Here is a 118,132-nt window from a genome sequence, read left to right as displayed (position 1 = left end):
TTATAATTCTGTTCTTTGTAGATCCATTAATGGCTTTTAACTTCTACATTGAAACATACACTCCCTACTTAGTCGAGTTTATTATCCAATCAAACAGACAAATATGACAAGTAGGGGGTTAGGGAGTTTCTCAGGCATAGGTGCTTTACAAACGAGTGGAAGTTGAGAGTAGAGAATGACAAGATGACAAAATTCATCACCGTCCCCGCGGATAACTGCGGGAAATAATCCCATGTCATTTTCTAGTGTCTATTTCAACCTCAGGCCTTCTACACCAGCATTCTTCAAAGCAAAGCTTGCGGGTCAGTGGTTGTGGCCATTCATACTCTGATTCTTATGGGAGCCAAGGATAATGCAGCCATTGTGACATCACTGATGTGATTGGCTCTTAGGCACAGGTGGAATGAGGCATTATGACATCACAATATCTGCTCTGGCTACCAGAGACTGTCATTCTGTAGTGTCTGTTTCAGCCTCAGTCCTTCTACACCAACATTCTTCAAAGCAAAGCTTGTGGGTCAGTGGTTGTGCCCAATTATACTCTGATTCTTCCCTCTCTCCTTAAAGAATGACATGAAAATGGTTTCCCGCAGGGGCGGGAACGGTGATGAATTTTGTCACCGTGTCATTCTCTAGTTGAGAGTTAAAAGCAATCTCGAAAGGGAGGGGGAGGGGTTAGCCTGGATTTGAATACTGCTAGGGGCTTGACTCAGTCTATTCCAGGTGTATGGTACAGCAAGACTAGAGAGAAACTACAGTATTCTGGCAGTAGAAAATTAGTCTGTCTCCCTTTATCAAGGTGCTGACATGTTAGAGTCATTTTTCTTTCCCTGTTTAAAAGCATTCTGGAAGTCTGTCAGCGTAGATTTTTAAATAATAGAACGGAAAAGGTAGGATTGTCTCACCTTTTATATTGCTCCATTCATGGCTCTCTCATTCGAGGACTGTTAAGATGCACTTTTAAAAGGGGCAAGTGGTCTTATGACATCCAGTGTTAAAATGTTTTGTGTTCTTGAGATTTCCAGCTATGAAAATCAACAATTTTCAGTCAGATATTTGCTAGGATACATTAAGACTGGAATCATTTGCCAGTAGCTAGGGCCAAATGGCATTCTTTCTATCCTGCTACTGTACTAATAAAGACTAAACAAAAAGTATTTCTGTCCTAATGGATGTTGAAAATAAATTCTATTTAAAGATTAAAGAATGTTTATTTATCTTTGTATGTGGGGGGGGGGGGGGTACAAATAATGTCCCCCAAATTCAAAGGATGTAATGGATCAAATTTGGCATGGGGTAAAACCAAAAAAAATACACATTCAGGGTCATTCTGTAAAAGGGAGTGGTTATAGATAAAGGTACATGTGCTTGGTCCCTGGTGGTCCCCTTGAACAGACCCAACTGTGACATTATCTGAGGACTATGGTAGCGCCAGAAAATGTCCTGCTCCTGCACCCCCCACCCCAAACCTGCTGCAGTTTCTTTTACTGAGACCCTCAGATGATAATAGTGATGGCACAAGCAAATTGCTGATTTGTAGAGTAATATGTCTGACACTTTATCCTTTGGCTGCAGCCAGCTGTACCTAATGTGGCACTCCCCTGTACCCTGTGCCAAGCTGTCTTTCTCCAATTGCTTTTTTTTAGGAATCAAGTTCCTTTTGCAGCCTTGTATTCTATGGACCAAATTCTATAAATGATACAAAAAAATAGTGTTTAGTGCTATTCTATAAATAGCACTCAAAGTTAGGTGCCATTTATAAAATACTGTTTCGTGCTGAAATCCGCAACTACCTTTAAGCATGAGCATTTACACAAACTGAGCCCTGGTGTAAATCCTTGCATATAAATTAAAGGAATGCCCTTAATCCACCCATGATTGTGCCCCTTTTTTGGAGAAATGTAAAAATTACCCATAAATCTGGATATAAGTCAAATGATTATAAAAACATTGTGCTGAACAGTTTGAGATAATATGGTTTTTAATGAACTGGACTGATTGTGGTTGTGTTAATTGATACTTTTTTTTTTCTCCACACTGACTAAACAGGGTTGGGTTTTTTCCCAGAGTTGCTTCCATATATTTAGTTGTCAGTGCACCCAAAAATTAGATTAATGTATTTCAAGATAAGACTTCTACACCAAACTGTTCTATTTTAGCCATTATCCACCAGCGTCTATATATGGCATCCAGAATTGTGCACGCCCAAGATCCACATGCAAATTAATTGAGAGAATTACCAATAATTGGGTGCTAACAACTAATTACTGATAATTACATTTATTTAAATTTGTACAAGCATTTGGCTGCACACTATTCTATAAGGCTTGGTACCTAACTCTGCTAGCATGTAATCAAAAGGGAGTGTAGCCACTGTTGTATCAGGGGCATTCTGAAAGGTTGTACATGGAATTATAGAATATGGCCTCAGTGTGCTTAACTTGGGCACCAGCATTTAGATCAGGTTTCAACAACTGTAATTCTGGTCCTACTACCATTTATCATTTCTATAGTGCTGCAAGGTGTCCTGAAATTAGGTACTGTGCATGCTTCTATAAAGGGTGTGTGTCCTTTATAAAATCATGCTTAGCACTGATTTTTTTGGGGGTGATGAATTATGCGCAACATTTACTGAATCCAACCTGTATATAATATGTAAACCGTTTTGATTGTAATCACAGAAAGGGGGTGCATTAAACATAGTAAATGAAATCAGATAAAGGACCTGAATGGTCCATCCAGTCTGCCCTGTAATCACATGCATTACAATTTCATGATTACCATATTTCCCCATGTATAGGCTGTGTCCTATACATGGGTTTTACAATTCACTGCAGTGGGTGCGGCTTCCTTAATGGGGTGGCCTATCTAAAGACATCATAGATAAGCTGCCCCATTGGAAGATCAACTGCATAGTCTCCCGTACCTGCAACTCCCTCCTGGACAGCTACTGGATGCCTCCTGCCTTGTCGAAGCCAGCGGTGCAGGGCAGGAGTGATCTTTTCAGCATCCAGCTAGCCCCATACTGCTTCCTCAATGCCTGCACCAGTTCTTGCGGGACTTGCAAATCTCACAAGAACTGACGCAGGCATTGAGGAAGCAGCACGGTGCCGGCTAGATGCTGAAAAGAATACTCCTGCCCTGCACTGCTAGCTGTGACGAGGCAGCTGGTGAAGGTATTTACCAGGTTGGGGGGGGGGCAGAGAGGGAAGGGATGTATAGGCTGCCCCATTGTATAGACCGTTTTAGGTTTTTAAAACACTTAGATAAGCCGCAGCTAGTAACATGGAGTGGCTTATCTAAGTGTTTTAAAACCTAGCGGCATTTCCTGCAACCTCTACATAGGGAAATATGGTAAATTAAAATGTCTTTTTTTTTTTCATTGTTATTTCTGGGCCATAGACCTTAGAAGTCTACCTAGTACTGTCCTTAGATTCCAACTACTGGAGTTGCTGTTGAAGCTCAGTCCAGCCTATCCAAACCATCTCCTTTGCTGCATTCAGACTGTGAAAGTTTGATCATTTGTATTCTAATTAGCGATCCTCTGTGTTCATCCCACACCTTTTTTTTTTTTATTCCATTGCCATTTTCCCTTTCCCTATGTGTCCTTCTCCAGTCATTCTGTCTATTACCATTTTTATGTGGATGTCATTATGCTGTCTGCACCTTTTTCACCCCAGCATGGTATTGAGTCATCTGTGGTAACAGACTCTTATGGGTGTATCTACCTGGTGAGAAAGCATAGCACTGCTGTTAATTATACTAAACCTGAGCTTATCTTTGCTATTTTTCTTACATAGTGCCCATCCTCTCCCCATTGCTGAAAGTAGGGGTGGTATGGCATATTAGTGTATTTAATTCCCAGGCTGTAGGAAATACCTTCACATAGAGATTAGAGCTCTGGGAAGCAAAGAAAAGCCAAGAAAGTAGGTGGGTGGGAATAACTTGTGGGTCAGCTGTAAAAGGAGCTTGAACAAAGGAGCATTTGTTGGCTCTACCTCCTGAATGACCCAAATATTGTCTTTAGAGCTGTTCTAAATATTTTTGTACCTTTCTATCTTCTGACTAGTCCTTGTTTAATTCATGTAAAAACCTGAGGCGATTGTCTTCCTAGAACTCCAAACAGAGGTAAATTGAGCCCTTTTTGAATTAGACCCTAAAATAAGGGAGTTGTTTCTTTCATACTATATATAAATTCATTTCTTCATGCACCTCACAGAAAAGACGTTGAATAAAAGGGAAAAAAAAGTAGTGAAGAACTCCTATTCATTCAGTGCTAATTTGCCTTCTTATTCCTGACCTCTTATGCAAATCAGCAGATGGTACTAACCAAAATAGACTGCTGTGCCTAAAATACATTTTCACAAAAAAAAAAAAAAAAGCTAAGAAAAAAAGAACCATACTGGAGTGGTGAAAATATGCAAGAATGAAAAAAGAAAAAAACCCACAGAGCAGGCTGTCTAAAGAAGCTTTGTGCCTCATTGCTTGAGGAGAAGAATTGCTTGCTGAGTATTCATTCTATTGTATTAAATTTTTGTATTTGGTAAACTCCAAGAACAGTTTTACAAGTCCTACATTACAGTACTGCATATTCATAATTATCTCACTTTCCAAGTAGTAATTCAATTCAAGTTACATTTAGATACAGTAGCCATTTCTCTGTTCTTAGAAGTCTTATACACTTCTCCCTCCATATTCAAGGTTTCAGCAATCGCTGTTTTTAGCTTGCTGGTCCTCCCCCCAAATTACATCAGCTTGCATAGAGAAATCACTGATTCCCAGCACTTTCTTCACCGTGTTTTGCCTCTCCTTCAGGAAAAGGCCAGGTTTCCCACCATATTCACGATGGTTTTTAATATAAAACAGCGAATAACATGATAAAGTTATTCGCGGTTTTTCTGTATTCGCGGGTCTATTAATCCCCTATCACAGCAAATACGGAGGGAGATGTGTAATCTAATTTTGTCCCTGAGGGTACGGAGGGTAAGGTGACTTGCCCAAAATCATAAGGAGTGTCAGTGGGATTTGAAACCTATCTTCTCAGCCTACTGCTCTAAATACTAGTCTTTTTACTAAATACTAGTCATTAAGGGGACAATTTACATAGCAGGAACATAGAATTTTTTTTTTTTTTGAATGGGGGGCTAGGGATGGACAAGGGAACCAAGTATTCTCTTTTGGTTCTCCTACCCCTGATCCCTAAATTATTCCTTTGCAGGATGAGATGCTCAAGCCATCCAATAGGATGAATTCTAAATCAGCAAGGCATGGTTAACTATCTCCTCTTCCTTCCCCCTGCAATGATATCCTCCCAGCCTAGAATCCTCTTCCTCCTGATTGCCATCTCCTCACCCCACCCAAAGACCTCTTTAAATTAAAGACCCCCCTCAATTACATCTCCTGCTCTTGAAGATCCTCCCGAGTATGCCTGCAGCACCCCTCAACCCCCTTAGTCCCCACCCCCTGGGACTTCTTAATCCCTTTTGTCTAATGGGTTTGGAGGTCACACTGGCTTATCCCATGTCTCATAGAGGTAGTTGTGGGGCACTAGTTTTGAGGATGGGTCCAAGTTGTGGGGTGGTTGGCAATTGCAGGTCAGGTAGTTTGGTAAGTAGGGTAGTTTTGGGATGGGGCAGTTGCATGGAGGTAGTTTTTGGAAGTGGGTGCAGTTTGCTGGTTATGTGGCAGTTACAGTGGATATTTTTAAGGTTTGAGGGCTGTATGGCAGTTGAAATAGTAGCTTTTGTGTATGGAGCAGTTGTAGGGGATAGTTTGGGAGGATGAGGTAGTTTGTGGGGTGACAGTTGTGTGGGGTTAGTTATTGGGATGGGACAGCTTTCAGGATGTGGAGAAGTTGTGGGGAGTAGATTTTGTAGATGGAACTGTTGTCAGATACCTATACCCACTGTATCATTTCTTCTACCATAATCTCCCCAACCCTGAAATGTCCTGTCTAAATTAGATTGTAAGCTCTTCTAAGCAGGGGCTATCTATTATTGTATGTTAAAATGTACAGGGCTGCGTACACTTTTCAGCGCTATAGAAATGATAAATAGTAGTAGTACTTGTGAGGTGGTGGGGAACAATATTTAGGCTGAGAAGGTAGTTTAAGGGGTGGGGAAGTTGCATGGAGGTAGTTTTCAGAGGGTAGGTACAGTTTGAGGGTTTGGAAGAATTGCAAATTCTACCTTTTAAACTACCTTCCCTTGTTCTAACTACTGTATTTCATTTCACTCTAAGTTTCTATGCTACAGAACATGGGACTTTACCCATAGATTTGCAATTGGGACTTTTTTTTGAGGGGGGTTACTTTCTCTGGAACTCCTTGTCCAATTTGCTCTTTTTTTTTTTTTTTCCAACTCAATATGTCTTTTGGCTGTTTTGTTTTTTTACCTCACTCCAAGTTTCATCCCATTCCATTAAACTTTTGTAGAGTTATTTTTCCCCATCAGGCAGACAAACAAATAGCTTCAACCTCTTTTGTATAATTCTTTTTAACTTCTGTTGGGTTGGAAAGAATAAAATAGAAGGTAAAAACATAAGACTTCTGCAATAGTGTCAGAACAACATTGCAAGAGATCAAAACAACATTGCAAGAGATCAATGTATAAACAAGCATCAAGAAAGAGATAAGAAAGAAATAACCAAGTGACACACAAGACAAAATGGGTTTTACAGGATATAATTTGTCAAATAATGAAACATCAATGCATGAAAGAATTATGAGAATTGAGAAAAAAAGACTGAAAATATCAAGAAACAAACCTCTTTCATTAAAAAAATATATATATATTCCTGTGTTTGTTGTCAAGGCTAAAGATGACATGAATGTGTCGGAGGAGCAGGGTCGAGAGGAGGGTGAAGGGTGATTGAATTATTTAATTAGGTACCATCCAGCCAATGACATGGCCTTTACTCTGTACACAATAAAAATCCCAGAGTTCAGGACCCCATCTGGTGGCTCAGTAACATCCAGCATTAACAAAACCAAACCAGATGATCAAGGTTTGAATGGTTTTCCATTTCTTGGGTCATCTGGAGATGCTTTTTAGGGTGGCATTCACAGCCACTGCAGTAAGGGATAGAGTTCAGCCAGTGGATGGGGGCGACATCTATTTGGCAGCTTTAGAGTGCATGCACACTACAGATTATAGCTCAGTATGTGTTTGTTCCTTGTCTAAGTACCCTTACTTCAGTAATTGGTCTTGGAAGGAATTGGGGGATTATTAAAAAAAAAAAAAGAACACCCTTGATAGCTACAAATGGAAGTTCATGACGCCATAGGTCAATACTGGCCAGTTCTGAACAAACTGGAAATTCAAAGAAAAAGGAGAAAACTGCTGAGTCAAAAATGTTTATTTTTATTTATTTGATATTTTAGCCTGGGTGCTCAAAAGGTGCTCAGAATGGGTTACAAATTAGGCAATCAAGCATTTTCCCTATCTGTCCTGGCAGGCACACAGTCTATCTAATGTACCTGAGGCAGTGAAGGATTAAGGCCCTCTTTTTACTGAGGCCCTGAATACTGAATGCTCCAATGCTCTTAGGAATTATTTGAGCATTGGAGAATTTGGTGCTCTTAGCCACGGCAGAAACCTCTACCGAGGCTTAGTAAAAGGGGAGGGGTAAATGACTTACCAGTTGTGAGTTAAATGATGTAAAAGCAGGTATAAGTGCCCAAAAGGTATCCAAAAATGACCAGATAACCACTGCAGGGACAAAGTAAAGACCCCCACACACTCCCCCTGTGTTCACTGACACCCCTCCCCCACAAAGTTCAGAAAAAAATGTACATACCTGTCTCTGGAACATCAGCACCTAGCATAGGAAAGCCTAGTAGAACTACACAGAGGTGCCTTAAGTAGTCTGGGGGGAAAGCTAGTGAACCATAGAGAGGAGGACCCAGACCCATAAGCCACTATAACCACTATATTCATGGTGGAAAATGTGAGCCCCCCCCCCAAACCTTACTGTACTGCCATATAGGTGGCACCAGTAGCCATAAGGGCTATTGGGGTTGTAAGATGGGTATAGTGGGTTTTGGGAGGCTCACCATAACCTATATGGGAGTTCTGGTGAGATGTTTAAGTGATATCCTTTTTGTGACGTTCACAGCTGTGCCCTGTAAGTTGCCCCACTGTTCTGTTGGCATGTCTGGCCCCTCCCACATCCAAAAGGTCTGGTTTTGGGCATTTGGGACTTGGACAAATTTTTGATCGGGAATGTGGTGGACTGCTGGGCAGGATAGACCACTGGTATGACCCAGCAGCGGCAATTCTTATATTCTTAGATGTTGTGGCGGTCTGGACAATCAAATGTCTGGATGTACAGACAAAACGATTTTCAGAAAAAAAATATTTTGGGCGTACTTTTCAAGAAATGACATTTTGCCGCTGCTGGCTTTGGGCGATTAGCACCCTACGTCCAAATCAGACTTAGATGTATCTTTTGATTATGCCCCTCCACATGTAAGTTTAATAACCATTACAAATGCACTATATTTGTTACGTGATTTGTCCAAGATCACAAGGAGATTTGCGCCCCAATTTCCTTGGATCTTCTCTCGCTGTCCTAACCATTAAACTACTCCTCCATATTATGCATGATTGGTGCAGGAATATTAGATGCCCTAGTTGAGAACCTTCATCTTTGTATTTCTATAAATTAATTTTCAGGCCTTTAGGGCCCCCTGCTTTTACATTTTTTGATAAAAAAAAATCATAGTTAACTCAATACCGCCCTCCCCATAAGGATCATCTGAAAATGCATAATTAAACATCATACTTTTAAATACTAAACTGCATGAGTACAGTTTTGGGCTAGTTGGAAACCGTCTGTGCTCCCTGCAGCCCCTTTGAGTTTGCATGGTCACTGTTTTGCTTTGACTACTGCTATTTGGTGCTCCTCAGAAGCTACAGCTGTAGGCGAGTGCTTACTTTGCCTAATGGATTAGCTGGTTATGTTATTATGTATCAAACAGCACATACGGTACTTTTTGGGTTGTGTAGAAACTGTTTATATCCAAAACAGTCTATAAAATTACCACATGATTTTAGAAAAGGATGCCTAAGTGAGAAGTCCAATAAGCCACGTTTTATTAAAGGCAACATAGCCGACTATGCACTTTTATAAAATAAGGGGGCTCATTAAACATGTCTAAAAACATGTCCAAGTCAGCACATAGAAGACCTAAAAGACAGGTTGTCTAAATGCTGATAATCAAACTGACTTTCTGGACATGTTAAGGGACTTTTTATGCCACTGTGCGCCCAGAGCACTCTGGAAGAGTGGTTAGTGTGATGTGGGCCAGCCTAGACTTAATCGTCCTGCAGGGATAATCAAATGTTTTACTAGACATCCTGGCCAAAACTTAAAGATTGTGATTTAGATGATGTAAAAACAGATATAAGTGCCAAAAAAGGTATCCAAAGTGACCAGATAACCACTGCAGAGACAGAGTAAAGACCCACACACACTCTTCCAGTGTTCACTGAACCCCTCACATCACCACAAAGATCAGAATAAAAAAGTACATACCTGTCTCCAGAACATCAGCACCTGGTATAAGAAAGCCTAATAGAGCTGTACACAGGTGCCTTAAATAGCCTGGGGGGTGGCTAGTGAACCATAGAGAGGAGAACTCAGGCCCATAAGCCACTTTAACCACTATATTCATTATGGAAAATGTGAGCCCCCCTCAACCCCTACTGATGGGTATAGTGGGTTTTGGGGGGCCAACCATAACCTATAAAAGAGTACTGGTGAGATGTTTATCTGGCACCCTTTTTGTGAAGTTTATAGCAGTGCCCTGTAAGGTGCCCAACTGTTCTGTTACCATGTTTGGGTGGCCAGTCCATTACAAGATTGGCCCCTCCCATGTCTTGTTCTGGGCATTTGGGACTTGGATTAAATTTTGGTTGAAAATGTGGTATAAAGATAGACATCCTGGCAATCTGGACATCCAGATAGCTGATTAAAAAAAAGAATTCTAGATGTATTTTTTGAAAATGAGCATTTTTCCACTGCCGACTTTGGGCATCTAGCACCATCTGCCCAAAACAGACTTAGACGTATGTTTTGATTATGCCCCTCCACACACCTACAAGCAACCAAACTAGTGAGCAAATGCAGATACACACGCTTGTTTGTACCTACTCCAAAGCTATTGTAAAGGTGTGAATCTACATTACATTGATTTCATAAAATTAAAATACGAGTATATATGTGCATTGCAATTCCACCCCTACTCTGCTCAGATTACACCCTTGAGAACATTTATGTGTTTAGTGTACATCTAGTAGCGCTCTAGAATTGATAAGTAGAAGTAGTAACATAGGAGCTAACTTTTCAAAATGAGTGAGGGTGCTAAACCCAAAGGAAATTAATTACCCCTTCTTTGACACAGTCAATGAGTTTGCTCAAATACTGGAGGTGCTCAAGCACCCACAGAGATGGCTCCTATGAATAGCAGTAAAGTTATCCTCTTAATTGTATGCTCTTTAGGAAGGGATTTATTGTGTCTGGGTTCTAACAGAACTGTAAGCTGCTGCTAGACTTGGTGAACAAGTTAATGGAGTTTGCTAGGACTGGTGTTAAGACATACGGATGCTCACTTACTGCTAGGTGCCATTAAGCTATCTTTTAATGCCATTACTCATCTTCTCCTAAGAGGTCCCGAAGTAATTAACTTGTCGCCTCTGTGCTCCCCCCCCCTCATCCTTCCAAACACCCAATTCTGTCACCATTGCATGACAGCAGGTTTCCTTATGTGTCTCGATTGTCTTTTGCGGTATTGACTAGATCAGGGGTGTCAAAGCCCCTCCTCGAGGGCCGCAATCCAGTCGGATTTTCAGGATTTCCCCAATGAATATGCATGAGATCTATTAGCATACAATGAAAGCAGTGCATGCAAATAGATCTCATGCATATTCATTGAGGAAATCCTGAAAACCCGAGTGGATTGCAGCCCTCAAGGAGAGACTTTGACACCCCTGGACTAGATCTATCTCAAATGTCCCACAGCATCGCATATATACATCAGTAAGAACACTGCTTAGATTATATAGAGAGAGAGTCATTCTCAAGTACCTTCATCGAGTCAACCATTTGGAAAACTCTTAGAACCTAGGGCAGCCACGCGCCAACCGCTGCCCTAACCAAAACCAGCGCGCGCGACCTTAGAGCAGGGTCCAGAGGAAAGGACCAAAAACCCCCCAAAACCACAAAGCCCGTGAGCCTCCGCGTCACGGACCGGAAGTGCCGCCGCGTCCTCCCAGAAACCCGAGGGGGGTCTATCCGGGGCCTTGGCGCTTCTCTTCCTTTCGCGCCGGTTGCTGTGGAGCGGCGGGTCCATGTGCGCAGCGAGCAGCGCTTCTCTCTAGCGGCGCACACTGTCCGAGCGGCCCCGGGAGCCCACGCCCGACATGGACCCGAACACCATCATCGAGGCCCTGCGGGGCACCATGGACCCGGCCCTGCGCGAGGCCGCCGAGCGGCAGCTGAACGAGGTAAAGGCCTGGGCGGGAGGCAGCGTGGAAGGATGCCGCTGGGCGGAAACGGGCCGCACCGCGCGGCCGGCCGTTCAGTTGGCTTTCTTCAGCCGAGGACTCGGCGCCGTCGTAGGCCGCTGCCGGATTGCCCCGGGGGAGGGGGAGGTGGTCCCCGGCCTGCGAGACCCTCTGTCGTCACCGCCGAGGCTTCCCCTTCCCCCTGGTGCACTGTCCGGAAGGTGCCGCTGAAGTGATCTCTTATAGTCTTGTCCAGCTGGAGCCTCCCGATGGGTATCGGGTTGTCATTTCCGCGCCTCTAATTGAGACTGGCAAAGTTTTTTTTTTTAGCTAGAAAAGAACTACTTATGTGTTCAGGACAAAAAGTAATTGAAAAAGATCAAGAAAAGGGAGAGAGGATTAGACTTATAGATGTTACAGGGACCAGTGCAATGATTGAGAATTGAGCTTATCAGTAGTGGGCTAAACATTTTTTGCTTACCCAGCGGTCTCATAAGCTAAAAACGGTTCTCTGAGCACTGAGAAGTGTTAGAATCACCTGTGTGCACATTAGTTCATATCTGTTTGCAGTTTAGTGCACTTGGGGCAATTAATTATTCCTGAATATATATTTGGGTAAACTTAGGATAAGACATGGCATGGATCGTACCTTTACGGAGTCGTAAAATATTACCGATTTCTAGTCCTGATTTTACTTAGTATTTTTGCCCTAGATGTAAAAGTGAGCGAACACTTGTACACCAGCTTCTGTTGCCCATTTTACTTGAACTCTTGACCTTTTCTCGCTTTAAACAAGTTTGTCTTTTGTTTAGAAAAGATGACTAAGAATTGTTTGACTTATTATACCTTGTTTAAATCATCTGAACTTTTTATAGGATTCATCCTTGCATCTTATCTTTTGCAAAACTGTCATTTGAGATGACATTGAAGACAATAGTCTATGAAACATTGGGATTAAAATATATTGGAAGTTAATTGTTTTGCTATATATATGTTCTGTTTATATGGGATATCGGCTTAATTATGTTTAGCTTGTTGTTTAGCTGTTGATTGACAAGTTATAAATGTACAGAATAAACTTTATTTCCAGGTTCAGCTCTGCACAGTACTCAAGTACAGCAGTATTGTAAAAATAATAAAACACTATTGCTTAGTTAAGATGGAATAGGACAGAGATTTTAATTGTCCATTTTCTGCTTTGCATGTCTTGATTGTCTAATGTTGTGTTATCCAGTTAGAAATATGTGATGGGTGGGCTTTAGATGTATACATCTGGTTTTATTTTCTTTGGTATTACCGTTTTCTGAACTATCCGCTGGATTCTATGTAGATTACCCAAAGATGGGTGCTGGAATTTGATTGTGGATCCAAGATCTGTATGCAACTTAATTATTGGATGATAACAAACACGATAGTGTTAGACACTTAATTGGTAATAACAAGTAACCGGAGTTGTGTTCTATTCTATAACACAGCGCTTGACTTTTCCCATACACAACCCAAGAGGGACATAACCATGGGAAGAGCATGGGTAACTCGTGGGCATACCCAAAAGCTAGACGCTATGTTATAGATTAATGCCTATCTACACTTGACTTTGGCCACTGGGCTTACACCTGATAGAACCAGATGTAAGTTTGGTGCCCAAAGATAGGCATGGCCTGCTGTGTTTAGTACTCTATAAAGATCAGATGGCCTTTATAGAATACATAACAAATATCCACAGCATGCTATTATTACTTTTAAACATTTAAGCCTTTGTTTTCAGATATTCAGAAGTGCTCTTCATGGATTCTGTAAGTCTTATTGCACTGACTTCTTCATACGAGGTTAAGGCTTTTCTCTTCACTGCTATGACTATAATAAGGCTCGTATACTTTTGTAAAAAAAATCAATGCAAGAAACTGCAAAAAAACCCAACAACTTTCGACTCGGCGTTGGGCGGTGACCAGTGCTTCCAATATGTTTCGCCTCTTGGCTTTTTCACGGAAGTCATCCCCCTCTCGTTTACATGTTTGAAGCACCAGACACCACACAACGCTGAGTCAAAAGTTAATTTTTTTGCATAAAGTTTCTTACATTGATTATTATTATTTTTTTTTTTTAACAAAAGTATGTGAGTCATATTATAGAGTAACAGTCATAGCAGAAAAGAAAAAAAAAAGCCTTAAGATTGCATGATGAAGTTACTGCAATAAGACTTATGGAATGAAATTGAGCACTTCTGAAGATCTGAAAACAAAGGCTTAAATGTTTTGAAAGTAATAGTAGTGTGCATATTTGTTATGCATTGACAACAGTACCTTTTGAAGTTTTGCTTGCTTATAATAGCTTTATAGAATACAGATGTTGCATGGATCTTCTGGTGCCTAACTCAGAGAGAGAGAGATATTGCAGAATGATTTTGTTTCACATCATGCTGTTCTGTGAGGGTTACATTATACACTAGTAAGTTTGCCTAAGACACAATAGGGGTGTCTCAATCTAGTCGCAAGATCATTATGTCATTTGGTAGCAAAAATAAATGTGCTGAGGGACAGATATCTGGCAAGTTTATGAATAAGAAAAGCTGGTTCCTTTTAACTACTGCACTTTTAAACTCTCATAACAAAAAACATATTTAGTAAACATCGTTGTGTAAAAAAAACCCCAAACCCTTCATTCTGTTTCTAAAGCTGTTCATATCTATATGTGTGCATATTTAGTTGGATTACATTAACTTTTTACAAATACTAGTAACTTTATAGTCCTTAGGTATTTAATGTTTGGTTTTAGTCTGCACAGACTTTTGCTTTTACTGTCATGTGCCCCTTTGCCAATGTATATAAGCATTTCTGGTTTAATGATCTATTCTTAAGATGAAATGCCGTGTTTATGTCTACCATTGATATTCTAGGTTCAGCATTATTTTCTGAAGCATTTGTCACTGTCCAGCTCAATCATTTCTACAGTAGAAGTCTAAAAATCCGGATGCCAGAAATTTGGACCGCTTAAGAATTCAGACCTTCAAAATTACAGCATCTGGACTGCCTGAATACATGTTCTGCACAATTTCACCCTCCCGTCCTCCCCTCCCTGCACAATACAGCTTATCTTCCTCCATTCCCAGCCTTGCCCATGCCATGCTGTAACCCCCCTGGTGTACAGTAAGAAAGTCTTCTGTGGTGCTGTGGTAGCCTTATTCACAGGCTGCTTCTGGTCTTCATTGCACTGTGCCCTCTGACCGGCTCATCCTTCCAAAAACAAGAAGTTGCACTAGAAGGGGCAAGCCAGAGGCAGCTTTGAGTAAGGCTGCCGCTGGCTCAGCACCATGTGAGCACTTATTGTACTTCAGAAAAAATACTGTACACTAGGGGAGTGAGAGAGCAGGGTTGGGAGTGGAGGAAGAGATAACAGACTGGGGGGGAGGGATGGCTGGTGTAACCATGTGGGGTGGGGGGGACAAGGGAACCTGGGCATCTTCCTTTGGGATTAGACCTTTGGGCCTCATCCTTTGGGCTTTGGCATTTATAGTACATTACACCTGTAGACACAGAGAGATGCTGGATGAGGAAGAGAGACAAAGAATATAGAAACATAGAAATATGATGGCAGATAAAGGCCAAATTGCCCATCTAGTCTGCCCATCCGCAGCAACCATCATCTCTTTCTCTCTCTGAGAGACCCCACGTGCAGATCCCAGGCCTTTTTGAATTCAGACACAGTCTCTGTCTCTATCACCTCTTCTGGGAGACTGTTCCATGCATCTACTACCCTTTCTGTAAAAAGGTATTTCCTTAGATTACTCCGGAGCCTATCACCTCTTAACTTCATCCTATGCCCTCTCATTGCAGAGTTTCCTTTCAAATTAAAGAGACTCGACTCAAGCGCATTTACATCACGTAGGTATTTAAACATCTCTATCATATCTCCCCTCTCCTGACTTTCCTCCAAAGTATGCATATTGATATCTTTAAATCTGTCCCAGATGAAGACCACATACCATTTTAGTAGCCTTCCTCTGGACCGAGTCCATCCTTTTTATATCTTTTCAAAGGTGTGGCCTCCAGAATTGTACACCTCTCCCTTTGCAACCTAACATCCTTCTAGCTTTCGCCGTTATCTTTTCAACCAGTTTGGCCACCTTAAGATCATCACATACAATCACACCCAAGTCCCACTCTTCTGTCATGCACATAAGCTCTTCATTCCCTAATCTGTACCGTTCCCTCGGGATTTTGCAGCCCAAATGCATAACCTTTCATTTCTTAGCATTAAATTTTAGCTGCCAAATTTCAGACCATTCTTCAAGCTTCGCCAGGACTTTCTTCATGTTAGTCACACTATTCGGCGTGTGTACTCTATTGCAGATTTTGGTATCATCTGCAAAGAGGCAGTTCTTACCTGACAACCCTTCAGCAATATCGTTTATAAAAATGTTAAAAAGAACAGGCCCAAGAACAGAACCTTGAGGCACACCACTGGTAACATCCCTTTCCTCAGAGCAATCTCCATTGATCACTACCCTCTTGTCGCCTTCCACTTAACTAGTTCTTGACCCAGCCCATCACTTTGGGACCCATCCCAAGGGCACTCAGTTTATTTATTAGACATCTGTGTGTAACACTGTCAAAGGAAATGCTAAAATCTAAATACACCACATCTAGCGCACATCCTCCATCCAATTCTCTGGTCACCAAGTCAAAAAAATTGATCAGATTTGTCTGACAAGACCTACCTTTAGTGAATCCATGTTGCCTCCAGTCCTGTAATCCACAGGATTCCAGAAACGTCACCATTCTCTGTTTTAAAAGTGTTTCCATTAATTTGCTTACCACAGAAGTCAGACTTACCGGCCTGTAATTCCCTACTTCTTCCTTACTTCCACTTTTATGGAGAGGGACCACATCTGCCCTTCGCCAGTCCTCCGGTACCACTTCTTACTCTAGAGACTTGTTGAAAAGGTCAGTCAGCGGAGCTACAAGAACTTCCCTAAGTTCCTTCAGCACCCTCGGTTGTACACCATCTGGCCCCATTGCTTTGTCTACTTTTATTTTAGCTAGCTCCTCAAGAACACAACCCTCTGAAAATCGATCAGGGTCTATTACTCCTCCATCCCTATTCAAATTTGTCTTCTGCGGTCCCGCTCACAGCGCTTCAGCCGTGAACACAGAACAGAAATATCTGTTAAGCAATTTGGCCTTTTCTTTATCAGCTTCTACATATTCCTCCCCTTCTCCTTTGAGTCTCACAATGCCACTTTTGCACTTCTTCCTATCACTAATATATCTAAAAAATGTCTTGTCTGCATGTCAGCTATTTTTTCTTTCATTTACATCTTTGCTTTCCTGACTACAAGACTAGCCTCTCTTAACTTTTCCAGATATTTTTGTCTGTCTTCCTCTTTCTGCGATCTTTTGTAGTTTATGAAAGCTAACCTCTTATTCTTTACCTTCTCAGCTACTACTTTTGAGATCCAAAACAGCCTTCTTTTCCTCTTACTTTTACGTACTTGCCACACAAAAAGGTTTGTCGCCCTTACAATTGCTCCTTTCAGTTTTGCCCACCGCATTTTCACTCCTTGCAGACGTTCCTATCCAGACAGTAATTCCTTGACGTAAACCTCTATCTGAACAAAGTTAGTTTTTAAAAAAATCTAGAACTTTTACTTTTGAATGAGCCCTCTCTATACCCATCTTAATATTAAACCGTACCATGCAGTGATCACTGGATGCCAGATGATCACCCACTGTAACATCAGAAACACTTTCCCCGTTTGTAAACACTAAGTCCAGTATGACCCCATCCCGTGTGGGTTCCATTACCAACTGCTGGAACAGTAGAGAATCCAGAATCTTCCTACTTCTAGAAGACCCTGCAATAGGGATACTCCAATCAACATCCGGCATGTTAAAATCACATTACATTACATTAGGGATTTCTATTCCGCCATTACCTTGCGGTTCAAGGCGGCTTACAAAAGATTTATAAACAGGGTTACAATGGGATAACAATAGAATTGCTAGAGTGGTAGAGAGTAGATCTTTTGACATTTCTTTGGTAGTTAAGAACAGGGAGGCTTAACAGAAGATTTATAAACTACAATTGTCCTTGCTATGATAGTAAAGGGTAGATCCTTTGTCTATTATTAGTGTTGTTGAGAGAGCGTGAGGTTAGGGCTGTTTCAGGAATTTCTTGAAAAGTATGGTTTTTAGTTCTTTTCTGAATGTCCTGTAGTCTGGGGTGGACACCAGAAGGTTGGAGATCTGGCCGTCCATCACATCACCTATTAGCAAGACTTCCCCTTTTTTAGATACATTCTGAATGTCTACTATTAAATTTCTTATCTACTTCTTCCATCTGTGAAGGAAGCCTGTATATCACACCAATGTAAATATATTCACTATTCCCTCTTTCCAAATTGATACACAGTGAGAGAGATAGAGAGGCAGAATTTGAATTTTGGAAAATACTGCCTGAAAATCCAAAAATCTGGACTGGCCTTTTCCCTGAGCAGGCCAGATTTTTGGACTTGTGCTGGACTATGATATCTTGTTACTTAACCACATGTCTGTACTTTACTTGAAATAAAATTGTTAAAACACCATTAACCAGAAGTGTTTTAAATAACTTATTCAAATGGCTGAATAACTTTTTAAGGTTTTTCCTAGTGATTACTAATTATCACAATTAGGATAGTGTCTGCCTTCAGAATGTGTCATTTTTTTGAAAATGCAGGGGTATGAAAAAGTCTGAAATAAGCAGCTCTTTAATGCTATGTTGAAGCCTCAGTATGCAGTGTTTCATATACTTAAATATAAACTACAATTTTTGGGCCAGGAAAGGCCCAAAAATGGAGGGTTGGTTTTATATTCAAGTTTGTCCTCCTTTCTACCTGGGCCTACTTTAAGCCCTGATGGTCCGGTGGTGAGCTGAGACAGGAGCGATCTTTCCCTCCTCTGAGGTGAGGTATTGGGTCCTGTCCTGGCTAGCTCTGCACCCACCACACTCCCCTCCTGCACCCAGTGCTGACCTTTCCTCAGGCCCACTTTAAGCTCTCATGGTCAGGTGGTGAACCAGGACAGGAGCAATCCCTCCCCCAAGGTGAGGCATTGAGTCCTGTCCAGACCAGTTATGCAACCATTTGTGCTCCAGGCTCCCTTCCCCCCTCCAGAACCAGTGGAGGCCTCCCTTCTGGCTTAGCTTAAAGTCAGGGGGGGGGGGAGTCGGGGCAGGAACAATCCTCCTACACTCCTTTTGCATTTTTTTTGGTTAAAAATGGTTGCCATGAGACGCAAGCAGTCTCGTGGGAACTCATGGTAGACATTTTTTAGGATTAGGCATTTGTTATTGGACAGTTAATGGAAATGCTTTTAAAATAGAGAATAGTGAAGTTTCTGGAATCCAGTGGATTACAGGACCTGAGGCAACATGGATTCACTAGAGGCAGGTCTTGTTAGACAAATCTGATCAATTTCTTTGACTGTGTGATCATAGACTTAGATAGAGAAGAGAGTGCTAGATGTACATTTAGATTTTAATAAAGTCTTTGACAATGTCCCACACAGGCATCTAATAAATAAACTGAGTGCTCTCGGTAAGGGCCCCAAAGTGACAGACTGGGTCAGGAACTGGTTGAGTGGAAGTTGACAAGAGGTAGTGGGCATTAGTGATTGTTCTGAGGAAAGGGATTTTACCAGTGGTATACCTCAAGGTAGAGAATGACATGGGAACAAATTTGTCCCCGTCCCCACAGGAACTCAATTTCCCCGTCCCGTCCCTGTGAGTTATGTCATCATCCCTCTCTCTGCCCCATTCCTGTAAGCTTTGCCTTTACCATAGAAGCCTCGAACACTTATGATTTTAAAGTGTTTGAGGCTTCTGCAGATGAGGACAGAGCTTGCAGGAATGGGGCAGGGACAGGAAAATAACTCACCGGGATGGGAAAATGAGTTCCTGCGGGGACAGGGAAAACTTTGTCCCTTTGTCAATCTCTGCCTCAAAATTCCGTTTTTGGGCCTGTTCTTTTTAACATCTTTGTAAGTGATATTGCAGAAGGGCTGTCAGTTAAGATTTGACTCTTTGTAGATATCAAAATCTGCAATAAAGAAGACACCGCTGATGGTGTGGATAACATGAAAAAGGACCTAGTGAAACTTGAGGAATGGTCTGAAATTTGGCAGCCAAGATTTAATGCTAAGAAATGCAAGGTCATGCATTTGGGCTGCAAAAACCTGAGGGAACAGTACAGTTTATGGCAGGGGTAGGGAACTCCGGTCCTCGAGAGCCGTATTCCAGTTGAGTTTTCAGGATTTCCCCAATGAGTATGCATTGAAAGCAGTGCATGCAAATAGATCTCATGCATATTCATTGGGGAAATCCTGAAAACCCGACTGGAATACGGCTCTTGAGGACCGGAGTTCCCTACTTCTGGTTTAGGGAGTGAAGAACATTGAAACTTGTGCATAAAAGAGGAGCGGGACTTGGGTGTGATAGTATGTGTTGATCTTAAGGTGGTTAAACAAATTGAAAAGGGAACGGCGAAAGCTAGAAGGATGTATGAATGCATAGGGAAAGGAATGGCCAGTAGGAAAAGGAGGTGTTGATGCCCCTGTAGAAGACTAGTGAGATTAATTTAGAATATTGTGTACAATTCTGTAGACCACACCTTCAGAAAGATATAAACAGAATGGAGTTGGTCCAGAAGAAGGCTACTAAAGTGGTCAGTGGTCTACTCTGCATCATATGGTGTATGGAGACAGACTCAAAGATCTCAATATGTATACTTTGGAGGAAAGGCAGTAGAGAGGAGATGTGATAGAGACGTTTAAATGCCTATGTGACATAAATCCGCATGAGGCAAGTTTATTTCAATTGAAAGGAAACTCCAGAATGAGAGGTCATAGGATGAAGTTAAGAGGTGATAGGCTAAGGAGTAATCTAAGGAAATTGGTATATGCATGGAATAGTCTCCTGGTAAAGGTAGTTGAGACAAAGACTGAATTCAAGAAAGCATGGGACAGGCATGTGGGATCTCTTAGGGAGAGGAGGATATAGTGGATTCTGCAGATGGCATAGGCACCAGCTCTGTGGGTACTAGACCACCTCCAATATTCTTTCCAGCACTGCTCAGACATTAGAGCTGAAATCTTCCCAATACAGAGGTACAGGAGAAAGCGGGAAGAAAGTGAGTGTCTTTGTAGCCACTGCTCCTGCCTCCCTCTGCAGCCTATTGGTCAGACATTCCTTAGCTAGCCAATAAGCTGCAAAATAAGCAGGACTACTAACTTAGGAGACACCATTGAGCTGACATTTTTTAGCCAGCCAATAAGCTGCAGGGGAAAGCAGGACTGAAGGTGATGTCTTCTAAGCTATTGGCCCTGCCTCTTCTGCAGTTTATTGGTTGGCTAAGAAATGTTTCAGCAATGGGCTAATAGTAGAGAACACAGAAGAGCTGCAGTGTAAGTAAGAGAGGCTTCCTGCCTTTGGTGTACCATACAGAGAGTGTAAAAGTTCTGAGGGAAGATCTGGGAAAGGAATGAGGATGCAAAGAGTAGTACAGGCACTGAGAGCTGGAAGACATGGGTTGTGAGGGAAGAAGAGGCGGAGGGTAAAGATATGGAATGTAAAAGGGAAAACAGCTGAAGTGAATGTAAGCTGGGTGGGGGGGGAGCAAGGGCTGTGATAAGTGGTGAGAGATAGGCTGAAAAAAGAAACAGATGAGGACAGGGAGAGGAACTGCATGGGATTCACAAGCAGGGGGCTGATAGGATAAATAGGCTGAGAAAAGGGTTCTGAGAAGAGAGGATCAGTCGGGTTGGAGGGAAGAAGCACTAGGTGGCAGGTGGGGAGAGAATAAGAAGAAAAATAAAGAACAAACAAGATAATTTTCAGATCTAGGGGGCATGGTTTGAATCTATCAACTGCTACCCGCAACTGAGTGAGTCCAAGAATCACTGGGTAGGAATGTATTATATTACTATTTAAGCTGGGCCAGTTTTGGGTATCACAGAGTTTAATAAGGTATTTCATTAGAAGGGTGGGCAAAGGTAATGAGGTTGTGGAAGCATGAATTCCATGAACTGGAAATCTCCCTTTTGAAACTTTCTTTCTCTTGGTACCTCTGGTATTGAGAGGGGTTGTGGTCAGATTGAACTGAGGGTGAATGGAGAGTAGCACTATTCCATTTCCTCACATATATTAAAAATATTATTCCCCAGGAGGTAGAAATAGGCACTGGGCTATGTGAGCCTAAAAAGGTAGCACCGCAGCAGCAAGAAGAGGTGACAAAGTTGGAGGGAGGTGGGGAGAAGGGACTTATTGTTGCACAAACTCTGTGTTTTTCTTGGTTTGGCTTCCTGGCGTTCCTCATGTTTAATTGCTAAATAACATAACATTGTACTTCTTGACCGCGTAACCATAAGTTCTACACGATTTCCAAAAGATTATAAACTAAAGACAATTTGAGAATGACAAAAAAATTATTTGACCAATTCTGAAATGTTTGTAAGAACAGGCTCCAAGCAATGACAATCAAAATTCTCTATCATGGGAAGCCGCTTGGAATACTAAAGTATGGTCAAGAAATTTCTTGCTTTTACAACCCTATACTGACGGAAAAAGAAAAAGGGCATGGGATCTTCTACTATATTTGTACGATGCTAAAGAAAATCTACTAACCATGTAAAATGGAGCGGTACCATACATAACCTTATAGCAAAAGCAGCCCGGTTTAATCAAAACACGAGCATCCATTGGAAGCCAGTGCAACTCACAATAAAATGGAGTTACAGGGCCGTACTTTTTAAGATCCCACCAACAACTTCTATCGTATCAAGCAGCCTTATGGGGCAAAGACTTAGAAAAACTAATTACTCACACAAATGACTATGGAGAATTTAGAAAACACCTAAAAACGTACCTGTTCTCGAAACACCTAGGTAACGAACCAGGACAATAGCCCCCTTCGCAATATCATTCCCAAAACTGAATTTGTAAACTGTTAACCCCCAAACACAAACTATGAATACCCCATTCAATTTATGGAATTTTTCCAATTCTTTGTAAGCCGCATGGCACATCAAGGCCCTGCAGCATACGAACTGTTGTTATTATCATTAATGTTCCCATTATCAGAAGTACACTGCTATTCTCTGTAATTCGCTGTATGTACAGTTTCTCTTTATTGTAAACCGCCTAGAAGTCGCAAGATTGTTGGCGGTATATAAGAATAAAGTTATTATTATTATTATTATTCTAACCGCTGTATTCTGAATCAGTAACATAACATAACATTGTGCTTATTAACCGCGTAACCAGAAGTTCAACGCGGTTTACAAAAAGTTATAAAAGTAAACATGTTACATAGAATAAGATAATTAATTAAGCAGTCAAATATTTAGAAAAAAGATGGGTCTTCAATTGTTTTCTGAAGTGTCCATAAGAATGGGTAGTAAGCAACAATATTCGGAATTCATTGTCATGAAGAGCTGCAAGATATGCCAAAGTATGATTGAGAAATTTCTTACACCTACAGCCCTGGACAGATGGAAAATTAAACAAAGGATGAGTTCTTCTACTGTGTCTGTATGATGCTAAAGTGAATCTATTGACTAAGTAAGAAGGGGCTGTACCATAAACAGCCTTATAACAGAAACAGCCCAATTTAAACAACATTCGGGCTTCCATTGGCAGCCAATGCAATTCACAGTAAAAGGGTGTTGTAACATGATCAAATTTCTTCAGGCCATAAATCATTCTGACCGCTGTATTCTGTATTATTGTAAGTCTTGCTAGTTCTTTCTTGGTGACTGTCAAGTAGATAATATTACAGTAATCGAGAAGATTCAATAGTAACGATTGAACCAATAATCTAAAGGCAGTAAATTCAAAATAAGATCTAATTGTTCGTAATTTCCATAGCGTGAAGTGGCATTTACGTACTACAGCATCTATCTGAGCGAGCATTGTAAGATGCTGGTCTAAAATAACTCCCAAGATTTTAATCGTTGGATGAGTTATATACTGAGTTGACCATTTCTTTCTTGGGAATTGTTAAGTATACAATATTGCAATAAGCCAAAAGACTCAGTAACAAAGATTGTACTAGAAGTTTAAAAGCAGAAAACTCAAAAAGGGTCTAATGGTACGCAATTTCCGTAACGTGTAATAACCCTTATGTACCACGGCATCTATCTGTTTTTTCAAGGTCAGATGTTGATCCATAACAACTCCCAATATTTTAATTGTTGGTTGAATTCTACATAATATAGAATTTATATTAATCGATGGCTCATGAATGATCTTATGTGGCAACACAAAAAACTTCGTCTTATCAGGGTTACGCTTGAGTTTGAAATCCTGCATCCAAGAGTTCATCAATTTCAACACAGACTCAATTTTATGAGAAATATGGGATAGAACTATACCGCAAGGTATAACAAATGTAATATTGTCAGCATAGCTGGCAGTTCTATACCTAGATTACTCAAGCTGTAACCCAAGGAGGAGAGATAAACATTAAATAATGTGGGGAACCCTGAGGTACACTAATCGGGTGTTTCCAGTTAAAGGAAAACTGATTATTAAACTTAACCTGATAATGTCTGGATTCCAAGAACCCTTTAAACCACAGGAGAACATTGCCATGTAGACCGAAAGCGTCCAAACAGGCTAATAATTTGGTATGATCTACCAAATTGAAGGCACTGCTTAAGTCAAACTGAAGCACAAATGCACTGTTACCCTATTTAGATGGCCTAATAATGTGGCCATCACTGTCTCAGTGCTAGGTAAGAGTCTGTAGCCATCTCCCAGATCTCAACTCAGCTCCCTGAACTGGAATTTGCCCAGCCTTTGTTGCATTGGTTTGTTGACTGCATGTCGACTGGACAAAGTACTCGAGTTTCAGACAATAATTCAATGCTTCCTGGATATTCAAGCTATAGAGCCGGTGCCGCCTGACTTCTTGGGCTCAAGCAGATACTGTACATACTTTATCGTGCCAAAGAAAGGCTCTGAAGATTGGAGGCCTAGTCTGGATCTTCAGCATGTGAATGCATCTCTCAAGGTCCCATGCTTTCTCATGGAGACAGTGCAATTGGTCATTGCAGTGGTGGCCCCAGGAGAGTTCCTCTCCTCTCTGGATCTCACGGAAGCTTAATTGCACATTCCAATATTTCTGGTCCACCACAAATACTTGCAGTGTCATGTGTTGGAAGATCATTACCAGTCATGAATGCTCTGCCAGGTATCCTGTGATTTTGTACTGCCAGATTGGGTTTTAAGAAAATGTTGACACAATTGTTTGTAGGTGCCTTTTTGAACTGAGAACTTATGTAAGTACCTGCTAATGTATTACCTGATTAATGATCAAATTTTATGCTATAGGTTTTGTAACTATGTAAAATGTTTGTCTAACATTTATGATTGTGAATATGTAAACTGTATAGATAATATACGGTATATAATTTTTAAAAATAAATTACCAGTTCTCAGCTCTGCCCTTTGGACTTTCATCGGTTCCCTGTACCTTCACCAAGGTGATGGTGGTCATGGCAGCTTACTTACGGAAAATGGGTCTGCAAGTACCCTTACTTGGATGACTGGCTGATCAGGGCTCCTTTGTTGGCCAAGGGTCGGCACACGGTGGATCAAGTGATCCCAGGTGCTAGAGGACCTGGACTGGATTATGAACTACAGAAAGTGCAATCTTGACGCCCATGCAGTCGTTGACATATCTGGGAGTTCTCTTTGACACAGCTGCAGGCCGCATCTATTTTCCAGAGGCACGCAGACAGAAAAGGGACTATCTTCAGGTCTTGGAGTTCATGGCTGCCACATTGGATGTGGCTTCTTGGATGAGGGTGCATATGCGTCCTCTCCAGCATGCATTACTCCCTCGCTGGGCACTGCACAGAGATGCTCTACAGACTTGTCTTCCCTGGACTCTGGAGGCTCGGGCCAGCATGGATTGGTGGCTCCTTCTGCAGTCGCTCTGCAAGGATGTTCCACTGTAGATTGCCTCCTAGATTGTGTTGATGATAGATACCAGCCTTCGGGGCTGGGGAGCCCACTGCAATCATTGTCCCATCCAGGGGTGTTGGACACCCTTTCAGAGGAAATGGTCAATCAACCAGCTGGCTGTGATATGATTGCAAAGACTCGGGAGGGCTTTACTAATCTTGGCACTTAAAGCTGTAATTAAAGTTATTTAATGAGACGGAGTCAGCATGGGTGCAGCTAAACTAAACTAAACCTTAAGTTTATATACCGCATCCTCTACATCAGGGGTGCCCACACTTTTTGGGCTTGCGAGCTACTTTTAAAATGATCAAGTCAAAATGATCTACCAACAATAAAAATGCTAAACATATATATATTTATTTATATATATATATATATATATATATATATATATATATATATATATATATATATATATATATACACACCGAGTGTACTTTGTATTTATGTTCAAATATTTTTTTATTATACAGCCCCCCTCCCTCGAAGGCCTGACCCCCCCCCCTGAGGGTCTGCACATTCCCCCTCAAAGGTTGACTCCCCCCCTGAAGGCCTGCACTACCCCTTGAAGGACTGCACCCCCCCCCCGAAGGCCTACCCTCCCCACATCCATTTACCTAATTCCAGCAGGGAGCAGTCTGCAGAGAGGATCGCTGGTACTTTAGCGATCCTTGCAGGTTGCCATAGGCCTCAGGAGCTGTCTTCCCTCTGCCCCAAGCCTGTCTCTGACTTAGAGGAGGGGCAGGACCACGGCAGAGGGAAGACAGCTCCTCAGGCCTATGGCAACCTGTAAGAATTGCTAAAGTACCACCTGCCACCGGCCGTCTCCCATTCGTCCCCTTTGGAGATCCCCACAGGAATAAGGAAGTTAAATTAATAGAATACTTAGGAACAGAAAAACAAAGAAATACTTCCAAGAACTGCCCCATAAGAACTGCCTGTCACAATGCTCATTAGTGGAACTGAATAAAAGACAAGTACAATGGATTTAGAAGGGGTCCGATCCGCCCGGGTGCACGGCTTGGAGGGGTGCACAACCGGCCAGGTCCGGGTCATCCTGCCTTTCTTTTCCCCCGGTCCGCGCTCGGGGCTTGCGCCTGCCTGGTCCCGCGCCGACGCTTGAATGGTGCCGTCAACTCCCGCGAGTCTCGCGATAACCAACAGCACCATTTGGGCGGTGGGTGCGAGCCCCGTGCGCAGACCGGTGGAAAGGAAGGGCAGGAGAACCCGGACGGCTGTGCATCCCTCCAAGCCGTGCACCCGGGGCGGGGGTGGACCGCCCCACCTCGGTACGCCACTGATTGGGAGGCCGATTTTGGGGTTTTTAAAATTGTATATCGGGCAGCATTAGGCCTCGCTCTTACCTCAATCATTACAGGCGCTTCTATTTCTTGTGATGCGCTGAGCTCCGTCCCCCACCGACCTTCACCCCGCCCTTCCAGCACTCTGATTGGCCAGCGTTCTTTAAGAGGCGGGCCAGTCAGGAGGGGAAAAAAAGAGAAGGGAAGAAGGGAACCTGCTGTGCGATCGACTGGGGTCGCCTGAGCGAACGACCTGTCGATCGTGATCGACGCTTTGGGCACCCCTGCTCTACATGAATATAGAGCTCGGCATGGTTTACAAAAGTTTAATAAAGGAAGAGAATAGCACAGTAAGTTTGGTGGATTGAGAATAGGGGGGGAGGAGAGCGTTACGTTTTTGTGAAAAGACTGGTTTTCAGATGCTTACGGAATAGTTGGAAGGAGACCTGAGTCCGCAGTGGGGTAGTAAGGTTATTCCAAAGCCCTGTAATTTTGAAAAAGAGAAATTTTCCCGCATAGAGGATACCTTTTAGTGAGGGGAAGGAAAGTTTAAGTTTTTGGGTGGGCCTGGTATTGTCGGGACTCGGGGAGTTCCAAGATAGAGGGATTAGAGGAGGAAGGATGCCGTGTAGGATTTTAAAAGCTAGGCAAGAGCATTTAAAATGAACCCTGGCGATTATCAGCTGAGGGAGATCTTGCCTCACAAATTTGCTTGACTTCTTTGAAGGTGTGAATAAACATGTGGATAAAGGTGAGCCGGTTGATATAATATGCCTAGATTTTCAGAAAGCATTTAATAAAAGTTTCTCACAAGAGGCTCCTGAGAAAATTAAAGTGTCATGGGATAGGTGGCAAAGTTCAGTTGTGGATTAGGAATTAGTTATCGGATAGTAAACAGAGGGTAGGGTTAAATGGTCATTTTTCTCAATGGAGGAGAGTAAACAGTGGAGTGCCACAGGTGTCTGTACTGGGACCGGTGCTATTTAACTTATATATAAATGATCTGGAAATTGGAACGACGAGTGAGGTGATTAAATTTGCAGGTGACACTAAACTGTTCAAAGTTGTTAAAAAGCATGCAGATTGTGAAAAATTGCAGGCGGAATTATTTAAAAAAGGGATGGTTAACAAGACTAAGAATGTTATAATGCCCCTGTATCGCTCCATCGTGCAACCTCCTCTGGATTATTGTGTTCAGTTTTAGTATCCTTTTCTCAAGAAAGAAATAGTGATGCTAGAAAAGGTTCAAAGAAGAGCAACCAAGATGATAAAGGGGATGGAACGCCTCTCGTATGAGGAAAGACTAAAACGGTTAGGGCTCTTCAACTTGGAAAAGAGACAGCTGAGGGGAGATATGATTGAAGTCTACAAAATCCTGAGTGGAGTAGAACGGGTACAAGTGGATCGATTTTCACTCCGTCAAAAATTACAAAAACTAGGGGACACTCGATGAAACTGCAGGGAAATATTTTTAAAACCAATAGGAGGAAATATTTTTTCGCTCAGAAAATAGTTAAGCTCTGGAACACGTTGCCAGAGGTTGTGGTAAAAGTGGATAGCGAAGCTGGTTTTAAGAAAGGTTTGGACAAGTTCCTGGAGGAAAAGTTCATAGTTATTAAGACATGGGGGAAGCCTCTGCTTGCCCTGGATCGTAAGCATGGAATGTTGCTACTCTTTGGATTTTGGCCAGGTACTAGTGACCTGGATTGACCACCGTGAGAACGGGCTACTGTACAGATCCATGGTGAGACCTCATCTCGAGTATTGTGTTCAATTCTGGAGACCACACTACCGAAAAGATGTGTTGAGAATTGAGTCGGTTCAGCGAATGGCTACCAGGATGGTTTTGGGGCTCAGGGATCTCACGTATGAAGAAAGGTTAAAAAAACTGCGGATGTACTCATTGGAGGAGCGAAGACAGAGAGGAGACATGATTGAAACCTTTAAGTATATTACTGGGCGTATAGTGGTGAAAGATGATATCTTCAGTCTTATGGGGTCCTCGGTAACCAGAGGACACTCGCTGAAAATCAGGGGAGGGAAATTTCAGGGTGATGCTAGGAAGTACTTCTTCACCGAAAGGGTGGTCGATCATTGGAACGAGCTGCCTCAGCGGGTGATTGAGGCCAGCAGCGTGTTAGATTTCAAGAGGAAATGGGATATTCATGTGGGATCTCTAGGAGAGTAAGAATCAGGGAGTGGGTCATTGGTATGGGCAGACTCGATGGGCTATAGCCCTTTTCTGCCGTCAATTTCTATGTTTCTATGTTTCTATGGGCTCGATGGACCATTGGTCTGACCCAGTAAGGCTATTCTTATGTTCTACTTGTGTGTGTGTGTGTGTAAAATCTTCAGGAGCTAAATACCTAAAGTCAATATGATTTGTGCTGGAATGTTAATTGATCTTTTATAGAGGGTCTGAGCCTCATCCATGAGATAGCAAGGAGAAGATTTGATCGTTGATCAAAGGCATTCATCTGTTCTGTTTACTTCTTTTCTTTCAAGTTATCAGAAGAAACCTCCCCTCATTTTACAGTGGAAAGATAATCTGCACTATTTTTGAACGGCCGTACAGTTGATATAGAGCCCTGGATGGTGTTGGTAGTTTGGGTGTGTCTATGTATGTATAATGAGAGAATTTAAGAAAGTGAGGGCCCTTGTGTACACATTTTGTGGCTATTCAGAGCCTGATTGATGTAGAGGGGTGGAATGCTGGCGGTGTGATAAAACACATTCCATAGTGTGAAGGTCAGCAGAACAAAACTTTGCTCTTGGGTAAAGACCCAAGAGTCCTTGGCTGGAAGACAAAGAGACGTGTCACAGCAGTGACACAGCACAACGAGCCACGTGGCTGCTTCTCAGATAGATGCAAATGGCCACATGTGATGCTTAAAAAGCAGTCTCGTTTTCCACCAAGATTTTGTTTTGTACATAACACAGCTGTTTTTACAGTTCAGATACTAATTTAGAGCATTCACTGTTTTACTTTTAAGTCTAACAGCTTTCTAAAGCAGAGCAGGATGAGTGGTGTCGGCCTTTGTAGTAAAATGAAAATAGCCGAAGAAACATATTCAGGATCTTTCAACTGTTAAAATATTACCATGTGAACATGTCTGTAAGCTTTTTACATTTATAACACTGATTCTTTGTGCATTTTTGCATATTAATATAATAACAATGTAATTTTCTGGAATTTATTTGCACAGATTGGCCTTTCTTTTTTGTTTTTTAAGAGGAAAAGGATATTGGTGATTTGGTATGGGGAGAGGGAATAAGGGAAAGGATTTTTGAGCTTGGGGGATATATTGGTGGAAAGGAATGGAGAAGAAATCTTGGAAAATATGAACAGAGAGGGATAAATGAACGTGTAAGAGGAGGAGAAGAAATGCTGGGATCCTGGAGTGGAGAAAAATGATAACCCAGTGGACCTGTGATCCCACACATTCCACAATACCATCTGCATTTTTCACCCCTCATTGTGGATTCAGTCACGTTTTCTGCCTGACCCCCCCTCTTTCCAGGCACTTGACTCCCACCCTGTAATCACTTCACTCACTCTCTACCATGTTTCCCAAGTCACTTCCTTTCTTCACCCATCCCTCACTGCTGTTGCTTCTACCTTACTGATTCCATCACTGCTCCCCCATCCCCCCATGATTTGGAGGAGGATTGTGGCAGTGCAGCACATCAATCTACATCAGTGGTCTCAAACTCTGGCCCAGGGGCCACATGCGACCCGCCAGATACTATTTTGAGGCCCTCGGTATGTTTATCATAATCACAATCACAAAAGTAAAATAAAACAGTTTCTTGATCATACGTCTTTTTAGCTATAAATTACATTATTATTATCTAAAAGGAAAGATTTATAAACTATGAAGAGTTTTACCTCATGCAAAATTGTCATTTCTTTAATAAGACATTGACTATTTTTTTTCAGGCCCTCCAAGTACCTACAAATCCAAAATGTGGCCCTGCAAAGAGTTTGAGACCATTGGGGTACATCCTCTTTTTACCCAGAGGGGACACTTATGTGACATGAGCTTCTAGAATGGGTGTCAAGTCCCTCCTAGAGGGCTACAATCCAGTCGGGTTTTCAGGATTTCCCCAATGAATATGCATGAGATCTATTTGCATGCACTGCTTTCATTGTATGTTAATAGATCTCATGCATATTCATTGGGGAAATCCTGAAAACCCGACTGGATTGCAGCCCTCGAGGAGGGACTTTGACACCTCTGATCTAGAAGAACATGGCCCAGTGCATTGTAATTCTGCTGGTTAAGCCTCTTAAAGGGCTGGGAACAGAAGAGTCGCCTTTACTATTGCCGTCTGCCCCCAGCACCACCACTACAGCTTCAGCCTGGTTCCTGGTCTGCCTTGGCATTTTACACAGAGCCTGCCAATTTTGCAGCAAGAACAAAAATATGCTGTCTTTATTTTATTTTAGTCATTTATATACTGCCTATCAAGGTTATCTAAGCGATTTATAATCAGGTACTCAAGCTATAGAGAATCATGGAAGACCAGGAGTCATGCTTTTATTTATAAGACTGATGTACTGCTTCATACCATCATAATTATTGATAATATAATGTACAGTTATATTATTATGGCGTAATTTTCTCTTTCTAATCCAGTGATGATCTTTTTCCATTTAAAAATAGGTTGAGCATGTTTGACTGCTAAGATTACTAATGCAGAAAAATATACAGCAATAACAGCATTCTGAACTGCTTGGTGCACTCGGAAGGCTAAACATGGAAATGAAAAATATACAAATAAAGGTTAATAAATAAAAACAATAAAAGAATGCTTCCTTGCATTGGACTAACAGTGTCTTGAGAGCTAAAATACACTTTTGTTTGTTTCTGTATATTCAAGTGATGTGAAATGCACCAAGGTTTTGTAAATAATGAATGTATTTACGATATAACTGCTACTACATTCTTCTGGCCTTTGTCTCGTACTGTGTTGCTTGCCCTTTAGAGCTTGAATGATCCAACTCAGCAAAGCTGTTAGCAGTTCAGGCAGAACCTGTTTGGGGTAGTCAAGTATGAATTTCCTGGGTGGTTCTGCTCTCTGTGCTTCAGAGCAGGATGTGCTGCTGCCCTTGAGAACCAGGAACAGGCAGATTGACCGAAAGCATTTTCAATAGCATTCTCAATTTGTTGGCTTGTAAAGCAAGACTTTTGTAGAGGGCTCAACCCAATCATAGTAACATAGTAAATGATGGCAGATAAAGACCTGAATGATCCATCCAGTCTGCCCATAAGTTATACCCGTTTAAAAAATAACATAATTAGATTAACTTGTCTCTTCTTTGATATTTCTGGGCCGTAGTCTGTAAAGTCTGGTATTGGCCTAGGTTCCAAATGCTGAAGTTGCCATCCAAGCTCACTCCAGCCTATCCAACCATCCCGTTGTTTGCAGGATATCTACTGTAAAGTCTGGCCAGTAACATCCACTTGTTCTAGATAGTGGAGTTCACATTGATGCCCATCCCAGCCCATCCTACACCAAATCACCATATTGGAGAGTTTCCATTTGGCTATTGGATTATGTGGAACAACCAAATTGTTTTTTCAGGTGGTGGTGTTTGTTTTAGACCTACAGTATGTATTGTGGCCTCTCTCTTTGACCTGGCAGCTTCTTCTTCTCTTTGGACTTCCTGCTCAGAATAAGGATGGGAATCTGGCATCATGAACCTTCATTTACTCTCTCCCCCTTTTGATATTGTCACCCAGTTTATTTAGCCCAGGCGTTGGAACAACAGTTCTTGTTTGGAGGACATGCACCAGGGCACTTTCTAGAAACATACATTCGCAAACCCTGTGTCTGACCACTGGGATTCTCCATACTATCTATCACCGATATGCCAGTCTCTCTGTCAAATTTTAGTGTAATTAGGCAATTTGATCCACATAAGATGCAGCTGGTTATGATCACAATTCCACTGCTCCAGCATTTCTGATCACAATGCTACGAGCTAAGAGCAGAAAAATTCTACTGAAAGAGCAAGAACTAAGCATTCAAGGGAATGAAGGGATATAACTAATAGGCTACAGAGCCAGGCCAGTTCTCATTTCATGTGGAGAGACCCAAGTTTGATTCCTAGCTCATAGGGTAAGAAGCTGAGGCAATACTATAATTCTTGCTTCACATCCTGTCCAACTGGCAAAACCAGTATCATTCGACTTGTTCAGTGTTCAGCGTAAATAAAAGCTTAGAGAGAGATGGTTAGCTTATTAACACATTGTACAAGCAGCAGTCCTTCAGTAGAGCATATGATTGGTTAAGAGGAAATTAATTTTTAAATACACTATACTGTATAATTCTAGTTACTGATCCCTTTTTGCTATCCAGAAAACCAGACTTGTGTTATGTTTGACAGAATCCTAATGTGTTTTCTTTCCTGCAAGGCCCTTACTTTTTTCAACACAGATTTTATTTTTGCTGGGGTTTTCTCTTTTTAAAAAAAAAAATCAGCAACAACAATAAAAGACTAGGACCCCAATGCACAAAAGTTTGCCATGCCAGTAAGACTTGTTAAAGTAGTCTTAACTGGCACGAAAAACCCTCCTGCTGATGCTCATAGCAGCCACTGAGAACCCTATGCAAATGCATTACAAGGAGCTCATTACTATTTAAATGAGCTCTCCTTGTGATGCACAAATGGGAACACCCCCCTAGCACTGAATAATTAGTGCCAAAATTTTCCAGCAGCTCTGGAGCTGCCAGTAGCTCACACAACATATGCACAATAGCTGAGCCTATTAAAATAAAAAGTAGCAGGGAATGATCCCTCCTCCAGTTGAGCCCTCCCCCCCTTCCCCCGAGAGCCCCATACCTTTTCTTCAGAGATTGGCAGGAGGGATGCCCATTCCCTCCTGCCTCAAGGCCCGCCTGTTCAAAATGATGGCTTTGCCGCTGCAGGAGTCCCATGCTGGTGAGGGGGTTCATGGGGGTGAGGTGTCGTGGGTCTCATCCCGGTGGTGGGGGGAGGGAATTACTCCCTGCTGGTTCAGCTAATGGTGGCAGTGGAAACCCCGATCAGCTGAGCTGGCAGGACTCCCCCAAAGCTCCCTTAGGCGCCTGAGCCAATCGGGGCCTTAGGCCCCTCCTCGTGCATCAGATGATGCACCGGGGAGGGGCCTAAGGCCCGCATTGCGCAAACAGCAGCCGGAGGAGCAGGAGGGTGTGACTGAGCACCCCTCCTGCTCCCGACTTAAAGATACTGGGGAGGCCACAGCAGAGGGGGCCCGACAGCAGTAGGGAGTGGGCATCCCTCCTGCCATATCTAAGTCTGGTGCAGGGGGAGAGATGATGGCAGAAGGGAGTGGGCTTTCCTCCTGCCATATTTAAAAGATTGGCACGGGGTGGGGGGCATCCCTCCTGCCATTTGTGGGTTGCCACATGTCAGGGGGAGGTGCATTTATTGGGGGTCGTTGGGAGAGGGCTGCCGGTGGGGGATACATATAATTTTTTTTTAATGGGACAGTTATTTTGCATGTGTAATACATGCAAAATATCTGTGAAATGAAAAAAACCAACCCAGCAAAAGCCCTGGCAGTAGTAACAGGAGGTTGCTTCCCCTGTCACTACTGTTAGGGCTCTATGCATGTCTCAATTGTTCACTGAGCAATTGAGTCTGTGGGTTTGCATGCAAATCATTTGCACCTCCGTGCAAATCATTTGCATGCAAATTTAATAGGGAATCAATTGCTGCTGGAAAATCACATATTTTGTTAATTTTTGAAATGCAACAACACAGTTTGCAAGGTGAGGCACACCGGTGTCAAGGTCAAAAGCGCGCCGGGACAAAGGCGTGTGCAGACAATTGAGCGCAGCGTGGAGGCGCACGCCGAAGAAAATTACTGTTTTTAGGGGCTCCGACGGGGGTGTGTGGGGGGGACCCCCCCCCCCACTTTACTTAATACAGATTGCACCGCGTTTTGGGGGGTTGTAACCCCCCACATTTTACTGAAAACTTCACTTTTTCCCTGTTATTAGGGAAAAAGTTAAGTTTCCAGTAAAATGTTGGGGGTTATAACCCCCAAACCCCCCACAACGCCGCCGCGATCTGTATTAAGTAAAGTGGGGGGCTCCCCAACAAAACCCCCCGTCGGAGCCCCTAAAAACAGTAATTTTCTTCGGCGCGCGCCTCCGTCTTGCGCTCAGTTGTCAGCGTGCGCCTTTGTCTTCCGCGATTATGTCTATGAACCAGGCACACCATTGAGTGATAGAGGAATTATAACCTTTTTTTTCTTAATCTTAGTTTCTATTCCTTTCCTGATGATCACTAACATTCTGTTTTACTTCCCCCCCTCCACTGCCACATATGAAACAAAAAATGTCAACGTATTATTGATACAACAAAACAATACAAATTTCAAATGGTGCTGTATTGACAAAATATACAAAAATTAAGAACCACTTGCAAAAAATCAAAAATAGACACTGATTTTAGATTCCCTATGAAAATCTCAACTTTTCATTGAATAAATTGATTAAACTATGTCCTATGTCTGAGGCTTGTCCCCATTAGTTTAAGTTGATTATAGTTTAATCAATTTACTTAATGAAAAGTTGAGATTTTCATAGGGAACCTAAAATCAGTGTCTATTTTTGATCTTTTGCGAGTGGTTCTTAATTTTTGTATATAACGTATTATTGATGCCACCTAGAACAGTTTCTAACACAATTATTTGATGATAAGATTTGGTAAATAGGGTCCTAAACGTGACACTGTTATTTTTAAGGTATTTCATGTTATGAAATAGTCATTTCAGAAAGCAAGTGTCAAATCTGTAAACCAGTAGAATTTTGTGATTGGTAGCTTTTTTGTAGAAGGTTCTGAAGCATTGTTCATTTTGAGATTAGAAGACCATTATTTGCTTCCTTCCTTAGAAGCTTAGTTACGCATTTATTGGTCTTTAATTTGTGCTGACCAGCTGTTTACTATAACCACTTACATAGCAACCTCTTCTGGAGTAGAGAAAGAATGGTTAGGTAAAGGGGTTCATTGAGTGTGTAGGATTTTTGAGAATTTTGGGGTTTATATATTTGCAGCACCCAAGAGAGCTCATATATACTTTTCAGGGAAAGTTATTCTGAATGCTGCTTTTTTGCCATTTTGATTTTTAAATTTTTATTCTTTTGCAGGCTCATAAGTCTGTGAACTTTGTGTCGACTCTTCTTCAAATCACTATGTCGGAGCAGCTGGATTTACCAGTGAGACAGGCAGGCAAGTGTGCTTAGAATTTGTTTTTTGGGAGGGATGGGGTACAGTGCAAAGCTACTTCAATTTGGTTTTGAAATGTTTAGTGAGCCTCCTGTCATTTGGGGAGTGGAGGAGAGAGGTCTCTGCATGAGTAGTTTAACAAACTCCATTATTCTGTTGTGATTCCCTTTCTTTTAGTGCCCAGTTGCACTTTGCTTTCTCTGTGGGTACCAACAAGGCTATGACAGTGGCATGACCTCCACTGATGCTGAATTGTGTGGCATTCTGGTTGCCGCAAAGTTGACTGTACTACTGTACCTACCGGGGTGGGGAGAGCAGGGTAAGAGTGCTTGTCTATGTTAATGTTTCAATGGGAAACCGAAGAAGAACGTGAAAAACAAACCCTGGACTCGCTGCCTCAGGTAAAGAGGAGTCCTATAGACCAGTGGAATTCCCTAATTTTTAAGTGGGAGCCAAATATTTTCCCATGTGAAGCCTTAACATTGCTGATCAGTGTGTGTCAATGACATCCACCCCACTAACGTGCCTTCAAACTTTTCATTGAGTGTATCCTAAAGGAGAGAGGCATTTCCAAATATATTATTTGTCTATTCAGAAATGCCTTGTCCTTCAAGCATGTGGCTTTTTGCCCTATCCACGTCCCTTTCTGCAGTGAGCTTGGGTAGAGAGGCATAGCATAGCAGAAAAATAGACAGAATGATGAGGGCTGCCACTGACCTCTGGGTCTTAACATTGAAGAACCTACTATTTCTGATCATTTTTTGGGATTAGTATGATAGCAACTAGACAGTTTCTGAGTGGTCTGATGAGCCTATTAGTGCAGGTGCCTTAAAGTGTAAACCAAGGAAAGCTGGCTCCAAGAGGAGAGAGAATCTCATCAACTTTGGGAATTGATTTAAAGTATTGGCCTTTTAAAAGCTGTGACTGTAGTTCTGGGAAACTGATCTGTTAGCTGTTTCTCTTGGGGGAGAGGTAGTATATAAACCTCTTTGGCACAGATTCTGCCATAGAAGCATGGTGATCTCCAAGTGGGTCAACTTTCCTGGAGGGAGTGGAATCTGTGAGAAGCTTTTGTCTATGCCAGGGGTTGGTGATCTAGGATCTATGGAAGTTAAGATGCACCACTAAGTAGAAAATCTGTTTTTCAATCTTAGACATTTTGGAATTCAAAAGACCTAAATGCATTAAAAAGCTTTTGCAGAGAGAAGGACTGTCTTCAACTTTGAAGCTTGCCAACTGGAAAAAGTGTGATACTTAAAACATATTTCAGTTTTTAATGTCTGAATGTTAGCTGTAAAAATGAAATAAGTTAAAATAGAGGTTTTGAAAGATAAATATAGTGATAAACATTTTTTCACATTCCCATGTTTGTACACATACATAAAACTTTGCATAATAAGCAAGATACAAATACAGTTCAAATAAACCATACTTTTGAATACCTTATAGGGGTACTTGGTGATTTGCTGCTTTTTATCATTCAGGTGTTATTTACTTGAAGAATATGGTAACCCAGTATTGGCCAGATCGGGACACATCTGGTGAGATCCCATCGTATACAATCCCTGAAGAGGATCGTCACTGTATCCGAGAAAACATTGTGGAAGCTATTATTCAGTCTCCCGATCTAATCAGGTATATATTTTAAGAGGAGTCTACAGATCTTTTTAAAGACTATTTCAGGAGTGCAGTAAGCATGCCAGCATATTATCATACCTATACAAAGCATCCATGTTTAAAAATTACATTACATTAGTGATTTCTATTCCGCCAATACCTTGCGGTTCAAGGCGGATTACATAAGATTTATCAGGAGTTACAAGAATTGTAACTTTACGTATGAATTGTCATAGGAATTACATAGGAGTTATATAAGAATTGTCGGAAACTTGAGGCGGATACATGTTGGTTAAATTAGAAACATTTTTGATTTGAAAGGGGTAGTGGGTGTGGTAGGTAGAGATTGGGAAGGAACTGGTTGTGTTAAATAGGTTTTATGTATTTTTTGAAGAGTAGGGTTTTAGTTTCTTTTTTGAAGGTTTTGTAGTCTGGTCGAGGACAGCAGATTGGTGATTTGTCTGTCTAGTTTTGCTGTTTTGGAGGCCATTAGATTGTCATATAGTTTTCTTTGTTTGACATTTTTGGTTGGTGGGTGTGTGAATAGTGAGTGGGTTTTCCTGTGTCTAGTTGAGGTGGATTGAGTTAGTCGGTTGTTCCAGAAGGATGGGCTTTCTCCATTAATAGCTTTGAAAAGTAGGCAGTAGAATTTGAAGTGTATTCTTGCTTGTTTTGGGAGCCAGTGTGAGTCGTGGTATGCTTCTGTGATGTGGTCATATTTTTTCAATGAGTAGATGAGTCTTAAGGCTGTATTTTGTATTGTTTGTAATTGCTTTATCATGAGGATGGCAAAGCTGGGTCATTCGGGCATGGGCTTTTTGTTTTAGCTTTATTTCTCTGAGGACGTCATTGGATGGATCCTGGTATGGACACTATCAAATGTAGTATCACTTTAAATCATAGTCAGTGGAGCACCTGGAGCATGCCTTCCTAATGGATTGGTTACTCAAGATGGCTTTGTGAGAATGTTTGCTTTGTGAGAATGGTCTAGGACAGGGATCTCAAAGTCCCTCCTTGAGGGCTGCAATCCAGTCGGATTTTCAGGATTTCCCCAATGAATATGCATTGAAAGCAGTGCATGCACCTAGATCTCATGCATATTCATTGGGGAAATCCTGAAAACCCGACTGGATTGCGGCCCTCAAGGAGGGACTTTGAGACCCCTGGTCTAGGACTTTAGGCCCTCTCTTGAAGAGACCCACATTTCTTCTCTGCGTATGATGTTTCCATATGGACATTTCCATCCTTTAAGTTTCAAGTTTAATTAATTTTAATATACCGACCATCAATGTGCACCTGGCCAGTTTACAATGCTAAAAAATGAAAGTTTAAATTAATTTTTGTAGGGGGGAGAAATTTGAACATTAAATAGACAAATTACAAATACAAACATGAGCTTGAGGGGAAAGGGGGAGGGGAAAGTACATCATTTAAAACAAATTAATTAAAGGGAAGAGAGAGGGGGTTAAAACACCAGGAATGGGGATCGCTTCTTAAAAGCGGTTCGTGTTTATATTGCTAGCTGTTGTAAAGGAAATATTTAGACGCTATGGTATGCATCTTGGAATAAGAACGTTTTTAGTTTAGTCTTGAATTTGTCGAGTGAATTTTCGAGGCAGAGTTGAAGTGGCATGGCATTCCATAAAGTTGGAGCTACAACGGAAAATTAGTTTTTCTAGTGTAGTAAGATTCTTTGATGGAAGGAATGTATGGTCAGTAAATTCTGATCAGCCGATCTAAGGGTCCAGGAAGAGCAAAAGGGGATAATGAGTTTATCAAGAAAAGATGGGAGATGCAAAAGTTTGATTTTAAAGACCAGCATTAAAGTTTTAGAGGTGATGCGGTGGGTGATTCTTCGATCATTCTTCGATGTCCAGCTCCTTGAAAAGGGCAGCCATACCTCTTTAGAATTCATGTTAGCGTCAGTCAACGTTGAACTTCATCCCTACCCATTAGGTATCCTGCTACTTTACCGCCCACCAACCCCCTGGAACAAATCCTCTGAACTCGTTCTCGAAACCATAACAAGGGCCTTCCTAAAATTCCAGAGACTACTGATCATTGGAGAGATTAATCTCCACCTAGACGATAACACCAGCAAGGATGCAACCGAATTCAAAGACTTCCTCACCTCCCTAGGCTTCACCGCTCCTTTGCCCACCCCTACCCATGATAAGGGGCATACACTAGACATCATCAGCTTCCTTGACCTGACCGAGCACAAAACTTCTGCCAAAGAGGCCCGTTGGGAACATGTCCCCTGGTCTGATCACCTTCTGGGCTCTTTCTGCCTTCCCATTTTCATGTCTCATCTTGGCACTCCACCCCGACCCACAAACTCTATCACCTACTGCAAAAAAAATCACGAGTGAACTGTTCTGGACCCAATTTCTCAACCAACTCCCCCCTTTTCCTAAACATGCCGACCCAGATTCCAACTGGCATAATTGGGTAACCCTTTCTGGGACTACCTACCGTGCTCTTGCCCCTTTGTCTACTAAACCTATCTCCCACTCCCGCAAGGCTCCCTGGCATTGTGCAAGACTTGCTTGACCCCCATTTGATCGTGATTGGCGTGTGTTTGTTATCTTTTATGCAGTTTGCTTTATACCTTAACCACCATGGACCCCTGAGGAAGGCGTGTTATCCGAAACACGGACCATGTCGGGTCCCTTGGTTTTATATGTTACTGCATTTATTAATAAACAACGCCTGCATCTTGTACATTATCTGCAGTCTGTTCGTTGTTTTCTCCACAGAAATGGGACACATTGCCTTGTCCCCTCTTCTGAAAAAAACGATCTCGACCCTTTCTTACCATCTAACTACTGCCCCATAGCAAATATCCCTCTCCTAACTAAACTGCTAGAGGCCATAGTCGCCACCCAGCTCTCTTCTTACCTAGAGAGATTCTCCATCCTCCATCCCTACCAATATGGCTTCAGACCCAGCTTCAGCACCGAATCCCTCCTAGTTTCTTTAATTTCTAAGGTGCAACAACTACATTCTCGTAACAAATTCGCTGTCCTATGATAATTCAATTTCTCTGCAGCTTTCGATGTTGTCCACCACGACATACTACTTTATCAACTTTCCGAGATAGGAATTGACTCTACCGTCCTAAAGTGGTTCTCAAATTTCCTACACTCTTGCTCCTACACTGTCAACACAAATGGCACCATGTCTGTTCCTTGGACACCATCTTGCGGTGTCCCTCAGGGATCACCCCTATCCCCTATTCTCTTTAACATCTATGTGTCCTCCCTGAAACTCCTCCAATAATCCCCCCTTGAAATAATCTACACATACGCTGATGACATCCTTGTCCTCCTTGAGACAGACCAGAACCTCACCAACCTCCACGAGAATATTACAGCTTGCATAATGAGACTCCATTCCCGGTCCTTCTCGGTACAGATGAAATTGAATGAATCAAAAACAAAATTACTCTGGCTCGGCCCAAAACTAGAATACCTGCCCACCCTCTTCGTACTACCCTCAGGCGCTGCACTGCAACTTGAATTCTCAAGCAAGGTCCTTGGCATCATTATTGATTCTTCTCTCTCCCTCAATGACCACCTCAACACCTTGGCTAAATCATGTTTTTTCAGCCTCCACATGCTGAGGAAAGTAAGATCCTATTTTTGCCAACAACATTTTGCCGTCCTTGTCCAATCCATCATCCTCTCCAAACTAGACTACTGCAATGCCATCTACTTAAGCCTATCAAAAAAAAGTCTTCAAAGACTCCAGCTAATCCAGAATACTGCAGCCAAGTTGATCTTTGCAAAACGCAAGTCTGACCGTTTTTCCCTCTCCTAGCCAAACTTCACTGGCTCCCAGTGATTTCCAGAATCCATTTCAAATGCTCCTGCCTGGCTTTTAAGATCATTCACAGCATCCTTCGTCCCTTAATCCCACTATCTTATAACTCCTCGAGTCCTGACTCTACCAGACCCGCCCTAAGGTATAAACTATCCTTCCCCTCTCTACACGGTATTCGCTGTGCAGGCAAACTGGGAAAATCCCTTCTCTTCAGAATCACAGGTCTTTGGAACGACCTTACTACCCCGCTGCGGAACCTGGGCTCCCTCCAATTATTCTGCAAGCAACTGAAAACCTTGCTTTTCACTAAAATGTAATTCTATCCCCCCTTACTCTTCTCTTCTATATATAAGTTCATGTAAACCTTTCTTTTCCTTCTCTTCCTATATTTTAAGTTCTTGTAAACCATGCCGAGCTCCACATCCATGGAGATGATGCGGTATATAAACTTAAGGTTTAGTTTAGTTTATATACCGCCAATGAGCTTCTCACAGAAGAGGAGTGACATGATCATATTTCCCAACCTTATAGATAAGTTTTAATGCCATATTTTGAATGAGCTGCAGACGATGTAATTCTGTTTGAGTAATTCCATTATATAGTTGCAGTAATCTAAATGAGAAATGACCAGTGAGTGAATGAGGGTTGTAATAGCATCAGTTTCAAGAATTGAGGTTAAAAGAACGAATGAGCCGAAGTTTGTGGAAACAGCTTTTTACGACAGAGCTTATCTGATCATGGAAGGTTAAATCTTTGTCTAGAATAACACCGAGCAATTTTATTTTTGATTCCATTTTTACCGGGCAAGATTTAATAGAGATTTGTCCATTTATCATTTCATTGTTCCTGATCGGGAAGAGTATACCGTTGGTCTCTTCCTTTTCATTTCAATCAGGTGATTGTTCTCCCAGCCTTTAAGGATGACAGGGACTTGGAGATTTCTAGGAGGATTCACACAGTGGATGTTAGGAGAATTCTGCTACGGTACTTGGGCAGAAAGTCCTTGCAAGTTGGAAAGATTGTTTGTCCTATTTCAAGGATCACGCAAGGGAGAAGTGGCTTCTAGTCCCTCATTATATAAAGGATTAAGTCAGCCTTAGAGACTGATTGTAGTCTCAGTAGCAACATGGTCCCCAAGGGTCTATGGGCACATTCCTTGTGTGCTGGTGATTTCTGGGTGTGGGTCTGGGCAGTTTTACTGATTATGCTGCACTCAGTTGTTAAGCAATACAGACTGATGTCTTGTAAGGACAATGCAGCATTTGTCAAGGGTGTTATTCAGGGAATCTCGTCTTCCCCTGCTTTGTAAAGAATTGCTGGTCCATCTATCTGGTTTGTCTAGACAAGAGAGCTGCGCGGGGACAGAAATACCACCCGTCCCCACCAAAGTCTCACCCGTCCCTGTGAGGAATCCCACCTGTCCCCGTGAGGAATCCCTCCGTCCCCGCGAGGAATCCCCGCCCGTCCCTATAAACTTCAGAAATAGTTATTTCATTTAATTATGCTACTGAATTAAAGGCTCTGGTAGAAACCCATTTACAAATAAGCAAAAATACTTTATTAATTTGGAAATATTACGGTAATTGGGAAGAATACATACTTTGTAAACGGGTTTCTACCAGAGCCTCTTTTGTTTATAAATTTTTATCAACACAACTAATATACTACTTTATCCTGAAGCAAAAAAAAAAAAGAAATATAATCCTTTTCCTACCTTTGTTGCCTGGTTTCTGCTTTCCTCATGTTCTCATTCAGTTCCTTCCATCCACTGTCTCTCTTCCTTCTGCGTCTTCCATTTGCTCTGTTACTGTGCCTCTCCCTTTCTCCCCCCTTCCAAATTGATCTGGCACCCATCTTCTTCCCTTCGCTCCCCCCATAGTCTGTCATCTCTATCTTCTTCCCTGCCAGCGTCTTCTCCCCACTCTCTCTTCCCCATTTCCTTTCAGCGTCCTTCTCCCCCCATCTTCCCCATGTCCTGTCAGCGTCTTTCTCCCCCCTCTGTCTTCCCCATGGCCTTTCAGCGTCCTTCTCCACCCACCCAGCCCCGTCTTCCCCATGGCCTTTCAGCGTCCTTCTCCACCCACCCAGCCCCGTCTTCCCCATGGCCTTTCAGCGTCCTTCTCCACCCACCCACCCCCGTCTTCCCCATGGCCTTTCAGCGTCCTTCTCCACCCCTTTGTCTTCCCCATGTGCTTTCAGCGTCCTTCTCCCCCCCCCGTCTTCCCCATGTCCTGTCAGCGTCCTTCTCCCCCTTCTGTCTTCCACAAATGCTTTCAGTGTCCTTCCCCCCCATCCCCCCGTCTTCCCCATGGCCTTTCAGCATCCTTCTCCACCCCTTTGTCTTCCCCAGTGCTTTCAGCATCCTTCTCCCCCCTCCTTCTCTCCCGCCCCAGGTGCAGCACAGCCGACCAGGTCCCCTTACTTTTGTGCCGACAACAGCCCCGGTCTGACAAACCTCCCTGCCCTTAACCGCGAATCTAAATTTCCTTCTTACAGCTGCTGTAAGAAGGTAATTTAGATTCGCGGTTAAGGGCAGGGAGGTTTGTCGGACCAGGGCTGTTGTCGGTCGGTCGTTCGGGAAAGCGCCACAAAAGTAAGGGGACCTGGCCGGCTGTGCTGCACCCGGGGTGGGGCGGACCGCCCCCCTCCCTTGGTAGCCACTCGAGCCGCGAGGCTACTCCTCCTTACCTACCCTGCTTGCAGCACAGAGCCGAATGGAAGTCTTCCCGACGTCAGCGCTGACGTCGAGAAGACTTCCGTTCGGCTCTGTGCTGCAAGCAGAGCAGGTAGGGAGAAAAGCCGCGTGACTTAGTACATCCAGTCCCGCAGGAACCCTGCGACCCTCGGAGGCGTCCCCCATGGGATCCCCGCGACCCTAGGGGGCGTCCCCATGGGATTCCCGTGACCCTAGGTGGCGTCCCCGTTCCCGTGCAGCTCTCTAGTCTAGACTGGTGTGGTGGAATGATAAGTAAGGTGAAATTTTACTCATATCGATTCGGAAAATGCCCTGTAAAACTATAGTTTGAGGACCCCTGAGATATTGTTCTTGGGTTCTCCTTAGGCTTCAAATGGGGTGTTCTGTAGTGTCTTTCCCACTATTCAAGACCAGTGGGATAGTTATGCTATCAACCAGCAGGTGGAGATAGAAACACAACGAAGAGCTGTCCCCACAGCTCCTCGGTATTTTCTATCTCTAAGTTGGTGGATGATCATAGCTATCAGCTCTGGATAGGCTGCTCCTTATCTGGTTGGTGAACTGGCTCCCAGATGAGCTTTGTGACATTGACCTTGAGGGGTGTAAACTTGGTGGTGCCAGCCTCTGCCACCTGCCCATTTTCCTTTCCTCCCTTTGGGGTAAGCACAGGACTCATCAGCCACAAAAAAAAAAAACCAAGGAAAGAGTTAATTTAGCTTTTATATTGATCTAAATTTGGGGGGCAGTTGTATTTGAGTGCTGTCTCTTAAAAAAAAAAAAAATTATAAGAAAAGTGTTCTGTTTCTTTAAGGTAGAAGCAAAAGACGGACCCTGAGCTCCTGGCTCTGCTTTTTGCTGTGCTGAGTCAACCTGGAGAATCCCTGGGCTGGTGAGAGGGTTTCCACAGTCAGCTGGGGAGTGCCGGCGGGCAGCTTTGGGGAGGGCTTCGCAGTTCCTCAATATCTGTGCTGGCAGAGACACGCAAGAGGTGCTCACCCTACGGTGTGTCGGGAGACCTCGGGGAAGTGCCCATGTAAGTTGGAGAAGGGACGTCCAACTGCCAAGGGGCCTGGGGATGTCATGGTTCTAGATATCAGGCAGCAACATGATTCTCAACTCTCCGGTTTGGGTGAACTGGCAGCTGAGGTTCCTGCACAGCACAATGTGGGAACATGACCATTTTGGTGCCCCCCTCAGATCTCCTAGGTCCTTCTTCCTCAGGCTCCCTGGGCATGGCTCAGCTCTGGGGGTCCCTGTTTTCCCCTGAGTTTGTCCTCATTTTCCATCAGGCCTTTCTCATGAAGCAGGCACAGGCAGGGTCTTTGGATTCTTCTCACTCTTGTCCTCCTATGATGCAAGTACTGTCTCCGGCCCTGGCTGCTTCTGACCCTTCTGTGTCCCGGGGGTATCCCCGGCCCCTAAGTGTCATTGGGTGAGCCTTCAGAGGAATGGCGGCAGGGATGCATCACCTCTGTCTGTTCAGAGCAGGTCTTGCTTTGGGAGTCCTTGAAGGATTGGGAGCTTACCCTTGAAATAGGGGTTCGGAACAGGGCAAGGGCAGGTTGAGAGTAAGTGTTGTCTGCCTCTTAATTCCCACGTTCCCACTGCTTATTTCCAAAAATACTGAGGAGCTGTGGGGTCGTAGAGGACCTATATCAGGCAGCCCTTTGTTGTGTTTCTATCTCTATCTGCTGGTCAATGGACATAACTATGCCTAATTTCTCCTTAGGCATAGAAGGGATGTGACCTATTTGTCTGAATTGGTTGAGTAGGACTTATGGAAAGGAAATTTAACTTGTATGAATAAATTTAATCTTATATCGTAGAGGTCCCATCTACTAAGAAAATTCAGATTTTGTGATTAGGATTTTCTTATACAAAGTACTTAAACAAAAAATGATTCCTCATCTTGATTGCTTTTTTATTAAAAACGGGATGGTTAACAAAACTAAGAATGCTATAATGCCTCTGTATCACCCCATAGTGCGACCTCACCTTGAATATTGTGTTCAATTATGGTCACCTTATCTCAAGAAAGATGTAGAGGAATTAGAAAAGGTTCAAAGAAGAGCGACCAAGATGATAAAGGGGATTGAACTCCTCTTGTATGAAGAAAGACTAAAAAGGTTAGGGCTCTTCAGCTTGGAAAAGAGATGGCTGAGGGGAGATATGATTGAAGTCTACAAAAACCTGAGTGGTGTAGAATGGGTACAAGTGGATCAATTTTTTACTCTGTCAGAAATGGCAAAGACTAGGGGACACTTGATGAAGTTATAGGGAAATACTTTTTAAACCATTAGAAGGAAATATTTTTTCACTCGGAGAATAATTAAGCTCTGGAATGTATTGCTAGAGGTAGTGGTAGGAGCGATTAATGTAGCTGGTTTTAAGAAAGATTTGGACAATTTCCTGGAGGAAAAGTCCATAGTCTGTTATTGAGACAGACATAGGGAAGCTACTGCTTGCCCTGGATCAGTAGCATGGAGTGTTGCTACTATTTGGGATTTTGCCAGGTACTAGAGACCTGGATTGACCACTATGAAGATGGACTACTGGGCCAGATGGATCATTGGTCTGACCCACAAAGCTATTCTTATGTTCTTTATAGTTATGCAACAATAATTTTATTTGCTGGCCACTTGGGGAAGGTGTGTATGTGTTTCCCCCTCTCTTATGAGAGAGAGGTATATTATGACCTTTTCCTTCCCTAGTGAGAGTAGGGATTAAGGATTTCTAATTTTTGTTTGTATTTGTTTTATTAATAGCCAAGGCTCTCTCCATGTTCCGACCCTTTAGTCTCTCTCAACCCCATGATTCCCCATCTCCCAAGGGCCTACTTAGGAACCGAGGGGGGGGGGGTCTTTGGGGCAGGAGCATGGCTCGCTCATGGCAGCTGAACCCCACAATGCCCCCACCACTCTGCCATGTATAGGTAGCCCAACCCTGGGCCCACCAAGGTACCTGGTGGTCCAGCGGGGATCTTTGTGGCAGGAGTGTGACCCTCTCACTCCTGCCTCCTTGAGGCTGCTGTCTAAAATGGCTGCCATGACCTTTCGTGGTTGCTCATGGCATTTCCTGTTCTACCACGAGCTGCTCCAAGAGGTCACAGCAGCCATTTTAGGAGGCAGGAGTGATAGGGCCACATTTCTGCCACAAAGACCAATGCTGGACCACCAGGTATTTTGGTAGGACTGGGAGGGCCTATCTATAAAAGAGCCGCAGCCACATATGACTCGTGAGCTGCAGGTTGCTGACCTCTGGTCAAGGCAAAATAACTGTGGATTTCCAATCCTACAAATCATAGAGCTTTTTATCCTTCTTTTAAGCAGTCACTGGAAGGTCTATACAAAATAATTGAAATTGGTTTTTTTTTTTCCCTTACATAACAATCTTTTAATTATTTAAAATACAATTTTCACCCTACTAGAGTACAACTTACAACTTGTATTCATCACATCATCAAACATGATTACCCCACCCGTTGGACTGCAGTCGTGGAAAAAATTGGATTTTATCTACAGTCGGATAACAGCGCTTGTTGGCTGGGGATTCTCCTTTGCCTCTATCAGCTGGTAAAAAACTATGAGTAAGTTTATGGATTTTATTAAATACTTATAAATCTTCTATAACATGTTTTTATATCTTTTAAAGAATTAGAAGAAGCAGATCTTGTTCCAAAGAGTTCAAGGAGTAGGGAACAAGATTGGTACTAATCCCTTTCATCTGCACAGCTCTGCACTGAAATAGCTAGAGTGATCCTTCTCCATAAAAATGGATTGACAGCTAATGCATGCATTTATTTACTATAGACAGCTTGTTTACAGGGATTTGTTTTAAAACCCACTGTAGCGCCCTGATGCTTTTGCTGCTGTACGCTATTGTTGTGTAGATTTTGAAGATCTCTAGTCTAGAATTATAGCTCCCATGAGGTGGAACTTTCCTGTTAACTTCCAAATAAATGGGTTTCCTTATTTCCATATAGTGCAGGGTGCTTTGGGTGCTGCCTTTTTACTCAGATCATGTAGAGTGCCTGGAAGGAGAGCTGACTTTAGAGCATTCATAACTGCAAAGAAATCTTTTTAACAGCACTATATTAGCACAATTTATATGGCACATAAAGCTTTGCAGTTTAAATCAAGCATGTATTATTACAATGACAGTGCCACAAATTGTCATCAGGGTTTCCTTGTCCTCAGAGGCTGCACTGTTCTGAACATGTGGGTGTTACCCCCTCCTACCGATAGATGGACGTAGAGAAAAAGCTAGGCTTTTCCAGTGAAGTCGCCATTATAACCTGCTGGTGTGTGGATTGGTCCTGCAGGATCCTGCCTGGAGGGGTATGGGTCTCCATTCCCTTCATCCCTGTGTTCCTTTTGGATGCACTTAGGAGAGATGGTGGGAAGAATTTTCAAGGGGTTCTGCAGGGGAATAAAGTTATTTGAGAGTTAAAAAGAAAAAACCAAGGCTCAATATTAAGACTTTAGCATTGTAGAGCATTAGGTGGAATATATATTTTTAGTAAGAGGAATTAAATTGGTTTATAGATTTTGAAATTACCATATTTGTCTAGCTGCACATATAGTATATCTGTAAAAGAAAAAAATTAATTCTGTGACATATTCTACCACCTGTTTCTAAAAGGTACAAGAAACCAGAAGAGCGCAGTCCATTAGTAGCAGCAATGCAACATTTTTTGCCAATGCTGAAGGATCGTTTCATTCAGCTGCTCTCTGACCCTTCAGATCAGTCTGTCCTTATCCAGAAGCAGATCTTCAAAATCTTCTATGCTCTTGTCCAGGTACAATTAAAACAAATTGTGTTAATTGTGTTGCATGGTTTTAAGTGTGTGTAGACATTAAGTTGTACTCTCAGCAATCAGCTGCTGTTACAAGCTCCCAATGAGGGTCAGATTTATCTTTAGAGGGAAAAAAATGTCATTTGAAAATAAGAATGAGTTGAATTTCTTATAAATGATATTGCTGAAGAGTTGTCGGGTAAGATTTGCCTCTTTGTGGATAATAACCAAAATCTGCAATAGAGTAGACATGCCGGATGGTGTGAATAAAATGACGAAGGACCTGGTGAAGCTTGAAGAATGGTTTGAAATTTGGCAGCTAAAATTTAATGCTAAGAAATGCAAGGTCATGCATTTGGGCTGCAAAAACCCGAGGGAACGGTACAGTTTAGGGGTTGAAGAACTTGCGTGTGATTGTATGTGATGATCTTAAGGTGGCTAAACAGGTTGAAAAGGTGATGGCAAAAGCTAGAAAGATGCTAGGTTGCATAGGGAGAGGTAAGGCCAGCAGGAAAAAGAAGGTATCGATGCCCCTGTATAAGACTTTGGTGAGACCTCATTTAGAATATTGTGTACAGTTCTGGAGGCTGCACCTTCAAAAAGCTATAAAAAGGATGGAGTTGGTCCAGAGGAAAGCTACTAAAATGTGGTCTTCGTCATAAGGTATATGGAGACAGACTTTAAAGATCTCAATCTGTATACCTTGGAGGAAAGGCAGGAGAGGAGAGATATGATAGAGATGTTTAAATACCTATGTAATGTAAATGCACATGAGTCGAGTCTTTCTTTGAAAGGAAACTGGAATGAGAGGGCTTAGGATGAAGTTATGAGATGGTAGGCTCAGAAGTAATCTTAGGAAATAACTTTTTACAGAAAAGGTGGAAGATGCGTGGAACAGTCTCCCGGAAGAGGTGGTGGAGACAGAGACTGTGTCTGAATTCATAAGGGCCTGGGATAGGCACGTGGGATCTCTCAGAGAGAAAGAGACAATGGTTACTGCAGATAGGCAGACTAGATGGGCCATTTGGCCTTTATCTGCCATCATGTTTCTATGTACTTCTTTTTTGTAAAATTTTCTGGGTTGGTCTCTTCCTGTTGCAATGGCAGACTAAAGTGGGCATCAAGAAGAAAATCATCTTTGAACCTCTCCCTTATTTCCCAGGTCTCCCTTATGTCCAGTTTGCATGTGTCAGTAGAGAGCAGAACTGAAATAGAAAATTTACTCATTTACTAAGGACATTGTAACCAAGTCACCACTTTTCCTTAACCAAATGTAAACCAGCCAGCTCTAGGCTTTTAAAAGAAAATAAGTTGTCATTTTTAAAAAGGGCCCTTTTAGCATTCTTATAAGCACCCCTTTGCTGCCCCTTTGTTGGTAGATGCATTTAAAATGAAACCACTTGGAATGTGAAAATCTAGACCAACGGGGAGTGGCTGGGGCACAGTGAGAGGAAGCTAAGCTGAAATCATTTTCTTTTGATAGTACACTTTGCCGCTGGAGCTCATCAATCAGCAGAATATGACTGACTGGATTGAAATTTTGAAAACAGTCGTGGACAGAGATGTGCCTGCTGTAAGTACTGTGAACGTTACAGGAAAAATAAATTTTGATTTCTCTTTCACTTGACTGTGACTTTCTGCATTGGGAGATATGAATGGTTGAGCATGTGTGTAAGGTTCTGCACTTTAGTGGAGATAATTCCTGGAGAACTGGAAAAATTAATGAAAGGATCATTTTGGAGTTTAAGCTGTCGTAGGGGTCAAAGCAAACTGACAAATTATGTAAAAATGGAAATGATTTTTGGCTCTTTCTTCCTTCTATTATGCATACATGCCCTGGAAGGGGTGAACTGTATGTAGGTATCCATTAAGGATAATTTTTTAGTTTGTAAAATTTTAAAATACAAAATAGTGACTGGAGATTTCTCTTGCCCCCATTTGAACTTTTGAAATACCTGGATGGGGTTAGAGTTTGGGGGGGGGGGGAAGTGCCCAGAAGCACAGGATGGTCAGTTAGGATCCCTTGACACCATATTCCTTTTCCATTTTTGGTTTTGTTTTTGAGTTTATTTTGTTTTAGGTAAACTTTATCTCAGACAAAAGAGGAAACAAAATTACCAAAACAAAAGAAAAGGAAAAAAAAATGAAGTGCATACCTCTAACGATTAACATTTGACAGCAATTACTTAAAGAAGCATGTGAAAAAAAAATTGTTTTTCTCTTAAAGGAAACACTTCAAGTTGATGAAGATGATAGGCCTGAATTACCGTGGTGGAAATGCAAGAAATGGGCATTGCATATACTAGCAAGGCTTTTTGAAAGGTGAGCACTTTCACACCTCCGCTCTCCCATTCTATCCTGGCTTAAACACTTCAAACCACAAGCACATACTTTGGCAGACACGTTTTAGAAGGTGTTGAGAATTCTGACTTTTATTGCAGGTATGGAAGTCCAGGTAATGTTTCAAAGGAGTATAATGAATTTGCTGAAGTGTTCCTCAAAGCATTTGCTGTTGGCGTTCAACAGGTAAGAACCCTCACATCTTTTTCTTTTGGAGTCACCTTTTGGAGGTTATTGCAGTATATGATTTTTTGCGAGGTTCCTAATTGGTGTCTTGTGGCATTTGAAAAGAGAAGAGAATGGGGAACCATGAATCCATTGCTTGTGCAAGAATCATCCAACTTTCCTTTTTCCTTCCTGCCCCTTTTGTAAGGGACTATCTACCTACCTATCGTATCATATGTCTTTCCTTCACCCTTATTAAAGTGAGTTGTTTTTTATTCTACTTGCAACAGTTTTTTTGTTCTCTCCTTCAGTGTTTCTTTCCTATAAGCTTGTAGTTTGACCCCTTCTCTCCTTTTGTATAAGTCTGTCTGTTTAGTTAACTGTATCCCCAAATATGTTTGTTAACTTGAATGTTTTTATTGACTAATGTACACCGCTTAGAAGCCTGATTAGGCAGTATAACAAATTTTTAAATAAACTTGAAACTTTTGAATTTCACCAAATAAGTCATTTGGGAATAGTCCTATGGCTGGGCAGGAGTGCTATATTTTGCCATGTTGGAATCCTGAAGTTTGGTTCTCCTCATCAGGAAGGTGCTAATCCGAGGGCAGGAGATGGCTTAGTGTTGGTAGCTGTGTTGACAGCTGCTGGATGACCTTGGAACAAAGAGGGCACACGTAATTGGCCATTTGTTTAAGCATGGAAACTTAAATTACATGCGGCAAGGTGAGAGACAAGTAATTATTCAAAGCAGATTACAGTAAAAGATACATAATTAAAACACAGTACAGATTCAACACAGCTCAACCAACACAAACATTAGAGCACATATTTTATTTGGCAAAAAAGATGATGCTTTGAGTTTATTTTAATTGACACAAGTCTTTCTGATGCCAAAGAGACACTGGAAGTTTGTTCCAGTCTGTTGGACCCGCACATAAAAGATTTTGTATAGTCTGTAATTTTTTTAATAGTGATATTTACATGGCAGTGTAAATAATGTTACAATAATCGATCTTGGAAGAAATTAACGCATAAATAAGGAATTTACAACAAGATGTATCCTATATACGGATGAATTGAATGAATCCTAGACAAAGAGAAAAAACCAGGATCTTGCCACTGAAGAAAGTTGTACATGGAATGTAAGTGCAGAATCCAGATATACTCCTAGGTACTTCATCATATTTGAAAGTTGAATAGGCTAAGATCTTAAAAGAGGTTCATTGATGGTGAATTAGAAGTACCTGTAATCCATATCCCAACAGTCTTTTGTGGGTTCAAAACTAGTTTATTTTCAGAAACCCGTTCATCAATCATGTCAAGGCATGATTGTAAAGTAATTAAATTAGGACCATCAAGATTTTGAGGAAAAACCAACAATATATCATCTGCATAAAAATAACTGTTTTAATTTGAAATTCCTGAATCTTCAAAGCAAGTGAGCTCAAGAAAATTTTAATTAACAATGGTGAAAGAATAGAAAACCCTGATGTACTTCATAGGGGAGATTACAAAGAGGAAAAAACTGAAGAAAATGAAACTTTGAAAGTTCTGTCAGCAAGAAATGATTTAAACCAATTTAGTACTGACCCTGAAATGCTCAAAAAAGCGTAAACAATCCATAAGAAGAAAATGGCTCATAAGATCAAAGACTGCCAACAGATGTAAAGAAATTAGAAGAACAGCTGTACCTTGGTCAAGTGCTATATAGCAATTATTAAGCAGAGAAGCTAACACAGTTTCAATAGAATGATGTTTTCTAAAACCAGATTGTGAGGAATGAAGCATAAATGAAGACTCTGAATGTTGTGAAAGTTGAAGAAAAATAATCTTTTCTAAAACATTAGAAATAAATGGAAGATTAGAAACCTGGTGAAAATTAGAGACTTGCGAAGAGTCAAGAGAAGAATTTCTAATTTTAGGAAAAACAGCTATTTTCCATTCAGGAGGAACATCTCCAGATAATAAGCTATTATTGATCATACTCAAAGCTAAGGGTGACAAGTCATGTTTGTTTAAGATCCATGTAAACGGAATAGGATCAAGTAAGCATGTAGTTTTCTTCAAGAGTTTACTGTTCGTTCAATAGTAGTAAGAGGGCAAATTAAATTCTGACCAAATCGAAGAAACTTCAGAAAAAATTTATCAGATAAAGAATGATTGTTCTTTGTTGATAGTGCTGGTGAAGGAGATAATGGAAAATAATCTTTGAAAGAAGACATCTTAGTTGCAAAATAATTGGCCAGATTTTGAGCTGTCAAAGTAGAATTTAATGAAGATAAAGAATTCAAACGAGTAAGTCTAGTTAATGTAGCAAAAAGTTGCTTAGTGCGATTAGTAGCAGGTTTGGTTTGATCAATGTAGTAAGTACGTGCGTTGTGTTGGAGTGTAAATGGCATAGATAAGAACATAAGAATTGCCGCTGCTGGCCCAGCAGTCCGCTCACGTGGTGGCCCCCAGATCAAAGACCAGTACTCTAAATGAGTCCAGCTTCACCTGCGTATGTTCCAGTTTAGCACGAAGTCAGGCCTTATCCAATCAGGAGCTGCGTGTCAAAGCAGCTCCTGATTGGATAAGGCCCAACTTCGTGCAGGAAGAGGTGGTCGGAGCGAACTGTGAGTGATTTCCTGCGCTCACGGTGCTTCGGCTGCCCTCTCCTTGTTGGCGGTTCGCGGTCCGAAAATGACCCCCCCCCCCACCGCGAACAACCGGGGGAACACTGTATTCTCAAAATTGCCCTGTCCTGGCCAGCTTGGTGCCATAAAGCAAGTACTCCTGCAGGAGAGGGGCCAAGGGTTCTAATCCAGGTATTTTCTCATACCAAAAAAACCAGAGGCATCATCCAATTCTAGACCTCCGAGCTGTCAGCAAATACTTGGTGAAAGAGAAATTTTGCATGGTCTCTCTGGGAACTCTATTACCACTGTTAGAGAAGAACGATTGCTCTCTTCGACCTCAAGGAAGCCTTCACCCATATTAACATTTTACCTGCTCACAGACAGGACAGGAGACGGGAGGGGTCGCTTCTATCCTGGCTCGCCGCTGGACTACCAGGGCTCAAGGCAGGCCCAGGGGAGGCCTGCAACAGATCAAGAAAGAGTTGGGAGCGAAGAGCCAGCTGGGACAAGACATGGGAGGGTCACTTCCTGTCCGGCTCACTGCTGGACCACCGAGGCTTAAGGCAGGCCTGGGGAGAATGCTATGGGTCGGGGAGGGGCAGGGGGCGCAAAGCTGGCTGGGACAGGGCAAGTAGGGATTACTCCTGTCCCAGATCACTACTGGACCACCAATACCTACTCTTGAATATAACCCCTTGGGATCAGTTTCTGTTCAAGTATGTCCGGTAGCTGTTCTTACTTGTTATGAAATGTACCTATCATTGAGTGTATGTCTAGCTGTCTGTCTGCATGCAAAATGTTGGTACTTTTTATGTGCTTTATGCATGTATGATGGTCACCACATAGGTGAACCATAGGGTAGTAGGGAAGACCAGCAGAAGCTCCTGCCGTTACTACAGACATAGGGAAGAAATGACTATCATGCTAGTCAGGAGACAGCCTCGGTGGCTCTTGGTATGCCCCCAGATTGAAAAAGAGGTGAGAAACAGCAGGCAGGCAGGGTGCTAGAATATTTTTGTACAGTATTCAGAACATGAAATTTCTAGCTTTTTTTATTTGGGAATCGCTTAGGTTGAAACTCTACCACAGTTTTTCTCAAAGGTGTCTATCCCAGCTAAAGAATTGTGGCCACTAAGTCACTGGGACGGTCTTGATACGTGTTTTGGGTCAGTTGCCATTTCCTTTTGGTATCCATATTGTTATGGTCACCTCATGCTGTATACATGTTATTTGTAATGATAGTGAAATAATATAGTGATGCATTGCAGGTCAGTAATCATTTGATTAAACTGGCTGCGTTTTGTATTGAAGCCCTACTCATTATCTTTTTCTCTTGTAGGTGTTGCTGAAAGTGCTCTATCAGTACAAAGAAAAACAGTACATAGCTCCTCGTGTCTTGCAGCAGACTCTGAACTACATTAATCAAGGAGTGTCCCATGCCATCACCTGGAAGAGCCTGAAACCTCACATCCAGGTAAAAAATCTCATGCTTCAAATAACTACTTCTGATAGCTTGAATGGAGTGTTCCATGTAGAAAGCATTTGCACTTTATATATAAGATATTGGCTCATATTATCCTTCTATGAACTCTAAATAAAGGAAAGTGAGTCCTCTGAGGATTCTACATACTTTAGAAAAATATTCAGTGGTTTATAAGATAGTACTATGAATATGTTTTGATTTGGTGATTTCTGAATATTTGAAAAGTCCCAGATGAAGTTTAGCCAAATAGTGAACTGAGTACATTTGTGTGAATATGGCTACTAATACTATCACCAACGATAGAGATTTCAGGCATTTGTGCTCCTTGTCTCACTCTTACCTTCAGTTTAGAAGGCAATCCCCATCTCTTTAACAAATTCAGAGGCAATTAGATCTCTTCATTCAGATTATTTCTGTATTCTTATTACTCTTTTGTGAATCACATAGAACTATTTGGTCATGCAGTTATTGTTTTGTATTCTCCAGTATACATATCTCCAGCAGGTGGTGGATGGCATTTTCCATGCTCCTGGACCATTCTAACAAAAGGCTCCCTTTGTAGATTTTCTACCTAGGTTGATCCCTGGGAGCGGTTCATAGACAACGGCGCGAAAGACAAAAGCGCGCGCCGACAATTGAGCGCAGCGCGCGCCACTCTAAATTATAGTTTTTAGGGGCTCCGACGGGGGGTTTTGTTGGGGAACCCCCCCAGTTTACTTAATAGACATCGCGCCGGCGTTATGGGGGGTTTGGGGGGTTGTAACCCTCCACATTTTACTGTAAACTGAACTTTTTCCCTAAAAACAGGGAAAAAGTGAAGTTTTCAGTAAAATTTGGGGGGTTACAACCCCCCACAACGCGGCGCGATGTCTATTAAGTAAAGTGGGGGGTTCCCCCCCTCCACCCCCGTCGGAGCGCTAAAATCAGTAATTTAGAGCGGTGCGGTGGCACGCGCTGCGCTCAATTGTCTGGGCGCGCCTTTGTCCCTGCGCGCTTTTGACCTGACACCCTGGGAGCTTAGGCTAGTTGGGTGCCTTGGGGGATATACCTGGGGGAGCCAGGTCAATACCCTATCCCCTTTGTCTCTCTCTGCTGGCTCTGCACTCTGTAGGGAGATATTAAGTGAATTCAGTATTAAGATTAAAAAAGAGAGCAGCCCCTTTGCAAAATCAAAACCATTTTGATAGTGTCTACAATCAAAGGGAATGGGACTTCTATACCGCCTTTTTGTGATTACACCTTCAGAGCAGTGGAGAGTGGAGGATTAAGTGACTTGCTCGGTGTCGCAAAGATCAATGCTGGGTGTATATATATTCAAACCATCAAATGCTGTTGACCTGGTCATAAACATCAGCAGTGAGTTCAGGTTGACAGTAGAGATTTAGCTTTAAATGTTTTGTATGTTGGTGACTTGACCAAATAAGCCCTGGTATGTTTCTAAATCATAATTTACAGGTTGCCATATCTGTGTTTTATTGTAGGGCATTATCCAAGATGTTGTTTTTCCACTTATGTGCTACACAGACTCTGATGAAGAGCTTTGGCAGGAAGATCCGTATGAATACATCCGCATGAAGTTTGGTGAGATTTGATACTGAGCTGTGTGTGCTTTGTTACCCGTACATAAATGGTCTTGTATTTTCATGTGTATTTTTTTTGACCGAGCACACTTAATTTTTGTCTCTTGACATATTTTCTAATTACATTTGTTGAATAGATGTGTTTGAAGATTTCATTTCTCCTACCACTGCTGCCCAGACTTTGCTGTTTACAGCGTGCAGTAAGAGGAAAGAGGTGAGACATTTCAATTAGGAACTGATGATGTACCAGTTACTGTAAAGTTTTTGTTGCAGATTCTGACTTCATCTTTAAGAATACAGTGGTGCTGGCTGTGCATGCTAAGTGACTTTCGATATTTTATTTGTTAGTGGTTTTTGGTATTTATTTTAGTTATTTATATACCACCTATCAAAATTATCTAAGCATTTAACAATCAGACATGCATTACCCCTATCTGTCCCAGTGGATTCACAATCTATCTAAAGTACCAGAGTATTGCTCTGGCATACTTTATGGACAGTAGATGCCAATGCATAATATTTATTGGGCAGTAATAGAATTCTTCAACTTCTACTATTAGCATAATTGCTAACTGGCCATGCAACGCTTGATTTGTGTAAGAGAAAATAAAGTTGTGTACTTAGTACTTTTTAAAAACATCAGTTGCTTTTAATCATTGGCCAATGGGCATAAAAGTTTACTTAAATGGGAAAAACATTTGGGACTCTGTTCGTAAGTTAAATTTTGTAGGTGAATAAGTATTTTTGGTTTTAAATTATTTTTTCTTTTCTTATTGAGAGGTACAGATTTGACATTTTTAATGTAAAGTGTCACCTTCTCCCTTTTCTGATTTTCTCCTTTTCTTTTTGAAATCCTTTAAAATATTTAGGAGTTTTATATTGAGGAGAATATGATATATATTGTTCAAAGCAATGTGGAAATGGTGACTGTTTTCCTTTGGTATATTTAATTAAGACTCTTTGTTTAAATAATAATAAAAAAATAGCAAGCATTCTGCATATATCCCAAATTCAGGTCCTCCAAAAGACCATGGGTTTCTGCTATCAGATCCTCACAGAGCCCAATGCAGATCCACGTAAAAAGGATGGAGCACTACATATGATTGGTTCTTTGGCTGAAATACTCCTGAAGGTAAGAGGACATAGAGCAAGTAATGCCATTGATGCTACACAGTTTTTCTCAGATTGCTGTGGCTCGGTACTAGTGATCTACAAACCGATATTTAAGATCCTTTATGGCACAGTGCCAAAGTATATGCTTCAATTTATCAGTTAACTGCTGACTTACAAATATCACCTAACATGCAATTCTGTTTCATATTTTCCCAAATCCTAGAGGTATTTCATCTGTGAAAATGACTTCCTTTTTACACTTCTCCCTCCGTATTTGCAGTTTCGACAATCGCGGTTTCGATTATTCGTGGATTTTGGTTCGTCACCCCCAAATTACATCAGCTTGCAAAGAGAAAATCGCTGATTCCCAACAACCACCCCCACTCTTTGGGGTTGGAAGGCTGGCAATCTGCTAGTTTCTTTCTCTTTTGCTGATTCTCTTGTTGGTTTTCATTCTTGTGCTGCCTGTTTTTATACTTGGGCAGTTTATATAAATTTGCACCTAGAGGTATGTGCCATTGATTGATAAGTAATTTAGTAAGGTAGCTATGAAGACCATAGTGGTGATAGGATTTAACTGTAAAGGGAGGGAGACATACATATGGGCAGAGCATGTGCAGGCCTTGGGCATGTCTCCAAGTTATGCACAAAGTTTGTAGAACACTCAGACATACCAGTTTATGCTTGCCAATGAACATGGCACTTTGCCAATGCTGACTTAGGCTAGTAGTCTATAAACATAAACTTGGTTCAAAGATGTTTAGGAATTAGTGCTGAACTCAAGGCATTGAGGCACCTAAACAGGTGCCTGTTTCTACTATTGCCCCATTTGTATATACTGTAGTTTTTTTTAAATTGTATATTGCTTTATCCCAGGACAAGCAGGCATGATATTCTCACATGTGGGTGACGTCATCTACGGAGCCCCAGCGCGGACAGCTTTTCAAGCAAACTTGCTAGAAGTTTCAAGTTTGCACACTGCACCACGCATGTGCTAGCCTTCTTGCCACTAGAGGGCGCATCCCCACCTCGTGGTCCTCAGTTCTTTTTCATCCGCGGAGCCAGAAGCCCTGTGGAGAAATTGTGCTAAATTTGCCTTCTGTCGCCGCGGCTGTGTGGGGTTTTTCGCACGGTCGCTGCGTTTTTTCGTCTCTTTTTGCTTTGTTTCTTTCTTTTTCAAAAAAAAAAAAAAAAAAAAAAAAATACTTCGTATTCGTTACTACCGGGGGCTCCCGGTAGCCGTGGCCGAGGAACCTCGCTTGTTCCCGGCTCGCTTGTGGGCCCATGTCCCGGCCCGTAACGGGCTTTAAAAAGTGCGGGCGCTGTGAAAGACTCCTTTCTATTACTGACCCGCACAGGTGCTGTTTGCGGTGTTTGGGGCCCCAACACCCGACGGCATCCTGCGATAAGTGTGCCACCTTTCAGAAGCGGGCACTTAAACGCCGAAAGGCCCGCATGGCGGAACTTTTCTCTGTGGAGTCCCCGCCGGGGAAGGCCTCGAGTTCGGCCTCGGCTTCGGCCCCGGCCTTGACCTCGGCCTCGACATCGGCCTCGGCCTCAGCTTCGGGACCGTCGGCGTCGCCTCGGGCCTCGGTGCCTTCGAAGCAGCTGCCCTCTTCCAAGGCCTCGGGTAAGTCTCCGCTTCCCTCCTCAGCTCCATCTAAGAAGCCATCCTCGGGCTCGTCGGCGGGTGGTTCCGCCTCAGTGAAGCCCAAGTTGCCATCGTCCGCTGCCCCGAGGGAATACTCGAGACCGAGGTCGCCCTCTGAGGAGCAGCGGCAGGTCTTGCCGCAGGGGATGTCAATCCCCGTGTTCCAGGAATTGCTCCGGGCGTTGATCGCCTCGGAGCTCACCGGGGCCATTGACCAGCTGCACCAGGCTTCGGCCTCGGCAGCTTCGGCCTCGGAGGCTTCGGCCCCGGTGGCCCCGCAGTTGGCGACCTCGGTCTCGGGTACCGGGGCCTTGGCTCCCGAGGCGCCCACGGCCTCGACCTCGGTGGTTCCCTCGGACCCGGCTTCGCGAGGTCCGCCGGAGCGTAGTGTGCGGCCGAAGGACAAGGGGCGCCGAGTACGAAGACTTTCGTCCTCGTCCTCGGGGTCCTCGAGGGGTTCGTCTCCCTCGGGCAGGTCTCGAGCGAGGCGCAAGCCGAGGAAGGCTAAGAGGTCTCGGACCTCGCCTCGGCGGCGTGGTCGCTCGTCACCGGCCAGGGGCGGGGCCTTGCAAGTTCGGGATTTGCGGGTTGATAACCCCATTTTGTTCCGGTCTCCGGCCAGGGAGAGCTCTCGGGCTTCCTCGCCCGGGCCGAAGGGGCGGACCTCGGTGCCTCGGACCCCGGGGGGATCCCCGAGGGGTTCCTCCAGGCGCACCCGGTCTCCGACTCCGTCGAGGTCGCAGGACTGTGCCTCTTTGGGGTCGGGGTCGGGTAGGGAGCCCAGATACTCCAACCAGGCCTCTCCCTTCGGCTCTGCCGGGAAGTCTCGGTCTCCCTCTCCTCCTGCTAAACCCTCGTCCTTTACGAGGTTTGTGCAGGATATGGCTGCGGCTTTGGGTGTTGACTTGTCGGAAGGGTCCACTTACACCAAGGAGTTTTTGGAGGAGCAGGATCTCCCTGCCCCCCCCAGGGAGTCGCCGCGCCTTCCAATTAACAAGGTCCTCTGTCAGACCTTTCTGAGGAATCTTGAGGCTCCATTGACGGTCGCTGTGGTCCCCGCCAAAATGGAGTCTAAGTATCGCACCCTTCCCATCAAAGGGTTTGAGAAGGGCCAACTTTCCCACACCTCGCTTCTGGTGGAATCGGCGGTCAAAAAAATCTCAGCCTTCCCGGGTCTCGGCGACGGTCCCGCCTAGTAGGGAGGGCCGGACCCTTGACAAATTTGGGCGCCGTCTCTATGCGAACTCTCTGATGGCGACCAGGGTCCTGAACTACGCCTTCTCGTACTCTTCCTTCCTCCGTACGATGGTGAAGGACCTCCCCTCCTTTCGGGAGGTGATGCCTGAGTCGCATAGGGACCGGTTCGCCACCTTTAGTTCCAACCTGACCCAGCTGCGCCTCTATTTATTCCACGCGGTTTATGATGCATTTGAACTCGCCTCGAGGGTCTCCGCCTGTGCAGTGGCCATGCGCCGGCTGGCGTGGCTCCGTACCCTCGAAATGGAGGCCAATTTGCAGGAACGCCTGGCTAATTTGCCTTGCGTTGGCGTGGAATTGTTTGATGACACTTTGGATGCGGCGACGGAGCGACTTTCCAAACAGGAACGCTCTTTGGCCTCTCTGGTGAAGCCGAAGCCTAAGGCGCCTGCTCAGCGCCCCTTCGGGCAGCCTCCGAGGAGATACCCTCAGAAGTCCACACCGGCCTTCTCCAGACCGCCCCCTCGAAGACAGCCCCAGCAGGGTAGAGGCGGCCCCTCTAAACCTGCCGCGCAGGGGGCCGCCAAGGCCGCGCCGTCCTTTTGACGGGATAGGCGGTTGGGGGCGGGCCCCCACCGCAATATCGAGCCACCCCCTCCCCATCGGGGGTCGGCTGACGGCCTTTGCCGGGGCCTGGTCGGTGATCACGTCGGACGCCTGGGTGCTCGGGATAATCTCAGACGGCTATTTGCTGAACTTCTCCTGTCCGCCTCCGGACTTGCCCCCCGGGGCTTGCCCTCCCAATCGGAACCAGCTGCCCCTTCTCCTGGAGGAGGCCAGGGCCTTGTTGAGCCTCAGGGCGGTCGAGGTGGTGCCTCGCGATCAGATGGGCCTGGGATTTTACTCCCGTTACTTTTTGGTCCCAAAAAAGACCGGGGACTTACGCCCCATTTTGGACCTCCGGAAGCTCAACAAGTTCCTGGTCCGAGAGAAGTTCCGTATGTTATCGCTCCCGGTTCTCTATCCTCTTTTGGAGGAGGGGGATTGGATGTGCTCCCTGGACTTGAAGGAAGCTTACACCCATGTTCCGGTGCATCCCGCTTGCCGCAGGTTTTTGCGGTTTCAGGTCGGGGATTTGCACCTGCAGTATCGGGTTCTTCCCTTCGGGCTGGCATCCTCCCCTCGGGTATTCACCAAGTGTATGGTGGTGGTGGCGGCGGCCCTGCGCTCGCGGGGTCTACAGGTCTTTCCCTATCTGGACGATTGGCTGATCAAAGCCCCGTCCAGGGAGGGGGTTATCTTAGCGACCCGACAGACTATCAGTCTTTTACAGGGCCTGGGGTTCGAAGTGAACTTCCCCAAATCTCAATTGCGTCCGGCGCAGTCTCTCCAGTTCATTGGAGCCGTGCTGGACACGGTTCGCCTTCGCGCTTTTCTCCCCCCGCCCCGGCGGGAGACTCTGCTTCGGTGGAGTCGGCATTGTCGAGGGCAGTCGCAGGTGTCGGCCCAGCACATGATGGTTTTGCTGGGTCACATGGCGTCGACGGTTCACGTCACGCCGTTCGCTCGCTTACACCTGAGAATCGCGCAATGGACTCTGTCGTCGCAGTGGCGCCAGGATCGCGATCCGGTGTCTTCCCGGATATCAGTAACTCCTTGTTTACGTCGATCGCTCCGTTGGTGGACCGACTCTTCCAATTTGTCAGGGGGTTTGCTGTTTCGCGTTCCTCCTCACACCAAGGTCTTGACGACGGACTCTTCCGAGTACGCGTGGGGAGCGCACCTGGACGGTCTGAGGACGCAGGCTCTGTGGTCGGCCGAGGACCGTCGGTGCCACATCAATGTGCTGGAGCTTCGCGCCATTTTTCTGGCGGCGCGAGCTTTTGTCCACCTGCTGCACGACCAGGTAGTACTCGTGCGGACGGACAATCAGGTAGCGATGTACTATGTCAACAAGCAGGGGGGTACGGGCTCTTGGCCTCTATGCCAGGAGGCTCTCCGTCTTTGGGACTGGGCAATTTCCCAGAATATCTTTCTGCGGGCGGTCTACATTCAGGGAGAGCAGAACCAGCTTGCAGACAAACTCAGTCGTCTTCTCCAGCCGCACGAATGGTCTCTGAACTCCCGAGTACTTCGCGAGGTTTTCAACCGCTGGGGAACTCCTCAAGTGGATCTGTTTGCCTCTCCGGAGACTCGCAAGTTACCCCTCTATTGCTCTCGGATCTACTCTCCGGATCGTCTCGAAGCGGATGCCTTCCTCCTCGAATGGGAGGGGAGGTTCCTTTATGCGTTTCCACCGTTCCCTCTGATTTTGAGAACGCTGGTTCATCTCAGATCGGCCGGAGCCTCCATGATCCTCATTGCACCTCGGTGGCCAAGGCAGCCCTGGTTCTCCCTACTTCTTCAACTCAGTACCAGGGAACCTCTACTTCTACCGGTGTTTCCCTCTCTGCTGTCTCAGAGTCGGGGTTCGCTGTTGCATCCCAATCTTCAGTCTTTACATCTGACTGCTTGGTTTCTCTCCCTCTGACTTCGGTTCCGGTGTCTCGGGCCGTGAGGGACGTTTTGGAGGCCTCGCGTAAGGTCTCGACTCGGCTTTGCTATACTCAGAAATGGACCAGGTTTTCTTCCTGGTGTTCTTTGAATAGTCTGCAACCAGATTCGGTGCCTGTGGCTTCGCTTCTGGAATATCTTTTGCATTTGTCTGAGTCTGGCCTGAAAACGACTTCCATTCGGGTGCATCTCAGTGCCATTGCAGCATTCCATCGGCATCTTGAGGGTCGTTCTCTCTCTCTTCATCCTCTGGTGACACGTTTCATGAAGGGGCTAGTGAATATCCATCCTCCTCTGAAACCTCCTCCGGTGGTGTGGGATCTTAATGTGGTCTTGGCTCAGCTTATGAAGCCTCCCTTTGAACCCATCGACAAATCGCATCTTAAGTTTCTTACTTGGAAAGTAGTCTTTTTGATTGCACTCACATCTGCTCGTCGAATCAGTGAGTTACAGTCCTTGGTTGCGGATCCTCCTTTCACGGTCTTTCATCATGATAAGGTGGTTCTCCGCACCCATCCCAAATTTTTACCTAAAGTTGTGTCTGATTTCCACCTCAATCAGTCTATTGTCCTTCCGGTGTTTTTTCCGAAGCCCCATTCTCATCCTGGTGAGGCGGCGCTTCATACCCTTGATTGTAAGAGGGCGTTGGCCTTTTATCTCCAACGCTCCAAGTCTTATCGGAAGGTTCCTCAATTATTTTTGTCCTTTGATCCTAATCGTTTGGGACACCCGGTTTCGAAGCGCACCTTGTCCAACTGGTTAGCTGCTTGCATTTCTTTTTGCTACGCTCAGGCTGGTCTCCCGCTTGCGGGTCGCGTTACGGGTCATAAAGTCCGGGCGATGGCAGCTTCTGTGGCTTTCCTCCGATCTACACCTATGGAGGACATTTGTAAAGCTGCCACTTGGTCTTCGGTTCATACGTTCACCTCTCACTACTGTCTGGTTACTTTGTCCAGAAGCGACGGCCGGTTTGGCCAGTCGGTGTTACGTAACCTGTTTTCATAATTTGCCATCCTCCCACCTGCCCTTTTTTGGTTGGCTTGGAGGTCACCCACATGTGAGAATATCATGCCTGCTTGTCCTGGGATAAAGCACAGTTACTTACCGTAACAGGTGTTATCCAGGGACAGCAGGCATATATTCTCACAACCCGCCCACCTCCCCGGGGATGGCTTTCTTTGCTATGTTATGGAACTGAGGACCACGAGGTGGGGATGCGCCCTCTAGTGGCAAGAAGGCTAGCACATGCGTGGTGCAGTGTGCAAACTTGAAACTTCTAGCAAGTTTGCTTGAAAAGCTGTCCGCGCTGGGGCTCCGTAGATGACGTCACCCACATGTGAGAATATATGCCTGCTGTCCCTGGATAACACCTGTTACGGTAAGTAACTGTGCTTTACTGTAATGCTGAAAGGACAATCAATTAAATGTATTAACATTTTATTGATTTATTTGGATTTCTATCCCGTTCTCCCTGGAGCTCAGAACAGGTTACAATTGGCATTCACAGTAAAATACAGGACAAAATTTGCAGGCTTTTGAAGAGAGACAGGTGAGAAGAGGGGAAACAAGGGAGGGAGGAGGGTTGAGAGAGAGGGAGCGGGAGATTAAGGAAACGAAGGAAGGGAAGGGGCTGTCCGTTAGGACTGTTCAGTTGAAGAGATGGGTCTTCAGCCTTTTCTGGAAGGTCATCAGCGAGTCTTGGGATTTTATCTGAGCAGGCAATTGGTTCCAAAGTCGGGGGATGAAATGGCTGTAGGAGCATTTATGAGCTGTTTCCATTCGGAAGGATTCTCCTGCATGACTATGTTCTTCCCTGATTTCCCTACAAAGTATACATTTCTATCCCTATACTGTATGTCTCCCTTATTTGAAAATTATTTTTTGTTCATTGCTTTGTAATCTTTGAAAAAAGCGATTTTATCAAATACGAAATAAACTTGAAACTATGTAATGTATATGATGCTAAATCCAGCAAAAGTAATGCAAACAGAGAAGGTTTCCCCACCAGTTCCAATATTTGTGATTTCTCTTCTCCCCTCCCCCACTTCTTTCTCCCCCCCCCTTCGGAACTTCCTCTCAGATGTCAGAATTGACATCGAGGGGAAGGCTATGTGCCAGGCCTGGTGTTGGGGAAGCAGGGAGAACAGAACGCAAAGGCAGCGCAAGTCTATCGATCGACTCGCATTGCCTTTGCGATCTACTGGTCGATCACGATCAAGCTTTTGGGCACCCCTGGTTTTTAAACATTGCTTTTTCAACTTCTTGAAGTATTCACTGTAAGAGTATACTAACAAATTCTTTGATTTCAGGCTGTTCAGTTTTGGAATTAGTTACTTGCAGAATTGAGATCTTTGAATTCCTATTTGATCTTCTGCAAAGCTCAAAAAAACCTAAAACATATTTTAATTTTGTAACTTCTGTTCAAATTGTAATCTACTTTGAACCATTACTGGGAGTTAGTGGAATTTAAATGATTCAGAACATAACATAACTGACCTAAATATCTTAATACTTTAACAGAAAAAAATCTACAAAGATCAGATGGAGTACATGCTGCAAAATCATGTGTACCCACTCTTCAGCAGTGAGCTTGGCTACATGAGAGCACGGGTAAGACAAGAGGCTTGCACCCAGGATTAGAAAATTGTTTTCCCCTTATGACATAATAGCTTCTCTCTTTCCCTTATTTTCCTTTATTTTTCTCTCATTCTCCTCTTTCTTTGCTCTCGTTTTCCTCTGTCCATTCTATATTTTCTCTCGCTTTTGATATCAGGTTGGGACTGGGTTGTGAATGTTGGGTATCCTAGCACCTGAGATTTTTCCACTTCTGATCACACCTCCCATCAAGTGGTCTTGTTCCTTTGATATGCCTTGTTAAAAGTGGAAAGAATCCTCTTTGACCTCATTGTACTGATCTGAAGCAGTGCTTTGAGTGACCTTACTTCCTAGATAATGATCTCTCTGAAGGTAGATCCACCAGAAGTATGACTTCTGGAGGGCAGAATCTCAGGCTGTCCCACCATAGAAGATTTGTAGGGCAACTAGATGGCCCACTTCCCTTACTTTCACAAAGTTTTACATAGTGGACTTGTTGGCACAACTTGACATGGCATTTGGGTCCTTGGTGCTAACAACAGGCTTGTCTGCCCTGATCTAGACTCAAGGGAATGCTTTGGTATGTCCAACTTTTCAAGACTCGCATCTCTTTTGCACTGGAAGGAAAGATGAGGTTCTTACCTTGATGATTTTCTTTCCAGTATAAAGAAACACGAGCCTTAATGGCCCACCCACTCAGAGTGCCATTTAGCCTGCTTTCTTTCTCAGACATATGTTTTATCCAAATGTTGGTCTGTGAACTATCAAGAGAATATGAAGATGCATACCGTTCTTCAGTTCAACAAGTACGAAGAACTAGCAGTTAGCTCTATAGACAAACCTTCAGATGCTGGCACCTCAGTGACTTAGAGATGCTGCCAGTGACTGCTAAGCTTGGTGGAGGGAAGTTCTGGCCGCCTTAGAGGAGGTCTTCAGATGGTGGTGCTTGGGTATCCTCACCAGTCACAGCAAGGGTCAGCAAGCACTTTGACACTGGAGAAATGCATTTCCTTTTCTGTTGAGCACAATGCAAAGACATCTGCTATATACATTTCCCAAAGCTAACATATTTCAGTCAATAAATTCCTTTCCAGTACAATAGGGGAGACATTCTAGACAAGTGGGTAGTATTCCAATGGATGTTTGCCATATGCAGAAGGAATCTGTAATGTTTTGCAGGGGGGTGTTGCAGCAGACAAGCCCACGATATGTAAGGCGGCGGCTTTACAATCTGCCAGGTCCCGGGTTCAATATCCTCAGGAGGTTCAATAAGAAATGAAATTAATGACAATGACATCCAAGAGTGATTGCATAACGAATATATTGTGCAGAAAGAGGCTAAATTTTCAGAAAAGGCAATGTTTATTAGAAAGATACATAAAGATATTCTATTATGTAGTTGCTTCTGTGCTCTTGTGAATATGAGAGAAAAGACAAGTTCCTGAATAGGTGCTGTGAGGGCAAAGAGAGAAGATGGGGGTTGGGGTAAACAAGGGTCCAGAGAGAGAGGAGGAGACTTTTATAGGTTGGAATCTTATTCTAAAAATAGAATCTATTGTATTTCCCAGTATGTTTCTGTTCATAATTTGGCAACGGTTTGAAACAATGGTAAGTTTTATTGATAAGGAAGGAGTGACACTTACAGGAATGGTAGATGGAATTAGTCTGTCTAGCTTCTTTGTCCCATTCAGGTAGCATACCTTCTTGATAAACAATACAGTCTGGCTGGATGCTTAATATATGTGGATTCTGTGCAGGAGCATTTAGGGTCTATCTGCATCGATATTTCAGAGTTGACATAATGTCCTATAGGCCTCTGCTGACATTGGTTAGGCCAACAGGAAATGTTGGCTGGGCTGACAGAATCCAGTCCAGATTTTCTCTCTGTGACTGCTCTTCAGCCTGAAAAGAGCTATTGAATGGGTCTACAGGGAACCCAGTGCCGGAAGAAGGGGGAACCCCGAACAAAGACAACCCATCCCCACAAGTGTGGAGGGGATTCCCGCTGCCCCCGTTTCCATGCAGCTTTTTACTGAGGGGCAGAACGGAGAGAGGTGAAAGGGCAAGATGGGAGGGAGAGATGTTGGACAGGTGGCAGAGGAGAGGGAAAAGAGATGGACACTGAGCAGAAATGCTGATAAGCTTCTCTTGATCTCGCAATTAATGGCGATTAAAATTTATAATCAAAAATGTAGCCCTAATAAGAAATTCAGCAATGTGTTTCAAAATCTTTTTCAAATATTTGCTGTTTGTCAGGAATGCTTTTGTGAGGTTTTATGCACCTCTTACTGTGGTAACCAGGTATATTTCTTCCTTTTGCAGGCCTGCTGGGTCCTTCATTATTTCTGTGAAATAAAGTTTAAGAATGATCAGAACTTGCAGACTGCCCTGGAGCTGACCAGAAGATGTCTAATTGATGACCAGGAGATGCCTGTGAAAGTTGAAGCTGCCATAGCTCTCCAGGTTCTGATCAGCAATCAGGAGAATGGTATGTGTGATTCAGTACATCCTAAGGCTATGCTATTTCAGGTCCAAAATCAGATGCTACTTGAGCACTGCACAGAAACACATGGCAGCCATAGCCCTTAAGTAACCTACTGAAAAGTGCCCCTCTGAGAAAGAGGGTAAGGTTTTATTTAGTGTCTGTAGATAACAGTTCTTTAACACACGAAACAGTAGAATCCCAGTATGATTGCCTAGTGAGCCTTAACCTTTGCCACAAATTTGTTTTGAAATTAGTACATTTTTTATTATAGACTTGATCTTACAAAGCCCTTAAAAGTGAACTGATAGTGAAGAGAACAGGGTTCCTCAGCCATGCCCAGTCAAAGATGTCTTAATTCTGTTGGATGTTAGAAAGTTTTTTTAAAAAGAGTTTTTGTTTGAATTATGAAGTCGGAGCATATTTTTCTGCTGGCCGGCTGATTGATTGCTTTCACCTTTATTTGGTTTTAAAGAGAGAAGATGTTTACATTGACCTTGACCCTGCTTTTTCTACCACTACATCAAGTTGTACTGCTTTTTATTTCTCCTACAGCTAAGGAATTCATTACACCGTTCATTAGGCCTGTTATGCAGGCCCTTCTTCAGATTATAAGAGAGACAGAGAATGATGATCTTACCAACGTGATTCAGAAGATGATCTGCGAGTACAGTGAGGAGGTTACCCCAATTGCAGTGGAAATGACTCAGCATTTGGTAAGTTGACCTTCTGTCTGTGAGCTCTCTAAAACTAAGCAGGGAGTTCGTAAAATAGAAATGGCTGCAACACAGTGTGCACAGCATTAATCTGTGTCTAGCAGTACAGTCTGCTTGTGTTTTGCATTCAGACCGTACAGCTCACACTAAACTTGTGGCCAGAGATGAACATGAGATCATAGTACTGGTCTAGTGCTGTCTCTGGACATACCCCACCACTGGCCAGCCTCCAAATTCTCAGACATAAGATTTGGCTTTCTTCAAAACCCTATCTGGGTTTTATTAGCCTTTTGCAATGTAAAGGTGATGATCTGTTCTTGTGCTGATGCATGCTCTGGGCCATCCTTCACCCGTTGCAGTTGGTGCTGGGAGAGTAAAGGAAGCACCAGGCTTCATTCCTAGGATACACCTTTATGACCTTGGGAACCAGGGACAACTATTCCCATGTGGTGAGAAACCGATCCTATAAGTGAGTTGAAAAATTGGATTGGACACTGGCCCACTGTACCTGGCATAGACATATTTTAAGAGTGGCGAGTTTTGTCCAGGCCCACCTTCAGATCACTCATGGAGTCTCTCCGTTGCTGCATAGGAATTGTATTTGGAGAGATGCAGGGTGTAGGTATGGAGAGCAAGGCTTGAAATGGGGGAAGAGGAATAGTAGAGCCTGAGTGTTAGGATGGAAGGGAGATTAGGAACATATGTTGAGTTCAAAGACTAGTGTGGACTAAGTAAAAGCTGGGAATTGAGAGAGATTTGGAGACTTGAGTGAGAGGCACATGATGATTTAGGGATTGATGAAGAGAGCAGGAAGGAAAGAGCTTCTACAGACAGAGAGAGAGGAAAGTTAAAAAATAAATAAATAAAACAGAGTGTGGGGCTAATATGGTAGAAAATGTGCCCACATGTCAAAAGTAGAAAAAAAGCATGTTTAAAGTTTAGCAATTGTAATGTATCAACTTTGGGAAATGTGCACATCAGAGTCTATCTTAGGGTTTCCAGTTGAATTTGTTTTCCAAATGGAAAATGAGTGATATTAACAAATGGAAGACACTATTTGTTTATCCAGGCTCTTGGATGAATGTGTGTTAGATTTGTATTGCGATTCATTGTATTGATGAATGTGATTTGCATTAATTTGTTATGAGGGGAGGGTGGTGAAAGGCAACAGAAGAGAATGATGGGACAGGGTGAGATTGAGAGAGAGACTGCTGACACATAGTACAAGTGGACTGGTGTCATAAGCCTAGGTAACAAATTTAAAGTAAACAGGACCTGGATATATTTCACATTCATCAGCGTCTCCAGCTGTTTTCAAAGGACGCCTCAGCCCCACCACTCCACCGCTGTATTTATCTCACAACCGCGGGAAGAATTATGTGGTGCCTCATCATTGGCTGCCCATTCAAGTGCTTATTAATATCTTTCCTTAATTCAATAAATATTTAAATATTATAAAAGTGAATAAATATAAAGTGCAAAAGTACTTAGCTCAATTCCAGCCAAAACCTGGGAGTCTGACCCGACATGTTTCGCACAAAAAAGTGCTTTATCAAGGGTCTCCCTGCACAGTAAAGAAAAGAGAGTTGTAACCAGTTAGTCATGTCCAACCATCTCTTCTACCCATTTCACCGTATACTAATCTCTTTATCCCGCTGCTTATATCAAAAACTCACCGAGGTCGCTGCCATCATCCGACTCCACTAGGTAAGGCAGCATTTGAAAGAGACAGACTGGTAGGGATGCTATTGGCACACACTGGTCAGTATCAAGGCCCCACACGAGAAGATATGCATGTGCTCTCTTTGAACCACTTGGATCCAAAATTGCCCCGAGTTACAATTTAGTGAAGAACACTGCTATAGTGTGTTAGTAATGAAAAATAGATAAACGGCAGGAATGAAGCACACTTATTGAATATCTGCTTAAGTTGTACTTGAAGATCAGTTCTGCCGTTGCTTTGGGTTTCCAAGTAAAAAGTATATCTACTTTGCAGTTTAAAATGAAGACAGGTTTAGTATCTGGAGATCAAACTTTATAGTCCAACGTTATTGTCTAAATAACTTAAAGTTTTGATATTGAATAAATCTAATGCATCACTTTACATAGCAAAGGTACTATAAATTGCAAGTACTACTAGAAATGGTACTCAGTGATGTACAGTGGATATAAATTGTGTGCACTTGTACATGAGACATTCTCTGGTTATTGAATTGCTTTGACACTAGCCCACTGAATTGAGTAGTTATATATTCAGTTTAGTCACTTTCATTCAACCTAAAGTCTTGGTGACACCCTCCCCCCCTCTGGCCTACAACAGTGAAGGTAGCAAATGATAGAGCCAGAATTTGCATGTCACATGAATTCAGAGCATAAAATGAATTTGGATTATTTATGTATGCTTAAAATCAAGCACTAAATGAATCGCCTATGGCCCATTTTAAAGAGAAACAATTTTTACAAGTCCTGTTTACTAAAGTTCATGGCTAATCCTCCTTCTTTGTACTGATAATGTTTATTGAATCAGTGCAATTATCCAAATGCACTGATATATATGAGCTTTCAAAGCCACAGAGGTTCCATTTTCAGCTCTCACTGGACTCGTTACATGTCATCGTACCTGTACCTGTTTTTAGTCATTCCATTTACTTACTTATTTATTTATCATTATTTTATTAGGTATTTATATACCGCTTATCTAAGCGGTTTGCAATCAGGTACTCAAGCATTTTCCCTGTCTTATCCTAGTGGGCTCAGTCTATCTAACGTACCTGGAGCAATGGTCTTGCGTCATCAGACACACAAGTTGTAGTTTAACTCCAATGTATGAATGACAAATGGACATTGATTTCCCCCTTGTTGTAAAGGCAATGACATTCAATCAAGTGATCCAGACTGGGCCTGATGAAGAAGGCAGCGACGATAAGGCAGTGACAGCCATGGGGATTCTGAATACCATCGACACTCTGCTCAGTGTAGTAGAAGATCATAAAGAGGTCAGCCTTTCTCTCTGGTCTTTACAAAGTTTGCTTTCCAGAATGCATGCTTTCTATATACAGTAAAACCTTGGTTTGCGAGCATAATTAGTTCCAGAAGCATGCTTGCAATCCAAAGCACTTGTATATCAAAGCGAATTTCTCCATAGGAAATAATGGAAACTCAGACGATTCGACCTACAACCCACAAACTTTAATACAAAATACTTTACGTACTTGTATTGCAAGACCTCACATATTTAGAACAGTCACTACACTCCTGCAGCGTCAAAGAGAGATAAAAAACCATCGGTTCAGTTGTGATGATGTGATGCGTGTATACCGTATGTACTCGTAATGTAAGACCTCGCTCGTTTAGAATAGTCACTACACTCTTGCAGTGTCGGAGAGAGAACCATCGGCTCAGTTGTGATGTGTGTATACTGTATGTACTTGTATTTCAAGGCATTGCTTGTATATGAAGTTAAAATTTAATAAAATGTTTTGCTTGTCTTGCAAAACACTTGCAAACCAAGTTACTTGCAATCCAAGGTTTTACTGTATTTGATGTCTTCTAATTTACAGGTATGCATTTTCATTAACGCAAGGGGGTCTAAATTCTTCTAGGAAATGTCGGTTATTTTTCAGAGAAGCAGAGTGGTTAAAATTATCAGTGGGATTTAGACAGGAAATGCATTTGCTATCCTATTGTGAAAAATATTTTTCTCACAGGAAATATCCTGATATATTTTTGCATCCAATCATCCACTATAAAATAAAAGAATGATACCAAAAAGCCAAAATATCAAAAAGCAGAATGTGGTAATGGTGGAAAAAAAGCACCATATGGTATTCATATTACAGTACTCCCATTTTAATCACAGGCAAGAAACCACCAGACACCTATTAATTTTTATTTTTTATTTTTTTTCTCTTCTTTTTATAATCTTTTTTTCTTTAATCACTGAATGATTATAGAAAAAAGATTATAAAAAGACGAGAAAAGAAAAAACAGATTAATAGGTGGCTGGTGGTTTTTTAATTGTGATTAAAACGAGAGTAATATGAATAGCATATACTGACACCAGATGATGCTATTCTCCATGTATGAGGTTTTTCCCACCATTACCACTTCCTGCTTTTGATATTTTGGCTTTTTGGTATCATTCTTTTATTTTATAGTGAATGATTGAATGTTTCTTAGATTTTCTAATACTGATACCACTATTTGTGAAATATAAAATATTTTTGCATCCAACAGAGTTAAAGCAAAAACAAATGGAGTGGCTCTAATATTTGCTAATTCCATATCTCCGGTGGTTAAAGACATTGTACGAGATAAGGAAGGTCGTTATCTATTTATGAAGGTGTCGATGTGTATGCTCCCATTGCTGAACAAGGTGCTTTTTGGAGGTTGCAGTCCCAGTTCTGACTGGGCTTCTGAAAAATGATGCATGGTTGTTTATGAAATTAATATATTGATTATAATAGGATGTTTATTAACAAGAATGTTTTAATTTCACTGATTTAGTTTTATTTATATTTATAATGTATGTGTAACTTGTTTATTTTGCAGCTGTCAATTTATTGATTTTTGCTTGTTAAAATGTTGTAATCTGTTGATTATTTTATGTACTGATGTTTATACACACTCTTGTACACTGCTCTGATCCCTGTGATACTGTAGATATGTAGCAGTCTATAAAAATGTGTTTAGTATAATGACACATTAACATGGAGAGACATAGACTGGACAAATCAAGTTACCTTCATTAATTCCAGCTAACTCTGGAATTGAAATTGAGCATACAGACGTAGTTATAATTTCTGTCCAAATTAATAGAGGTAAAGCTTCCAACTGTTCTATCGATAACATACAGCAGTATCCTGTGGCCACATATGGCCAAGTCTAGCAGGAGATGTTAACTGTTGTGAGATTTGTGGATGTTCAGAAGTCTGCTTAATCCTCCCCTCCTTTCAGAACTGAGTGTGCCCATGTTCTCTGTATTAGCTTCATTTTTGAAAGCTTCATTTTCTGCAGAAACCTGTCTGCCAGTTAACCAGTATAACATCTATTATACCCAACAACTTTAAATATTATTCTGCCTACAGATTACTCAGCAGCTGGAAGGAATCTGTTTGCAAGTGATTGGGACAGTTTTACAGCAGCATGTTCTAGGTATGACTCCTTTTTCTTCTGCATTCTTCTGTGTTTAAAGTGTCTGTGAAAACTAGCGGAGGGCTAACGCCTAACCTCTTGTGTTTCAGAGTTCTATGAGGAGATCTTTTCCTTGGCTCATAGTCTGACCTGCCAGCAGGTTTCTCCTCAGATGTGGCAGCTTCTGCCTCTGGTATTTGAAGTCTTCCAGCAGGATGGCTTTGATTACTTCACCGGTATGTTTATCCATAGTACAGTGTTCCCCCAGTTGTTCGCGGTTCGCAGTCCTGGTCATTCGCAGTATTTTCGGACCGCGAACCGCCAACAACGATAGGGCAGCGGGAGAGGCTGGAGAGAGCAGCCGGAGCGCTGCGAGTGCAGGAAATCACTCGCGGTTCGCTCCGACCGCCTCTTCCTGCACGAAGTCGGGCCTTATCCAATCAGGAGCTGCTTTGACACGCAACTCCTGATTGGATAAGGCCCAACCGTGCAGGAAGAGGTGGTCGGAGCAAACCGCGAGTGATTTCCTGCACTCGCGGCGCTCTGGCTGCTCTCCCGCTGCCCTCTTCAGGCTCCCCCATGAAAAACCGTATTTGCGGTTTTTCGAGATTCGCGGGGGTTCCTGGAACGGAACCCCCGTGAATCTCGGGGGAGCACTATATATATCATGTTGACTTGTATATTGTGCTGCAGAAACATCATGGTTATTCTGCTATTTAATTTACTGCAGGGTGAGGTGTAACAAATTGCATTAAAGATTTATTACCAACTTACTCATAGGACACGACTTAAAAAGTATATAACACAGCTTCTTAGAAATAGAATGTAGAAAACAATTTTTCTCAGTTCTTATATTCTGCCCTTGAAAAATAGTACAGCAAATTATAATAAAAGCATAGAAATCCCCCCTCCCCTTTTTGTTACAAAAAGCCTTGAGCGGCAAATTAAATGCGAGCTATAAGAATAGAACAAAAATTAACTGAGAAGAGAGAAAAAGACAAGATAAGTCTAAATACAGTGTGGAAGAAGCAAAAAGAGCAGGGAAGCACAGCAGGCAAGTGGATAATCGATAATAACATTGAATACAGATGTGCCTCAATTTATTGCTTCCAAACAGAAGGCCAGCCTTTTTGTTCACCTCCTCTGAGCAAATGCCAAATTCTCCTCCTGAAGAATTTGATGGATGTTTAGAGGAGGTGGACAAAAGATTGACCACCTGTTCAGAATCGATGACTTTTGAGGCCTGTCTGTATCCTCTGTTGATATTGATTATTTGCTCCATATAATTAATGCTGTAAATGAGGTACCATGGTGTGAATGAAATTGAGGTTTTTGCTCTAGATATTTGCTACTTCGGAAGAAATCAGAGGAATGCAGCAAATACTATATCTTTAAGAATTAAATTGTTAAAAGAAAAATTCAAGATGAATTAATTAGCCACTATTTTACACCTTACACAAAAGGATGATTGATTGGCTTTCTTTAAATCTAAAAGGTTCATTATACTTACACTTTTGTGAAGAGGGACCACATACACTCTTTTCCAATCCCGTGGAACCTCTCTTGTCTATAAGGAGTTATTGAACAAATCTTTTAGTGGACCCACCAGAATCTCCGAGTTTCCTCAATATCCTGAGAGGGATGCCGTCTGGTCCCATGGCTTTGTCCATCTTCAAGTTTTCCATAAACACTTTCTTTTGTAAATGTTGCATTATTCACTCCATTCTCATGTGTAACTTTGCCAGCCAATCGCAGTCCTCCAGGATTTTCTTCTGTGAACACAGAGCAGATGTATTTGTTTAGCAAGTTAACTTTTTCCTCATTGGTATCCACATAGCGGTTGAAGCTTCTTTCCGTCTCGCAATTCCATTGTTTGCCTTCCTCCTTTCGCTAATATACAAGAAAAAAATTTTGTCACCCTTTTTTATATTTCTAGCCATTTGCTCTTCCGCTTTCGCCAGATGTATCTCTCTATTGACTTCTTTCAATTTCATCTGGTATTCTGTTCTGTGCTTCTCTTTTTGAAATTTTTTTGTATTTCACAAAAGCCAACTTTTTTGACTTTGACTGACTTCCAAGCCCAACTCTCAACACCTCACAGTGGCTCTTACTCTTGAAGGGGCTTTCTCTCCTTCATAGATAACAGCATAAGTTCATCATGGTGTAGGAATTAACTGCCAGTATGCAGAGCACAGATAGCCAATACATGAATTGCATACAACGATGCTTCCTTTAAATAGGTGGTTTTCAACCTTTTCAAGCTGAAGAGACACCAAACCTCTAGAGCCAGCAGCACGGACACAGAGGATTCAAATGGTCGAAAGAAAAGCTTGGGAAGCACTGAAAGCTTCAATATATAGTCAGTCTGGTTTTTAGGATGTTCCCCAATGAATATGCATGGGGGGTGTGGCTTGGCACACAAGATGGAGGTATAACTGCGGCGCTCCTCTAACCCGGGCAACAGACAGGAAATTTAAATAGTATCTTTTGCCTTTTTCTTCCCCGAAGTTCCGGTAACAATTTGAGTATCATGGCTAATACGCGGCAAGCAAAGATCGAAACTGCTTTCGCGGCAGGAGGGACGACATTGTCATCTCGAAGTAGGGACTTTAGATCATTTATTCTATTGTCCACTTATTTTGGCTTTTTGGAATTCAATATGGGGCCAAATAAATTGTTTATTGGAAAATCCAGTGGCATAATCTTATGATGCTGTGTTATTTGGCATGTCTATGAGAGCTAAAAGTCAAATATCATCTACGAACAGCAGACTTTTATTAATAATGACAGGAGTCGCCATACAACAAATTACATGGAATTGGAAGAGGCTTAACTATAGTTTTTGGTGGAATTCATTGTGTCATATGTATAAAATGGAAAGAGCATTAGCCATTCAGAAAGGGAATTTTAAGAAATTTCAGGAGATTTGGGAGCCATTAGCAAAATATTGTAACGTCTAATCATTGTTATCCCAGGACAAGCAGGCATGATATTCTCACATGTGGGTGACGTCATCTACGGAGCCCCGGCGCGGACAGCTTTTCAAGCAAACTTGCTAGAAGTTTCAAGTTTGCACACTGCACCACGCATGTGCGTGCCTTCTGCCCACTAGAGGGCGCATCCCACCTCGTGGTCCTCAGTTCAAATTTTTCCGCGGAGCAAGAAAGCCCTGTGGATCTGAGCTCCAGTGTTTTTGCCTTCTAGCTGCCGCGTTTAGTTTGTTTATTGATCGGATTAATCGCGGTGCTGCTTTATTTTTCGTCCGTCTTACAAAAAAAAAAAAAAAAAAAAAAAATAATAATTGTTTTTCGTTGGGCTCCGGGGGCTCCCGGAAGCCTGAGCCGGGGAACGTCGGTCGTTCCCGGCCTTCTTCTTTTTCTCGTCGATGTCCCGTCCTGTTACGGGATTCAAGAAATGCAGCCGGTGTGAGAGACTACTCTCCATCACCGACCCTCACCGGTGGTGCATTGTCTGTCTTGGGCCCGAACATCCAACAGCCTCGTGTGATCGCTGTGCTACCTTCCAGAACAGGGCCCTCCGTCGCCGTAAGGCCAGAATGGCGGAATTGTTCGCCGTCGACGCGCCGCCCAAGGCCTCGACGTCGGCCCCGGCTTCGGCCCCGGCCTTGACCTCGGCCTCGGCGTCCTCGGGGGCCTCGGCGTCGCCTCGGCCCTCATCTTCGAAGCCGTCGTCATCGAAGCCAGCTTCGGGTAAGTCCTCTGTTCCATCCCCTTCAGCAAAGAAGCCATCCTCGAGTCAGGCCAAAGCGGGTGGGTCGACCCCGGCCCCGCATCGGACCTCGACTCCGCACACCCCGAGGGAATACTCGAGACCGAGGTCGCCCTCCAGGGAGTGTGCCCCGGACTCGGAACTCCCCACCTTCGTGGGGATTCCGGCCTTCCAGGATCTCCTTCGAGCCTTGATCTCATCGGAGCTGTCGGGAGCCCTGGAAGTGCTGCAGCGTGCTGCGGGCCCGGCGACGTCGACCTCGGCCGGGGCGCCCTCGGCCTCGGAGGCCCCGGTCTCGGCTCCCTCGACCTCGGGAGCCCCGGCCTCGGCGACCTCGGTCTCGGGTATTGCGGCCCCGTCCACCTCGGTCTCGGCCCCGCCCCGGACCTCGACCTCGGGGGAGCCTCCTGAGCGCAGTGTCCGCCCAAAAGAAAAGTTCCGCAGAGTGCGCCGACTTTCCTCCTCGGCTTCGGGATCTTCCCCGGACGCCTCGCCCTCGAGGCGACCTCGGACGAGGCGCCGATCGAGGAAGCCTAAGCGACCCCGGGGCTCGCCTCGGCGCGATCGTTCCTCGTCGTTCGGGGGCGAGGCGCTGCAGGTGTCGGAGTTGCGCCTCGATAATCCGAGGCTCCTCCGCTCACCTCGGGGAAAGTCTTCCCGCGCCGCCTCGCCGAGGAAACGGGAGAGGACCCCACGGACCCCGGGATCCTCCCCCAGGGACTCCCCTAGGAGGATGATTTCACCCTCCCCCTCGAGGGCCGTGGAGAGAGGATCCTGGGATTCAGGATCGGTTAGGAATCCTCAGTATTCCCATGAGGCCTCCCCCCGCTCCTCGGTGGGACGGTCGAGAACCCCGTCCCCCCAGGCTAGGCCGTCCTCCTTCTCATCTTTTGTCCAGGACATGGCCCAAGCCCTGGGGATTGACCTGATGGTAGGTTCCAAATATTCCAAGGAATTTCTAGAGGAACAGGACCTTCCCACTCCCCCTAGAGAGGTACCTAGACTCCCTCTCAACAGTGTCCTCCTGCAGACCTGGCTGAAGAACTTGTCGAGCCCTCTTACAGGCACGTCTGTCCCGTCAAAAATGGAATCAAAGTATAGGACGATTCCCCCGAAAGGGTTTGATAAGGCGCAGCTCTCCCACCAGTCCCTCCTGGTGGAATCTGCCCTTAAAAAATCACAGCCCTCACGGGTTTCTGCGGCGGTTCCACCCGGCAGGGAGGGGCGGACCCTGGACAAGTTTGGCCGTCGCCTCTATTCAAACACTCTGATGGCCACCAGAGTTCTAAATTACTCCTTCACCTTTTCCTCCTACTTGCGTGGGATGGTGAAGGACCTTCCTCAATATCGGAACTCGTTACCGGACTCCAAAAGAGCAGGATTCGATAAGTTTATGTCCAACCTGTCTCAATTGCGGTTGTACCTTTTCCATTCAGTGTACGACACCTTTGAGCTGGTTTCGAGGGTGTCGGCCCTCGCAGTGGCCATGCGCCGCTTGGCCTGGCTTCGCACCCTCGACATGGACCCAAACCTGCAGGAACGTCTTGCAGACCTGCCCTGTGTGGGGTCCGAGTTATTTGACGAGTCTTTGGAGGCGGCGACCAAACGGTTGTCGGAACAGGAACGCTCTTTAGCATCCCTGGTCCGCCCCAAACCTAGGCCCCCGCCACAGAAACCTTTCCGGCCTCCGCCGCGCCGGTACCCCCAGAAGTCGACCCCGTCCTTCTCAAGACCGCCTCCGAGACGTTCGTCTCAACGAGGCAGAGGGGGACAAACCCAAGCCCCGGCGCAGGGCCCTTCTAAGCCCGCGCCTTCCTTTTGACGGGCTGAGCGGACGGGGCGGGTTCCCCTCCGCACCTTCACCAGAACCCCTTCCTATCGGGGGGCGTCTTCGGTCCTTCCGGAAGGCATGGACCGCGATTACCTCAGACGCTTGGGTGCTCCGGATCGTCTCCGAAGGCTACTCGCTCAATTTTGTGTCCTCACCACCGGACAGTCCCCCAAGTTTAGCCTGGTGCAACCGGTCGCAACTACCGACCCTTCTGACCGAAGCCAAAGCTCTCCTGAAGCTTCGGGCGGTCGAGCCGGTCCCCAAGGACCAGTGGGGGACGGGATTTTACTCCCGTTACTTTTTGGTCCCAAAAAAGACCGGGGACATGCGCCCCATACTCGACCTCAGGAAGCTCAACAAATGCCTGGCCAGGGAGAAATTTCGAATGCTATCTCTCCCGGTCTTGTATCCTCTCTTGGAGGAAGGGGACTGGATGTGCTCCCTCGACTTGAAGGAAGCATATACCCATGTCCCGGTGCACCCCACCTGCCGAAAATTCTTACGATTCCAGGTGGGAGACCTACACCTCCAGTACAGAGTCCTGCCCTTCGGCCTGGCCGCGTCCCCACGAGTATTCACGAAGTGCATGGTAGTAGTGGCGGCAGCCCTGAGGTCTCGCGGGCTCCACGTGTTCCCTTACCTGGACGACTGGCTCATCAAAGCCCCGACCAGGGAGGAGGTTATCTCAGCGACCCGACAGTCTATTGCCTTCCTGCAAACCCTCGGATTCGAGATAAACTTTCCAAAGTCTCAGTTGAGGCCGGCTCAGTCTCTTCAATTCATAGGTGCGGTGCTGGACACGGTGCGCCTGCGCTCCTACCTTCCGACCCAACGGTTGGAAGTCTTGGTACGGATGAGCCGCCAGGTCTCTCAACTACCAAGGGTGTCGGCCAAGCGCATGATGATGCTGCTCGGCCATATGGCCTCGACGGTACACGTCACGCCATTTGCGAGGCTGCATCTGAGGATCCCTCAGTATACACTCGCATCACAATGGCGCCAGGAGTGCGATCCGGAGTCGCGCCTCATTTCGGTGACTCCGCTTTTGCGGAAATCGCTAAGTTGGTGGACAGACTCTTCAAATCTGTCCACGGGACTAATGTTTCGCACTCCCCCATTTCGCAAGGTTCTGACCACGGACTCCTCGGACTACGCGTGGGGAGCCCACCTCGACGGTCTTCGCACACAGGGCCTGTGGTCGGCGGAGGACCGTCGCTGTCACATCAACGTGCTAGAGCTTCGGGCCATCTTCCTAGCACTTCGAGCCTTCGTTCACGTAGTACAGGACCAGGTGGTCCTCGTCCGCACGGACAACCAAGTAGCAATGTACTATGTGAACAAACAGGGGGGAACGGGGTCGTGGCCCCTCTGCTCCGAGGCCCTTCGCCTCTGGGAGTGGGCGGCCTCCCGGAACATCTTCCTCCGGGCGGTCTACATCCAGGGGGAACTGAATTGTCTGGCGGACAAACTCAGTCGACTCCTGCAACCCCACGAGTGGACTCTACACTCAGCAGTTCTGCACGAGGTCTTCGCTCGCTGGGGAACGCCACAGGTAGATCTGTTCGCCTCTCCGGAGGCACACAAACTACCACTATATTGTTCTCGGATGTACTCGCGGGATCGTCTGGAGGCGGATGCCTTCCTTCTCGATTGGGACGGGAAGTTCCTCTATGCATTCCCTCCTTTCCCTCTGATCATGCGAACGTTGGTACACCTCAGATCGTCCACGGCCACGATGATTCTCATAGCTCCTCGGTGGCCGCGTCAGAACTGGTTCTCCCTACTGCTCCAACTCAGCGCCAGGGAACCCCTTCTTCTGCCTGTCGGTCCTTCTCTGCTATCTCAGAATCAAGGATCCATGTTACATCCCAATCTGCAGTCATTGCACCTGACAGCTTGGTTTCTTGTTCCCTGACCCCTCCGGACCTGTCTCAATCAGTGAGGGAAGTGCTGGAAGCCTCCCGCAAGATCTCGACGAGGCTTTGCTATTCGCAGAAATGGACCAGGTTTTCCACCTGGTGCTCTTCTTTCCTCCTGGACCCGGTATCGGCCCCGGTACCCTCGGTTCTGGACTACTTATTCCATTTGTCGCGCTCTGGCCTGAAAACCACTTCGGTGCGTGTCCATCTTAGTGCGATTTCCGCCTTCCACCAACACCTGGATGGACGCCCTCTGTCTCTCCATCCCTTGGTGACACGCTTCATGAAAGGATTACTCAGGGTTTGTCCCCCGCTCAAACCTCCCCCAGTCGTATGGAATTTGAATGTGGTTTTAGCTCAACTGATGAAACCACCCTTTGAGCCACTCAACAAGTCCCTCTTGAAATTTCTGACTTGGAAGGTGGTGTTTCTGATTGCCCTCACCTCCGCTAGGCGGATTGGGGAACTACAAGCCTTGGTTGCGGACCCACCCTTCACCGTATTCCATCATGACAAGGTGGTCCTCCGCACCCATCCTAAGTTTGTCCCGAAGGTTGTTTCTGATTTCCACCTCAATCAGTCCATTGTCCTTCCTGTGTTCTTCCCTAAGCCCCACTCCCATCCTGGCGAGACGGCGCTTCACACGCTTGACTGTAAGAGGGCGTTGGCATTTTACCTTCAACGCACCAAGTCCCATCGGAAGGTCCCGCAATTATTCTTGTCCTTCGATCCCAATCGATTAGGGCACCCAGTTTCCAAGCGCACTCTGTCTAACTGGTTGGCGGCGTGCATCTCCCTTTGCTATACTCAGGCTGGCCTTCCTCCCCCGGGTCGAGTCACGGGGCACAAGGTCCGAGCAATGGCAGCTTCGATAGCCTTCCTCCGTTCCACCCCGATGGAAGACATATGTAAGGCTGCCACTTGGTCTTCGGTTCATACATTCACCTCTCACTACTGTCTGGACACTCTGTCCAGGAGTGACGGCCGGTTTGGCCAGTCAGTTTTACAAAATCTGTTTTCTTAAAATTGCCATCCTCCCACCTGCCCTTTTTGGTTTGGCTTGGAGGTCACCCACATGTGAGAATATCATGCCTGCTTGTCCTGGGATAAAGCACAGTTACTTACCGTAACAGGTGTTATCCAGGGACAGCAGGCATATATTCTCACAACCCGCCCACCTCCCCGGGGATGGCTTCTAAGCTAGTTATGGAACTGAGGACCACGAGGTGGGATGCGCCCTCTAGTGGGCAGAAGGCACGCACATGCGTGGTGCAGTGTGCAAACTTGAAACTTCTAGCAAGTTTGCTTGAAAAGCTGTCCGCGCCGGGGCTCCGTAGATGACGTCACCCACATGTGAGAATATATGCCTGCTGTCCCTGGATAACACCTGTTACGGTAAGTAACTGTGCTTTTTCTCCTATAAATATGCATATCTGGTATGGAGGAGTTGAGGGTCTGATAGGATAATAAATTTAGGTATATTGAATTGAGGGCCATTATAGAAATTATATATGTCGTTCATTGTGATGGTTTAGGTGGGAGGGGAATTGATTCTGAAATAGATATTAATAGAATATTAAGTGTGGTATTGAATTAAAAATGTTGTATTTATTGTTACACTTATTGTAAGATTTGAAAATAATAAAGAATTGGGGGAAAAAAAAGAATATGCATGAAAGAGCTATGTGAATACTTCCAATCCCATGCATATTTCTTGTGGTTATCCTGACAACCAGGCTGGTTGGATGTGTATTGAGGTCTTGGTTGAGAGCCCTGCTCTAGCAAGATTATCAGTGATTCCCTAGCTTTTTTTTTTTTTTTGTCTTCCTTGGTCATTCAAGTTCTGTGTCCATGCTGCAAAGCCTGAAGAGGTTTTCAACTGTAGAGCAAGTACTGTAGAGCAAGTACTGTATATACTCAAGTATAGGACGAGATTTTGGACAAAAAAAAGGCCCAAAAATAGAGGTCTCATCTTATATTCGGGTCATCACACGACCCCCCTCCCCTACTTGATGCAGGCCTCTGATAGGCCGGGATAGGCGAGATCCCTCCCGTCTCCTGGCCCGGCCAATACAAATAATTTTTTTTACCCCCCCTCCCTCCCCTCCCTGTGTATCTTTTCTGTTATCCTTGGTGGTCCAGCAGTGTATGGGCAGGACCGCGCTCTTGCCCTGCACATCTCCTACCAGGCTCAGGGCTCACCAGTTGGGGACCACCAGGGATAACAGAAAAGGTACACTGAGGTGCAGTGCAGAATCTGGCAGGGAAGATGGATGGTGCATTGCAGAGCCAGGTAGGGGGGGGGAGCTGGCTGCATGGACACAGAACTCGAATGACCGAGGAAGACAAAAAAAAAAAAAAAAAGCTAGGGAATCACTGATAGTCTTGCTAGAGCAGGACTCTCAACCAAGACCTCATAGCAGGGAAGGAAGGGGGCTGGCTGCAGAGCCTGGTAGGGCAGGGAGAGAAGGGGGCTGGCTTCAGAACCTTGCAGGGAGGGGGGATGAGTGGAAAGCCTGGCAGGGGAGGGCGTGAGGGAGAGGACACTGGGTGAAGAGCCTGGCAGGGCATGGCACTTTAATATTAAGCCCTCGTCTTATATTCAAGTCAACCATTTTTCCTCCTTTTGGGGGGAAATGATGGTCTCGACTTATATTCGAGTATATACAATTACAGAGGCACAGTATTTTTCAAATTTTCATCTGCTGTTTTCCTTTAGTGGAAAATAAGGGTTGATTTCAGTTTTATTTGAACTTATTCGAAAGAACTGAGTACATGACCAGACTGATCTGCGACTCTTTTCTAATGCAGATATGATGCCTCTCTTGCATAATTATGTGACTGTTGACACAGACACACTTCTATCAGATACAAAATATCTGGAAATGATCTACAGCATGTGCAAAAAGGTATGGCACTGAGAAACATCTGGCAAGTATGATAGATTAAAATTCCACTCAAAGTAAAGTATTCAGTCTCTTTGCTTTTCTAGCATTTTTAAATGCATGCCTGCATGTACTTTTCTGTAATGATTTCTAAAAAGCAGAAATCATGCTGTATAAATTAATCACCTGAAAAAGTGCCTGAACTTGCATCAGTAATATGGAAACCTGTGCCTGCTCTACCTGTTAAAATTCATTATTAGAATTTTGAAATTTGCTACATCTGTGTAGTTTGTGTATTAATGACACTGAGATATTCACAACACTGAAGATGTTTATGCAGCATTTACATAGGTGCAATAGGTGAGTCATTCTAGATGGGTGGATTATCTCCCAATGGCCCAATGGCGATATCTGCAGAAGGAGTTCACTCTGGATTTTTTTCTCTGACCCTCCTCTACTTCCACCTGTAGTTTTTCCCTTCTGCACACGAGTATTTCTGTTCTGCTCTCCCTTTTTCTTATTTTCCTGGTCGCCATTGCTTCAGCGAGGCATGTCTCGGAACTCCAGGCTCTGTCTAGTAGAGAGCCTTTCCTGAGGATTTCAGAAACGGGGATCTCGCTGCACAGTTCCTTTGTTTTTGCTGAAGGTGGTGTCAGCGTTCCATATTAATCAGGAAGTGTGTTTGCCTGTTTTCCAGCTTACTGGTTATAGGAAGCAAGATCGCATTTTGAAGAAGTTGGATGTGCACAGAGTTCTTTTTGTGCTATGTAGAGGTCACGGATGAGTTTTGCGTCTCTGAACATCTGTTTGTGCTGACTCATTCTTCTAAGCAGGGTGCTCCCGCTTCCAAGGCCACTATTTCCAGATGGATCTGTAAGGCCATTTTGTCAGCCTACATTCTTTGCGGTAAACAGTCTCCTGTTTCTGTTAAGATGCATTATACCAGAAATATGGCCTCATGGACCGAGGCTAGGGCGATCTCCCCTGAGGAGATTTGTAGAGCAGCTCCTTGGTCCACTCTGCACATTTTTGCCAAATTTTATAGAGTGGATGTGGCAGCAAGACAGGACTCTGCTTTTGGGTCCTCGATCTTGAAAGTCGGTGCAGTCAGCCCACTCTATCTTTTTGAGACTGCTTTTGTACATCTCACATGTCTAGAATGACTCGCCTATTGCACTATCTTTTCCAGTAGATAGGTGAGTCAGTCTAGACTCCCACCCTGTCCTTCCTGCTCCTGTCTGTTGTCTCATTCTGTTTATGCTTCTCCAAGTTTATTTCTTGGATGCCAGCCAGCCCTTTATGGACCTTGAAGAATTCTGTAAATATGTTCAAAGTGCATGCAGGGGTACTTCCTGAGCTGCTTTAATGCTTTTGTTGGCTGTTTGTTGTTCTAATGTTTCCTTTTTGAGCAGAACAATTGATTCTTGGGAATGTTCCCATTGGTGATCCTACTTCACTTACTGTCATTGGAGCTCTTTGTGCTTGGGTACTAACTACAGGTGGCAGTAGAGCTCTCAGTGAAGTAGAGGAGAATCAGAGAAAAAATCCAGAGTCGATTCCTTCTGCAGATGGCTGGCAGCCATTGGGAGATAACCCACATGTCTAGAATGACTCAACTATCTACTGGAAAATATATTATCAAGGTAAGAACATAATCTCTTTTTGTTTTAACCTGCCTTAAGGGATGATGATGAATGTACATAGGGCATGACACTTTCCTAGAAATATGCGGTTGGCTGATAGCAAAGCTACCTTATGTATTTTTCTCCAGGTTCTTACAGGAGCAGCAGGAGAAGATGCAGAATGTCACGCTGCCAAACTGTTAGAGGTGGTTATCTTGCAGTGTAAAGGGCGCGGGATTGATCAGGTAAGAGAGATCAGTATTTGAGATTCTCTTTTTGTAATGCTAGCTCCGCTGTTTATTGTGCTCCATTAACAGCCAAGGACTCTAGACCATACTTAAATACAGAAGGGGTTGGAAGGTCATCCCTTAGCTCCCAGATAGGATCTGTTACCACCCTTATCAAAATGACTGAAATTCCGGTGTCCACTGTGGTAAATAGGCCACCTCATGTGTCTTAGGGAAGCCATTGGGCTTTTCAGAAATGGTGTGGTTGGTTGTCTCTGTGAACAGAAAAATTGGTTTTCTTGGAGCTCTTTGCTGCTGCATGATCTATGAAAAGCGATCCTGTGTGTATGGACGCTGAAAAGAAAACATGAAGGGGGAGTGTAAAGGGTTTTATAAAGAAGACTAAAGCTGCTTGGCTGGCTGTGTGACTTGGGGGTTTTCTCTGCCCATTCATTGCAGCCAGAAGATATTTTCAGAAACAAGTTGTGGGTGGGATTAAACCAATGGCATAAAAAGAACTCTGCCATTACGGTGCAGAAGAAATTGTATCTATTTAACTTGAAATCTCTCTAGTCTGAGAGAAATCATGCCTAGGACTTTGTTCTCTATAGTTTTTAATGTAAAACTAGCAAAGAGAAGAGAAATATTACAGTAAGTGCTGAGTTATTATGTAATCTAATTTACTCTTGTGATTTTAATATTTCTTAGTGCATACCTTTATTTGTGGAGGCTGCATTGGAGAGATTAACGAGAGAAGTGAAAACCAGTGAACTCCGAATAATGTGCCTGCAGGTTGCCATTGCTGCCTTGTACTACAACCCTCGTTTACTAGTCAATACGCTAGAAAATCTTCGCTTCCCCAACAATGTGGAATCTGTTACCAATCACTTCATTACACAATGGCTCAACGATGTAGACTGTTTCTTAGGGTAAGTCCTGGCAGTGCAGAAACTGCCACATGTAATGGATGATTTTCATCATCAATACAGTACCTTACAGTTGAGAGCGATGGTCTTATTTGTGGGATCAAAGATGGACAGAATCACTTCTGAGTGGGATGAGTGATTCTGGTTTTCTCCCCCCTGTTGCTCTCCTAGGAGTTCTAAAATGCTGAGGTCTTTGTAGTGGACTTTATCTATCTAGGGCAGTGTCCTGCAAACTTTTTTACTCAGCACAGTAAACTTCAGGCCGAGCTGGAGGGCACCCGGAAATGCACAGAAGTCAACATGATGATGTCACATGCATGTGTGATGTCATCACATCTGCGCATGTGCGAAGCCCCTCTAGAAGGGGCCCTGAGCTGCCAGTGGGGGGTGTTAGAGCAGGAGTGGCACAGAGAAAAAGAGAGGGACTGACCAGGAGAAGAGGTGCGGGTGCCGGCTGACTGCCTACAGGAGGCACGTCCTGTAGGCAGTCAGCTGACATCAGCATCTCACTGCACATCCAGAATCTCGCTGCGGCACACAGTTTGCGATACACTGATCAAGGCAATCCAGCGTGGTAGTAGAGGCTGAATGAATTTCAGTTTTGGCGCCAAAACTGCCCTGAAATCCATGTTATCCCAGGACAAGCAGGCATGATATTCTCACATGTGGGTGACGTCATCTACGGAGCCCCGGCGCGGACAGCTTTTCAAGCAAACTTGATTGAAGTTTCAAGTTTGCACACTGCACCACGCATGTGCGTGCCTTCTCGCCCACTAGAGGGCGCATCCCACCTCGTGGTCCTCAGTTCAAATTTTTCCGCGGAGCAAGAAAGCCCTGTGGATCTGAGCTCCAGTGTTTTTGCCTTCTAGCTGCCGCGTTTAGTTTGTTTTTCCCTTCGAATTAGTTCGCGGTACTGTTTTCCTTTCGTTTCTTTTAAAAAAAAAAAAAAAAAAAAAAAGTCTTTCGTTTTCGTCGGGTTCCGGGGGCTCCCGGAAGCCGTGGCCGCGGGACGTCGGTACGTTCCCGGCCTTCTTCTTTTTCTTCGTGGATGTCCCGTCCTGTTACGGGATTCAAAAAGTGCAGCCGGTGTGAGAGGTTGCTTTCCATCACTGACCCTCACCGGTGGTGCATTGTCTGTCTTGGGCCCGAACATCCGACAGACTCGTGTGATCGCTGTGCTACCTTCCAAAACAGGGCCCTCCGTCGCCGTAAGGCAAGAATGGCCGAATTGTTCGCCGTCGACGCGCCACCTAAGGCCTCGACATCGGCCTCGGCTTCGGCCCCGGCCTTGACCTCGGCCTCAGCGTCCTCGGGGGCCTCGGCCTCGCCTCGGCCCTCCTCCTCGAAGGCGTCGTCAGTGAAGCAAGCTTCGGGTAAGTCCTCTGTTCCATCCCCTTCAGCAAAGAAGCCATCCTCGAGTCAGGCCAAGGCGGGTGGGTCGACCCCGGCCCCGCATCGGACCTCGACTCCGCACACCCCGAGGGAATACTCGAGACCGAGGTCGCCCTCCAGGGAGTGTGCCCCGGACTCGGAACTCCCCACCTTCGTGGGGATTCCGGCCTTCCAGGATCTCCTCCGAGCTCTGATCTCATCGGAGCTGTCGGGAGCCCTGGAAGTGTTGCAGCGTGCTGCGGTTCCGGCGGCCTCGACCTCGGCCTGGACGCCTTCGGTCTCGGAGGCCCCGGCCTCGGCTCCCTCGGGAGCCCCGGCCTCGGCGACCTCGGTCTCGGGTACTGGGACCCCGTTCACCTCGGTCTCGGCCCCGCCCCGGACCTCGACCTCGGGGGAACCCCCTGAGCGGAGTGTAAGGCCCAAAGAAAAGTTGCGCAGAGTGCGCCGTCTTTCCTCCTCTTCCTCCGGGTCTTCCAGACACGCCTCGCCCTCGACGCGACCTCGGACGGGGCGTCGATCGAGGAAGTCTAAGCGGCCCCGAGGCTCGCCTCGGCGCGACCGTTCCTCGTCGTTCGGGGGCGAGGCGTTGCAGGTGTCGGAGTTGCGCCTCGACAACCCGAGGCTCCTCCGCTCACCCCATGGGAAGTCTTCCCGGGCCGCCTCGCCGAGGAAACGGGAGAGTGTCCCACGAACCCCGGGGTCCTCACCCAAGGGTTCTGCGAGGAGGATAACTTCCCCTTCCCCCTCGAGGGCCCTCGAGGGGGGATCCTGGGATTCGGGATCGGTTAGGGATCCTCATTATTCCCATGAGGCCTCCCCCCTCTCCTCGGTGGGGCGGTCGAGAACCCCCTCTCCCCAGGCTAGGCCGTCCTCATTTTCATCCTTCGTTCAGGACATGGCCCAAGCCCTGGGGATTGACCTGATGGTAGGCTCTCGGTATTCCAAAGAATTTTTGGAGGAACAGGACCTCCCCATTCTTCCTAGGGAGGTGCCTAGACTCCCTCTCAACAGTGTCCTTCTGCAAACCTGGCTGAAGAACTTGTCAAACCCTCTTACAGTCACGTCTGTGCCTTCAAAAATGGAATCGAAGTATAGGACGATTCCCCCTAAAGGGTTCGATAAGGCGCAGCTCTCACACCAGTCTCTTCTGGTGGAGTCTGCTCTTAAAAAATCACAGCCCTCACGGGTTTCTGCGGCGGTTCCACCAGGCAGGGAGGGGCGGACCCTGGACAAGTTTGGCCGTCGCCTCTATTCAAATTCCCTGATGGCCACCAGGGTTCTAAATTACGCCTTCACCTTTTCCTCCTTTTTGCGTGGTATGGTGAAGGACCTTCCTCAATATCGAAACTCGTTACCGGACTCCCAAAGAGCAGGATTCGACAAGTTTATGTCCAACCTGTCTCAATTGCGGTTGTACCTATTCCATGCAGTGTACGACGCCTTTGAGCTGGTTTCGAGGGTGTCGGCCCTCGCGGTGGCCATGCGCCGCTTGGCCTGGCTTCGCACCCTCGACATGGACCCAAACCTGCAGGAACGCCTGGCAGACTTGCCTTGTGTGGGGTCCGAGTTATTCGACGAGTCATTGGATGCGGCGACCAAGCGCTTGTCGGAACAGGAGCGCTCTCTAGCATCCCTGGTCCGCCCCAAACCTAGGCCCCCGCCGCAGAAACCCTTTCGGCCTCCGCCGCGCCGATACCCTCAGAAGTCGACCCCGGCTTTCTCGAGACCGCCTCCGAGACGTCCGTCTCAGCGAGGCAGAGGGGGACAACCCCAAGCCCCGGCGCAGGGCCCTTCTAAGCCAGCGCCTTCCTTTTGACGGGCTGAGCGGACGGGGCGGGTTCCCCTCCGCACTTTCTCAGGAACCCCTCCCTATCGGGGGCCGTCTTCGGTTCTTCCGGGAGGCATGGACCGGGATTACCTCAGACGCTTGGGTGCTCCGGATCGTCTCCGAGGGCTACTCGCTCAACTTTGTGTCCTCACCGCCGGACAGTCCCCCAAGTTTAGTCCCCTGCAACCGTTCGCAGCTACCGACCCTTATAACCGAAGCCAAAGCCCTCTTGAAGCTTCGGGCGGTCGAGCCGGTCCCCAAGGACCAGTGGGGTACGGGGTTTTACTCCCGCTACTTTTTGGTCCCAAAAAAGACCGGGGACCTGCGCCCCATACTGGACCTCAGGAAGCTCAACAAATTCCTGGCCCGGGAGAAGTTTCGAATGCTATCTCTCCCGGTTTTGTACCCCCTCTTGGGGGAAGGGGACTGGATGTGCTCCCTCGACCTGAAGGAAGCATACACCCATGTTCCGGTGCACCCCGCCTGTCGAAGATTCTTACGATTCCAGGTGGGGGACCTCCACCTCCAGTACAGGGTACTGCCCTTCGGCCTGGCCGCGTCCCCACGAGTATTCACGAAGTGCATGGTGGTGGTTGCAGCAGCCCTCAGGTCACGTGGACTCCATGTGTTCCCTTACCTGGACGATTGGCTCATCAAAGCCCCGACCAGGGAGGGGGTTATCTCAGCGACCCGACAGTCTATTGCCTTCCTGCAAACTCTCGGGTTCGAGATAAACTTTCCAAAGTCTCAGTTGAGACCGTCGCAGTCTCTTCAATTCATAGGTGCGGTGCTGGACACGGTGCGCCTACGCTCCTACCTGCCGACCCAGCGGGTGGAAACCTTGGAATGGATGAGCCGCCAGGTCTCCCAACTATCGAGGGTGTCGGCCAAGCGCATGATGATGCTGCTGGGCCATATGGCCTCGACGGTACATGTCACGCCGTTTGCGAGGCTACACCTGAGGATCCCTCAGTGGACCCTCGCGTCCCAGTGGCGCCAGGAGTGCGACCCGGTGTCTCGCCTCATTTCGGTAACTCCGCCCTTGCGGAAATCGCTGCGTTGGTGGACAGACTCTTCAAATCTGTCCATGGGGCTATTGTTTCGCACTCCGCCTTTTCGCAAGGTCCTGACCACGGACTCCTCGGAGTACGCGTGGGGAGCCCATCTCGACGGTCTTCGCACGCAGGGCCTGTGGTCGGCAGAAGACCGTCAGTGTCATATCAACGTGCTAGAGCTGCGGGCCATCTTCCTAGCACTTCGAGCCTTCGTTCACATATTGCAGGACCAGGTGGTCCTCGTCCGCACGGACAATCAGGTGGCAATGTATTATGTGAACAAGCAGGGAGGAACGGGGTCATGGCCCCTCTGCTCCGAAGCTCTTCGCCTCTGGGAGTGGGCGGCCTCCCGGAACATCTTCCTCCGGGCGGTCTACATCCAAGGAGAACGGAATTGCCTGGCGGACAAACTCAGTCGACTTCTGCAACCGCACGAGTGGACTCTACACTCAGCAGTTCTACGCGAGGTCTTCGCTCGCTGGGGAACGCCACAGGTGGATCTGTTTGCCTCTCCGGAGACACACAAACTACCACTATATTGTTCTCGGATGTACTCGCAGGACCGTCTGGAAGCGGATGCCTTCCTACTCGACTGGGAAGGGAGGTTCCTGTATGCATTCCCTCCGTTCCCTCTGATCATGCGAACGTTGGTACACCTAAAATCGTCCACGGCCACGATGATTCTCATAGCACCTCGGTGGCCGCGTCAGCACTGGTTCTCCCTGCTGCTCCAGCTCAGTGCCAGAGAGCCTCTTCCCCTGCCTGTCTCTCCTTCTCTGCTGTCTCAGAGTCAAGGATCCATGTTACATCCCAATCTGCAGTCATTGCACCTGACAGCCTGGTTTCTTGTTCCCTGACTCCTCCGGACCTGTCTCAATCGGTGAAGGAGGTGTTGGAAGCCTCCCGCAAGATCTCGACGAGGCTTTGCTATGCGCAGAAATGGACCAGGTTTTCCACCTGGTGCTCGTCTTTTCACCTGGATCCGGTATCAGTTCCGGTATCCTCGGTTTTAGAATATTTGTTTCATTTGTCGCGCTCCGGCTTGAAAACCACTTCGGTGCGGGTTCATCTCAGTGCGATTTCTGCTTTCCACCAACCTCTGGAGGGACGCCCCCTGTCACTCCATCCCTTGGTGACACGCTTCATGAAAGGGTTACTCAGGGTTTGTCCCCCTCTTAAGCCTCCGTCTGTCGTGTGGAATTTGAATGTGGTTCTGGCTCAACTGATGAAACCCCCGTTTGAGCCACTCAACAAGTCCCTCTTGAAATTTCTGACTTGGAAGGCGGTGTTTCTAATTGCCCTCACCTCCGCCAGGCGGATCGGGGAGTTGCAAGCCTTGGTTGCGGACCCCCCTTTCACTGTCTTTCATCACGACAAGGTGGTTCTCCGCACCCATCCTAAGTTTTTACCTAAAGTTGTTTCTGACTTCCACCTCAATCAGTCCATCGTCCTTCCTGTGTTCTTCCCGAAGCCCCACTCCCATCCTGGCGAGACGGCGCTTCACACGCTTGACTGTAAGAGGGCGTTGGCATTTTATCTTCAACGCACCAGGCCTCATCGGAAGGTTCCTCAATTGTTTTTGTCCTTCGATCCCAATCGATTAGGGCATCCAGTTTCCAAGCGCACTCTGTCTAACTGGTTGGCCGCTTGCATTTCCTTTTGCTACGCTCAGGCTGGCCTTCCTCCCCCGGGTCGAGTCACGGGGCACAAGGTCCGAGCGATGGCAGCTTCGATAGCTTTCCTCCGATCCACTCCGATGGAGGACATATGTAAGGCTGCCACTTGGTCTTCGGTTCATACATTCACCTCTCATTACTGTCTGGACACTTTATCCAGGAGTGACGGCCGGTTTGGCCAGTCAGTTTTGCAAAATCTGTTTTCCTAAATTGCCATCCTCCCACCTGCCCTTTTTTGGTTAGCTTGGAGGTCACCCACATGTGAGAATATCATGCCTGCTTGTCCTGGGATAAAGCACAGTTACTTACCGTAACAGGTGTTATCCAGGGACAGCAGGCATATATTCTCACAACCCGCCCGCCTCCCCGGGGATGGCTTCCTTGCTAGTTATGGAACTGAGGACCACGAGGTGGGATGCGCCCTCTAGTGGGCGAGAAGGCACGCACATGCGTGGTGCAGTGTGCAAACTTGAAACTTCAATCAAGTTTGCTTGAAAAGCTGTCCGCGCCGGGGCTCCGTAGATGACGTCACCCACATGTGAGAATATATGCCTGCTGTCCCTGGATAACACCTGTTACGGTAAGTAACTGTGCTTTTTGATTTTGGCTGAAAATGCCTGCACATGCAGGGAGTTGCTACTGGAGTGTAGATTTGGGAGGGGGCTACAGCTGGAAGGGGAGCACTTTTTGGTTGGGGGGAGCTGGAGCTGCTCAGGAAGCAGGGCTAGGGTTGGGTTGGCTTTTTTTTGGTGGGGAGGGGGGGCTTCAGCCTAAACCAAGGGGCCAAGTTTGGTCACAGATTGTGTTTTGGCTGGGCTCTAGTGATGGTCTTCTGAGTTGGTGTTAATATTGTATTACCTGTGATTGCGGTGGTGGTTGTTAAATGGTGATGGCTTTCCCCTTCATTATTTCTTTTTTCCCTCTAGACTGCATGATAGGAAAATGTGTGTGCTGGGCCTGTGTGCCCTTATTGAGCTGGAGCAAAGGCCACAAGTGTTGAATCAGATTTCAGATCAAATCTTGCCAGCATTTCTTCTTTTATTTAATGGACTAAAAAGAGCCTATGCCTGCCATGCAGAGCACGAAAATGACAGTAGTGAGGATGAGGAAGGCGAGGATGAAGAAGAAACTGGTGAGCATAATCTACATTAGATTTGGGTCTAATCTAAATAACTACTTCAAACCCTTTTGGATACATTATTGGGAGCATGGGTTTTGGCAAACACCAAAAATTTCAACAATGTTCTGAACTCTAAAGTTAAATATATCAAAGTTCTGTCATGGAGAAGATGCCCAGTTTAATTCTCCAGTCTGGACCTCCCTGCATGAGCTGGGGATGCTATGAAAGCAGCATGGCCTTGTACCCATGCCCCCATCACAGGAGATGAGACCATTCCATGGGTGTGACACCTACTTGGTTGGCATTAAGACCCATGGTTGTAAGGTTTCAAAAGGAGCCAGTCTCTATATGGCCCTTAATTCAGGATGATTGTAACAGTGATCCACCTATTTTTATTTGGGGGGGGGGGCAGAGAGAAAGTATAGCAGAATATAAAATAAAGGAAAAATACAAAGTAGTGAGAATGAAGACTTGTCAGACTGCATACTTGTTCTAGTTTGAGGAAAAGAGAACTGCTGGGTCAAAGTTCTGTGTCTTAATATTGCCCACCACTTATGAGGTATTCAGGAAATGCCTCAAAACTCACCTATTCCTGAAATACCTAGACAGCTGACCCACTTCCCTCATTCCCCTCTCTTGCCCTTTCTCCCCATTGTTCCCACATCCCTTAAGTTAACTCAACTTGTACTCCACTAATCTTCTGTAAACCGCATAGAACTTAACGGTATTGCGGTATATAAACTGTTATTATTATTAATACTAAATGTGAATTTAGCACCCTTGGTCAGACAGCGGCATCTGTTATCCTAGGACAAGCAGGTAGCATATTCTCACATGTGGGTGATGTCATCCATGGAGCCCCAGTACAGACTGCTTTAAAAGTGTATCTCCACTTTAAGAACTAAGAAAGTTTGCGAACCGCCCGCATGTGCAAGTGCCTTCCCGCGTGACGTATGCGCACAGCTCCTCAGTTTTCCGCGGAGCTAAGAAGACGTGTGTTTTTGAAAACTGTTCAAACTTTACTGCCTTTTGCCTTCCCACTCCCGTGTTTTCTTTCTTTAGTCTTTCTTTTCTTTTTTTTTTTTTTAATCTTTATTAATTTTGTATTTAACCTCAATTGTATATAAAATTTTCACAATTAAATTATTACATCACTTGAAATTCTACAATAATTTCTAAAAAGACTATTATCACCCTCCCAATCAACCAACCCTATATACCATACAAGAACATTTTCCACACTTAATAATAAAATATCAATACCCACCCTCCACCCTACTCCATATTAGAGAGCTGCACGGGAAAGGGGACGACGGGAATCCCGCGGGACCCGCGGGTTCCCCCTTTGGGTCACGGGGATCCCGTGGGGACGCCCCCTAGGGTCGCGGGGATCCCGTGGGGACGCCCCCTAGGGTCGTGGGGATCCCGTGGGGACGCCTCCGAGGGTCGCGGGGTTCCTGCGGGGCTGGATGTACTCAGTCGCGCGGCTCTTCTCCCTACCTTCTCTGCTTGCAGCACAGAGCCGAACGGAAGTCTTCCCGACATCAGCGCTGACGTCGGAGGGGAGGGAGGGCTTAAACAAAGCTGGATGTACTCAGTCGCGCGGCTCTTCTCCCTACCTTCTCTGCTTGCAGCACAGAGCCGAACGGAAGTCTTCCCGACGTCAGCGCTGACGTCGGGAAGACTTCCGTTTGGCTCTGTGCTGCAGGCAGTGCAGGTAAGGAGGAAAGTAGCCTCGCGGTTCGAGTGGCTACCAAGGGAGGGGGCGGTCCGCCCCGCCCCAGTTGCAGCACAGCCGGCCAGGTCCCCTTACTTTTGTGGCACTTCCCCGACCGACCGACAACAGCCCCGGTCCGACAATCCTCCCTGCCCTGTAGCCGCGAATCTAAATTATCTTCTTACAGCAGCTGTAATAAGGTAATTTAGATTCGCAGTTAAGGGCAGGGAGGTTTGTCGGACCGGGGCTGTTGTCAGTCGGTCGGGGAAGTGCCACAAAAGTAAGGGGACCTGGCCGGCTGTGCTGCAACCGGGACGGTAGAGAAGGAGTGGGGAGAAGGACGCTGAAAGGCCATGGGGAAGACGGGAGGAGGGGGGGAAGGACTCTGAAAGCACTTGAAGACAGAGGAGGGAGAAGGACGCTGAAAGCACATGGGGAATACAAAGGGGTGGAGAAGGACGCTGAAAGGCCATGGGAAGGACGGGGGGGGGGAAGGACTCTGAAAGCACTTGTGGAAGACAGAGGGGGGAGAAGGATGCTGAAAGCACATGGGGAAGACAAAGGGGTGGAGAAGGACGCTGAAAGGACATGGGGAAGACAAAGGGGTGGAGAAGGACGCTGAAAGGCCATGGGAAGGGCGGGGGGGAAGGACTCTGAAAGCACTTGTGGAAGACAGAGGGGGGAGAAGGATGCTGAAAGCACATGGGGAAGACAAAGGGGTGGAGAAGGATGCTGAAAGCACATGGGGAAGACAAAGGGGTGGAGAAGGACGCTGAAAGGACATGGGGAAGACGGTGGGGTGGGGTGGAGAAGGATGCTGAAAGGCCATGGGGAAGACAGAGAGGGAGAAGGACGCTGAAAGGACATGGGGAAGCAGAGGGGGGAGAAGGACACTGAAAGCACATGTGGAAGACAGAGGGGGGAGAAGGACGCTGACAGGACATGGGGAAGATGGTGGGGAGAAGGACGCTGAAAGGAAATGGGGAAGAGAGAGTAGGGAGAAGACACTGGCAGGGAAGAAGACAGATGCCAGACTATGGGGGAGCGGAGAGAAGAAGATGGGTGCCAGACCAATTTGGAAGGGGGAAGAAAGGGAGAGGCACAGTAACAGAGCAAATGGAAGATGCAGAAGGAAGAGAGACAGTGGATGGAAGGAATTGAATGAGAACATGAGGAAAGCAGAAACTAGGCAACAAAGGTAGGAAAAAAATTATATTTTATTTTTTAATTTTGCTTCAGGATAAAGTAGTATATTAGTTGTGTTGATAAAAATTTATAAACATTAGAGGCTCTGGTAGAAACCCATTTGCAAAGTATGTATTCTTCCCAATTAATATTTTCAAATTAATAAAGTCTTTTTGCTTATTTGTAAATGGGTTTCTACCAGAGCCTTTAATTCAGTAGCATAATTAAATGAAATAACAATTATCCCAGGACAAGCAGGCAGGTATTCTCACTAGTGGGTGATGTCATCAGACAGAGCCCCGGTACGGACGTCTCACAAGCACGTGTTGCTTGTAGAAACTTAAAGTTTCTAGATGCCCGCACCGCGCATGCGCCGGTGCCTTCCTGCCCGGAGATCCGGGCGTGTCTCCTCAGTTCTTTCTTTTCCGCGGAGCTGAGAAGTTCAACTTCATCATGCGCTAGCTGAATTCAGTTAAATTTGCCTTCCTTGTCCGCGTTTTCGCTTTCTTTTAATTACAGTTAACAGTACTTTTCTTTTTCAGTTAAAAAAAAAAAAAAAAAAAAGAAGATTATTTCCTCCGGCGGGTCGAACGGGCCGGCCACGTGGCTCAGGCCCACTGGCTTCGACCTCGCGGCGGAGATTTTCCGGCCTATGTCCCGGCCAATCACCGGGTTTAAAAAGTGCAGCAAGTGCCAACGCGCGATTTCACTCACGGACCCTCACTGGCGCTGTTTGCAGTGTTTGGGCCCTGACCACATCCCGAAATCGTGCAGGCCTTGCTCTACCCTTACGGCACGCTCATTCAAGCGGCGTTGCCTATTGTGGGAATCGATGTTCAAGATGGACGCAGCTAAGGATCCCTCAGCCTCCACTTCATCTGATACCTCCCCGGTTCGGGCGAAACCGGTATCGACCCCTCCTGCATCGAGTGTGGTGAAACCAGCATCGCTCACCCCGACACCATCCACGAGCTCGACGTCGGTGCCTGCCACGGTCTCCTCGGTTCAGGTACCTCTTCCTTCCACAGTGCCACCAGTGGTCATCAAAGTGCCGAAAGCTACTAAGCAGAAGCACTCGGCCTCGAAGGAGCGCGATGTCCGTGCAGGAGGACCCCCTTTCGGTGCGGATCCCTCCTTATCGGCTTCGCTACGGTCCGTGCTGGAAGCTCAATTCGTTGAGCTCATGCAGACCATCGGACCCGGGCTCATCGCTGCCATACAGGGTGACCTCCCGGTACAAAGGGGCGGTCCTCCCTCTCCCCCTCCCCCACACCGTTCGACCTCGACAACCGACGAGGACGAACGGGGGAGGGCGGCGATGCCCACGCGGCAAGCCTCGCTTACCGATATGCCGCCATTAGAACCCATTACGCCTCCGCGCCAACATGGGACCAGACCTCCGATCGATACTCGAAGCCCTGGGCATAGTCAGGAAGAGTTCTTCCGTACTCCTTACCAGACTTGGGTAGCATCGCAAGAACCCGCATCGCAAACCCAGTTGCGATCCACCGCTTCCAGCCCTATCCACTTGGGGGCCTCGGGAGACCATGCGATGCACAGACGATCCCGATCCCCGTCCCGCCACCGAGACGGGCACCGATCGAGACACTCATCCTGGCACTCCTCACGCCATTCGGAGGTGTCACCGCAGAAAAAACTGCAACGTAGGGGATACTCCTCATCAGAGGTGTCCCCTCCCGGGGGCCCGGAGTACGAGGAGACATCGGTGCCCGATTCTCCTTGCCACTCCCCGATGTCCATGGACCTGGAGGCCTCCTCCTCCTCCAGCCCGTCCCACAGACCGACGCTGGCGGAACAATTGTCCTTCTCATCATTCCTCCGACAAATGGCGGATGATCTGGATGTGACCCTTGACACGGGCTCCCGATACTCCAAAGAGTATCTGGACACCATGCATTTACCTAACCCTCCAACGGAGTCGCTTCGGCTCCCCTTGCACAAATTACTGGACCAGACCTTCATGCAGTGCTTCGAAACACCGTATTCCATACCGGCGATCCCCAGCAAACTCGATGCTCGATACCGCATCGTGCACCATAAAGGGTTTGAGGGCCCTCAACTCTCCCACCAATCCCTACTGGTCGAGTCCTCCCTTAAACGCTCTCATCCCTCTCAGGTCTACGCCTCTGTACCGCCGGGCCGAGAGGGGAGAACGATGGACAAATTTGGTAGAAAATTCTACCAAAACTCCATGATGGCGTCACGGGTGCTAAACTACAATTTCTTTTTCTCTTCCTATCTGGAGTTCTTCTTGCCGGTGCTCCGCAAGTTCACTCCGTTCATAGACAACCAAGCTCGATTCGAGTTCGAGGAAGTGGTAGCCTCCCTCTCCCAATTACGCCTCCAGCTGATGCAATCCTCCTTCGATGCATTCGAACTCTCGGCACGCGCCGCCGCAAGCGCGGTAGCTATGCGTCGCCTGGCATGGCTCCGTACAATCGATATGGATCCCAACCTCCAGGACAGACTCGCCAACGTACCATGTGCTGGAGCTGACCTGTTCGATGAGTCTATCGAAACTGTTACCAAGAAGCTGTCGGATCATGAAAAATCTTTTCAATCCATCCTGCGGCCCAAACCCAAACCTCAACAGTCTCGACCTTCCAGGCCACCCCTGATTTACCAGCGGCGTTACATGCCCAGACAAATGCCTGCGAAGAGACAGCCTGCGAAGAGACAACCTCCCCAGAAGTCTCAGCAAAAACCTCAGCCACCGGCTGCACCTAAGGCTTCCCAGCCCTTTTGACGCCCCTCCCGGGAGCATAACCTCGGCCTCTCCCATAGGGGGCCGCCTCCATCTTTTTTACCATTGATGGGAGGCCATAACCACGGACCTATGGGTCCTCACCATCATAAGAGAAGGATACTCTCTTCAATTCCACCGGGTCCCCCCGGACCATCCTCCAAGAGAGTATCCTTCAAGCTCGACGCAGACCGCCCTTCTTCTTCAGGAAGTCCAAACCTTACTTCAGCTTCGGGCTGTCGAGCCGGTCCCGTCAGACCAATTGAACCGAGGGTTTTACTCCCGGTACTTCCTCGTCCCGAAGAAAACGGGCGACCTGCGACCCATTTTAGACCTTCGGGCCCTCAACAAGTTTCTGGTCAAAGAGAAGTTTCGCATGCTGACCTTGGCTTCTCTATACCCCCTCCTCGAGCAGAACGACTGGTTATGCTCCCTGGATCTCAAGGAGGCCTACACTCACATCCCCATTCACCCGGCCTCCCGAAAGTTCCTCAGATTTCGGGTGGGAAATCTGCACCTACAGTATCGAGTGCTACCATTCGGCCTATCTTCATCCCCCAGAGTCTTCACAAAGTGCCTGGTGGTAGTGGCCGCAGCACTCCGGGACAGGAGTCTACAGGTGTTCCCATACCTCGATGACTGGCTCATCAAGGCCCCGTCAGCCCCAGAGGTCACTTCGGCGGCCTTGGCTACAACCTACTTCCTCCAAAATTTGGGCTTCGAGATCAACTTTTCCAAATCTCATCTACAACCCACCCAGTCCCTCCCCTTCATCGGAGCGGTCCTGGACACCACCCGACTCCGAGCATTCCTGCCCCTGCAACGCATGGAGTCCCTTCTTCATCTCTGCCAGGCGGTGTCTACTCGCCAAACTCTACCGGCGAGACAACTGATGGTGCTCCTGGGCCATATGGCCTCCACAGTACACGTGACACCCTTTGCCAGACTCCACCTCAGGATCCCCCAGTGGACCCTGGCATCACAGTGGAATCAGACGTCCGATCCACTATCCAAACACATCTCAGTCACACCTGCTCTTCGGCAGTCTCTACTTTGGTGGATGACCTCTTCGAATCTATCCAGAGGTTTGCTGATGCACTCTCCCCCCCATCAGAAAGTTCTCACAACCGATTCGTCGAATTATGCATGGGGGGCCCACCTGGATGGCCTCCGCACCCAAGGATTCTGGACCAGTGCGGAAAGACTACACCAAATCAATCTACTGGAACTCAGAGCCATCTTCAATGCGCTCCAAGCTTTCCAACATCTACTCCACGACATGGTAATCCTCATTCGCACAGACAATCAGGCCGCCATGTATTATATCAACAAGCAAGGAGGCACGGGCTCGGCCCTCCTTTGCCAGGAAGCTCTACGAGTCTGGGACTGGGCGGTGCGCCACAACGCCCTACTCAGAGCAGTATACATCCAGGGGGAGAACAACGTCTTAGCAGACAAACTAAGCCGTCTGCTACAACCGCACGAATGGACTCTCCATTCCAGCCCCCTTCACCAAATCTTCACGCAATGGGGGACGCCTCAGATAGACCTCTTTGCGGCTCCCCACAACTCCAAACTGCCTCAGTTTTGCTCCAGGATCTACACTCCTCATCGCCTCGAGGCAGATGCTTTTCTACTGAACTGGGGGAAACGATTTCTATATGCGTTCCCACCATTCCCGCTGATCCAGAAGACTCTGGTCAAGCTGAAACTCGAACGGGCCACCATGATTCTAATAGCTCCTCGGTGGCCCAGACAACCTTGGTTCTCCCTCCTACTTCAACTCAGCAGCAGGGAACCAGTACCACTTCCAGTGTTTCCTTCACTGCTTACTCAACATCAAGGATCACTACTTCATCCCAACCTGCAGTCTCTCCACCTGACAGCTTGGTTCCTCTCAACGTAACCCCTCACCAATTCTCACAAGAAGTGAGGGAGGTCTTGGAAGCTTCCAGGAAGCCCGCCACTCGACAATGCTACTCCCAGAAATGGACCAGATTCTCCTCATGGTGTGTTTCTAAGTCAAAGGAACCTCAGCGAGCTTCCTTATCCTCCGTGCTGGACTATCTCCTACACCTATCTCAATCTGGGCTCAAGTCCACATCCATACGAGTCCACCTGAGCGCTATTGCGGTGTTCCACCAGCCCCTACAAGGGAAACCCCTCTCGGCCCATCCAGTGGTCGCCAGATTTATGAAAGGAATCTTCCATGTTAACCCTCCTCTCAAACCACCCCCAGTAGTTTGGGACCTCAATGTAGTCCTTTCCCGTCTCATGAAGCCCCCGTTTGAACCACTCAACAGGGCCCCTCTTAAGTACCTCACCTGGAAAGTGCTTTTTCTTGTAGCCCTTACGTCCGCTCGCAGAGTCAGCGAACTCCAGGCATTGATGGCGGATCCACCATTCACAGTATTCCATCATGACAAGGTGGTCCTACGCACTCACCCGAAATTCCTGCCTAAGGTGGTCTCCGAATTTCATCTCAACCAATCCATTGTACTTCCAGTATTCTTCCCTAAGCCCCATTCTCACCACGGAGAATCGGCCCTTCACACTCTAGACTGTAAACGTGCCTTGGCTTTCTACCTGGATCGCACCAAGCCACACAGAACCACTCCTCAACTTTTTGTCTCCTTCGATCCTAACAAGTTGGAAAGACCCGTATCAAAGCGCACCATCTCTAATTGGATGGCGGCTTGTATCTCTTTCTGCTATGCCCAGGCTGGATTATCACTTCCTTGTAAGGTCACAGCCCATAAGGTCAGAGCAATGGCAGCCTCAGTAGCATTCCTCAGATCAACACCAATCGAGGAAATTTGTAAGGCTGCCACCTGGTCCTCGGTTCACACATTCACCTCACATTATTGTCTGGATACTCTCTCCAGACGGGATGGACAGTTTGGCCAAACAGTATTGAAAAATTTATTCTCTTAAGTCGCCAACTCCCCCTCCATCCCACTGAGGTTAGCTTGGAGGTCACCCACTAGTGAGAATACCTGCCTGCTTGTCCTGGGATAAAGCAATGTTACTTACCGTAACAGTTGTTATCCAGGGACAGCAGGCAGCTATTCTCACGTCCCACCCACCTCCCCTGGGTTGGCTTCTCAGGCTAGCTACCTGAACTGAGGAGACACGCCCGGATCTCCGGGCAGGAAGGCACCGGCGCATGCGCGGTGCGGGCATCTAGAAACTTTAAGTTTCTACAAGCAACACGTGCTTGTGAGACGTCCGTACCGGGGCTCTGTCTGATGACATCACCCACTAGTGAGAATAGCTGCCTGCTGTCCCTGGATAACAACTGTTACGGTAAGTAACATTGCTTTTCTGAAGTTTATATGGACGGGCGGGGACGGAGGGGATTCCTCGCGGGGACGGGTGGGGACGGAGGGGATTCCTCGCGGGGACGGGTGGGGACAGAGGGATTCCTCACGGGGACGGGTGGGGACGGGTGGGATCCTCACTGGGACGGGTGGGATTTCTGTCCCCGCGCAACTCTCTACTCCATATTAATAAACCATAAGGAAAAGTAACAAATATTCATTATTCATTATGATAACTTATTAATGTAATGTAATGTAATTTATTTCTTATATACCGCTAAACTCCGTTAGGATTCTAAGCGGTTTACAGAAAATAGACAATAGTGTGCATTAAAATTATAAGTAATATAGGTTTACAGAGAAATATACATTAAAGGATACAATAAAAATAAGATAAATAAATAAAGAATAGGTACTTAGAAATTCCCTTACTGTCCCAAAGGCTCACAATCTAACTGAAGTACCTGGAAAAATAACAATTAGTTGAGTAATAAAAGTAAGAAATAGAAATAGAAGAAAAAATAAGAAAATAAACATTCTAACAAGACTACATTGATCTAAGGACTTTGAAAGGTAAAAAAGAAGAGAGATAGGAATAGCTGCAGAATGGCCCCCACACATCCTTAAACTTAGTAAAATTTCCTTTTTGCACTGCTAGTAATCTTTCCATTTTATACAAATGGCATACTGAGTTCCACCAGAAACTATAATTCAATCTAGTACAATCCTTTCAATTATACGTTATCTGTTGGATAGCAACCCCCGTAAGGATCATCAGAAGTTTGTTGTTAGCAGAAGATATTTGACATTTAGACCTCATAGACATTCCAAACAACACCGTATCATATGACAGTGCTACATAATTTTCCATCACACAATTAACTTGGTCCCAAATTGAAAATAAATTTTTTTCACCTTGCAGGCGTTCGGCCAGAGGGGCCTCTTTATTCACCTCAGCCATTGAGTTTAATTTGGCTGAGGCAGTTTCCCCATTGATGTCCTGTCCATTAACCGGTTTTAAAAAGTGCGGCAGGTGTCAACAGCCAATATCACTTACAGACCCCCACTCTTGGAGTTTACCGTGTTGACTCCTGTATGCGGCGTCGTTATCTTCAAAAACGATCCATCAAGAGCCGCAAACCTCAGCAAGAGAAGTTATTCGTTACCACCATGGACATCGAAGGTGTCGACATCGACACCAGTATCAGAGGACATCGCTCTTTCTGGTAAGCCAGTTAAGAAGCCACCAGCTTCCCCAACGGCGTCGCAGGTCACTAAAGTATCGAGTCCCTTGATGCTGACCAAGCGAAGGCCTTTATTGCGGCTTGCCTGACCTACATCGAGGGGTGCATCCTTGTCACGGTCACCCCCTCTGAGGTGAGCCAAAGCACAAGTGGTACTAGCAGCTAAGCCACAGGTACCAGTGCTTTCTTTTTGAAAGAAGCTTGATGCGTTCTTCCGTCTAGAGATCGGGGATATGTTTCGCCTCATGACCCCGGCATCAACTCCTTTAGTACCGGCCTGGCCTGAGAATACAGCAATGAGGTCTTGTGGTACCAACACTGGCTGTCCAGTGCATCATTCTAATTCCACGCTTCACCATTGATCATCTCACCATTCCTGTTCTCCATCGAGGCATCATCGATTATCTTCTTCTCCTCAACGCTCTCTATAGCCCAAACCAGTGTTTGATTCTGATTTACAATCTGACTCAGATGTAGCTTTATCTGACTCTTCTACTGAAGGTTATGACACTCCCTCGGAACACTCTGCACAGAGGTCTCCTTCTAGAGCGAAATCAACTACTGAAAGACTTTCTTTCACTAGATTTATTTATCAACTAGGCAAGAACATGTCCATCAAACTTGAAGCTGATTCTCCTTTAGTGCTGAATTTTTAGAGACCTTGGACTATGATCAGCTTCCTAAAGAGCTTCTTAGATTGCCATTGCATGGTATACTTAAACTCTTCATAAGGATTGGGAGACTCCTTTAACCATTGCTGTAGCTCCCAGAAAATTGGATTCTTTATATAAGATAATGTCTTATCCAGGGTTTGATAAACCCCAGCTTCAACACAAATCCTTGGTAGTTGAGTCAACCTTAAAAGTCTACTCCATCTAAGGTGTATGCCTCGGTGCCACTGGGACGAGAAGGATGCACTATGGATAAATTTGGGCATTGTCTCTACCAGAATTCTATGTTGGGGAATAGAATTTTCAATTACAATTTCTATTTCTCTTGTTATATGAAACATCTCAAGAAATTTCCTGCTTTTGAGAGATATATTCCTTCTCAACACCTGAAGGATTTTCAGCATCTTGTTCACATCCTTACCCAGCTATGAAAGTATATGGTCAGATCTGCTTATGATGCTTTTGAATTGACTTCCATCGATATCAGTAGCAATGAGACATTTAGCCTGGCTCAGAGTTGCAGATATGGACATCAACCTTCAAGACAGATTGGCTAATAATCCCTGCTTGGGAGATTAGCTCAGGGACTCTATTGAAAATGCCACTCAAAAGCTCACTGATCACGAGAAGCATTGGGAGGCTTTAGTTAAAACCAAACCTAAACCATCCACTAAGAAATCTTTTAAACCTTCTTCTTACCAAAGGTGCTTTTCAACAAAACCATCTGCTCCTCCTAGACTGCAACAGAAAAAAACGCCTTCAGAAATCTCAAATGACTGCACCTCAAAAGCCACTCAGTCTTTTTGACGGGCTTCTAGAGAGCATAGTCACTATTCTTCTGTTCCAGTCTCTGCCTCAGCCAATCGCAGGTCGACTCAAACTCTTTTATCACCGTTGGAAGTTGGTAACCTCCGACCTCTGTGTTCTAAACTTCATTCAGGAGGGATGCTCTCTTCATTTTGTCATCCCTCTGGATCATCTTCCAAGAGAGTCTGCTTTCAAACCTCAGCAGACGTCCCTTCTCCAAGAGCTGGACTCTCTTCTCCTCAATGCCATAGAGAGAGTTCCATCTACTCAAAAGAACTGAGGATTTTACTCTCAATATTTTCTCAACAAGTTTCTAGGAAAGGAAAAGTTTTGAATGCTGTTCCTGGCAACTTTATATCCCATATTAGATCGCAACAACTCTGGATCGCAAAGAGGCCTACACACATTCCAGTGCATCCAGCCTCCAGGAGATTCCTCAGATTTTAGGTGGCCCACCTCCATTATCAATACAAAGTCCTCCCTTTCAGTCTTGTATCTTCTCCCAGAGTGTTCACCAAGTGCTTGGTTGTAGTAGCAGCAGCCTTACGTTCTCAGGGTCTCCAAAAATTTCCCTACCTGGACAACTGGCTCATCAAGGATCCTTCCTCGCAGGGGGGTGGCCTTAGCGACTCAGCAAATCATCCTCTTCCTTCAACAGTTGAGCTTCAAAATCAAATTTTCCTAAATCCCAACTTCAGCCCTCACAGAAGTTACAATTTATAGGAGCTCTCCTCAGCACCATTCAGCTCAGGGCGTTTCTTCCTCGACAATGTCAAGACATGTTGCTTCAACTTAGTCAGCAGATTTCTCATCTTCAATCCATCTCAGCCAGACATATGATGGTCCTTCTGGGTCACATGGTTTCCACGGTCCACTTTACTCCCTTTGCGAGGCTTCATCTCAGGATGTCCCAATGGTCTCTGGCATCTCAGTGGTCTCAGGCTCTCGATCCACTCTCGCAGCACATTACAGTCACATCATCACTTTGACAGTCTGCAGTGGTGGATGAACTTTTCCAATCTTTTCAGAGGGTTGTTCCACACTTCGCCTCATCAGAAAGTTTTGACCATAGACTCTAAAACGTATGCTTGGGGAGCTCATCTGGACAGGCTTCATTCTCAGGGCCACTGGCTTTTCAGCATCTTCTAACTGGTCATGTCCCTCTAGTCCGCATGACCAATCAAGTGGCAATGTGTATTATATAAACAAGCAAAGCGGAACAGGTTCTCTCCTTCTTTATCGGCAGGCTCAAAAGATTTGAAAATGGGCAATTGCTCGCAACATCTTTCTAAAAGCAATCTACATTCAGGGAGAGCAGAATTCTTCAGCCTCATGAGTGGACAATCAACTCTACAGTTCTCCGTCACATCTTCGCTCAGTGGGTAGACCTGTTTGTGTCCCCTCACAACAACAAGTTGCCCCAGTTCTACTCCAGGCAGTACTCTCCTCATCTGCTAGAAGCGGATGCTTTTCTACTGGACTGAACACACAAGTTTCTTTATGCGTTTTCTCCCATTCTTCTCATAACTCAAGATGCTTGTCAAGCTCAAACACGAGTCTGCCACCATGATTCTTATAGCTCCTCGGTGGCCCCAGACAACCTTGGTTCTCCTTTCTACTTCAACTCAATATCAAAGAACCAATGCCGCTCCAAATTTTTCCCTCTCTTCTCATGTGGAGTCACGGATCTCTTCTGCATCCCAGTCTTCAATCTTTACACTTAACAGCTTGGTATCTCTCGGGCTGACTTCAGCTGATCTTCGCCTTTCTCAGCTTGTCAGACTTATTTTAGAAGCTTCTAGAAAACAGTCTACGCAGCAGTGTTATCAGCAGAAATGGACACTGTTTTCCACCTGGTGTTCTCTTCATCAGCAGAATGCTGAATCTACTGTACATCCGTTTCTTCAGTCTTAGATTACTTTCTACACCTATCCAATTCTGGTCTCAAGTTCACTTCAATTAGAGTGCATCTCAATGCTATCAATGTTTTCACCGGCCAATTGACGGGAAACCTCTCACTGCTCACCCTTTGGTGTCTATATTCATTAAAGAACTTTTCCATGTCAAACCACTTAAACCACCACCGGTGGTTTGGGATCTAAATGTAGTATTGGCTTTCAAACTAATGTCTACTGCTCATCTGAAATACCTCACCTGGAAAGTGGTTTTTCTCATCTCTCTTACTTCAGCTCGAAGAGTCAGTGAGCTTCAAGCATTGGTGGCGGACCCACCATTCACAGTGTACTATCATGACAAGATTGTGCTTCGCACTCATCCAGAGTTCCTTCCTAAAGTCGTCACTGAATCTCATCTGAATCAATCGAATGTGCTTCCAGTATTTTTTCCAAAACCTCGCTCTGATCCTGGAGAAGTAGCTCTTCATACTCTGGATTACAAGCGTGTCTTAGCTTTTTACTTGCATAGAACTCAGCCGCATCGGACATCTCCTCAATTTTTTATCTCTTTTGATCCTAACAGGTTGGAATATCCTGCATCCAAGTGCACTATTTCCAGTTGGTTGGCGGCTTGTATCTCATTCTGTTATGCTCAGGCTGGGCTGCAACTGGGGAGTCGTGTCACAGCCCATAAAGTGTGAGCTACGGCAGCTTCGGTTGCTTTTCTCTGCTCTACCCCAGTTGATGAGATCTGTAAAGCTGCTACTTGGTCCTCAGTTCATACCTTCACATCACATTACTGTATGGAATTTTATTCCAGACGGGATGGTCACTTCGGCCAAGCAGTTTTACATAATTTATTTTCCTAATGGCCAACACTCCCTCCATCCTATTCGACTTAGCTAGGGAGTCCCACATGTGAGAATATGCTGCCTGCTTGTCCTAGGATAAAACACAGTTACTTACCATAACAAGTGTTGTCTGTGGACAGCAGGCAGATATTCTCGCAACCCTCCCAACTCCCCTGGTTGGCTTCTTAGCTGGCTTACCAAACTGAGGAGCTGCGCGCCTATGTCGGGCGGGAAGGCGCATACGTGGTGCAGGTGGATCACAAACTTTCTTAAGTTCTTAAATTGGCGATACACTTTTAAAGCCGTCCGTACTGGGACTGCATGGCTGACATCATCCACATTTGAGAATATCTGCCTGCTGTCCCCGGATAACACCTGTTACGGTAAGTGTGCTTTCTGTGAAGGTGTAAATGTTTAGTGCCCTGAGCAGAAATGTATATTTGTTGGACACCTACACATCTCTCACAACCCTTATAGAAAAGATTTGTTTTTGGTTGGGTGGTTTTTTGTTGTTTTTTTCAGTTTAATAAATTTGTTTGGTTTTTATTTAGTTGTCTTGTTGGGCTGAAGTAATATCACTTCTGTCACCCTTTTAACTTCCTTAATTCACATTTCATTCATCACATTTCACCCTCTCCTTGGATTTTGAAATCCTGTGTGGAGAATCAATGAAGGAGAAATTTCATTAGATTCTACCATATTTGCCCTAACTCTCCCCCTTGCACCCCTTCAATGTTTTGATCTCTCCTCATCTCCACATTTGTTGCTGAAACATTTCTTGATTTCCACTCCAACTTCTCAGTCCGGCTGTAAGTTCTTTAGCACAAAGAATGTGTGTGTTGTCTAGTTTCCATTTTGTTGAATTGTTTTTTTCTTTGTGTACATTTTTACAGTGCTGTGTAAATCCAAGTTAATTAAATTGACATAGTGCAGTACTCATTTCACTTTTCCTCAGAAAACATTTAAAAAGTAGGTATGATTAGGACATTATTCAGTTAGAAATTGTTTTCAAACCTATTGGTTGAGGCATTTTAAATGGGGATGGGATCTGTGAAGTGGAGGAGTAACCTAGTGGTTAATGCAAGGACCTAAGAACCTGGATTCAGATCCCACTGCAGCTCCTTGTGACTCTGGGCAAGTCACTTAACACTCCATTGCCCCAGGAACAAAATGAGTACCTGTATATAATATGTAAAAACAGAAAGACGGTTATATCAAATTTCATCCTCTTTCTTACCCTACTTAGCTAGTGACCACTGGAAGAAATTCATGAGTTCTCCAGGAAATGAGCAAGTACTTCGTAGGGTGTAAGCTTACTTTATAGCCTCTAACAAGTCCTTCTCATTTAGAACTGGGCAGTGATGAAGATGACATTGATGAAGACGAACAAGAGTACCTTGAGATTTTGGCAAAACAAGCCGGAGAAGATGGGGACGATCAAGACTGGGAAGAAGATGATGCTGAAGACACACCTCTGGAGGGTTACTCTACAGTTATTGATGACGAAGACAACCTTGTGGATGAATATCAGATATTTAAAGTTCTCTTTCAAAGTAAACAAAACAGGATGTATTATGGATATCAGTATATATTTGCTTCAAAATTGCCTTTTATTAGAAAAGTTTTCTATTATATTGTCTTCATTAAAAATAAAACAAGGAGCACTTGAGAAAAGCAGTAATGCTTCAGTATATTTGAACATACAGTATATGTATGTGTTCTAGAGAACAATACTTGCATGTAATATCCAGTTTGCTGTGATAAATTCAATATGAGATGGGCTGCAGTGAATGGGGAGCCCTTTCTGTTTTCTTTTTGCTGCTCTAGATTTGAGTATGTTGCAAAGGTTTAGTTCTCAATCATTGTATAATGTTGTTAATGATGTAACACTTAACAAGATGATGAGCTCTATGAAGACTTAAAAGGCAGCAATTCAAGCTGGGGCATATCCACATAATGAAAACGATTCCATTAAATCTAATCTAATCTAATCCTTAGGTTTCTATACCATTAAAGCCAAGTATTTTTCAAGTTATCCTCTTTTCTGCAAAAGTGAGATTGCCTTTTTGTTGCTCTACCAGGTCAGACCAAGGGTCCATCTAGCCCAGTATCCTGTTTCCATGCTATTTAACCCCAGCTTTTACTCAAGGAATATCAAATTAGAAAACCAGGATGAGGATGCATTTAATAAGAATGTGTAGTAATGCTTGCTGTTCTGTTTCATTAGATCTTCAAAATCGGGATCCAGCCTGGTACCAAGCTCTGACACGTGGTCTGAATGAAGAGCAAGGAAAACAGTTACAGGACATAGCAACCCTAGCAGATCAGAGACGAGCAGCTCATGGTATGTTAGGGTTTAATAGTTTTGAACCAGTACTTGTACAATTTTGAAATTATTTGCTATGTCCATCATAAGAACAAGTTAGATTCCCCATAGTAATAGAAGAGGGGAATGGAGTAATTGCAAACTCTTTCCTCAAGCACAATTGCGCTAATTAAATTAATTTCAGGGAACTGAAAATCAAAACTCACTCTCATGGTGCAGCCTCCAGTATTACTCCCTGAACTGCTGCTTCCTTGATTATAAAGAGATGGGAGGAGTGGCAAGTGAACCATATTAGGCCTTTGTCTAGATAGCTCTGAGTGACCACTTGTACTGAAAAGGCAAACTCTTGCGGAGTAGGAGGAAGAGGTAGGTAGGACTTTCTGGGTCCTATGATTCCTTCCTGTGGTGGTCTCTTCCTGTCACACAGACACACACAGAGTTCTCATCGGTATGCCACTATCACTTTTTCTCTGTATGGTCTTTCGTAGTGCCTGCTGTTCTTTCTCACCACTTCTGCTAATTCCTCATTGACCTGTGTCTGTCCTCCAGTCCCTTACTTTTCTGTCTCCCCACTCTTCTTTGTGTCACTTCCATCCCTTGCAGTGCTATGGATGCTGACTAGCCTGTATCAGTGCCACTTTTTTTTTTAAATAGGGCTTTGTTGTGTGCTGTATTAGCAGTGACTGGAATGGCTGGATAAAGCCTGCAAGAGAGAGACTGGGGGTTGGGAGAATTCAGAGAGCACAGAATAGGTTTGGGGTTATCCAGAAGGCAGTGGAGGGCAAGAAACAGAGAGCAGAGGGGGATGGAAGTGACAAAAATAAGCTCCAAGTCTGAAAGTTTAGTTTATTGAGATTTTCTATACATCCTTTGTAAATGCCTTTATTGTATTTGTGAATTTCAATGGAAATGTAAGCAAATAAGAAAAGTAGGAAAGATGCAAAATCACTAGTTGGTATCATTCAGTTTTAGTAGAAGTGGGAACAGTTGGAACTTTGAGAGGGGGGGTGGGGAAGGTAGTGGGAGAGAAGGGGATGAAAAAGTGCTGCTGCTTCCATCTATTTTTACACACCTTTTTTATGACTACTTCCCAGTCCTGCTAGAAAAAAGGCACTGTACATTTTTGCTTGCTTGCTTGTTTATTGGGATTTATTAGCAACTTTCATGAAGAGATTACCCAAGGTGGTGTACAGCCTGGCCCAAAAGATACAATTTTATTAACAGCATAATATAGCCATAAATACAATCAATGAGGTGAACTTGGAGATGGCAAATTGAATCCTAGTAATAGACTAACATGATAACATCAGAAATAATGAGCACCCAGTACCAGACACAGAAAAACGCACTCCCCATTCATACCCCCCCCAATCAAAGAAGTAAAAAGAACAAAACTACACGACGGCCTCCTAGCCACTCAAGCCGCAAGACTGGACAACCAGATCTCCAACCTTCTGATGACCACCCCAGACTATAGGACATTCAGAAAAGAAATAAAAACCACACTTTTCAAGAAATTCCTGAAACAGCAATAACAACACGACCTCTAAATGCTCTTAAGATCTACAACTTACCTCTCTAGCTAATCATTGTAATTCTGTCTTTTTTAAATTAACCTTTTGTAATCCGCCTTGAACCGCAAGGTAATGGCGGAATAGAAATCCCTAATGTAATGTAATGTAATGTAATGTTAAATATTTATAACAGATAAATATCAGCAAAATATGAATGTTACCATAATAGGCAGCATGGAAGAAAGTCATGAGAGAAATGATACTCATGATGTTGCTTAATGCAACTGAAACATCTAAATAAGCACACTTTGACATAAATATGATGCTCATGCGGTTGGTTGTATTTTACTAACAACTTAATAGGCAGCCGAGGAGGCAAGTGCAGTTGAGACATAAACAGATGGGTGGCTAAATTGAAGGCAGTTATATGTACAATAAGATTGGAGGACCTAGCAGTAAGCTAGTCCAGATGTGGAGTGAGTGCCACCTGTTTTAAAGGCTTTGAAGAAGAGCCAGGCTTGCTTCCTGAAGTAGAGGTAATCATGATTTCAGCATAGCCCCTCTGAGAGCGAGTTTGCATTTTAAATTGGTAGCTAGGAAGTGTGTGATGTGGCCATGCAACTTGCAGTTGTGCTACAGCTTTCTAAGAGTTGGTGCAGACTCCGGTTTGACCAACTCACAGGGTAGTCCTGTTGTGATATTATTGTAACATGGACTACTGTGGTCATTCATCCGTTCAATATTTGGGTCCCAAAATATCTGGTTTAGTGACAGTGTAATAAGTGTATGACTGTAATTTTTTTTTATTTTGCTTTATAATAATTCACAAGTATTAAAACTTGAACAGAAAAATAGATTTATTTATTTAAAAATGTATTACTCGCTATGTCCTACATCATAACCCTTTCTACCTGACATAGTCATCCATAAATCAAATGCTGCAAAATCAAAGACTTAAACAAAATGTCTCTGGAATAAAATAGTTTTCACCATCTTTCTAAATTGAAGCATTTCGTACATCAACTGGAAGAGCATTCCATAATATCGCTCAAGCATCAACTGACGAGAACTTAATAGCCTCACATTTTTCACAGCTGACACCTCCAGGCTCACTGTGTGCCCAGAACGTAAAGACCTAGCTGGTTGATTGTATATATGAAACAATGATCTAACAACCCATGGGCCATTGTCTTTGAGGGCCTTAAAGATCACACAGAGAATTTTAAATTCAATCCAGCTAGCAATGGGTAGCCAGTGGAGCTCATACAGGTGTAACATGTTCAAATTTAGAAACGCAAAGCAAAAAAAAGACTGTGGAACCCTATGTTACTGATGTAGGCTTTATTTGAAACTGTAAAGTTCATCCATATCTTTAGTCAATGAAGAGGACCCAACACAGTCTGTGTTTCAACCTTTAAAGTCTTCCTCATGGGTCTTATGGGTATGAAATGTGCATAATCATACGAGCTGTGGCATTCGGATCACACATTTAGATAAACCCAAATAAAGCGAATTGCAGTAATCAAAAGGAGGAGTCAGCATTAAGCACAGATCTGAAGTTCGTATCTGAGAGGTAATCTACGAAGTTTTAAAAAACACTTGATACAGTTGTTTTAAGTTGAGGTTTGAAGGATAAAATAGAGTCCAAAGCAACTCCCAAGTATTTACAGTGACTGGAGACTGGGATAACGATATCCAGGACTATTTCTGATGAAAATAACTTCTGAGGAAGTTAACCAGGAAATGAGTAAACCAACCTGGTCGTGCATGTGTAGACCGGAGGGCTAGGACTTCGATAGGAAGGCAGGACTTAAATGGGAATTCAGACAGGTCTTGACCTGTTTTTGGGCCACCGCGGGAGCGGACTGCTGGGCAGGATGGACCTGTGGTCTGACCCGACAGAGGCACTGCTTATGTTCTTAAAACATCATAAGATGTTTTTCAAGTCCAATACAAAGAATTTGTATTTTCAATCTTTACAAATAATTTCCAAGGTAAATATCAACAAAAGTATATAAGTAACATCTGTGATTGCAAATTTAAATGTTTGATGTCTAAGCTTTTTCCATTTTTATCTTTTAGAATCTAAAATGATTGAGAAGCACGGAGGATACAAATTCAGTGCACCAGTTGTGCCAACCTCATTTAATTTTGGAGGTCCTGCCCCAGGAATGAATTGAATTATCTCTTCCTTTCTTGCTACTGTGTGACTGATTGTAGTGAAGAGCTTGTGTTCCTCCCAGTAGTGGTTCCAGAACCGGTTCATGTCCCCTAAGTCACTCTAACCTATTTAGAACATTGAGATTGGACAGTACAGCCTGGTATGTGGGGAACTGATCATGCAACCTGGCACTGGGACAGCAAACAGAGGTTTTGTTTTGAAGATTAATAAGATCTGGACTTCCAAGCTTCAAAACTAACATCCCACGGAAAGCTGAAACCAAGAGGGGATGCCATGGAGGCAGTTTTTCTTTTTCCAAGGACAAAAGCATGGGCTGCAGGACTATCAAATATCTCGTGTACAGGGCAAATAAGAAAACCAACTTAATTATATTTCATTTGTAGCAGTGCATTAGCATTTTCTGGCCCTGTTCTCCCCAGTTAGGTGTCCATCCTTTTAATGTAAATAAGCTAAGGTAATCTGATGGCTTTACTTAACTTTCAATGTTTGTTATCAAAATGGATTGTTCATATGTAGATTTTTGGACACTTGACTGTAGCACGACAGGATAACTGAGAAGTCTGTAAATGTTCTAGCACTTTTATATTGTAACAAGCCTGCTAGCCTATGTACAAAATAGCAAACCGATTGCTGTTTATAAGCAAAAAAAACAAACAAACAGGGATTTAATGGGAGGAAATAATTTCAAGTTAATTTAAAATGAATTTGCAGTTTTGTACCTGGTGACTTAGTGGTGCAGTCACCTCTGGTTGTGACTTGAATTCGGTTATGTAAAAAAAAAAAAAGGCTTGGTGAATATTCCATTGCTGCTACAAATGGCAACACCCTCTGTGTCCTTTTTTTTTTTTCTTTTTTTTTTTTTTTTTTTCTTAAAGCTCTCGATGTACAAGTTTGGATACAAAAATGCATTGTACGCACTGAGATAAAACTTGCTTTCTTCTCTGAAGCATGTAAAGTTGGACATGAAGTTCTGCTCTTAAAGAGTTGATTGAAGTGTGTGGATGAAACATCTATATATGCAATCTATTAAAAAGATCGTAATTGGGCTAACTCAGACTCCTTTATGAGAGAAGTTGATTTCTTGAAGGTTTCACCATTCCCAGTGCCAGACTGGAGATTAGTCTGTATTAGGTCACTGCAACATCCTGTTCACAAATGCACATTTGATCTTTCAGTGCCCATCTTTTGTGAAGGACACATGGCACCTTCAGAGACCACACAGATCTCGCTATTTATAATCATCCTTAATGGGCAGCTCACATTGGGCTTGTCTTCTAAAGTGAGAGAGAACTATTAATGAATTTTCTTATTTCTTTCAAGGGTATCAGTCTTAAATATATGAAGGAATATGATTGGTATCGCATACATTTGATGATTTAAATATGGCTAATTTAAATTCATTTGGCAGCTGAAGCCAAGTTAATTCCCATTCCTGAGCAGTGCTTAGTGTTTAAATTGAGATAATGTTGTGCTGACCCCATTCAGTATCCTATGCTGTATTAATACTGCAGAAATGTTGGAAACTGATCTTGGTGAAGATGATTTTTAAAGGGGAGTATGGCCATGAGGAAAAAGGGTTCACCTATTAAGGGACTCAAGGCCACAGGAAGCAATAAAACCAACTGGTAAGCAAGCAGGAGGTAAGCTTACCGTTAAACTAGCCGAGCCAATGACTTCCCTCGTACAATAATAGATTGAGGTAAAACTATTTCTTCTCTACTGTATTTTTAATAGTAGGCTAGTGCTGCTAACAGGTGAGCTGCATTAGGCTCTGCCCTGTGGCATCTCCAGGTCCTCAAGTCTGCTTTCTACCTCACTGCAGTATTGAGAAGAGGAGCAGAGAGAGCAGGCAAGACTTGGGCTTTTCTCAAAACCCGATTACTTTATTTGAAGTTAAAAATACACTTAGGGCTCCTTTTACTAAGCTGCGATAGCGTTTTTAGCACACGCAGGATTTTAGCGCACGCTAAACTTGCACTACGTGGCTAGAACTAACGCCAGCTAAATGCGTGCTAAAACCGCTATTGCAGCTTAGTAAAAGGAGCCCTTAGTCTGTTCCAGAAGTATCCCACCAAAAACATGGAGAAATGTTTTCAGTTTCCATCTTCCCATCACTCCTACTGTAAAAATTATTTTGCAAAGAAGAGGCGGCTGTTTTAATTTGTATACATATAGTTCACTTGCTTTTATTACACTGGTTTTGTTTTGATTTGTGAATTACTTTAAGGTATGCACTAATTTATACAGTGAACATTTTACACTATATACCTATTAAGCACACAACTGTGCACTATATACAAATTTGGGAAATGTTGTATGCTCAGAATAAGGTGCCCCAGCAGAGTACAGGAAAGAGGAACTGGGATCCAGAGACATTTTGGCAGTTCAGTAGCTTGGATGTTCCTTGTACTTTGTGCTACTTGGAGCAGAAAGTCCTTTGCCATTTTATCTGGCCTACGTTGAAATGCCCCGAGCCAGCAATCTTTTGTGGTGATACCATTGATATGTAATTAAAGATAAATGGCAGTATGCAATGTTACAAAAAAAAAAAAAAAAAATTTTCTGTTATCTTTTAAATTGTTGAAATACCTATTTCTGAAAGAACAATTAAAAAAATGTGGGGGAATAAGCATATAATCTATTTTCTTGGAATTGTTTACTAGTAGGTCATTCTGCTGAGCATGGAATTGCTAATTATTAAATAAAAATGCAACCATACTTTTAAATCATTGTCTTTGGGCTCCTGTAATAAGATATGAAAATATGTATTCATAAGCTAGCATCCTGCTTTTTGCTACAAATAACCAGGGGTAGGAATGCGAATAGTTT

The 118,132-nt window shown here is 44.8% G+C and overlaps 1 protein-coding gene and 1 non-coding gene across 2 annotated transcripts; both read left to right on the top strand.

Moving 5' to 3' along the window:
* Positions 1-11,258: 11,258 nt before the first annotated feature.
* IPO7 (importin 7) lies at positions 11,259-117,923 on the top strand. Its single transcript, XM_033927917.1, has 25 exons — positions 11,259-11,507; positions 35,978-36,059; positions 37,541-37,691; positions 47,621-47,779; positions 48,835-48,991; positions 50,472-50,561; positions 51,216-51,310; positions 51,430-51,514; positions 55,454-55,588; positions 57,079-57,178; positions 57,315-57,391; positions 58,193-58,309; positions 66,212-66,301; positions 68,609-68,774; positions 69,324-69,484; positions 72,352-72,480; positions 74,572-74,638; positions 74,728-74,853; positions 84,908-85,005; positions 86,753-86,848; positions 87,539-87,759; positions 94,634-94,839; positions 110,631-110,834; positions 111,509-111,625; positions 115,204-117,923. Exons 1-25 carry the CDS (start codon positions 11,424-11,426, stop codon positions 115,299-115,301), a joined length of 3,111 nt encoding a protein of 1,036 aa, XP_033783808.1. The 5' UTR covers positions 11,259-11,423; the 3' UTR covers positions 115,302-117,923.
* LOC117352421 lies at positions 69,551-69,731 on the top strand. The gene has a single exon (XR_004537681.1). It is a non-coding gene; the product is annotated as a small nucleolar RNA SNORA23 (small nucleolar RNA).
* Positions 117,924-118,132: the final 209 nt, after the last annotated feature.

Source organism: Geotrypetes seraphini, chromosome 19, assembly GCF_902459505.1.
Source record: "Geotrypetes seraphini chromosome 19, aGeoSer1.1, whole genome shotgun sequence".
Taxonomy (NCBI): Eukaryota; Metazoa; Chordata; class Amphibia; order Gymnophiona; family Dermophiidae; genus Geotrypetes; species Geotrypetes seraphini.
The sequence above is the reverse complement of the archived record's forward strand: the minus strand, read 5'-3'. Positions and strand labels throughout refer to the sequence as shown.

Bases quoted from the DNA above. Each gene is read 5' to 3' on its own strand.
- IPO7 (XM_033927917.1), top strand. From the start codon at position 11,424: ATGGACCCGAACACCATCATCGAGGCCCTGCGGGGCACCATGGACCCG. The intron at 50,562-51,215 runs GTAAGTACTGTG...TTTCTCTTAAAG, and splicing joins TGGACAGAGATGTGCCTGCT to GAAACACTTCAAGTTGATGA. The intron at 74,854-84,907 runs GTATGTTTATCC...TTTCTAATGCAG, and splicing joins TGGCTTTGATTACTTCACCG to ATATGATGCCTCTCTTGCAT.